Source organism: Prunus avium, chromosome 2 (assembly GCF_965620075.1).
Source record: "Prunus avium chromosome 2, drPruAviu1.hap1.1, whole genome shotgun sequence".
Lineage (NCBI taxonomy): Eukaryota > Viridiplantae > Streptophyta > Magnoliopsida > Rosales > Rosaceae > Prunus > Prunus avium.
Window position 1 is genome coordinate 37,844,498 of NC_142285.1, and position 135,647 is coordinate 37,980,144.

At 37.6% G+C, this 135,647-nt stretch overlaps 20 protein-coding genes, 1 long non-coding RNA gene and 1 other non-coding gene across 34 annotated transcripts in view; 10 read left to right on the forward strand and 12 right to left on the reverse strand.

Annotated features, from left to right (window-relative positions):
- Positions 1 to 3,916: 3,916 nt before the first annotated feature.
- On the reverse strand, positions 3,917 to 12,986 carry LOC110767682 (E3 SUMO-protein ligase SIZ1-like). 9 transcript variants are annotated; one of them, XM_021971339.2, is made up of 19 exons: positions 12,585 to 12,986; positions 12,404 to 12,503; positions 12,073 to 12,153; positions 11,338 to 11,380; positions 10,956 to 11,034; positions 10,586 to 10,748; positions 10,191 to 10,321; positions 9,731 to 9,799; positions 9,378 to 9,465; positions 9,181 to 9,256; positions 8,745 to 8,818; positions 8,291 to 8,398; positions 7,677 to 7,838; positions 7,085 to 7,189; positions 6,919 to 6,999; positions 5,694 to 6,825; positions 5,181 to 5,331; positions 5,011 to 5,078; positions 3,917 to 4,213 (listed from the first exon to the last, which is right to left on the reverse strand). In XM_021971339.2, the coding sequence occupies exons 2-17, from the start codon at positions 12,425 to 12,427 to the stop codon at positions 5,186 to 5,188; spliced, it is 2,562 nt and encodes an 853-aa protein (XP_021827031.2). In that variant the 5' UTR covers positions 12,428 to 12,503; positions 12,585 to 12,986; the 3' UTR covers positions 3,917 to 4,213; positions 5,011 to 5,078; positions 5,181 to 5,185. The 9 variants fall into 9 exon arrangements, with proteins under 9 accessions (XP_021827031.2, XP_021827006.2, XP_021827014.2 ...); XM_021971314.2 differs by having other exon boundaries at positions 3,917 to 4,688; XM_021971322.2 differs by having other exon boundaries at positions 4,946 to 5,078.
- A 901-nt stretch (positions 12,987 to 13,887) lies between these two features.
- On the forward strand, positions 13,888 to 15,584 carry LOC110767393 (F-box/FBD/LRR-repeat protein At2g04230-like). Its single transcript, XM_021970921.2, has 3 exons — positions 13,888 to 14,114; positions 14,616 to 15,054; positions 15,363 to 15,584. The coding sequence occupies exons 1-3, from the start codon at positions 13,888 to 13,890 to the stop codon at positions 15,582 to 15,584; spliced, it is 888 nt and encodes a 295-aa protein (XP_021826613.2).
- Positions 15,585 to 42,098: 26,514 nt separating this feature from the next.
- On the reverse strand, positions 42,099 to 45,827 carry LOC110760552 (transcription factor GTE6-like). Of its 2 annotated transcripts, XM_021962844.2 has the most exons (9): positions 45,615 to 45,826; positions 45,404 to 45,529; positions 44,869 to 45,066; positions 44,460 to 44,537; positions 43,475 to 43,699; positions 43,224 to 43,322; positions 43,044 to 43,102; positions 42,662 to 42,812; positions 42,099 to 42,544 (listed from the first exon to the last, which is right to left on the reverse strand). In XM_021962844.2, the coding sequence occupies exons 2-9, from the start codon at positions 45,527 to 45,529 to the stop codon at positions 42,317 to 42,319; spliced, it is 1,164 nt and encodes a 387-aa protein (XP_021818536.2). In that variant the 5' UTR covers positions 45,615 to 45,826; the 3' UTR covers positions 42,099 to 42,316. The 2 variants fall into 2 exon arrangements, with proteins under 2 accessions (XP_021818536.2, XP_021818538.2); XM_021962846.2 differs by lacking the exon at positions 44,460 to 44,537 and having other exon boundaries at positions 45,615 to 45,827.
- A 2,041-nt stretch (positions 45,828 to 47,868) lies between these two features.
- Positions 47,869 to 49,695, reverse strand: LOC110760558 (transcription factor GTE1-like). Its single transcript, XM_021962852.2, has 5 exons — positions 49,399 to 49,695; positions 48,924 to 49,136; positions 48,778 to 48,855; positions 48,074 to 48,292; positions 47,869 to 47,919 (listed from the first exon to the last, which is right to left on the reverse strand). The coding sequence occupies exons 1-5, from the start codon at positions 49,555 to 49,557 to the stop codon at positions 47,869 to 47,871; spliced, it is 720 nt and encodes a 239-aa protein (XP_021818544.2). The 5' UTR covers positions 49,558 to 49,695.
- Positions 49,696 to 51,411: 1,716 nt separating this feature from the next.
- Positions 51,412 to 52,455, reverse strand: LOC110760569 (uncharacterized). Its single transcript, XM_021962869.2, has one exon. The coding sequence runs from the start codon at positions 52,343 to 52,345 to the stop codon at positions 51,662 to 51,664; it is 684 nt and encodes a 227-aa protein (XP_021818561.1). The 5' UTR covers positions 52,346 to 52,455; the 3' UTR covers positions 51,412 to 51,661.
- A 3,339-nt stretch (positions 52,456 to 55,794) lies between these two features.
- Positions 55,795 to 55,866, reverse strand: TRNAP-AGG (transfer RNA proline (anticodon AGG)). The gene has a single exon. It is a non-coding gene; the product is annotated as a tRNA-Pro (tRNA).
- A 105-nt stretch (positions 55,867 to 55,971) lies between these two features.
- On the forward strand, positions 55,972 to 58,028 carry LOC110760574 (uncharacterized). The gene is made up of 2 exons (XM_021962875.2): positions 55,972 to 56,126; positions 57,183 to 58,028. The coding sequence occupies exons 1-2, from the start codon at positions 56,054 to 56,056 to the stop codon at positions 57,833 to 57,835; spliced, it is 726 nt and encodes a 241-aa protein (XP_021818567.2). The 5' UTR covers positions 55,972 to 56,053; the 3' UTR covers positions 57,836 to 58,028.
- A 3,754-nt stretch (positions 58,029 to 61,782) lies between these two features.
- LOC110760563 (elongation factor 1-alpha) lies at positions 61,783 to 64,669 on the reverse strand. The gene is made up of 3 exons (XM_021962862.2): positions 64,511 to 64,669; positions 63,067 to 63,536; positions 61,783 to 62,968 (listed from the first exon to the last, which is right to left on the reverse strand). Exons 2-3 carry the CDS (start codon positions 63,526 to 63,528, stop codon positions 62,087 to 62,089), a joined length of 1,344 nt encoding a protein of 447 aa, XP_021818554.1. The 5' UTR covers positions 63,529 to 63,536; positions 64,511 to 64,669; the 3' UTR covers positions 61,783 to 62,086.
- Positions 64,670 to 67,269: 2,600 nt separating this feature from the next.
- On the forward strand, positions 67,270 to 68,909 carry LOC110760557 (uncharacterized). Its single transcript, XM_088248686.1, has 3 exons — positions 67,270 to 67,747; positions 67,835 to 68,452; positions 68,707 to 68,909. Exons 1-3 carry the CDS (start codon positions 67,270 to 67,272, stop codon positions 68,907 to 68,909), a joined length of 1,299 nt encoding a protein of 432 aa, XP_088104812.1.
- A 5,943-nt stretch (positions 68,910 to 74,852) lies between these two features.
- LOC148296980 (uncharacterized) lies at positions 74,853 to 75,772 on the forward strand. Its single transcript, XR_015833443.1, has 2 exons — positions 74,853 to 75,380; positions 75,550 to 75,772. It is a non-coding gene; the product is annotated as an uncharacterized LOC148296980 (long non-coding RNA).
- Positions 75,773 to 77,276: 1,504 nt separating this feature from the next.
- On the forward strand, positions 77,277 to 78,447 carry LOC110760556 (uncharacterized). Its single transcript, XM_021962850.2, has one exon. The coding sequence runs from the start codon at positions 77,330 to 77,332 to the stop codon at positions 78,257 to 78,259; it is 930 nt and encodes a 309-aa protein (XP_021818542.2). The 5' UTR covers positions 77,277 to 77,329; the 3' UTR covers positions 78,260 to 78,447.
- Positions 78,448 to 79,432: 985 nt separating this feature from the next.
- Positions 79,433 to 84,640, reverse strand: LOC110760568 (Noc2p family). Of its 2 annotated transcripts, none has more exons than XM_021962867.2 (14): positions 84,488 to 84,640; positions 84,263 to 84,390; positions 83,897 to 83,960; positions 83,596 to 83,704; positions 83,440 to 83,491; positions 83,240 to 83,340; positions 83,013 to 83,078; positions 82,322 to 82,852; positions 81,655 to 81,957; positions 81,143 to 81,466; positions 80,839 to 81,045; positions 80,286 to 80,375; positions 80,110 to 80,202; positions 79,433 to 79,788 (listed from the first exon to the last, which is right to left on the reverse strand). In XM_021962867.2, the coding sequence occupies exons 2-14, from the start codon at positions 84,372 to 84,374 to the stop codon at positions 79,621 to 79,623; spliced, it is 2,220 nt and encodes a 739-aa protein (XP_021818559.1). In that variant the 5' UTR covers positions 84,375 to 84,390; positions 84,488 to 84,640; the 3' UTR covers positions 79,433 to 79,620. The 2 variants fall into 2 exon arrangements, with proteins under 2 accessions (XP_021818559.1, XP_021818560.1); XM_021962868.2 differs by having other exon boundaries at positions 84,263 to 84,386; positions 84,488 to 84,638.
- A 2,421-nt stretch (positions 84,641 to 87,061) lies between these two features.
- On the forward strand, positions 87,062 to 91,347 carry IQD3 (IQ-domain 3). Its single transcript, XM_021962864.2, has 6 exons — positions 87,062 to 87,524; positions 88,142 to 88,232; positions 88,320 to 88,664; positions 89,077 to 89,304; positions 89,977 to 90,096; positions 90,311 to 91,347. Exons 2-6 carry the CDS (start codon positions 88,158 to 88,160, stop codon positions 91,031 to 91,033), a joined length of 1,491 nt encoding a protein of 496 aa, XP_021818556.1. The 5' UTR covers positions 87,062 to 87,524; positions 88,142 to 88,157; the 3' UTR covers positions 91,034 to 91,347.
- Positions 91,348 to 93,401: 2,054 nt separating this feature from the next.
- LOC110760555 (mitochondrial import inner membrane translocase subunit TIM14-1) lies at positions 93,402 to 95,355 on the forward strand. The gene is made up of 3 exons (XM_021962849.2): positions 93,402 to 93,555; positions 94,579 to 94,757; positions 94,977 to 95,355. The coding sequence occupies exons 1-3, from the start codon at positions 93,409 to 93,411 to the stop codon at positions 95,131 to 95,133; spliced, it is 483 nt and encodes a 160-aa protein (XP_021818541.2). The 5' UTR covers positions 93,402 to 93,408; the 3' UTR covers positions 95,134 to 95,355.
- A 1,095-nt stretch (positions 95,356 to 96,450) lies between these two features.
- SAMTL (mitochondrial substrate carrier family protein) lies at positions 96,451 to 102,452 on the forward strand. The gene is made up of 7 exons (XM_021962872.2): positions 96,451 to 98,182; positions 98,425 to 98,842; positions 99,352 to 99,496; positions 99,635 to 99,750; positions 99,861 to 99,939; positions 100,641 to 100,874; positions 101,767 to 102,452. Exons 1-7 carry the CDS (start codon positions 97,039 to 97,041, stop codon positions 102,115 to 102,117), a joined length of 2,487 nt encoding a protein of 828 aa, XP_021818564.2. The 5' UTR covers positions 96,451 to 97,038; the 3' UTR covers positions 102,118 to 102,452.
- A 667-nt stretch (positions 102,453 to 103,119) lies between these two features.
- On the reverse strand, positions 103,120 to 105,423 carry ATPQ (ATP synthase D chain). Its single transcript, XM_021962873.2, has 5 exons — positions 105,175 to 105,423; positions 104,524 to 104,605; positions 103,647 to 103,711; positions 103,478 to 103,564; positions 103,120 to 103,395 (listed from the first exon to the last, which is right to left on the reverse strand). Exons 1-5 carry the CDS (start codon positions 105,343 to 105,345, stop codon positions 103,294 to 103,296), a joined length of 507 nt encoding a protein of 168 aa, XP_021818565.1. The 5' UTR covers positions 105,346 to 105,423; the 3' UTR covers positions 103,120 to 103,293.
- A 7,963-nt stretch (positions 105,424 to 113,386) lies between these two features.
- Positions 113,387 to 114,584, reverse strand: LOC110760570 (LOB domain-containing protein 1-like). The gene is made up of 2 exons (XM_021962871.2): positions 114,112 to 114,584; positions 113,387 to 113,877 (listed from the first exon to the last, which is right to left on the reverse strand). Exons 1-2 carry the CDS (start codon positions 114,487 to 114,489, stop codon positions 113,545 to 113,547), a joined length of 711 nt encoding a protein of 236 aa, XP_021818563.2. The 5' UTR covers positions 114,490 to 114,584; the 3' UTR covers positions 113,387 to 113,544.
- A 6,603-nt stretch (positions 114,585 to 121,187) lies between these two features.
- On the reverse strand, positions 121,188 to 125,030 carry LOC110760560 (Pentatricopeptide repeat (PPR) superfamily protein). 3 transcript variants are annotated; one of them, XM_021962855.2, is made up of 3 exons: positions 122,494 to 125,030; positions 122,214 to 122,222; positions 121,188 to 122,097 (listed from the first exon to the last, which is right to left on the reverse strand). In XM_021962855.2, the coding sequence occupies exon 1, from the start codon at positions 124,890 to 124,892 to the stop codon at positions 122,586 to 122,588; it is 2,307 nt and encodes a 768-aa protein (XP_021818547.2). In that variant the 5' UTR covers positions 124,893 to 125,030; the 3' UTR covers positions 121,188 to 122,097; positions 122,214 to 122,222; positions 122,494 to 122,585. The 3 variants fall into 3 exon arrangements, with proteins under 3 accessions (XP_021818547.2, XP_021818546.2, XP_021818545.2); XM_021962854.2 differs by lacking the exon at positions 122,214 to 122,222; XM_021962853.2 differs by having other exon boundaries at positions 121,188 to 122,222.
- An 84-nt stretch (positions 125,031 to 125,114) lies between these two features.
- On the forward strand, positions 125,115 to 126,302 carry LOC110760562 (uncharacterized). Its single transcript, XM_021962861.2, has 3 exons — positions 125,115 to 125,333; positions 125,684 to 126,038; positions 126,144 to 126,302. Exons 1-3 carry the CDS (start codon positions 125,176 to 125,178, stop codon positions 126,213 to 126,215), a joined length of 585 nt encoding a protein of 194 aa, XP_021818553.1. The 5' UTR covers positions 125,115 to 125,175; the 3' UTR covers positions 126,216 to 126,302.
- A 74-nt stretch (positions 126,303 to 126,376) lies between these two features.
- On the reverse strand, positions 126,377 to 131,643 carry LOC110760561 (golgi-to-ER traffic-like protein). The gene is made up of 12 exons (XM_021962860.2): positions 131,491 to 131,643; positions 130,773 to 130,852; positions 130,584 to 130,662; positions 130,263 to 130,344; positions 129,822 to 129,972; positions 128,980 to 129,070; positions 128,521 to 128,604; positions 127,926 to 127,972; positions 127,556 to 127,684; positions 127,054 to 127,138; positions 126,818 to 126,904; positions 126,377 to 126,623 (listed from the first exon to the last, which is right to left on the reverse strand). Exons 1-12 carry the CDS (start codon positions 131,536 to 131,538, stop codon positions 126,606 to 126,608), a joined length of 981 nt encoding a protein of 326 aa, XP_021818552.1. The 5' UTR covers positions 131,539 to 131,643; the 3' UTR covers positions 126,377 to 126,605.
- A 997-nt stretch (positions 131,644 to 132,640) lies between these two features.
- LOC148296981 (uncharacterized) lies at positions 132,641 to 134,846 on the forward strand. Its single transcript, XM_088248687.1, has 3 exons — positions 132,641 to 132,661; positions 133,873 to 134,016; positions 134,302 to 134,846. The coding sequence occupies exons 1-3, from the start codon at positions 132,641 to 132,643 to the stop codon at positions 134,428 to 134,430; spliced, it is 294 nt and encodes a 97-aa protein (XP_088104813.1). The 3' UTR covers positions 134,431 to 134,846.
- Positions 134,698 to 135,647, reverse strand: part of LOC110760551 (uncharacterized) — a 1,723-nt gene continuing 773 nt past the window's right edge. Inside the window, exons 2-5 of the mRNA XM_021962843.2 lie at positions 135,502 to 135,647; positions 135,301 to 135,354; positions 135,108 to 135,203; positions 134,698 to 135,044 (exon numbers count right to left, since the gene is read on the reverse strand). The exon at positions 135,502 to 135,647 is cut by the window's right edge and continues 22 nt beyond it. Of these exons, the coding sequence (XP_021818535.1) occupies positions 135,123 to 135,203; positions 135,301 to 135,354; positions 135,502 to 135,647 (281 nt within the window). The 3' untranslated portion in view covers positions 134,698 to 135,044; positions 135,108 to 135,122. The remainder of the gene's footprint in view (positions 135,045 to 135,107; positions 135,204 to 135,300; positions 135,355 to 135,501) is intronic.

The window sequence follows — 135,647 nt, forward strand, 5'->3', positions numbered from 1 at the left end:
TATGACACTAAGTCATAAGAAAATTATTATAGTTCTTTATTTTTTGGTTGGAAGAAAATTATTATAGTTCAAAAGTAGATACATAGTATGAAGTGACAAGTTTGGTCTTAAATATCAAGGTTTACTGCTATTAAGAGTTTTATTTTATTTGACATGTTTATTAAATGTGCTCGTCCATCTATAATCAGAATACGTTACTTTCCATAAAATATAAACCCAAAAAAACAAAGTTCCCGTCACGCAAAATCAAACAAGATGATGGTTTGTACCATATTCAACAGCTATAAAATAAGGGTTTTGAAGGAGAGCGAGGCATGCACAAAACATTCCTATACATATATGATATGGCCGATATTAAGAAGCTAGGTATGGTGGGGGTGGCTATGGTGCTAATTCTGTCCACCTTCGCCACAAAAACTGTCTTTATTGCTGCCGATATAATTAACGGCAACGAGCCTACTAATGGTAACGGCAACGGTAACAGTAAGACTCGGTATCCCACTATGATCAACAGGATAGATATGGAAGAAGGTGGTGGCGCGGGCAAGGGTAAGGGCGGTGGTGGGTGTAAAGGTTCTATATGCAATATGCTGGTGCTCCCTTGCAAGAGTGGGTGTTATTGCATCCCCTTTGGACTTTTGCCAATTGGGGTGTGCGCTGGTATATGTTGTAGCAGCTAAATCAAATTTAATATACTTTTTGAGTTCATATATAATATGTGCATTCAATGAAATAATATTGGTGGAGAGAATGTCTTTCTGAATTTTCTGGAAAGATGAGAGCCTACACCATCCACAACAACAAACACAAAAAGGAAAAGGGGTTACACAATTAACCAACTTACAATATACACAAGTCACCAATTTAGTTGAGGGATATTAAAATCATGAGCAAGGAGATATAAATGTTCGATGCATGCAACCAAATTCTTTAAGAAAATCTCTTAGGGCAGGAAAATGTTTCCACGGACAGTCGATGGTGGATAACCCTTCGTCCCAAATTCCAATCTTTGCCACCTTTAATTTTGAAACATTCACATGAACATTGGAGTAGATCATGTAACCATTGAAATGAAACTCAAATATATTTGGAGTATCGATTGTGGCCTGCACACTTTCATGGCATTTATATAAAGAAATTGATTTGGAGTATCGATTGTCGATGCATTTCAAGTTCAAGACCATACGAAGGAGCGGAAATTGTGATGGAACGAATGTAAAAACTCATCACACTTCGTTCCAAATGCTCCAATGCAACTTACTCATTCTAAGGCTGATATCTAACTCTTTGACGCTTCTCTCAAATGAGAAATTCAACAACTTATCTACAATTAGTGGCTGCGTCTTTGCAAAAGTAGACCATGCAAATTCTGAATTTGGCTAAGAGATCATTTGTATGCTTGTCTTTCTCATGATACCTTGTCAAGATATTGTTGATGAACTTTTTATGGCGGAGTAAGTTGTCGGCAAATACGACGTCGTTGGGGTAATAATCATCAGGGTTGCTGCCCTCGCCGAAATCCTCTTGTATATTATGTCATCCTAAAATGGGATTATTAGTGAAATCCTCTTTTTTTTTCTTTCATTCTTTTTTGGTTCTCTCTCTTTATATTTATCCTGAAAGGCCTTTTTTATTTTCTTGTCATATCAATTGTCAAATTAGCTATCCACCTGAAGTTTCCTTCAAGTTTCATTTTTTTGCTACTTTTATTTTCCTGGTTTGTCCATGGGGTTTTTGATTCGTGGGTTTAATGAGGTGTATATATTTGGTTTAGAGTTTGAATGTTTTGGAGGACACAAAAAGATGGCGTGATTAGTTATCTATGAAACAAAACAAGGCACGAAAATAACATGAGTTATTTCTAAGTTAGGCTGCCGTATGGTACTATTTCACAAAAGACTAGGCAGATCCCAATGGGGAAAAAAATCATGCATATTGCATGCAATTGTTGGTTATAATAACTTATATATAAATTACTCAGAAGAAGTAATTAAGCAAGAGCTCAAGAGAGAGACAGAGACAAAGGGGTACGTAGAATCAAGATATTGGAAAGCTATGGAGATGATGAGCAACAAGCTATGTTTTGCTGTGGTAATGACCATGGTGCTTACGGTGTCCACCTTTGCTCCAGCTGCCTATGGAAACCCTAGCAAGAACAATATTGCTGAAGCACCCGCCTCTGAGCCTGACGACAAATGTGATGCAAAAATCATCTATGCCAATAATCTCTACGATGGAGATTTTGGGGTAGCTGCTCCCATGGCTAGTCGTCTCAACGAGGAGAGCTTGGCGTTGATGTCAGGGACGATGAAACAGCTAGAAACGAGTGGAGATGTCGGCACCATCAATGGGTGCAGAGGCAACCTCTGCAATTTTTTGGTGGCTCCTTGCCAGATCGGCTGTGTTTGCGTTCCCATTAACATTGGACCTTATGGGTTCTGCAGTGGCGTCTGTTGCTAGCTTTAGCTACTCTACTCCTATATTATAACATCATATTTTTTATATACATATATACATATTAATGTATCTGCATCCATGATCCATCCATTCATGCATGGATGCATTTCATCATGAACATCTACGTACTGATCGATTCTTAGCCCGAAATAACGTCGATCGTATATATACACGTAAGTGTGCACTTTTGTACGGTTGTTATGTTGTTGTCTAGTATTATATATACTATTGGAAGGTATGGGGGTTCATCGCATGCTTCTTTTCTCTTGGTTTGGTCTTCTTCTTCTTTTCCTTTCAGCTTAATTTCATCTTTTTTGTGTTACACTGTGTTGGATTAGGTACATCTCACCCCTTGCAACTCTTCACTTGGTAAATTAGGCTCAAATTTAAAATGTTATGCCATACCTAACATTAAAAAGAACACCTATAAAAACCATATATTAAATAAAGTGTCCAAAGATCAACTTTGGGTTTCCATAGAATTACTCCATCAAAAATTGTCCTAGGCCTACATACATAAGCTTACCCTCACCTAAATACCGAAATACAACCTATGTTACAAGAAAAATCCAAGGCTGGCAAATCGAATCTAGGACCTTAGGTGTAGAGGTAAATGCTCTTAATCACTTGAGATACAAGCCGCTTGCAATAAAATAACAACTTTAGTAAAACTAGCTTTTTTACACCGATGAGAGGGAGAGGAAAGAGATTCATTAATTATGCTTATATATAAGTTTTGAAGAGTAACGCTAGGAAAACCACAAGTGCATACATACGCATTTATATAAGCATAATCGTGTTTTAATCAAAATACTAATTTAATACGTCAACTTGTTCAAGTATAGTTGTAGGCTTGTAGCTAGCTACATTCAAACGCAATTATCTAGGAAAATCTAAAGTGCATTAACATGTAATCAATCAATTCCAACATTACTCACCACTATAAATAAAGTTTCATGATCTCCCTATAACAAAAAAATAATATTCTGATATTTTCATGTCATGGAGGGTAGCAAAGCGGGGTTTGTTGTATTAGCCATTTCTTTTGCAAAGTGGGGAAAGCAACATTTCTTTCTTTGATTCTATATACTCGATCACGCCGATAGAAATGACCCGAAGTATTATTATGATGAGCTTGGGTTGGCTTAACTCATCTCATGAGAACAGTTGTTTACATTCCAGCACTCCAATGCAAGCTGCTGCTTTTAAAAGATGTTTCAATATATAAATGCTAAAGCTGATTGAATAGTTGAATTTTCTTTGGGTTCACCGTTTGACTGGCGGCCGAGGCTAAGTTTAGCCGGAAATAATGTCATCTGTATTACACTGCTCTTCAGCTTCACCCTTGTTTCTTTCCTCTTTCTTTCGGTTAAATTTTTTTTCTCTTACATTTTTTTGCCTTATACATGCAAGAGAAAAAAAGGATAAACAAGTAGGGAGGAACAGAACATGGAAAGTGGACAATAATACAAAATTAAATTCAGGGCCAAATTCCTGCAGTCCAATTCAATCAGGGTGATGCTTTTCATAGATGTCCCTGTATTCACTCTGGTCATAATACAAATTTACAAATTCAAACTCATAATAAAGCTACACGGTAAAATTAGAATTTCCATACTGCACAAACATGGAGAGTAGAGAGAATACAGTCTCTTTTTTAAACAGTTAACACTCGCATTAACCATGGGCATTCTAGCATACTTCCCCCTCTTGGTGGCATCCATCTCTTCCCGTTTCTTTCTAAACTCTAAAGTCGCTGCAGAGGAAAAAGGTTAGGTGTGTATCTACTGCGAAATCAAATACGCATAGGCGGAATTTCACAATCATAACTATAACTACAAGACCTACGACTTCACCAGCACAATGCTTCCCCATTGAAGTCACCCCTCACTACTGCTACTCTCATAAAGCATAAAATATTATGAGCTAGTAAGAATGCATTCCACAACTGACAACCCTACAGATCAAAACCTTTTCTCTTTACATATACATCGTTTGCATGCTAAAACATGTAAAGGTTTTACACTTTGTTGGTCATGGTGGCACATAAAGAGCACCGTTGAATAAGTTACAGGGGTGAAGCTTGCACTATGCCCAATTGTTAATTATTGGTGGATAGAGATTGATTCTGTTTTATAAAATGGGGTTTTCACTGCAAAATCATTGCAGGAGGAGCAAGTCGAACCTGCACCTTCAACAATATCACCAAGTAGAAAAGAAAATAAAGTTACCTGAGAAGAGAAAAAAAAATTGTCAGAAAATGCATCTGGTTTGAGGCTTGTCCAAACAAGCACGTCGCATGCAGGGACATGCAAATCAGCTGACTTCTACTTTTAGATGCACCCCTTAGTAATTCTCATATGAACATGTTAAAATCAACACTATCGATGCCAAAATTCATCGTACACAATGATATGCATGATCCCTAATCTTGAAATATTAGGATATAATGGAAAATGAACAGCAAGGTTCGGAAGTTATAGCTCACCACAAAATAAAGTGGTTCAAGAGCTGCCAATAAGATTAGTGAGATGAGAGGTTATAACAACTAACATTGCAGTCAATCGGCTTTGCACATGGCTGAAACCTTGAATTTACAAAAATGAAGATGTTTGCTTCTCCTGTATAAACCAAAAAAGAAATATGAGACAAAACCCACATCCAGCATCAACAATCCAAGCAGAATTTGAAAATTGAATTATGCACCTCCTGTAAGGAACAACCTTTTCTATTCAGAGTTGGACTCTATCGATAGACACACTCGTTGTCTTACAGACCTTGGCTGACGAGGAAAGGAGAAAGGTCCATCGGAAAATTTCCTTGAATTTTCTCTTTTTGACCGAGCTCCATTATTTAGACCCTTAACTAAAGCAACTGCAAAGGATTTATAATATGAAAGATCAGCCTCAATAAATGTTAAAAATATCGAAATCTTCATATTTTTATAACCTCAGTCAACATTAGTCTTCCATCACAATTCCTTAATTAGTGGACATTGAAGTAAAGCAATTACAAGAATCTAACAAGGGCTTAATCACCATATCTTTGCCATTAAATTTCTAGGTGCGTCCAGGCCCCTTAAAGATCAAGATGAACTACCACACAATTTGCGTCAAAAGTAGGTGAATATAGTTGAAAATATGGGCATTTATTATGATAAGACAAAAGTCACAAAACAACAAGATTATGCATTTCATCCTTAAGTAAAATCTTGTTTAAATAGATGAAGATTTTACCTTTATCTGATCCAAATTGGTTTCTCAAACGTAGTTCATTTGTCTTTGCAGATTCAGTGCAGGCCTGAATATCATTGGGGACAATTTCACCGATACTACCAAGTCTAAGAGACATCCAATCCTCGGTATTAATTCCATTTGAATCTGGAGGATGTTGTCCAGAATCAGATTGCTCCAACAAACCAGAGGGCTGAGTTGGAAGAAAATTTTGTAGTGAGCTGTCCTCACTAACAAAGGCCAAAGGATCATCAACCAAGCTGTTATCCAAGTCAGCATTGGCATGGGAACCAGATGAGTTTAAAACCTGTCTGCTTGGATTTAGAATTTCCTCCAAGACCAATGTGTTACCATTTGTTGGAGCTGAACGGGCAACTGCTGTCTGCTCCAAATCAATGAAAGCATCTGAAATGTCTGAATCTGTACCAAATAACTGGAACCCAGGATCTGCTTCAGTGCCTGAAGGATATGGATACTGAGACATCCCAATATCATTTCCAGTTTCACTAAAGAGACCCAAAGAAGAGCTTGCACACGCTTTCAGAGCTGGATCTTGTGCATATGAGCCTGAAAAGCCAGGAGGTACAGACAGAGAACACCCACTGCCACCTACTGGCAAAGTATTGTAGACAGTTCCAGGAGAAACCAAGTGGACATCTTCTTCTTCAGAGTCACTAAGAATAATGATATCAGCATTCCCAGCTTGAGCAGAACCACCGTTCATAACTGCAAATGTTGGGTCAAAACTACGAGAAGCTGAGTTGATTTCGTAGTCATCGTTGGCGGAGACATTGCAGTTCTGGTTCATACCTTCATCATCTCTACCACTTCCTGTGGCACTGCTGCTCATTGTTATCACATTTTGACTGCAAACCTCAAACTCTTCCTCTAATGGGCCACGCTGATGTCCACTAACTTCCATAACCCCACAAGGATTATGCATAAATCCACTATGTTCGTTTGTACAAGATTCCAGCTTGAACTGCCTTGACGTTTCCAAATTCATACCAGCACATAAAGATCCATCAGGCAAATGCCATTGCGCAAGATCACTAAACTCGCCTTTGGTCTTTGCACTCCAAGAACCATCTGGCTTCACATTGATCTCTGTTATGTCTTCCCCACACTTTAGCATCTGTCCACCAGATAAACAGTAAGAAATGTCTCTGGTTCCATAAGATTTCACAGAAACTACATAAACTCAGATAATGTTCGCTACAGGAACTACCATCATTGTAATGCGATTGAAGTAGCGGTCGATGATGATGTCCTCCAAGGAGTAGTTCTTGAGGCATACAGGACATTGCCACTGCAACCATAATAAACACTTGCTCATATGTGTAAATTTGTAAAGAATAAAAAAGAACAATTTACAGGTATATTGTATAACTTGCCTTCCTAGAGCGTTGGTTTAGCTCCACAAAAGTTTCAAGATCAAAGCAACCCATGTGGACACAAGGTTTGAATCTGCCAGCTACCTTCATTCGACAGCCACTCATCTGATGGTTACATGTAAACATTACCCCATATGCAGCATTATCTATGAGCTCTACACCACAAACATGGCTCTATGTACACTAAGTTCACTGATACTTTTCAGAAATTAACTTAAATGAGATAGATAAGCCATAACAAAATGACCAAAGAACATAAACCGTGACTTTGCAACCATGGGCTGTGAATTGCAGCTCGTGGCTTTGGGTGGTTGTTTATATTTTTTCATTGTGGTGACCCACCTGTTGACTGGTCGATGGACCAATGCTGGTTTTGGGCTCATATAATGGATTGGGCCGACTGGTTGAAAATGCTTGTCAGTGTGTGGATGTAATGGCAGATAATCTTAGAAAATGCGTGTGTGGTAGGGTCGGATGACCAGATAGGACATCCCTAAGACCCAAAGCAGGAATAGCAACAAGTAGAACAGCATTAACAAGCACATGCAACTACAGACTACAACAATGTCAAAAGAAAACAACCATCACTTACAGGGCATCGGAGATTTACTGATACTGAGTCTGAAATCACTTCCAAATCACTGTCACTATCTTCGGGTGCCTTAGCAGGCCCACCACCAATGCAACGACAAACTCGCGCAAGTGCATCTTCAAAGAGCTCCCCATCTTCTTCTTTAGGAATCAAGTTGAGAACCTTGAGTATAAGTTGGGTAAAGGAGAAATGCAGTTGGTGAGATGAGAAGCAATCCAGATTTATAGCTTTCTTTCAACATCTTGAGTCATTTCTCAGAATTTTAATACTTTGTACTTGAATGGCAAAGAATTCTCACAATTCTCACAATTTTCAGATTTGAGGTCATGGATCAACAATGTTTCCTTGATTCCAGGTTGGTCCATTAAAGATATTTATATGTTCATGTTTATGGGACCTTTCATGTACGTACTTTTTAAATTTTATGTTCCGTATCGCTAGAATCAATTGCCAAGGACAGCAGATTAGAGATAGATGTTCATTGCATGCATGCACAAGTACCATCAACAAAACCTATTGTGTAAGTAGTGCATTAACCAGCTGCACTTGCCATAATAAATTCCATGACTTAATTATTCTGTCAAAGAAATTTAAATGAAGAATCAGTGATGTACCTGCTGAACTGTACGTCGCTTTACAAGTCTGACACCGAAACAGAAAGCACGCTTATCACACCCTGATAATGAAATCTTATTGATTCCATACCCAACGCATAATGTGATCTGAGATAAAATAATTTTTTTAATTGAAATTAAACTGAAACATATTTTCTTACAATGAATGGATCTAATTATACTTTAAAAAAATTAGATACTAAAGCAAAAAACTTTATAATATGTAAAAATTCTTGAACCACCACCAAAGTTCACAACAATGAAAGAAGTATAAACAAAATATTCTAGAACTTAACAACAAAATGAAGGACGGAATGCATGGTCATGCAGAAAACATATGCATACTTGAGCCTTAATCTCTATCAACAATGAAGCAAGAATTACAAGTGAAATGCCTCGGATTATGATATTAACAAACATATCAACGAATAAAAAGCAGAAGTAATAGACTCACTAATGCTCCATCATCGCGACCATTAGCACCTAACAATTGATGGTCCGGTCTATTAACTGTCCTAACACTCATACCTGTAAATAGGGTACAAATCAAAATGTTAGTTGATAATTGGGGATTCATTGACTTTTAAATGAAAATAAACAAGGCAAGAAAAATAGTAGGACAAGCCAGCCTGTAGTGCAAAAGTTTAAATCCCAGGTCATCCAAGCTGCCCTAAATGTCAGCTGAACTCAGTAAACATCATCAGTTTATTTCTTGGGCACATGAGTAGAGGATAGCTAGCATAGCTACATATATGTGTTCTCGTGTAACTACAACTATTTGACTGTACAGGTACAACTCAATTAATTTTTTTATAAGAAAGTAAGAAACAACTGTCCAGGTACAAATCATTTATCGCCAATTAATGGGAAGGGATCACCAAATTGCATACCGTTGACCTGTAAATCTGCAAACTGTGGCCATTGCATCCTAAATGAAACACTATCATTGAGAAGCATACACCAAGCCTGTACAACATATAGGTACCACTTATCAGTATCTAATTTTCAAAGTAAATCTTCAACAAGTGACCACAACTTATCAATAAATATAGCTATCATTTACCACTCTGACCAAAATGAAACAAACCTGAACATCATATTCATTATCCTGAAGTAGATCTTTATTGGCTCTGGAAAGTTGAAATGTCTTCTCCACATTCTGAGTAGGATTTGCACTGAAAACATTGATAAATCATATTTTTTAAAATATACCAGACTCCTTACTTAACAAGCATAAAGAATATTGCAACTGCTGAATATAATTAAACAGTTAAGAACAAAAGGCTCTGTTACCAACACTGGAATTTAACATATATGAGCAGGAAAAGAACATGTGTGTTGCACTGATATGCAAAGAAAACTATAATTCTAGACAAATTCAGCTTTAATGTGTGCGTGTGTGAGAGAGACAGAGAGACAGATAGACAGACAGAAAGTTACCCATCAATTGGAATATTTGAAGCCACTAATTTCACCGGAGATAGTAGATCTACCTCAGTCACCCAAAAACTGCATGTTGGGACATATGCAAAAATATCAACCACCCCTCATTTGGGGGAATGGAAAATGAAAAAAGAAATAGGATGAGCTCACCCTCAAAAATAAACAAATAAAAGAAACTCTTACCACATTGAACCTAAAATTCCAATATAAGTGTATAAAATTGAATGAATGGTAGTGTTCATATTCAATAACCTTCCTAATCTAAGAATTAGGAATTTAACACATCTTGAACACAAGTAATGCCTGTTTCAAACCATTCAATTACATCTTTGCAAACCAATCCTAAAGTATACCCCAGTTAACAAAACTACAAAATACGCTGTGCGACTGCAACTTTATATATCATTTCAGAATAAAGACTCAATTAATTTGAAATTGATAAAAGTATGATGCATACGGATCTGCACGTTTGAGACGACACATTTCACAGTAGAAGAGAGGCCGGACTGGTAGATTGCAATCCGTTGTTTTCTCTGGAATAATAACACAGCGAATATGTTGCTGCACTTGACACCTTGGGTCCACACACTGCAGATAACATATACCTGAATTAGGCATGGCCCAATACTTTGTAAGTCAATCTAGTGAGGATTCAAATGACCTATGTGTATTTACAATTCACAAGTAGATAATACAATGGCCCATAACTATGCGCTATGCAGAATTTCAAAGAGAAAACACAGATGGGAGAAATACACAAACATCCACAAGTAATTCCTATTAAAAGTCAAACAACATTCACATTCAGAAACATCGAGGGCAGAACATAAGATAGTTTTCATGCTACAAAACCTGTATCATTGCCTCTGTAGACAAAGAACTTCCACAGGGACAGCAAATCTTCGCATTTGTATCACTAAAATTCTTAACTTCCTTTTTAGGCTTCACACTGCAGGTATCTGAACCACTCTGTTCCTTTGAAGCAGAATCAGTTGACGGTGTAATCTGCATTTTTCTGGACAAGACAATAGATATAACAATTCAAAAGACCATGAAATAGATAACTAAATTTCCAAACACAAAGAAAAGGATACAAGGTTTAGAAGAAGGCACATGAAGGATTCAGACACCCCCCACCCAAAAAAAAGGCACAACTTAGAAAAACGAAAAAACAAAATCTTAACAGGGAAAACATATACAAGAACACAAACATAAAGTGCACCTGTAAGCTTCATTAATTATTTCTGCTACTTCTTTCTTCTCAATGAATTTTTCCTTTGACAAATGGCGTGTATTGGATGCTGCACAGAACCATATACATGACAATCAATCTGATTTCTTACGAAGCATTCAGTGCGTAAATGAACAATGGACTTGAGTCTGAACTTGTTCAATTATCAAGAACTAAGTCTGCAATTTTAAACAGCCTGGAGACTATTTTGCTAAACGCCTAACCTAAACAGCTATATGTGCCACTAGGATGTACTACTTCTTGGGTTGTATTCATAGTCAAATATTGCAGTTTGGCAAGAGGGCCAGTGACCACAGAAGGAAACTGAATTTGAAATTAATGGTGTATACGATGACGTGTTTGAAGAACTTACTTTCTTCACCTGAAACTAATGCTAAGATTCTCTCGACCAGATCCTGCACAGGAAAGAGAAGTACAATAGACGGTTTACCTCATGTAACTATACTAACAAAAATAGATGAAACAGAAACATTACATCACTCAATGGATATATGTGAGCCAGGAGGTTTTGGATCAACGATGCTCAACATGCTGTTAAGCATAACTGAAAACATAAAAAAATTAAAGTACACTACCTTAACTTTTTCCATCAATCAGCTAAATAAGCAGCTACAAGATGTCTGATTGAGAGCTACAAGCAAAAGTTGACTAAACAAAATCTAAAACGTATGTCGATGCAAGAATGTAGAAATACATGACCAACAAAAATTAATGATTTGCACGACATGTTTTTCAATAACCCAAAGAAACTATTCCAAGTCAGTTGGAATTGGTTATTGGAAGATGACATAGCACAAAGGCAGTGCCAGTATCCTATAGATGCAAAGCAACACTGGCCGACACATTTCAAAACTGAGCATTGTACAACTAGCCAGAAAATCTGTCCTAAAAGAAAGAGAACCCACGCCTCAATGGTTAAAGCCCATCATAGACAGCTATTCCTTTCAAAGTACATTCACAGAGGTGACTAAATTCATGAGCAACTCAGAAGATAAAGAAAGAAGAAGCTAATAAATCACCAATCTACTGAGACAGACAACAATTGGAAACTACCCTAGGGGAATTCAAACTATATCTTACAACACACCTGTTTCCTCCCTTGCTTTGGAAGACCCAGCTGGGTGAGAACATCCTTGAGCTCTTTGATTCGAAAAGATGCCAACTTTCCCTACAAGTTAATCACATATTAAATAGGGGGAAAAATGACATACAGTACACATAATGGCATGTGCATTTGTACAGAACAAACAACAATACACAAAAAGTAAAGACTGTAGCTAGCAATTTGACCATACAGAATGGGAAGCATTAAACTTTGACCATATTGAAAATCCCTCCAATTCAGAATCCAAATACAATGCCCACATTATCAAATCACATAATTTGAAGTAAACTACAACAATCAAGCTAATTTTTACCTTACAGTGAGCTACCAAATCCATTTCTTTTTGCCCCAGAGCACCAAATAACAATTACTGAGCCAATTAAATTTGCAAATTTCAACCAACTGCGCCCAACCTGAACCCAAAAACCAACAATAATATCAGTAAAATCAAATTCAAGTGAACCCAAAACCCAACGAACAAGTCGGGTACTCACACTGTGCCAAGCGGAGTTGCTTTCAGCTGAAGACCCAGCCTTGGTGGACCGTTTCGTGACGGACGTGAAGGGGATTTATGAAATCGGCTTTGGCCCCGGCGTACAAATCCGGGTTGTGATTGCGTGATTCGGTGCGGGTCTTACTGGTTTCGTTGGCGGTGTCTGATTGGACACGCGAGAGTTGTAGGTACGATGAGAAAACAATCGGTTGATATTGAAGTCTAGGTTGGGTGTTGAAAATGTTTAGAGAAACGATGATCGCTGAGGTTGCACTATGTCTACTTGTTTGTTTGCTCAGCAGCTATGGAGTCTGGGCCGTACAACGTGCTCGTGGCGGCTGTCATTGACCTGCTTCATTCATTCTAATTAAGTGGATCATATATTTCGTTAAATTTGTTTTTTCTTTGATAGACAAAGAAAAGATGTTGTTAGGTTTTAAACTTTTATTAGAAAAACAAAATAATAAGTAGATGATTCATTAATTTTTCTGTACACATAATATTTTTTATATTGAGATTTTAAATTAGTATAATTTATATAAGGAGGTTCGAACTCAACACATTATCTTGATAAATTGATTTAACTCATATTTGTAGATAATTCGTAATCATTGATTAATCCGTACTATGTACAAGTATAAGTTCAAGAATTTTCATTATTACTAATTTGTAATCAAGTTGATGAGAGTTAGATTCCGAATCCCTATTAAAGTTGTTTACTGAACCATATAGAATTGAAGTTGTTTATATTCATATGAATTGGTTATCTTAATAGAAGTGATGATAATTGAGATAGGGTTATTTTAATTTAGTTTTTTTTCAATGAAATTATTAATTTTTAAACGAACAATCAACGAAAAAAAAGGTTTTGTGAAAACAAATTGAAACCTCAAGGAGTATTTGTGTAAATTTTGAGATATGAGTAGGTTTTATGAAAACACCAAAAACCTTAGGGGTGTTGGTGTAAATAACTCATAAGAGATTGTGTGTTTCTGCTTATTTTCTATGTGTTTTTCCTCTCTATTTGTTTTCTTGTTTTAACTCAACTTTCTTTTGACAAAAAATAATAATTATAAAATTGTGTTTCCTGTTTCATCGAGGGGTTCAGAAGCCCAATAGTGTAAATTCCAATCGGCATATATATATATATCTATACACCCCTAAGTTTTTGTGATTTAAACTTCTATTTTTTTAACTTGGTACGTACTAAGGTTTCTGTTGCTTCAAGGTTAGTACTTTCGTTGGAAGGAGAAAACGAGTGCGCAGGGCAACCCAAACACAAGAAGATCATAACCAAAAACGCCATGGCCGTCAACACAAAACACAGGCCTTGCTTGCCTGACCTTGTTATCGACCAAATTCTCCGAAGTCTCCCCACCAAAGCTGCAGTCCGCATGAGCTTTCTTTCCAAGCAATGGGAAGGTGTCTGGTCTCTCCTTCCCTCACTAGATTTCGACGAGGGCGGCAACCCTGACCATTATTATCGCCACAACCACGTCGTTGACACCGAAAACTTGCTTCGACATAAAAGGTTCGTCGACAACATCTTGGCAAAGTATTTGGAATATCGTTAAAAAGACGAGAAGAAAGATGTCTTAGATAAATTGAAGATCCGCATGGTAAGGTACTTACGTAGAGACGCAACTCTTATAAATAAGTGGTTGGATTTTTCATTTGAGAAAAGTGTGAAAGAGTTAGATATCAGCCTCAGAATTAGTAAGTCGCATTGGAATATTTGGGATGGTGGGTTGTGTTTTTACTACTGCATATCTCGGAGGACCTTTCTTAATGCAAAATCTTTGACTGCTCTACATTTGGAGTGCGTGAGAATCAAAACTTTTTACCACAGAGCTGCGCCTGGACCCACCATATATACAAGCCTTCTTCCCTCTTTGAAAACCATGTGCCTCAAAAGTGTGTACCTGGAAAATTATGCTATCATGTTCTTAATTCGGGAGTGCCCTTCCATCGAGTCCTTGTCACTAGCTTCATGTTCTTTTCAGAGTTCCCTATTTTTCGTTTCAAGTACCAGTCTCAAATCCCTGGAGGTTAAGCATTGCACGGCTAAGAATGTTATGGTTCATGAAGCTGTGAATCTTGAGTCTTTTACCTTCGTTTCTGCACATTTCCCGCTCGATTCAATTGTCCTGAATCAATCGGATAACTTGAAATACATCAACATTCATGCTCAGCACTTGCAAACGATTTCTTTAATTGGATGCCATGAAAGTGTGAAGGCCACAATCGATACTCCAAATCTTTTGTCTTTACAATTCAATGGTTATGTGAGCTACTCCAAAGTTTGTGTGAAAGCTCCAAATTTAAGAGCGGCCAGCATTGCACTGTGGGACGTTTGGGACGAAGAGCTATGCACCATCGACGGTCCGTGGAAACATTTTCCTGCGCTGAGAGATTTTCTTAAAGAATTTGGTTTCCTCGAAAGTTTGCTTCTCTCTGTTCCTAATTTTAAGGTATTTATATCTATGCCTATATGCTTGATAAGTTTGGTTCTAAATAGTTTTCAATTTTTGTACATATATAGATAGGGTAACCTGCAGTTTTAGCGTCAATTTATCCCCTACTTTTTTTTCAACCAATTTAGAATTTAAATTAGATGAAAATAGAGAGGACCAATCGACTGGTTAGTCAACAGACATGAACAATCAACCGGCCTCTCTATCCGTCAACTAAAACTAAAGGTGGCTTGTGTTTACATTGTAATTACTCCTCATGTATTGATGGTTTCCTTCTTTCTATTTGTTTGTTATGGATGGTGCAGGCTCTCATCTTTCCAGAGAACTTCAGAAAGACTTTCTCTTCACCTCTGCCTAATCTAAGAAATTTTTCCATCCTTATGTCGAATCCTCCAACAGAAGCCACAGATATGTATGGCTTAAGAGAATCCTTCGGTTGGATTGCACCTTCTGCAAACGTTATCATGTTCAAGGCCGGCCCTGGCATAGTGCTAGTGGCGCAACTGCACATGGTTCTTGATTTTTGAGGGCCCCTGAAATTTTTTTACTTTATATTATATATATTAATATTACAAAAACTATATATACTCCCGTGTACGCAATACATTGACACAAAAGTGTATTTGGTGGAGCTGGTTTCTAGCGCATATCCCTTGGTACAAGGGCCATGTTTGAGACTCAGTGATTTCATTGGATTTTTATTTTTATTTTTATTACATTGTGTGAGGGCTCCAATTTATTCTTATGTAAATGTGTAGATACTAAATACAGAGGCTCGAGATACATTGAATTTTTCATTTGAGAGAAGTATCAAGGAGTTAGATATAGCCTTAGAGTTAGAAATCTGCATTAGAATAATTGGGACGATGGGTTGAAATTTTACTACCGCCTCTCTCCGATGACCTTTATAAATGCAAAATCTTTTACTGCTCTAAGTTTGGAGCACGTGATAATCAAAGACTTTTACAAGACGGAGCTTAAGCTTGAGAGCCCACCATATGTATGTGTGACATATTTTTTTATTTGTGTTCATAGGAGTCAAACTGGCAGATAACAAACAAGAGCTGCTGCATGAAACAAAACTAGCTCAAGGGGTAATCACCCGGAATACAAAAGAGATCAGAGAAAAACATAAAACATGGGCTTGGGAATTGAGGTCTGAAATTGAATTTGTTTGTGGAGTTTTTGGTCTAGGAATAGGGCTACTGCTTGTCCATTAAGAGAAAAATATGGTCCAAAGTTTCCCTTCAACAAATTTATAAATAAAATTAAAAAATAGAAGCTGATATTTTTAATGGGCTTTCAAAATCTTTTAGCGTGTTTAAAAATGTCTTTCATCTGACCCTAATCTTTCGGTGGTGAAAAAGGATTTGCCAATATGATATAGACCTGTAAAAAAGGATTTGCCAATATCGTATAGATTAGTAAAAAAGGACTTTAACTTGCAAACAAGAGCTTTCAAATTCGAACCTCCATGATACTATAGTTATGTGTGCATGTGTGATATCCCCCTTCCTTTTAGTTTAGACTATCACCATTTGCCCAAACACAATACCAATTCTATAGATCTACAGAAACCAAAAGATATATAGACATGAAAAACAAAATTAGTTAAATTAGAAAACCCAATATGAAATATATATATATATATTGAAAAGCAGACCTTTACCTTGTGGGTGTGTGTGAGAGCTTGACAAATGAGAGAGGGCTAAGAGGGCGAGCTGAGAAACCATCCAAAACAAGACCTATACCTTGGACCCAAAAACAAGATGAGAAATTTGAGAAACCCTTGTTGGCAAAGAGATTCAAGAGATTACCTATGAAAATGCAGAAACACAATGTAAGTAAGATAATTAAGAGACTCAAATACTTTAGAAAAAAAAAAAGAAAAAAAAAAAGAAGAGAAAATATAGCAGGGACACGCGGCAAACAAAGCCAGCCATGCGCATGCCTTAGAAGAAGAAGCTGCTGCCATGGCTCATAAGAAGAAAGCAGCTGCAGCCAACTGCGAAAGATAGATGTTGGTATTTATAGCCATTTTTACTTTTATTTTTTATTTTAACTTAAACTTGAGCATATCCAAAAATTATAGAATTCCTGAAGTAGCCGTAAAACAGGGATTCCATTGTTAAACCATCCATGCCCATGTCCTCTTGGAGATGCACTACAAATTGCCCAATGGCCTCCTACTTCACCCATGTGCTTGTAGATAGAGTTATTAACATCTCATGTCGTCATAGTAACCAAACAGACTCCTACTTCACCTCCCCGCAGATTTATTATATAAGTAGTTTCTTACAATACAAGAAACAAAGCACCAATACCCACATTCCATTTTCCGTTATTTCTCTTGCCCCATAGAATACCCACATTCTTCATCTTCTTGCAACCAAAAATATGTCTGGTTCTAATTGTCCTTCTTCTTCCCAATAGAGACCATGACAAATGCCACTATCTTTTCGAGATCCAGCCATGGTGAACCAAGTGTTGTTTAACAACGCAACAAAAGAACCTATCATCCCTCCATTGCCTCTGTTCTTTCAAGGTTTACACATTCCACCAAACCCAGAAGAAATGCCTCTGCGCTTTCAATGTTTACCCATTTCACCTGTTGGTGCTAAAAACTAGACGGGTAGTAATGAGACCCACTTAAAGATGAGGTGGATGTTCAAGGTGAGGATCCTTAGTATGTGAAAGCATTCGGCAGACAAATAGACATGCATGCAAAAGACGGATGTACATGGTTCACCCGAATAATGGGCTATATCCACGAAGAAGTATGTTCTCATTATGATAATGTGTGTATACATTGTACATGGGGTTAGACCCAAAGAGAAGAGGAAGAATGTTGAAGGCTGAAGGATCTGGGTGAAGACCAAAGATCTGTGGGCCAGTAAATGAAGGTTGAAGGCCGAAGGATCAGGCTGAAGACAGAAGGATCTGGCTGAAGACGAAGGATCTGTGGGCCAACAAATGGGCTCATGGGTCAAGGTTTAGCAAATGAGCTCATGGGTCAGCCTATAGGGCCCCAGTGAGCCATATGGAGCCCCAGTAGCCCGCCAAACTCTCCCTTTTCTTGAAGGAGAGAGGTCTCCTTTTATAATTGAGGGGGAGTCCCTTCTTCTTGCGTCTTATCGATATGGGACTCCCTTCCCCTTGCTTGGAAGTGCTTGGCCAGATATTGTATAAACATCACCAAACCTAGAAGAAATGCCTCTGCTCACCCCAAACCCAATGCCTCTGTTTTTTCAAGGTTCTGCCATTGCCCCAAACCCAAACAGTGCTTTAGTTATGCCATCAAACAACTCAACAGAAGAACCTATCGTGTCTCCATTTCCTATGTTCTTTCAAGGTTTACAAATTTCACCAAACCTAGAAGAAATGCCTCAAGGTTTACCCATTTCACCAAGTCCAGAAGAAATACCTCTACAATTTCAAGGTTTACCCATTTCACCAAACCCGGAAGAAATGCCTATGTTCGCCAATGCCTCTGTTTTTTCAAGGTTCTGCCATCGCCCCGAACATAAACAGTGCCTTAGTTATGCGATCAAACAACCTAATAGAAGAACCTATCGTCTCTCTATTTCCTCTGTTCTTTCAAGGTTTACCAATTTCACCAAACCTAGAAGAAATGCCTCTGCTTGCCCCAAACCCAATGCCTCTGTTTTTTCAAGGTTCTGCCATTCCCAGTGGTATCCGTGGTGACCCAAACCCAAATCGAGTCTTCTTCATGCCATACAGTTATGCAAACACAAACCAAGATGCTTTTGTCCCTGTTATGGCTCTAGACATATCCACACCATAAATGAATATATGGGTTCCTTTGAACTTTTTTTACATATGTCGAAATGTAACTGTGGAAGTTTTACTGCCATTAGTGTTCAATCAGATTGTTCGAGTCGGACACAACTTAGGCCTGAACACTATCCTTGCTTCGTTAGAGACCATATAAGGTTTCTTGCCCAATCAGAATTCCACCATATTCATAACCTTCTCAAAAGGTTACTCAATTCCAGAACAGCTTATTCATGACTTTCTTTCAAGGTATTTGATTTTTCTTGAGTTTTCTGTTTCTCGCCAAGAGTCTTTATAAGGTGAGCTCAACAAATGATAAGATTTGTGTTGGTGCTAAAAACTAGACATGTAGTAATGAGACCAACTTAAAGATGAGGTGGCTGTTGAAGGGAATAACCTTTAGTATGTGAGAGCATTTGGTAGGCAAATAAACATGCATGAAGAAGATAGATGTACGTGATTCATCGGAATAATGGGCTACATCCACGAAGAAGTAAGTTCTCATTATAATAATGTGTGTATACATTGTACATGGGGTTAGACCCACAGAGAAGAGGAAGATTGCCGAAGACCAAAGACCGAAGGTTGAGGCTGAGCGATGAGGGCTGAAGGTTGAAAGCCAAAGGATCTAGTTGAAGACCAAGGATTCGTGGGCCAGCAAATAGGCTCATGGGTCAGCTTATGGGGGCCCAATGAGCCATATAGAGCCCTAGTAGCCCGCCAAGCTCTCCCCCTTCTTGAAAGAAAGAGGTCTTCTTTTATAATTGAGGGGGAGTCCTCTTTTCTTGTGTTTTGTCGATATGAGACTCCCTTTCCCTTGCTTGGAATGGCTTGGGAGTGCTTGGCCAAATATTGTATAAACATCACCAAACCCTGAAGAAATGCCTTTGCTCGCCCGAAACCCAATGCTTCTGCTTTTTCAAGGTTCTGCCATCGCCCTAATCCCAAACAATACCTTATTTATGCCATCAAACAACTCAATAGAAGAACCTATCATGCATTTATTTCCTTTGTTCTTTCAAGGTTTATAAATTCCAACAAACCCAGAAGAAATGCCTATACAATTTCAAGATTTACCAATTTCACCAAACCCAAAAGAAATGCATTTGCTCGCCCCAAACCCAATGCCTCTGTTTTTTCAAGGTTCTGCCATCGCCCTGACCCAAATAGTGCCTTAGTTATGTCATCAAACAACTCAAAAGAAAAACCTATCGTGCCTCTATTTCCTCTGTTCTTTCAAGGTTTACAAATTTCATCAAACCCAGAAGAAATGCCTCTGCAATTTCAAGGCTTACCCATTTCACCAAACTTGGAAGAAATGCATATGCTCGCCCCAAACCCAATGCCTATGTTTTTTCAAGATTTTGCCATCGCCCCAAACTCGAACAGTGCCTTATGCGATCAGACAACCCAACATAAGAACTTATCATGCCTGCATTTACTCTGTTATTTCAAGGTTTACCCACTTCACCAAACCCATAAGAAATGTCTCTGCTCTCCCTAAACCCAATGCCTCTGTTTTTTCAAGGTTCTCCCATTCCAAGAAGTATCTATGGTGACCCAAACCCAAATCAAGTCTTCTTCGTGCCATACAATTATGCAAACACAAACCAAAATGCTTTTGTCCCTGTTATGGCTCTAAACACATGCACATGACATATGGGTATATGGGTTCATTTGAACTTTTTTTACATACGTCGAAATGTAGCTATGAGAGTTTTACTACCATTAGCATTCAATCATATTGTTCGGGCCGGACACAACTTAGGCTTGAACACTGTCATTGCGTCGTTAGAGACCATATCAAGTTTCTTGTCCAATCAAAATTCCACAATATTCATAACCTTCTCAAGAGGTTACTCAATTCCAGAACATCTTCTTCGTGACTTTCTTTCAAGGTATTTTATTTTTCTTGAGTTTTCTATTTCTCGTAAATAGTCTTAATGTTGGTGCTAAAAACTAGACGAGTAGTAATGAGACCAACTTAAAGATGAAGACTCTCAATATGTGAGAGCATTCGGCCGGCAAATAGACATACATGCAGAAGACAGATGTACGTGGTTCACCCGAATAATAGGCTACATCCATGGAGAAGAATGTTCTCATTATAATAATGTGTGTATACATTTTACATGGGGTTAGACCCAAAGAGAAGAGGAAGAATGTTGAAGGCCGAAGGATCTGGCTGAAGACTAAAGATCTGTAGGCAGCAAATGGGCTCTTGGGTCAGCCTATAGCGGCCCAGTGAGCCATATAAAGTCCTAACATCCAGCCAAGCTCTCCCCCCTTCTTGAAGGAGAGATGTCTCTTTTTATAACTAAGGAGGAGTCTCATCTTCTTGTCTTTTGTTGTTGTGGGACTCTCTTCCCTTTGCTTGGAGTGGCTTGGAAATGCTTAGCCAAATATTGTACAAACATCACCAAACCTAGAAGAAATGCCTATGCTCGCCCCAAACTCAATGCCTCTGTTTTTTCAAGGTTCTGTGATCGCCCCAAACCCAAACAGTGCCTTAGTTATGCCATCAAACAACTCAACAGAAGAACATATTGTGCCTCTATTTCCTCAGTTCTTTCAAGGTTTACAAATTTCTCCAAACCCAGAAGAAATGCCTCTGCTAGCCCCAAACCCAATGCCTCTTTTTTCAAGGTTCTATCATCGCCCCAAACTCAAACGGTACCTTAGTGATGCAATCAAACAACCAAACAGAAGAACCTATCATGCCTCTATTTCCTCTGTTCTTTCAAGGTTTACCCATTTCACCAAACCTAAAAGAAATGTCTATGCTCACCTCAAACCCAATCCTCTATTTTTTCAAGGTTCTCCCATTTCGAGAAGTATATGTGGTGACCCAAACCCAAATCAAATCTTCTTCGTGCCATACAATTATGCAAACACAAACCAAAATGCTTTTGTTCCTGTTATGGCTCTAAACACATCCATTCCACATATGAGTATATAGGTTCCTTTGAATGTTTTTTACATACGTCAAAATGCAGCTGTGGGAGTCTTACCATCGTTAGCGTTCAATTAGATTGTTCGGGTTGGACACAACTTAGACTTGAACACTGTCCTTGCTCCATTACAGACCATATCAGGTTTCTTGCCCAATCAGAATTCCACCATATTCATAACCTTCTCAAGAGGTTACTCAATTCAAGAACAACTTTTTCATGACTTTCTTTCAAGGTATTTGATTTTTCTTGAGTTTTATGTTTCTCGCAAAGAGTCTTAATAAGGTAAGCTCAATAAATGAGAAGATTTGTGTTGGTGTTAAAAACTAGACGGGTAGTAATGAGACCAACTTAAAGATGAAGTGGATGTTGAAGGTGAAGACCCTCAATATGTGAGAGCATTCGACAGGCAAATAGACATACATGCAAAAGACAGATATACGTTGTTCACCCGAATAATGGGCTACATCTGCCGGAGAAGTATGTTCTCGTTATAATAATGTGTGTATACATTGTACATGGGGTTAGACCCAAAGAGAAGAGGAAGAATGTCGAAGGCTAAAAGCTAAAGGCCAAAGGATCTAGCTGAAAACTAAGCATTTGTGAGCCAGCAAATGGACTCTTAGGTCAGCCCATAGGGGCCCAGTAAGCCATAAAGAGCCCCAACAACCCGCCAAGCTCTCCCTCTCCTTGAAGGAGAGATGTCTCCTTTTATAAGTGAAGGGGAGTCCCCTTTTCTTATGTTTTGTCGATGTGGGACTCCCTTCCCCTTACTTGGAGTGGCTTGGGAGTGCTTGGCCAGATATTGTACAAACAATTTGTATTGCCGATTTTGGTATGCAAATTATCCTAATATTGAAAGTTGTGTGATTGCTCAAATTTTCTACATGTTTATCTTTCAAGGTATTTGATTTTTTTTTAGATGATTCCTAAGAATTTTTTAGTTTCAAGGTATTTGATTTTTCTTAATATTTTTTTTAGTTTTCTTTTGTATATTAATAACATGTGTAGATTATGTTTCTCACTAAGAGTCTTAATAGGGTGAGCTCAATAATTAATGAGATTTGTATTGTTGATTTTTAGAGTATATGCGAATTGTGTTTACTTTTAGTTATGTGATTACTCATCCTTTTTTCAATCACTACAGATTTAATGGTGGGACTCACCACATTACTGCTATAGAGATGCATAAGGTTCGAATTGGGTACGAACCTTTATATGCCAGGGTGACTTTTCAGTTCGCAAACTTTGTGGAAGTGTTTCTCAATGGACAAAGGGAAGTATGCATTAACATTGATGGAGTTCATATTCGAGGTAACAGGAACCAGAAACGGGCTAGGGACGATATCATAGCTCAACATGCTAGAACCATTTATCTGAACTTTCGTTTTCATATCTCAGAAATAGAGATAGTTGACTTCTTTACCCGGTAAGTATGTGGTATATATTGACAAAAAAATTATGTGTTTATTTTTAATTATATGTCTATGTTCAAAAATATTCAATTATAATTTTAGTTGTTTTATTTGTTCTCTAATTAAAGATCCCTTTCTCATTGCAGGACCTTTTCCATTCTTGTTGAGAGCATCGACATCCAAAAGGTATAGCCCCACCAAATTCCTCTACATGCAAATCTGATTTTGGGGTCTGCATCATCCGTAGCAGTGGTACTTGGCGTAAGCAACAGAGAAAAAATGCTTACCATCAATGGAAAAGTAGTCGTCGCAAAGCGCTTTCATTTGAACCATCATCTTGTAATATGTTTTCTCAAAAATTTTAGTGTTATCTATAATTCAGCCAATGTGCAAGAAAAGAAAATGTGTGTTGTACTGATATGCAAAGAAAACTATAATTCTAGACAAATTCAGCTTTAGTGTGTGTGTGTGTGTGTGTGTGTGTGTGAGAGAGAGAGAGAGAGAGAGAGAGAGAGAGAGAGAGAGAGAGAGAGAGAGAGAGAGAGAGAGAGAGAGAGAGAGAGACAGATAGACAGACAGACAGAAAGACAGACATTACCCACCAATTAGAAAATTTGAAGCAACTATTTCACCGAAGATAGTAGATCTATGGATCCGCACATTTGAGACGACACATTTCACAGTAGAAGAGAGGCCGAACTAGTAGATTGCCATCCGTTGTTTTCTTTGGAATAATAACACAGTCAATATGTCGCTGCACTTGACACCTTAGGTCACACACACACACACACTGTAGATAACATATACCTAAATTAGGCATGGTTCAATACTTTGTAAGTAGATCTAGAGAGTATTCAAATGACCTATCTAGAATCACTCCCAAACTAGCCCTTAGTGTTTATCTGATAGGTACCAGTACAGAGAATTGAAAACAGAGGAAAGGAAATAGACAAAATAAGTAATTGGCGAAGTTCTATTCTGCCTTTCTCATTGATGCAGTAGCATTTTATACAAGATTTTGTTAGGGCCAGCCTGAAGGCTGCCACGTAAGAAAAGGTAAACAGCTAATCCATACGGATAGAATGGCTAAAGTAGCCTTTGAGGAAAGCATGACCTCATGCGACAAAGGAGGGAAAGCAAGCCAGTATGTCATCAGCGACTTCCTAGGTGGCGTCGGCCTTAGGTAGACCAACCCATTTGATTAGCCATTGAACAATTGGAGAATTGTTTTGTTTTATGAGACGACGGTCAAGGACTGATTCAGGCAACCATTGGAATTCAATGCCGACAATGGTAGGTGGAAGATCAGGGGAGGGAAGAATGTGCTGGCCTAATTTGAGCTTTAAGAGTGATACAAGGAAGACATGGTGAATTTTGGCGGAAGGTGGTAAGCGGAGGCAATAATCAGTTTTGCCAATGCGTGCTTCTACCTGATATGGGCCATAATATTTGGGGGATAACTTGAAATTTTTTGTGGCAGCAACGGAGGTCTGGCGGTAAGGTTGAATGCACAAATAAACCCTATCACCAGTATTGAATTCGCCCTGGGTGCAGTGTCGATCAGCATAGAGCTTCATGCAGTTCTAAGCTTGGTGCATGTTGGTGCAAAGGGAAGCTAGGAGGTGGTCACGCTGCTGCGAGGTTTGGTCAACTGCTTGAACCAAGCTTGTGCCTTGAAGGTATTGGTGGATGGTTGGATGAGGAACACCGTAAAGAGCTTCATAAGGACTCATTTTGATGGCAGCTTGAAACGTGGTGTTGTACCACCACTCAGCCCAAGGGAGCCAATGGACCCAAGTGGAGGGTTTGTTGTCGACGAAACAACGTAAGTAATGTTCCACCGTATGATTAAGAACTTCAGTCTGACCATCACTGGATGATAGGAGGAGATATGGCACAGTTGCGTTCCTTGAGTTGTGAAGAAAGAGTCCCAAAAATTGGAAATGAACACGGTATCATGATCACTTACAATAGTTTTCGGCATGCCATGGAGCCGAAATATCTCCTTGATGAGGATGTCAGAAATTTTTGCAACTGTAAAGGGATGAGTGAGAGGAACAAAATGGCCATATTTTGTTAATCGATCAACAACGACTAATACGACATTCTTGCCAACAGATTTGGGGAGACCCTCAATGAAATCAAGGGCAATGTCCTGCCATACACCTTGAGGAATGGGAAGAGGTTGTAAGAGACCAGGAGGTCTCATAGCTTCATAGTTTTTTCGTTGGCAGACATCACAAGAGGCGACAAAGAGTTTGATGTCTCGTTTAATTCCAAGCCATAAAAACAAACGAGTAATATGTTTGTAGGTGTGTAGAAACCTGGAGTGGCATGTCATAGGAGGAGTAAAATTTTGTGAGAATCTTGAGATGCCAATCTTACATGTGTGGCACAAAGATGCGATTTCGATACAAAAAGAGCTTATTCTGAAAAGAGAAGCCAGCAGGCAACATGGTGTTGGTACTAATAGCATGAAGAATGGCAATCGTATTAGGATCAGAAGTATAGAGGGCTTGCAAGAAGAGAAACATCTTCGGACTGACGAGACAGAGCGTTAGCAGCTTATTCAGACTCCCAACTCTGTATTCAAAGGTGAAATTGTTGCCAAGCAACTTGGCGAGCCATTTGTGCTGTGCAGGTGTGGTAATATGTTGATCATGAAGGTGGCGAAATGTTTTGTGGTCGGTGATGATTTTGAAGTGGGATCCGACAAGGTACGGCCGTAATTTCTCCACCGCAAAAAGGATGGCCAACATTTCCTTTTCGTATGTGGATACAGATTTATTCCGCAAAGAAAGGGGCTTGTTGAGATAAGCGATGGGGTGATGGTTTTGGGACAGGATAGCACCATTGCCCATGTTAAAAGCATCGCATTCCAAAACAAATGGTTGGGGTTGTGGCCAGGGCTTGCTTGAGAGAGGTAAACGCCTGGACAAAGCTTGGAGACCAGGAAGAACCATCATGCTTCAACATATCTATGAGGGGTTTAGCGATAAGGCCATAATGACGGACAAATTTTCGATAATAACCTGTGATGCCAAGGAAGCCGCGCAAGGCTATGAGGGTCTTGGGTTGGGGCCAATCTTGAATGCAACGAATCTTTTGGGGGTTGACCGCGACACCTACATCGGAGACCATGTGGCCTAAATAGCTCATGGAAGGTTGAGCAAACTCACACTTGGAAAGCTTCAACTTTAGGCACGCAAGACAGAGAAGACTGCAGTTAAATGTGTCAAATACCAGGACGAGTTGGCGAAGGAAGGGCAAAAAAATATCGTTCATCAATGATTGAAAAGTCAACTGCGCATTGGAGAGGCTGAAAAGCATTAGGAGGAACTCGTAATGGCCCTCGTGTGTGCGAAAGGCAATCTTTGGAACATCATTTAAATGCATTTGGATTTGGTGACAACCCGATCGCAAATCCAATTTAGAGAAAACTATAGCGACATGAAGTTCATCCAAAAGTTCGTCGACGACGGGAATTGGGAACTAATCTTTAATAGTTGCATGCTTCAGACACAGAGATGCCATGAGCCATTTTTTTTTTTTTTTTTTTTTTTTACAAGAAGGACATGAGAGGAATAAGGGCTGCAACTAGGTTGTACAACGCCAGCCTGGAGCATTTCTCATACCAAAGCTTCAATTTCCATTTTTTGGAAATGGGGATAGCAATACGATCGAACATTCATTGGCAGAGTACCGTGCACCATGGGAATTCGATGGTCAATTCTACGAGGAGAAGGAAGGCCAGCCGGTGCAGTGAAGAGATCAGCATACTGTGATAAAAGGGGTTGAGCTGCCGCACTGTAATAAGAGGGGTTGAACTACCGCGAAGACCAATTAAGCGAGAACACCAAGTTTTTCCTGAGCTAGTAGCTGGGTCATCACATGGCAATCCACCAAGGAGGCCTCAATTTTGGTTTGGCCCACCAACCTATGGATCTCGCCACCCACTTTGAAAACCATGATCTTTTTCTTAAAATTCCACCCAATAAAGCCCAATGTATCGAGCCAAATGGCACCCAGAATAAGATCACATCCAGAGACGGCATGTAAATAGCAATCAGTAACAAGGGTATAATCCTGTAGAGATACCTGGACTTGAGAAACGAAGCCCTTGGTTTCAATGATATCATTATTGGCAACTTGGATCCGCTTGGGTGGGTGAGAAGAGTCAACAGTGAGGCCCAATCTCTTGGTGATATGTGGGTTTAACAAAGCGTGGGTGGAGCCCGTTGATCGGTTCATAATTGTATATCATTTTGTACCCTTCTAGCTTATGATTTGGTTATGTTTTTTAGTTAAACTTGTGCTTTTAATCCTTTTTGTGTTTATCTTTCAGTTCATTGAGCTTTAGGTAATAATGATGGCTTTGGATAGTAAATGATGCAATCCATGCATGTTAGGGCCTAATTTGGATGAATGGATGAAGAGCTTAAAGACAAACTCAATTTTGGCTACAGTCCCCTGCCAGCCCAGTTTCGTAGGTCATATTGCAAGCTTTGTTTCAGCAACCTACATAGCTCGGATGAGGCCACATTCTTCATGAAAGTTGTTCCAATGGGTGTATACTATAACATATCCGAAATTCAGCCCCATTGGATAATTTTGGAGTCTGTTACCTAGCAAACACAGAGCCATGCTCAGGATGGATTTTATCAGCGCGCAAAATGAGTTAGCAATTTGTTTTGGCCTTAACTTCCTCCTCAGACCTTGGATTGGCCCAAATGATATATGGCTGGAAAGAAGACATTCTGAACTTCAAGTTTGAGTGCTTAAAGTCTTAATTTGCTTAAGGGAAGCCCAATTCGTAAGCCCTTGAAGTTGCTGGTCATGCTGACCTCAGGATGAGCTATTATTTCTGGTTGGAAGCTTGGTCATGGTGACATGAAGATGAGCTAGGGCTGCTGGTGGGATTTATTAGTGAAGTGCATCAACCATTTCAGATTTTATAATGGAAGTGTTGTATGCATTAGTGAAGTGCATCAACCATTTCAGATTTTATAAAACAAGTGTTGTATGCATTAGCCATACTTAATTCAGATTTTCAGCTTCCTTAGGCCTATATATAGTGAGGTTTCCCAAGCTTGTAAACACACCCCAAGGGGGGGAGCTCTCAAACACTTCTCTAGAGCTCCCTTCCCTTCTCTCCCTCAAATTCTCTTAGTTTCATTTTCTAGTTTTCAATTGTTGTAATGAAATATTTGTGCTGAAATTCTTCTTAAGTTTTCTTAGTTCCACTTAACTTTTCATTATGTAAATTCTTTTCTTTAGTTTCAAGTTTGATTAGTTTCCAAGTTTCAATTATGGTTCATGTTCTTATTCATTATGCTTATAAGTTAATATGCTAGTTTGAATGATTGATCACCATTTAGGCTTGCATGTTAGCTATCTTGGTTTGAATTAAGAGTATACACCATGCTTTAATTCGAATTGAACTATGAATAGGAAGAGTATGTATGGACATTCGACAACAGGGATTAGATACATGCTTGGTTGTTTAAATTGTTCTTCTATGCTTAATGGGTTCCTAATGCTTAATTTTAGGTTAGACAACAAATGATCAAATTAGGGAATTAGGAACACAAGGTTATGACCAAACACCATGGCTTAATCATACTTTAGCTAGAATCAATCCGTTAATCTAATTGAACTTGGGAACTTATCTGCTTGAGTTAGTTATTTTCTTTCTTCCTTGTTTTATTTATTTCCCTTCTTTTTCATTTCTGTTTTGTGTAGGGAAAATGAATTGAATCATTCAATCACCAATCCTCGTGGGATCGACCTCGCACTTACATACGCTATACTACCGAACGGCTCGTGCACTTGCGAGTATCACAAGTTGAGGATGCAGCTTAATCCATTTTGGTGCAGCTGTATTTACGCAACAAGTTTTTGGCGCCGTTGCCGGGGATCGGTAACATTGTTTGATTCTATTTGGCTTTCCTACTTTATTTTTTTTTTTCTTAACTGGACAATTTCAAGTTTTAAAGTTAATGATGTTAATGGACAAGTTGTGTTTGTAGTCCAACAGAAAAGGACAATTGCCCAACAAGCAAGAGAACTGGGTTTAAGTCCCAGCTTACACAACCCATTGGTGCTTGTTACTTTGAAGCATGAAATTGGACGTGTGTTGATTTTCCTTTTCATTTTAGTTTTTATTTCCTAATCTTTTAACTATGTTTCAAGTTTTCTATATTTGTTTTAAGCAATTTATGACAGCTTAATAAAAATGGAGAGAGATGGCAACCTCAATCATAAGAATGGGAAGTGTGGAGTAGTGGGAGAAGTCGCGACCTCCAAATGCATCACGCTCGACCTAATCGCTTCAAGGGGGAGCATTTCAATCCTTTATTTTCTTTGAATTCTGTTTATTTTCGTAGTTGGTTTTGCCTTTTGGTCCGCGTTGAGTTCTTTGTTTTTCTATGCTGAATCCAACCATATAAAGAACGTAAAATTTGGACTTACGGTTAGAAAGTTATAGCCTAAAAACTGAACAGAGGTCGAAGCTGAAAAACATAGAAACGAATCTGTCCAAAAGGTGATAAATAGGTGATAGAAAGTGCTGTTTGTGTTTTTCTTTGGTTTCTTGGTTTGTTTCTTTTAGTACAACAATTTATGTTGTTTGTTTGAATTTGTTTACAGTACTTAGTTCATTTTTGTTTATGGTTTGTTGTTTCATTTTATCTTAATTTGTTTTTTTTCTATCTTAAAAATTTTTAAAAAAAGATTTTTCATATGAGCTGACTTATGGTAACCCCAGTGAGCACTTCCGTTAATACAGTGTCTAGGAGTTCTTTAGGCGACACCTTCGGTGTCTAAGAAGTTTGGGTTTTAAGCGGGACCATTGTGACCCCTCCAACCTTCCCGGATCCCCTGGCTGTGTTTTCTGAGGCCCTTAACTGGTCATCCATGAGTTGCTTGTATATTCGTGTGTTTTTAAATTAAGTTTTTTTTTATTTTTATTTTTATTTTCTTTGTTTTCTTTTCTGTTAAGTCTTTGTTTTTGTTTTTGTTTTGTTAAGTTAGTTTATGTATTTATTTACGTGGTATGGTTAGTTAGTTTTTTTTTCTTTGAGTGTTAAAAACAAACTTTATTTCAATTCAAACATTGCATAAAAAAAAAAAAAAAACAAAAAAAACAAAACAAAACAAAACAAAAAAAAAAAAAACAATAAAAATAAAAAACAACATCATCATCATCTTCTTCATCATCTTCTTCATCTTCTTCATCTCCATCATCATCATGGCTTGCCTCTATTTTCTCGCACTTGTAGAATCTGCAGCAGCTCCACATGGTCCTCATTTTTTCTCTGCAGTGCTTCCACGTGCTGATTGGCACAGTAGAGCCGCTTCTGCAAGTCCGCCACCATAGCCTTCAAGGAAGCTATTTCCTCGCTCATCGCGGCACACTCCCTTGTCCTCGCCAGTAATCGCATGCCCAAATTGGTAGCGGAGACCGCGTGGAGCACAGTCAAATTGTGGGACTCCTCTACCGCTGCCTTATCAGACCTCTGTGCCACATGCAGATGATCTGTCGGAGTGAGCTTGCTGCTAATCATGCCTCCTAGCCGCACTGCTCTGTTCGACAGTGCCTCAGAAAAGTTCGGTATTGCCTCAGCAAAGTTTGAGGCCGTGCCGTGATGATATGTGGAGTTTGGGAAGACAGGAGTTGGAGGAGCCCTTGTCTGGGCATTCGGTGGTGCAAGTGAGAGTTCAAGGTTGAGATCATCAAGGTGAGTGCATGAGGATGCCATTTTTTTTGTTTCTGGATTTTTTGATGTTTTTCCTTGAGTTTGCAGGAAGAAATGCTGGGTATCATCCGCTTGCAGAGGTGTGGTTTAAATAGACATATGCTGATGAGAGAGAGCCAACACCATTTCGGATTTCCCGGGCATGCTCGACCTAATCGCTTCAAGGGGGAGCACCTTTACTTTTACTTTACTTTTCTTTTTTCCGTGTTTTCTGGTGTTTAATGTTTTTGCCCGTTACTTTCATTTTCTAGAGCTTTGTGTTTTTGCTTTTCCCTTTCGGCTATCATCTTTATCTTATTTTAGTTAGGGAAATGTGTTTTCTTTTCCGTTTGTCGTCTTTGTTTTCTTTTTCTTTTTCTTTTTCTTTCTGCAACCTTACTCTTTTATTTCCGAAACAAAATAACAAAAATACAAAAACAACAAAATAAAATAAAAACAACAATAATGCAGTAGGAAATCATTTCTTCTCGGTGCTTGGTGTCTCGACCATTGGAGCTTTGAGTTTGGCCCTCTGGCTGTCCTCTTCCGGGGCTTCACGCACAGCTTCTTGGGGCTCATCACTTGGGCTCCCAAAGATCGCAATCTTAGCTTGAGCGTAACTACTCTCGCGATCTGCTTGTTTGCGTTTACCCGGTCGGTCTAGGTCTTCCAGCTGTTTTCGCATGTCGCGAGAGTACAACTCTACCATCTTTGATAGGTTTCTATTCTCGTCCCGCAATACTTCTAGCTGGTGTCGATTCACCTCCACTATCCTTGACCTCTCCCTTTTCAAGCTTTTTATAGCAGTCTGACACTCCTCAACCATACTTCGCTCCGCCGCCAACTGACCTTTCAGCACCTCTACCTCATGGGACTTCGCAAGTAGGCGATGACCCAAACTTGCGACTGTTGCTGTACTCTGCACGCTCAGTGCCAGGGCATCGCTCACGACCCGGTTGTCATCCCTTGTCCCCAGAACACGTATATCTTTAGGAGTCACTAAATTTCTAGCCACTCCAATGGCAACATCGTTGTCCAGGAGTATTGAGTCAGTTACTGTCACAGGCCCCCGTGCGGAAGCAAAGTAGGGCATCCATACTGGTGCCGCTGCTTGGCCTCGTGTCTGAGTCGGTGGAGCTAGGTTGAGATCCAACGAAAATGGGTAGTTAGAGGCCATTTGATTTCTCACTCTCTTTTCTTCTTTCTTTCTTTTCTCTTTTGTGTGTTTCTGAGTTTGTGTTTTTTTTACCCTTTCTTTTTACCTTTTATAGACTTAGTCTGCTAAACCCTAGCCGTTGCGGTTCTGAGTTCTGTGCGGCCCTTACGGCTTATCTCTATATGTCGCCGCACCCGTTTCCCAACCCCCCTTAATTGCATTTTCACCTTTCACCACCTTCTAGTGAAAAAGTCGTCCCGCTTCACCCAAGAAGCCAATAATTCTGGCTTGGGGGATGTGACAGCTGCTTCTGCGCGGCGACACGTCCCTCACCCCTTTCACCCGTGACTTCCCAGGAACCAAGGCATCAGGGACCACACACTTTCTTTTCAGAAATCCCGCCTTTGCGCTCCCAATTCAAGTTTCATTTTATTTAAAAAAAATAATAATAATAATAATAACAAACGTGTGGGCTTCAGATTTCATTGTGGGTTAGGTTTTCACCGTTGTTAGGTTTCAAGGTGGGTTAACTTTCTTTTGGGTTGGGCTTTCAATTGTTTGGGTTTTGGTTTGCGTAAGACTGTCTGTTTAGGGCTTACTGTTTTGTCTGTTTAGGGCTTTCTGTTTCGAGTGTTTTACTGTTTCTTTTTTTTTTTTTTTTGGTTATTTGTTTGTTTGTTTTGTAATTTTTATTTTTGTAATTTTTTTATTTTTTTTTTATTTTTTTTATTTTTTTTTTGTGGTTTATATTTACTTTAGTACCTTTCATTTCTTGTTATGACATTGCTTGTTCCTAATTTTTAAACATTGAGGACAATGTTCATTTCTAGGTTTGGGGGTATTGGAGTTTAGCATGTAAAATTGGTTTTTCCTTAATTTAATTTAAATTTTTTTTTATTTGCTTGTTTTTATTTTTTTATTTTGTTAAGTCTTGCTTTTATTTTGATTTTGATTTTGATTTTGAGTCACTTTCCGAACACATTTGATGAGATTGTGATAAATGTTGCATGACTTAAATAAAAAATTGAATTTTATTTATTATTTATTTTTTTCCTTGTAAATTTTTATTGTAAAAAATAATAATTAATTAATTAATTAATTTGGCATCGTTCTAGCATGACATGTTCGAAACCTTCTTTGCACTTGCCATTTGTTTCATAATTTTCCAATTGAAGGATTTGCATGATCTAAAGAATTGTATGAATCATAAATTAGACTTATTTAACCAACTATATAAAGTGAGCTTTTGAGCCTTGTGCTTCATTTCATGAGTGTTATACACATACTCTTATTTTCTTGTCATCAAAGTTGTTGTTTGATCTCATTATTCATTGATTTGGTTGAACACTTAAAAGTCATTCATTCTTATGCAATTTGATTTTATGACATTTAAAGAAATGATATTAAGGCCTTCTTTGGATCGTTTGTGCCTTTCAAGCTAACCTTATGCATGCTTAAGCATGATTTTCCATTGTTAACCATTTTGAGCCTACATGTAAACCTTTTCTTTCATTTTACCAATTATATTTCCTCGCCTTAGCCCGAAAAACAAATATTTACCTTTCTAAGGAACTCATGAGCTCTAATTCGGATGTGTTTTTCATGCTAAGTTTGGGAAGGGATATTACATAGAAGAAAAAAAGAAAAAAAAGAAAATCACACAATTGGTGAAAGAAAAGAAAAGAAAAAAGTTATGATTAAATGGTGGTTGAATGAAATTTCATTTTTGGGTTTCATTTTTGGGCCTTCTAAATAAATTGGTGTTTGTTCAATTCAAGGAAAGGAGTATGAATAATTGTAAATGAAGGTATAAGGAGTTTTGATCGTGTAAAAGAAAAAATCTAATCGTGATGATTCGAAGTCTTGTAAACAATTGTTTTATGCTCTTATATTTTGAGTTTCTTGGACTTTGTTTTATCCATACCCTTCATTTCTTACTCACCTTACACCCTTGGCCCCATTACAACCTATGCTAAAGACCTAAATTGATCTTAAATGTCATGTGGTTGAATTGCATGCATTTTATTACTTTTAAGTGTTTGGCATCCTTCTTGAGATCATATTAATGCAAGTTCTTCATCTTCCTATTTTGAGTTAACTCCTTTATGGTTTAACTCTAATCCCATGTCTATAACTGAGTGTTGCATTGTAGCCCTCTTCTGAGTGATTCATTTGTGAGAGGACAACTTTGGTGAGATTTGAAGTTGCATTTGTGCTTGGTATGATTTTTGAAATTGTGTGGAAACTAAGATTGGGGAATTTGTTGCATTTGGCTATCACACTACTACACTTTGAGCATATTATGTTTTGAACTTTGCCGCTTTGTGAATAATGTCTAAAATTGAGCTTTTATTGTCAAAACGTTTAAGTCATGTGCATGAGTCATTTCTCTTCACAAAATGTTCGGAAAGATTGTTTTGAGTTTTTATTTTGATTTTGATTTTTTTTGTTTTTTGTGTTTTGTGTTTTGTTTTTATTTTTATGTTTGTTTTTTTGTTTTGGTTTTGCTTAAGAACTAACAAATCTAATAAGTTTTCTAACCATTTTGTTTTGTAGAGTTAGAAAAACGTTTGTGGGTATCGTAACTGTTAAACCCTCAGGAGACACAACTCCTCCTACTAGGGATGCCTAGAGGTTTAAAGGCTTGTTGCATTCGCTCAATGCAATCGAGTTACCTACGAAAGTGGTCTAGTTAACTTCTTGTTTTGTTTTTAACTTTGTTTTGTGTTGTTTTGCTCGAGGACTAGCAAAATCTAGGTTTGGGGGTATTTGATCGGTTCATAATTGTATATCATTTTGTACCCTTCTAGCTTATGATTTGGTTATGTTTTTTAGTTAAACTTGTGCTTTTAATCCTTTTTGTGTTTATCTTTCAGTTCATTGAGCTTTAGGTAATAATGATGGCTTTGGATAGTAAATGATGCAATCCATGCATGTTAGGGCCTAATTTGGATGAATGGATGAAGAGCTTAAAGACAAACTCAATTTTGGCTACAGTCCCCTGCCAGCCCAGTTTCGTAGGTCATATTGCAAGCTTTGTTTCAGCAACCTACATAGCTCGGATGAGGCCACATTCTTCATGAAAGTTGTTCCAATGGGTGTATACTATAACATATCCGAAATTCAGCCCCATTGGATAATTTTGGAGTCTGTTACCTAGCAAACACAGAGCCATGCTCAGGATGGATTTTATCAGCGCGCAAAATGAGTTAGCAATTTGTTTTGGCCTTAACTTCCTCCTCAGACCTTGGATTGGCCCAAATGATATATGGCTGGAAAGAAGACATTCTGAACTTCAAGTTTGAGTGCTTAAAGTCTTAATTTGCTTAAGGGAAGCCCAATTCGTAAGCCCTTGAAGTTGCTGGTCATGCTGACCTCAGGATGAGCTATTATTTCTGGTTGGAAGCTTGGTCATGGTGACATGAAGATGAGCTAGGGCTGCTGGTGGGATTTATTAGTGAAGTGCATCAACCATTTCAGATTTTATAATGGAAGTGTTGTATGCATTAGTGAAGTGCATCAACCATTTCAGATTTTATAAAACAAGTGTTGTATGCATTAGCCATACTTAATTCAGATTTTCAGCTTCCTTAGGCCTATATATAGTGAGGTTTCCCAAGCTTGTAAACACACCCCAAGGGGGGGAGCTCTCAAACACTTCTCTAGAGCTCCCTTCCCTTCTCTCCCTCAAATTCTCTTAGTTTCATTTTCTAGTTTTCAATTGTTGTAATGAAATATTTGTGCTGAAATTCTTCTTAAGTTTTCTTAGTTCCACTTAACTTTTCATTATGTAAATTCTTTTCTTTAGTTTCAAGTTTGATTAGTTTCCAAGTTTCAATTATGGTTCATGTTCTTATTCATTATGCTTATAAGTTAATATGCTAGTTTGAATGATTGATCACCATTTAGGCTTGCATGTTAGCTATCTTGGTTTGAATTAAGAGTATACACCATGCTTTAATTCGAATTGAACTATGAATAGGAAGAGTATGTATGGACATTCGACAACAGGGATTAGATACATGCTTGGTTGTTTAAATTGTTCTTCTATGCTTAATGGGTTCCTAATGCTTAATTTTAGGTTAGACAACAAATGATCAAATTAGGGAATTAGGAACACAAGGTTATGACCAAACACCATGGCTTAATCATACTTTAGCTAGAATCAATCCGTTAATCTAATTGAACTTGGGAACTTATCTGCTTGAGTTAGTTATTTTCTTTCTTCCTTGTTTTATTTATTTCCCTTCTTTTTCATTTCTGTTTTGTGTAGGGAAAATGAATTGAATCATTCAATCACCAATCCTCGTGGGATCGACCTCGCACTTACATACGCTATACTACCGAACGGCTCGTGCACTTGCGAGTATCACAAGTTGAGGATGCAGCTTAATCCATTTTGGTGCAGCTGTATTTACGCAACACCCGTATCGATGAAAACCGTGAGGCCCAATTTGCCAATAGATCCCTGAAGGCGCATTGTACTTGTACAAGGAGAGCCTGTGAGCACGTGGATGTTGAGAGAAGTTTCAGACTCCTCGTGGCAGGGGATAATCATGGGTATGCCATGTACGACTTCATGGGTAATGGCCTCTTCAAATGATTCGTAAAAAACGTCCCAATCTGCGTCAATCATTAGAAGTTAAGGTCGTTTGCAGCGATGACCGGCCCGGAAAAGTTCATCATAGTTGAAGTAGAGATTTTTTTCACGTCGGTCCTGAACCTCTGACTAAGTGAGTGTAATACCCCGAAAAATTTAAGGTGGATTTTCATATTTTAGTGAAAAATAATATAATTGTGGAGAATGATTATGGGTATCAAGTGATTTTGGATTGAGATTATTAAATTAAGTATGTTTAATTTGAAGTTGGACAAAAATGACCAAAACACCCCTATGTGTGATAGATTACCAAAGTACCCTTGGAGAAAAAAGGAAGGAGGCAACGTGTAAGCCAAGCATTTCTTCCCTCCTTCATTCTTCTCCCCCCCCCCCCCCCCCCCCCCTCCCCCCCACTTTGTCTTCAAAAAATCTGATTTTGGATGAGTTGTAAACCTATGGGGGTGAGTCACCTAGTCTAGCCTAAGATTCTTTCTCATCCTCTTCTTCCCATTCATTGTATCACCCTCTTCTAAATGGATGACTCACCTAGCCTAAGGCTTTTCAATCATAAATTTACTCTTATCTTCATCATTCATTGTATCATCCTTTCTTCCTCATTCACTTATCTTCATCCTCATTTTTCTTTTGTTCCTCTTCAAAATCCAAAATTCGTCACTTTCTTGAAGCTGCTGAGAACTCATATTTCGGAAGCTCAAATGAGAAAACTTCCTTCATAAAAGTTGTTCATTTCCATGATTCCTATAACATGCTCAAATTTCAGCTCAATCCAATTAGTATAGGCTCTGAAACGTTGGTATGATCACAATAAGTTTATCATTTCCTGATTTCACAGCAGTATGCTCGGTTTCAGTTTGTTTCTGTGACTTCATGTACTCAAATGACTTTGGTTCCTTCATCAAAGTTGTTTGAAATGCTGTCTATTATGACATATCAAAATTTCAGATTGATCGGGCTTCTATATCCACCTTGGGAACATTTAGAGTGGAACTTGTTTATAGTCTTCAACCTTGGTTCCTTCCCTCGTTCTCAGTCCAAAACACTCATATCAAAAGCTCAAAACACTATGGTTTCTTCATGATAGTTACTCCAAATTCTCCTCTTTATAACATATCCAAAGATCATCCAAACGTAACCATTATAACTCTCTAAAAATTGGTATGAACAAAACTTGTTCAATTGATTATGTTGAATCTCTTGTTATAGATATGTGTACTTTCTCTCCAATGGCTTGTTTCTTATCATTCAATTGCTCAAATTAGTCACTATCATCTCAAGTAAATGGTTCTTTGAAGGCTTGAAGCTCATCTTTTTATTGTCTCTTTGAGTACTAGTTTTAAACCAAGTGTTGGTTAGAATGACTCAAGTATATATATCTTTCAAAGTGTGTTTTTGTGAAGTTCTAGATTATTTCGTTGTGATTTTGTTCCAATTTAATTTTGGGATTTTGGTACATCAAAATGAATATCTCAAGGGTTATTTCAAAGTTGGTTTTGTGCTATTTGAATTTAAATTGATTTTTTGTGAAATTTCAAAGTAGAGACTATCCTGCTTAATTGTTTTGATTCTGCTGCATACCCTGTTTTGAAGTAAGTGTTTGAAAACTTCCTAAACTTGGATTTTCATGAAATTTTAGTATGTTTTACTTTCTCGTATTTTCTTCAGATCTGGAAAGTTTTATCCAGTTTGGTTGTAAATTGTAATTTTGGTGATTTTTCAAAATAAAGTGTACAAACCTGAAAAAAAAAAACGTTATGCAGCCTAGTCTGTTTTGGGTTTCTATGTTGACATGCTTCCTTAACCCTAATTTTTATCAAATTTTGACATATTTAACGTTTCTATGTCTAGTTGTGATATGGAAAGTTTTACATTATTTTGATTTAAACTCAATATTTAGTGAATTTTCAAAGTTAACGTGTTCCAACCCAAATGTTTAGCAAAACTGAAATTTTAGTTTTAAATTGATGTTTTAAATTTTCTTTATGAGTCTTAAGCCGAACCATCTGATTTTAAACATCCCAAAGAGTAGAACTATTATAAGAGGGGAATAGATTAGTTTTTCCTTAAACGCTTAGTTCTATGCTTGCTTGGATGTGAGGTTAAGAGAGTAACAATCGGGTCAAACAACTTGTCAAGTGTATTTTGGGGTTTTAGGTCTACGTGCGCTAGTAGGACACTCAAATTTGTTTCCTTATTTCCAATAAATTTTAATCAGTAAATTTATCTTAATCAGGTGTTCTACTCTGCGTATTTTCGAGGACGAAACCGCACAAGATTAAGCTAGCTGGACTTGAGGTAGGGTTTCCTGATTTCCCGATGATTGGGCTATGTCACTTTTGATCTTGGTGATTATATATAGTACTATAAATATTATTGTTGTGTTGCTCAGTGAATACTATTTGATGTTATGTGAATATTATTGTTGATGTTTCTCCGTGGATATTATTTGACGTTGAATGAATGTTATTATGCATGTGATTAAGCATGGAATATTATTGTTATTATCTATATTATTATTCTGCAGAGATAAATGATGTTTGTGCTGCATTACATATGCATCATAAAGACAGTGGTGTTTGGAGTGTGTGTGTGTGTGTGTCGTTTGAGATATATCTAAGGGGTGGGAGAAGGCTTTAGATATATCTGAATAAAATGTGGAGTATATTCAAGTGACGGGAGCAGAGCTTGAATATATTTGGGTGATGGGAGCAGGGCCTCTAATGATAAGTGAAAGTTGAGAAATTCGTAAACAAAAGAAAAATGGGTTAAGGGACGGATGAGCGCTAGTTCATATTTTAGGGTATTCGGAGCCATAGTGGTAAAACGCATAGTATGGGACATGCAGGCTTGTTGCCCTAGGATATGAATTAGTGGGATTAGAATGGAGTGAGTTCATGGCATCACCGCATATGCAAATTTATCTATCTAGTATGATTGCATAATTTGTATATCTTGTGTTGTTTGATGCATGACACTTTGATTAACTGTGATAACTGACTTTAAGGGGTTTGAAGGTACTCTACTGGGCATTAGAATGCTCATACCCTAATAGATTGTGCAGGATTAAAGAAGAAGTTTGAGGAAGCGGATTCAACTAAGCTGCTGGGCTTTTATTGTTGATTTGTGTAATTAATATTTGTAAGTAGTCAACCGTTTGTTAAAAATCCTAGTATAACTACAAGCTACTGCGACTTAGATTTTGTGATGTTAAGTAAATTTGTATTATTTTGTGGCTCTATTTCTCATCATACCATGGTTGTAGGATTTTATTCTTATGACTATGGTATGACTCACACCATGATTCGGGAATATTCCTTATTTTCGAATCGGGTCGTGACAGTGAGCCTGCGAATGGGTGGTTGGCTAGAGGTAACAGATGGCAGCGCTGAGGTCGGTGGCAACCGTGGAGGGTCAGAGCCTGAGCCAGAAGAGAAACGCATAGGAAATGGTCAAGGCTGGGTGCATGTCGACTTCTGATGGTTATCAAAAGTGCGGGCCAACCATTTGGCTGCATTGAGATTCGCCGGATGGTGAATCAGAACGTTATCACCTAGATTAGTGGTTAAGCTGTTCACATAAACTCCTTTAAGTTGTTCATCAAACCAGTTAAGGGCGCGGCATGAAAGCTTCGTAATTTCAAAATTATAATCATTGAGAGTGCATGTATGTTGTATGTGGGAAAGAGCGGAGTTAAAGTCCAAGGAGTCACCATAACCGAAGTGAGCAAGTAAGGCCTCTGAGAACGAAGTCCAAGAAGGATTCGGAAATTGAGTCTCGAACCAGCGCATCCAAAGTGCGGCGTCGTCAATCAAGTGTTCGGCCGCAACTTTAACCTGTAAACGAAGGGGAATCTCATGGAGGTCCAAGTAGTGCTCCGTAGTAGTCAGCCAAGCGTAGGGATTCTTTCCAGTAAAACGGTAAAGTTCGATTTTTGGGGTTTTTGGTGAAGGAGGAGCAGTGGTCTGGTATAGGCGTTGAGAAGTGTATGAGGGGTTGTAGGTGAACATAGGTGGGGGAACAAGCTGAGTAACGGGGATGTGGGAATAAGAGCATCCACAGTGGGGGGGTGTAAATCCGGGGGTGTAAAGCCACTTTTACATCCCCTTTACACCTCCGGGGGGTGTAAATATGTTTTTTGCTCCAATGGGGGGGTGTAAATTCGGGGGTTTAGCCGTGGGTCCCAGCCTTTTATGTTGACTTTTCTTCATTTTTCTTCTCTTTTCTCGGGTGGGTCCCGCCTGCAAGAGATGTAAAAATGGATGTAAATATACATTTTATTTTACATCCTCATGGTGGTGATGTATATTTACATCCATTTACATCTCACCATTGGAGACCATTCCGGTGACTCGGGGTGTATATTTAACATACACCCCCATATACACCCCACACTGTGGATGCTCTAAGGGGGTTGGGTAGTATATGCGCTAGTGTACGAGGGTGGTGTGGTAAAAATGGCGGAGGGAAGGGTGGTATGAGGGGGGAAGATGCAAGGACGGAAGGGTTGGGAAGAAGATGAAGCATGAGAAGAGACTTGGGGTGTGTGTTGATAAGGTGGGGAAGATGAGAAGGATGGAGGGGGTGGTAGTCAAATGGAGCCGAAGGAGACGAGGGGAGCGATGTTGATGGGTGGGAGGGGTTGGGAGGAGGGTGGAAGACGATGAATAGCGTCTAAAAGTGTTTGTTGGAAGGAGGATTGTTATCGAGTAAGAGTCTCGAGAGCCTTGCCAAAGGAAGCCTAGAGAGCAACGTTTTGAGCAATGAGAGAGGAGAGGGTCTGCTGAACCTCAAGAATCTGCTCGCGGTGTAAATCCACCTCTAATTCGATGGCAGGGATGGAAGGGGAGGAGCTGGCCACAAGACTTCCCATTGTCATGGCTGCTCTGATACCAATGATAGGTATCAATACAAAGTATTGAAAACAGAGAAAAGGAAACAGACAAAACAAGTAATTGACAAAGTTCTATTATGCCCTTCTCATTGATGCAGTAGCATTTTATACAATAGTTTGTCAAGTATACAATAGTTTGTCAAGGCCAACCTGTAGGCTGCCACATAAGAAAAGGTAAACAGCTAATCCATAAGGATAGAATGGGTAAAATAGCCTTTGAGGAAAGCATAATGGTAACGGGTAGTGACTAGGCTGGTAGTGATCCGTCCATGAGGATCAAGGGTTCCATCATTATCATGCTCATCTTAACTTCATTTGCGTGTTAAAAATTATATCGAAATCAACATGCTACACATTCTACTACTATTGAAGTTAGCTGGCCTCACATTTTGAAATAATTGTAATTTCGACATTGGAATTAGATTAGACAACTTAAAAGCCAAAAGGAAAATTATAAAGACTCAAAAAAGATAAATTACTTAGATAGACACTAATTTTGACTATTTAAGCTTAGTGTGCTAAAGACGATCTCCTAGTCTACAATTTGCTGTAAATCTGGCAAACATGGCAGAGCACCGCCATCAGAGGCAGACTTTGGTTATTGTATTGAGAAACAGCACCTATAACATGATTGCCTTCACAATTTTCCCAAACATACAACCTAATGCTCTCCCATGGCATGAGTCCCATGACATGATCAAGGAGATGGCTTTTTATTCTTTTTCTTGGCAGTTTTGACGATAGCATCAGAAATCTCTCTTTTTCGCTTATTCGTAGCATTGGTGAGATTGTTATTAGTTTTGTTGCCGCTGTTGTGGTTATTAGTGTTGGTATTGGTGTTGCCGCCCATGCTGGCTGAACTCTTGCCTTGAACTTCTATAGCATCCTTCACAAAAAACTTCAACCTCCACAAGGTAGACTCAGTCTGCAAAAGATTATTTGTCGCAGTCAACAACAATTCGTTACCCAGCAATGTAGGTATAAGAACAGGAAATCTGAACAAAGGAGAAGTTAGAGAATGATCAATAATGAAAATGATTACCTGAGCATCAATGTCAAGGTCCACCTCATCAGCGGTAGCCTGGAAACCTGGATTATTTTGTGCAACAATATCTAATGCCTTGGTGAGATCCTCAGGCGACAATCTGGTAAGGGCTACCCCAAGTTTTCTCTTCTCTTCAGTCGACATTTTTCTGAAACAATGTTCTCAAGATAAGATATGGTTGCTGGAGAAGCATTCATATGCAACTCTGTTCATGCACAAAAACACACAGAGTCGCTCTTTCTATCCACATGCACTCACACATGGCCATAGCATGCATACACACATCAATAATACAGATTTTACAAATAAATTTTTATTTCATTGCATCAACGTGTAGATGTAAAACATATTAAACTAAGATACAATGTTACTGAACAACCTGCACTTCTGAACAACCATTTCTCGGAGTTCTTCCAAATGCATATCAACCTCATAAAGCTGAAAACAAGAGATCATAACGGAGTCCATTATAAGTTTAGTTGTTGAAATAAACTATATCTACAAAGGCTTCCATTCAATGTTAATCATATGCATATAAGAAGGTTGATTTCTAAAACACCTCGTTACTTAAATCTCTAGCCATTTTGGCACGAGCAGCCTCTTCAGCAAGCTGCATTTTTAACTGTGCTTCAGCCTCCTCCTCTTCTAGCCTTTTTTCCTGCAAGTATATTGCTTTGAAGTCATAAATCAGCAAAAAAATAGTTAAACAAGATGCTTTAGTTTATCTCTATATACCAAACAAACAACATTACTGAACCCCAAATCATATTACACTCTGTTCAAGAAAGAGCACATCATGTTGGGATATACCTCTTCAGTAACTTTAGGAAGAAGCTGCAGCCACTTCTCCTCAAATTTCGCCAGCAAAGTTTTGGCCATAACATGAACATCACTTCTCTCATCATTATATTTCATCGCATTTTTGAAGACTAACCTCACATCAGCACATATCTCCCGAACGTTTTTATATCCAGTACCATCCTTGGCCTCCATTTGGTTTTTAATTGTACTGAAGTCCATTGGCTTGTCAATAACCTAGAACATAACGTGAAACATATTATTTGTACACATATGCAGAAGGAAAGTGTGTTTGGATTGAGAAAAGGAGGGAAACATTAGATAGGCTGAATTTTGAAATGCTTCTCATTTGGATTATGAAATGTGAAGGAAAATGGAAAGAAGAAAAGAAAACTTTGAGCCCTCACTCTCTCCAAAACTGTTCCAAATAAAAATAAAAATAAAGCAAAACTAAGCCTCATCTTTTCTCTCATGTCTTTTCTCTTCTCTCCTATCGTGCTAAAATTACCAAACACACTGGAAATATTATAAAAGGAGCAACAAAGCATTAAACAACAAGCAGGCGGAAAGTCAGTAGATAGGATCTTTAATAACAAAGTCACAGCATGCAGGGGAACTAGCATAGTTAATAATTATTGTGTAAGGGTTTGAAACCCAAAAAATTAATGCATCGGATGAATCTAGCCTTTTCCTACTGACCGCATAGCCCAACAACTGGGCCAAGAGACCATTGGCAAGATATGAACCAATATAAGGTCACTATTGATGCCTCAAAACATACTGAGTCCCGAAAACATCCAAGACACTGATCACAAATCTTGGGGGGACTAGATAACATTATTATTTACTGGATTATTATTAAATTCAAACCCATAAGTTCTTTGTTAGACATGATACATGAAAATGCATGAACTCTTCCTGGGAGTATCCATGCCAAACCTATGAAAACTGTATTAAGACCTCATACTTGACATCTACAGGTTGCAATAAACTTTACCTTGTAATAGTCATGTAAACCAAGACCTTCTACATCTACAGGTTGCAAAAAGGGCCATGCCCACTTGTGTTGTGTAATCTGATAGCCAAAGTATACATCAGAAAATTAACTTGAAACCCACTGATCAGAAACTCCACACAAACACACATACACTACTTTTAGCTAAAAGCGTTTATTTAAGGGTCCCAAGACAGTACATATTATCATGTTACAGTGCAAATGAATGAGACTAAGATGATAATCCTGCTTCCAACATAGAAGAGATGTTTTCAACAGCAGATCAATTTGTACTAACACAAATATTTTAAAGAAACAAAACTAAAAAGGAAAAATCAGTTCTTGAGATCTCAAACGGGAATCAAACACACACGTGCGGAAAACATAACAAGATGGGTAATGAAATTATTGCCTGACGCAATATTGTGCCAAAGTGGCGCATAAGTTCTTGCATTCTCTTTGCAGCAGCTGCTTCCCTACATGCTACATCCTGCTGCTGCTTCTTCATACTTGGGATATGTTTGTCTTTATCCTTCGCAGTTGAGCTACTTTTACATGCATTCGGCTGTTTTTTAGTCGACTGCTCTATCTCATTCACTCTTTGCTCAAGCTGCAAAACCCAGAAGAAATATGGTACCAAGAACATTATAAAATATTAATGGTCTGGACCTTCACAAACAACTACCAATTTAAGTTCAACCCAACAAATGCAATCATAGAAGCATCTTTAAACTTCAAAATCAACATGATTTCTACGAAGTATCATAACACATCAGTATCTAATTAACATATGGAGCGGCCCCAAAAAGGTTGGATGTATAGCTTCAACAATCACTCATCAGAAATTGGTAAAATTGCCATTTTGAAGACAATCTTACATAGTTAGTGTGAAACATGTTAATGTGTTATCTGCCAGAATGAAACAAAAGGAGAGAACTTTCGATTACCTTATCAACTTTTACGAAAATTTCATCAACCCGATGCTTGAAAGACTCTGCTTCTGCACCATTGTCAGTAAAATTTACAGCTCCACCATATATGGCATCTAAAATTGGCGCCTCCATTTGCTCCATCTGTTGGAAAAGACTGATATAAAGGTCATGTTGTGTCACTAAATTAGTATAATTGCTTAAACCATGAAAAGTTGAAAACACGAACCAGTACGTAGGAAAATAAAACTTTGCTACAGAGATGAAGACGGAGCTGAAATTGGGTTTGGAGAGAGAGAGAGAGAGAGAGAGAGAGAGAGAGAGAGAGAGCCTGGGTGTATAAGAAGAAGGTTTCTGCTGCGAAGCGAAGCTACGGCGGCGTCCGCTTTGCTTCACCCTCGTTCGTTTGGATGGTTAAAAAGTTGTTTCCTTGTCTACTTTGCTTTTAAAATTTTCTCATAAAACCGGATTTTTTGTTTTTGGGTTAAAAAACATACATCAATAAATAATGGGTAAAATTAGATCAAACGGGCATAATGAAAATTTATATTATTATCCTAATGTAGAATGATGAAAAAAATTCCAATTATTTTATTGGAAAAAATGACTCTTTTTTTTATGGCCAAGTGACTACCAACTTGGAGTGATTAGAGTTTAAAATGTGGTTTTGCAACGTTACATTAGTGGTGCAAACATGCTCTGTCCATGGCATATGCCACGATTATCGTGAAGGCTAATATTTTAAAAATAAAAAAAAAGATTAGGATTACGTGGTCATTCATTTAATTATATTTTTTATGTTATGTTTATTTATTTGTAATGAGTATTAAAATTATTATGATTCCTAATTTCTTGTATGTTTAGTACTAAAAAAAATTTCTTTTCTAAATGTTAGTAGAAGTTCAAAATTCAAATGTCCCTCATTTATTAAAGGGATATTTGTAGAATTGATTTTCTATTTAAACCCTATACTTCTCTTAGTTCACCCAATGTTCTAAGTTTACCCCAACTTTTAATTTAAATTTTCACAATTTCTAAGAAAACCCCACTATCTTCCCAAACTACCCTTAAATACACCCAAAGCTGAAAAAAAATAAGAAATAAAAGAAATTTTCTATTTAAACCCCACAATTTTCTTTGTTCACCCCAATACTTAAATCAAGAGACACCTCATTGCCTTGCTCGGCAACAAAATTAGTTGTGATTGAACATTTACACACAAATAGCCTTACACAATGCCATATCCTGCTACCCTTTAAACTTGCCTTAGACAAAGGAACTCTTCTAACAAGTAAGCAGGACCTTTCAGATGAACCCAAAAGTGTGACACTTCCCAAACTAACAAGGGAAGCCTCAGAAGCCATTGTTCCCTACATGCTTCCTACTAAAATTAGCATGGAGACCCCACAACACAACCACTCATATATCTATTCTAAGTTCTCATCCTAAACTCTCCATAGTTCTAGACAAAACGTGAACTTGTATGTCAATTAGTATAACATGAAGAAAAATTCAAGCTACCCAATACTGGAATTCTAGAAGTGACAATAATATTATTGTTCCCAGCAAAGAAAAAAACACAAACAAATAGAACCCCAAATCCGAAATTTAATACTTTCTAGAGAAAGAGAACAACTTTACCAAAACATCATGTATAAATTCTAAATCAAAAATCAAAACAACCAAGCAATCAACAGCCAAGAGTGCCCAAAAAAAAAATTGCAATCAAGCCAAGCAATCAACAAAGGGAAGAGAATAAGATCATTACAGCCAAACAATCAACAAGCCTTTCCATCAGCTCCTAGGCAGATTTTAAAGAGGTAGGCTCATCAATGTTCTACGTCTTTAAAAGAAAAGAGTAATCTGGCAATAGGATGTAGAGGAGTTTGTATTTTTCTAAAACTTAATATGAAGAATGATGGGGTGTGGGTATAGATGTACTAGGGTTAAATATTAAGTTGGATGACCTTTTTGTCTTTTTACACAATAATAAAACTTACAGCTTAATGATTTAATATCATGAATTTTGAAAACTTAAGGTGACATTTCGCTTAAATTTTTCTTTAAGGTGACAAATTGAAACTGATGTATAAGTTCAAGTGACATTTCTTTTCTATTAAAATTATCATTTTCCTTTTTTTTTTATATCCATATAATAATGGAATATATTTAATAGATTAAACTTCAGGTAATGTGTTGTTGTTGTACCTATAACTTGCTATTTAGTGTGTTTATCATGCTCATCTTAACTTAAATTGTGTGTGAAAAATTATATAGAAATCGACATGCTACACATTTTGAAATCATTGTAATTTCAACATTTGAAAATTAGATTAGACAACTTAACCAAGTCCTTGTGTTGCATCACCTTGTTGTTAACTTCATTATAAATAAAAATTTACTTTACCAGGAAAAAATATAATTGTAGAAAAAGAACATAGAAGCCCAAGAAAAACAAATTATTTTAAAAACTCTTCAGCAAGCTACATTTTCACATTGCTGCTGCATGCGTCCCCCAGTCCTAGCCATCTTTCCTGCAAGTGAAGTTATAAATCAGAGAAGAAATAGTTAAACAAGATGCTTTAATTTATCTCTATAGACCAGACCAAACAAACAACATTACTGAACCCCAAATCCTATAGACTATATCAATTCAAGAAAGAGCACATCATGTTGGAAGATATATACCTCTTCAATAACAACTTCAGGAAGAAGGTTCAGCCACTTCTCCTCAAATTTCTCCCACAAATTTTTGGCTATAACATGAACATCATGTCTCTCATCATTATATTTCATCGCGTTTTCGAAAACTAGCCTCATATCTGCACACATCTCCCGAACGTTTTTATATTCGTTGGTTTTCATTCGATTATCAATTGTTCCGAAATCCATTGGCTTCTCAATAACCTAGAACATAATGTGTAACAGATTATTTTTGTACGCATATATGGAAGAAAAGTATGTTTGGATTGAGAAAAGATAGCTAGAGTGACTTTTGAAATTTTTCTCATTTGGATTATCTAAGGGAAGAAAACTTTGAAGCCTCACTTTCTCTCCAGAAGTGGAGATAGTACAATTGTGATATTCTGAGAATGTCCTTACTCAAAGATTTTCTATCTGTTTCTTTCCTCTCTATCCAAATAAAAAATAAGCAACACTAAACTTCATCTTTTCTTTCATGTCTTTTCTCTTCTCTCCTAGATGGTAACTAAAATTGCCAAACACATTGGAAACTTTCAATTGGGGGGAGAGAAAAAAAAAACTTTTCCATTGAATAAGAGTCATTGGATCATCAATGAAAACATCATAAACATCTTTACGCAGATGAACACGAATTAATACTTAGAATACCAGCCAGAATATAGAGTTGAAGAAGAAGCAATAAACTTTACCTTGTAATAGTCATGTAAACCAAGACGTTCTGCATCTACAGGGCAAGCAAAGACCCATCCGTACTGATGTTTTCTAATCTGATAGCCAAAGTATATATACATCAGAAAGTCCACATAAACACACACAAGGGGAGCCATGAACTTACCTGACGAAATATTGAGCCAAAGCGGCGCATAAGTGTTTGCATTCTCTTCTCAGCAGCTGCTTCCCAAGCATCCTGCTGCTGCTTCTTCTTAATAATTTGGATATCCAGCTGCTGCTTCTTCAAAATACTTTGCATATTTTTCTCTTTGTGCTTCACAGCTGAGCTACTTTCCGCTGTACTCGACAGCTCTATCGCATCCACTCTTTGCCGAAGCTACGAAATCCAGCAGAAAAATGTGATACCAAGAACAATCATATAAAATTATAATAATGTTATAAATGTATGGACCTTCAAACAACTACCAATTTAAGTTAAACCCAAAAAATACGATCACATAAGCATCTTTAAACTGACAATCAGCATGAAATAATAAAAAGTTGACAAATTTTACATGGGTAGTGTGAAATTGTGTAACATGTTAATGTGTGTATCTGACATGGTCGGAATCAAACAAAAGGAGAGAACTTTCGATTACCTTTTCAACTTTTATGGAAATGTCATCAACCCGATGCTTGAAAGACTCTGGTTTTGCATAATTGTTTGGAGAATTTACTGAACTTTCACTATGTATGTCATTGTCAACCTCCATTTGATCCAATTTTGCAAAGACTGAGTCAATGGCATCTATCTCCATTTGATCTATCTGTTGCAATTTGCAAAAGACTGATATGACGGTGATGTTTTGCCACCAAATTAGTATAATTGCTTAAACCGTGAAAAGTTGAAGACACGAACCAGTACGTAGGAAAAGAAGACTTTGCTGCAGAGACGAAGACAGAGCTGAAATTGGGTTTGAAGAGAGAGAGAGAGAGAGTCTGGGTGTATATATATCTAAGGAGGTGATAAAACCCTAACCTAATTAGGATTCCTTAATTACCACTTAATACTTGTAATTTAGTTGTACATATTTATTTAGATTTCTTCTTTACTAAGGAATCTTATTCCTTCCAACTTAAGGGGCTTGTGATGTCTATTCTCTCCCTCATGGCTACTTCGTCTACGTCCTCTTCCTCCTCCCTCTCAGCTGCAAAGCGAAGCTATCCACCAGCCCTGGCTCAGGGTCGAGAACTCAGGGGGCACAAAAAAAAATTCCAGCCCATGTACGGATATGAAAAAAAAAATTAATAATTAATAAACGGGAAAAGCCATCCACTTGTGGATTCTGAAAACGTGATCATCAAAAAGCCATCAAGCCACCAAGTCTTCTATCTTTCTTGTTCATTTTGAAGAGAAAATTGGTGAATGAATTGTGCAGTTTTGATTTTGTGAAGAGGTATAACAAATCAAATTGAATTTCATTAATAATAATTTGTGGAAGTTCATGTTGTACCCTCTCAAATAGAATGCAAGATCATTGATTGTCAAGTTTGCTCTGAAAGATATATATGTATGCAAAACAAGAAAGTAACGCCTATAGTAATGTTTTTAGTAGCACTACTCTTTTTTTCTAAATGTTGGAAGAAGTTCCGAATTAAAATCTGTACCTTATTGATTAAAATAAAATTGCTTCATTTTCATTGTTTTAATCCACTTAATAATGAAATATATTTAATATATTAAACTGCAGGTAACGTGTTACTGTTGTACTTATAACGTGCTATTTAGTATGCTGAGAAGAGAAAGAGAGAGAGAACGCTTTAGATCAGGGGGGTTTTCCGCTGGATCCGTCAGATCTTTGGTGTTTTCGGCTTTTGGTGGACTTATGTTGATCTATTCTTCATTTAGTAGATACATTATCTCATATATGGGTTGGCTTTGGTTGTGGCTCATCTTGCGAGTCTACTCTTTGAGGTGCTGTGGCTTGATTATGGTAGATTCATTGCTCATTGGTGCATTGAGACCCTGGAGTAATTAGGTGACGCTCTCTATGTCATGCGGTTAGTTTTCCTTTTGCCGACGTTGTTTTAGTTTGTTCAATAAGGTCCAAAAATTCTGAGTTTTTTCTCTTATGATTCCAAAAACTTAGTTGAGTTTGCTTGGTGTTCTTAGTATCTCTAGGAGAGTCATGCCAGTTAGCGTTTAATTTTTGTCCTTAATGTCATTGGACTATATTTCGGGAAATTATGGCGGTTGAGAGAGGTTATAGAAAAGTCATTTTCGGGAATGATTCTCTATACATCGTTTCAGCTTTTCAATTGACTCAAGTAACTAGATAAGTTTTAACCATGTCTGCCATATTGTTATTGGGATAGCTCCCTTTACATTTCTATGTCATTTGTACTATTATTCCTATTAATCTAATACAATTATATTGCATTTTTTATAATTAAAATAAAAAAACTTGTTATTTAGTGTTTGTCATGCTCATCTTAACTTCATTTGTGTGTAAAAAATACTATTGAAATCAACATGCTACACACTCATTCTACTACTATTGTAGAAGGTAGATGGCCTCACATTTTGAAAAAATTGTAATTTCAACGTTTGAACTAGATCAGACAACTCAACCTGCCAAAAAGAAAATTAGATAGACCCACAAAAAAGATTATATAATTAGATAGACACACCAATTCTGACTATTTAAGCTTAGACCATACATGACCAAGGAAATTATCATTACTATTTGTTTATTTTTTATATATATAAATAAATAAAAACTTAGTCTATACATCACCAAGCAAAAAATATCATTGTACAAAAATAAAAAATAGCACTAAAAAAATACACAAAATGAATAAACGGAAAAATCCTCCAAGTGTGAAATGAAGGCCCAAGTCCACGCGCGGGAATGGTGTTTTTTACAGGGGCTTTGGTGACGGAATGCAACCAAACGACGCCTTAACCAACGCACTCACGAGGTGGGCTCTGCACCTGAGCGGCCGAAGCAGGCCCTTGTGGTGGGCCCCACCGCCATCGGCGGGTGCGGCGGCAACCAGTTCGGTTCCATTAGCGACCGGGAACATCGGCTTCGGGGCCCGCCGGCTCTGCCTCCTCTTGATGTCGCGGAGCTCCATTTTGGGCTGGGGCTTGACCAGCGACCCGATCAGAACCATCTTATGCTTGCGGGACTTGCTGCTCTGGTACCGGCAGCAACTGGTGGCCGGTGAGCTGGGCTTGAACGGCGAGGATATGGACCGATCGAGGGTCGATCGGAAGCTGTGGGACCTCTTGAAGGAGTTGGTTTTGAAGAGGAAGAGGCCGTTTCGTGGGTCCCTCTGGACCAATTTGGGCTGCTTTGGGTTTTGGGGGGCATCGTAGGCGATCGTTTTGCCGCAGAAGACGATGGCGTCGAGCGTGGGGCCCACTGCTTCGAAATCCGGGTCGATGAGGAACTCGAAGAAGCTTTCCGGGGTGTCCGGGTATTGGCGGGGAGACGGCGAGTAGTTGTCGTAGTCGTCGTTGTAGAGGGAGAAGTCGCAGAAGGAGAGGGTGTCGTCCGCGTCGTCCATTTGTGGGACTGCGTTGTTTTTGATGTCGTCCATTTTTTTTTCTTAAGGGAAGGTGAAGAGAGCAGAAATGAATGAGATGGTGTGAGAAAGAGTATGAGGAAATGGGCTTTATATATGGTTGGTTGGTGTTTGGAGGAGGAGGGTGTTGAAAATTAGTGAGAGGAAGAAAGAGAGGAGGGTGGTTCCTTAAGCAAGGTAATTAGCATAATTAATTACTTAATTAGCATAATTAATTACTTAATTAGCTGAGGATTTCTAGAAGTGAGTGACTGTGAGAGAGAGAGGGAGGAAGAGTTTGCGTTGGTGGGGGGCTAAGGCTTCTGGAAGGAGGGAAAATCAAATACAAATATAGTTGACAAAGCGAGTAGGAGCTACTAGAAGAGTGCAACTGAGTCAGCTGGAATCCTTTTTCTTTTGTACCAATAAATAAATAAGATAACGTGGAATTGTAATTTCATTTGCGGAATGGATTGCAATTTTTTTTTGGTTTCTTGTGGGAAATTTATGCTCTTCAAAGTTAAACCTATAGGTTTTTATTTTTTGGTGGGATGAGGATGAAATGTCCTATGCATTATATATAGTCGAGTTAAAATGTGACATGAGTTAAAAAAAAAATTATTATAATTTAGAGGAGGAGGAGAACATCTATAGGATTCCAATTAAAACATCTATTAAAGCTCTCGAAGCATTTCGTCACATATCTTGCTCTCACAATAACTATACTCTAAGAAAACATTATAGAAATGTCGAGTAATTTTTTAATATATAGTATAAGCTATAGGAGGAGGGGGTTTCTCTCTCTCTCTCTCTCACACACTACTACCAAAGTGTCATGAGTGTTTGAACTTAAGAGTATCTCCTTTAGGAGAGTCTCCAAATTTTAGCCAAATTCTAGCTAAAATAGCTAGAAAGCTATTATAGCAAATCACTTAAAAGGTGTTTCCTCCAGCTATGTTCTCTATTTTAGCTAATCTGAAATATTTTATTATTATTTTCTCTTTCTCTTTCTCCCTCTGTCTCTTACAAATTAAATATAGAGATTTTCTATTTAAACCCCACACTTCTCTTAGTTTACCCCATGTTCTAAGTTCACCCCATCTTTTAATTTAAATTTTCGCAATTTCTAAGAAAACCCCACTATCTTTCCAAACTTCCCTTAAATATACCTCAAACTGAAAAAAATAAGAAATAAAAGAGATTTTCTATTTAAACCCCACAATTTTTTTTTGTTCCTAGCAAAAAAAAACACAAACAAATGGAACCCCAAACCCGAAATTTAATATTTTTGAGAGAAAGAGAACAACTTTACCTCTTTCCAAGTAGAGGAGTTTGTCCTGATATGATCCAATTTATACTTTACCTTTGTCCTGATTCAATTTAAATAGGATGTAGAGGAGTTTGTATTTTTCTAAAACTTAATATAAAGAGTGGTGGGGTGTGTGTATAGATGTACTAGGGTTAATTATTAAGTTGGATCACCTTTTTTGTCTTTTTACACAATAATAAAACTTACAGCTTAATGATTTAAGTATTGGGGTGAACAAAGAGAAGTGTGGGGTTTAAATAGAAAATCTCTTAAATATATTTATAAAAAAAAGTAGAAACCCAACCCCACCAACCTCCCAAATGTCTCTATCTCTTGGTTCTCCAAAATAGAGAGCCAAGTAGGGAGTCTGCTGGAGGAGGATTTTCCTTCTTTTTTGCCAAATTAGCTAGGGATGAGAGGATAGAGAGTCTGTTAGAGATGCTCTAAGACCTACGATATGCAAATCAAGGTTATTTTCTCTTGGGTTAGATTCCGTTGGCAAATGACAAGTAATTTTATGTCTAATAACAAGGGCAGTGGGAGTGATCGCCTTCACTCACCTTGTTGCAGATTCACCAAAGATCATATGTGGTATTGACTCGTACGTTTAAGATTCATTCATGAATTATAGTGAGAAAAATCAGTCCAGTTGAATATATGATTAGGAAATTTGATAAATCATTTGTGTATTTACTGAAAATTTTGTTTTTATTTATATATGTAACCACAATTTTAAGATTCAAGTTTGATTGATTTTTTTTTAACGAATGATCCTTAAGATAAAAACATAACTTTTGAGATAAACTCAGTGACTAAACGACATAATTAACTGAAGTGATCAATGTATTAGGCTTCTTCCACTTTCATTATGTTATTGTTTTTTGTTATCAACTTATAGATTGATTTCGAGGCAGTTTAACAAAAGGTTTAACCACTAACCATGGAACTAATTCACAAAAAATAATTACTAACAGAATAGAACCGAAAAATATGTGGACTAATAATAATATTTGTTATGTACATGACGAAGCTTCAAGCTAGGAACCAAAACCAATAAACAAATTTAATTATCAGCAGCCCAAATAAGACCTAAATCTCACACAGTGACACGTGGCACACGCCCAAGAGTCGCCTTGGCCAACGTGCTCAACAGGTGGAACCGACACCTAACCATCCTCATCAGACCCCAGTGCCCTTTCGCGGACCCACTCTTTCCATCGGCTAAAGCCGATTGCTCCCCACCCTTCATCACCGGGAACATCGGCGCCGGAGCGCGCCGACTCTGTCGTTTCCTTATCTCACTCAAGTCCATCTCCGGCTGGTACTTCACCAATCCTATCAACACCTTGTGCTTCCGTGAATTGCTCGACGGCGACCGGCATTTCCCGGTTGCCGGTACCGGATCCGAACGAGCTGGAGGGGCAGAGGCCTGTGAGAATCTGAGAGATTCGGATCTGGAGAAAAAAGGGTTCTTGATTTGAGGCTCTGGGGTTGGAAGGGTGATGGGTTTTGAGCAAAGTATGGACTTTCCGCAGAAAACAACGTCCATGGGGAGATACCCACAGATTGGGTCGACGCAGAATTCAAAGAAGTCTGCTGGGTCAGAAGAAGAAGAGGGAGAGGTTTTTGGGGTTTCTACTGATTCATCACCATCATCATTGAGTAATAGATCACAAAGAGAGAGTGCATCTTCTTCAACCTCTTGTTGTTGTTGTTGTTCAAAATCGGAGAAGTTTTCCATTTTGATGATTTGGGTAGGGATGAAGTTGATGGTTGTTGCTTGCTGCTGTTGGTGTTTGATAATTGGGACAGAGGTTATATGTGTATATATATGGATGGGTGGAGTGAGAAAGTGGGCCTTCCTTCTAGAAATGGAGGGTGGTGGTGGTGGCGACGTGGCGTTGTTGTTGAAGGTTTTAAAATTGTAAAGCTTCTGGATGAACTAGGAAGTGGTATTAGAAAATTGATTGAAAAGACAGGGAAATCAAGACTAACTGGAAGTCTGGATTTGGAAGAACAGTCAAAGTAGAAAAAAGGTTAAACGCGCGAAAGAGACGGTATTGATGGAGCTGAGGAGGGGTTTATCTAGATTCTAGAAAGACTAGAACAAAATGACGGGTGCGTGAAGAAAACGAAAGCTTGAAACAAAACAAAAAAAGAACAAAAAAAGGAACATGGGGCATTCCGAGAATTGAACTCGGGACCTCTCGCACCCTAAGCGAGAATCATACCACTAGACCAAATGCCCGTTGTTGTTCTATTGGCTAACTTTATTAAACTATATATGTATTTTTCTAGAGGAATTTTTAATTTTTAATTTTTAATTTTTTTTTGAGGAATCAATTTTCAGGGTCGAAATATGAGGAATCAATGTTAAACCCTGAAAATTGGTTTTTGCGTGCAGCTCAGAATTAGAGTGGAGAAGTGGAGCAAAAATGACGAGGGCGGCTCTCTTTCACTTACTGCGATCACATTCCAAGCAGCTCGCATCCTCAAACTTCCTTTCAGGTTCTTCTTCATTCCTTCCTTCCTTACATGTTGGCTTAATTTCTCTATCTATTAGGGTTTAGGGTTTAAGATCTCTCTATCTGTCTACCCCTGGTTTTCATTTTTCATTCCAAAATTGTCGAAATGATTGTAAAATATTAAGAACCGAATTGACCAATTCACAAGCGTTACAACAAGAAGCTCAATTTACCCAATTTCTTTATTTTCATTTCAATAACGGTTTGCACAGACACCATATTCTGGATCTTCTACTTTGGTGAATAATTTGGCACTTTTGCTTATCTTCTGGTTTAGGCAAACTCGGTTTGGCAAAAAGGATGTGCCTTTGGTCTCCTTCAGCCTTTCCTCAACCCTGTAGTTATTGTAAACTTGTTGATAGAAAAACATCTTTCTGTGCACCCAAATTGTTCTTCACTATTATTCTTGGAAACCCTTTTTCCAAAATCAATTAAGAATGTTTTTTTTTTCCTTTAAACAATATTGTTTTCTGGCAATTGGACAATTTTCTCGGGCTAGAGGCCAAGAATCAAGTTTTGCTCTTCCGAGCATAATTAACGGTTTTGTAGTGTATAACTGCTAAGTTCTAACACACTGTTTTGGATATGGTAAATGTAAATGATGCTCTAGAAACAATCTTCAGTCTCCTAACTTTTTCTCCTAGTGTAGCAACGACTTAGTTTAGTTTTTGGTTTCATGTTATGATCATAGTTATTAATCTACTCTCTTTTCTTTTGATTGAAGCTTATGTGCATTCATTGTCGCATTTTGAAATTGTATTTGATATGCCAAAATTGTAGCATCTGTGGTTTAGCTAGCCTACTGTTCAATCCATGAGATTCCAATGTATTTTTTCAGGAATTTGCATTGTCCTTAACTTTGTGTCTACCTGTAAATCCCATTCTCTCAGTCCTTTTCTATTTTTTTTATATAGCCCCCTCTTCTTCTTTTTTCAACTTTTTTGGTTCTGAATTCTTTTGCTATTCGAAATATCATTTTCCGTCTACTTCTTATACTTGCATTTGTTACTATTATTGGTTGTAAAATCCTTTGCTTCAGGTTATCAACCTTGTAGGTCTGGAGCCTGGGCACTTGGCCTGAACACCAAATTCGGGTTCAACTCTGGCTTTGATATCAATGCTTCCCAGAAAAGATGGGCTTCTCATGCCACAACAAAAGAGGATGATGGGAAAATCAGCATTGGACCACGTAGAGGTGGCGAAGTTGGGGAAGATGGAAAAGACTCTGGGGTTGTCTACTATGGTCCGATCTCATCTACTATAAAGAAAGTGAAACTTCTCTCGCTTTCAACCTGCTGCCTTTCTGTCTCTCTAGGCCCGGTGATAACCTTTATGACATCTCCGGGTATGAATGTGATCTTGAAAGGTGCTGTGGCATCTTCAGTGATATTCTTGAGTGCTTCTACCACAGCTGCCCTTCACTGGTTCGTGACCCCATACATCCACAAGCTGAGATGGAAGCCTGGTTCAGACAGTTTTGAGGTGGAAATGTTGTCATGGCTTGCAACATACATTCCAAGGACCATTAAGTTTTCTGATATCCGGCCAGCAGAAACCAATAGGCCTTTTGTGACTTTTAAGGCCAATGGGAACTTTTACTTCGTCGACCCTGATCATTGCCATAACAAGGCTTTGCTAGCAAGACTGACTCCACAGAAAGCAACTCAGGAATCAGCTTTTAAGAATTTATGATCATTAGATGCTGAGTTCTCAGAAGTTTTGCTCTAGGTGGCTGAATTATGTTATAGAAAAGAAATCATGTAGTGCAATGAGCCTTTGCGGCTTCTACTTGTTTTTTCATCTGTTTATGCATGAGACACCAGTTTCAGGTTTTTTGATAAAGAAATAATTAATATTTGGGAAATATGACCCTCCGTATTCCTAATTTGAAGTATTGCATGATGTTCTTTTGTGAGAATTAGTTCTGCATGTCTATGGTTTCAAACTGTTAATTTGAACCACATTAACAGTCAGAAACTTAATCAATGGTCTATATTCTTTGCTTAACAACACAAGCATCTCATATTTTTAGTCCATCTGACAGAAGAAAATTTCTTATATAGCTAGTATCTATGCATATATGCTTGATATGTTTTGTTTTATTCGTCATTTCAAGTTATCTGTGCATGGCAAACCAGATTTCTCTTACATTGCCAATGCGGGCCGTCAAGCATGAGATTGGGATCATATCAAGAAATTATACCAAGCATGAAGCTATCTCATGTTACTTTCATACTTCGAAAAGCAAATTCTGTAAACATATGAACAATGATAAGGTTTTTTCATGGCCTTGAAGAAAATTCCAACCAACTATACTTGAAAATTGTTGAAAACCACAATCAATATAATTTTTCGTGCTAATGTGGAGCTTCACCAGTATGTTTATTTTATTTTATGTTAAAACTGTGACAAGTCAGAAATTTCATTTTATCTCCAACAATTGTTCTTTTAAATTGTTGATTGTAGAAACTGTTTGAAATATAAACTCTAGTAAACTAAAATGGAATTTGATGATCAGCTATTTCCCAAAATTGAAATCAGTTATGAACCCGAAACCAGACAAATCAGTAATGAACATCAAACTCAAAATTTAAATAGCGCCCAAAAAAAAGGAAAGCTCAGTAAAACCCAAAATTGAAATTCATTCATGAACACAAAACCAGTTAGAGGCATCCAACATATTGTGTAATAAAATTATCTAAATTAAATAAAGGTTTGTGACCATTTCGTCTTTATGCATGGGTTCGGTCACCCTAACCGAGAATCAAACGACAAGTGGCAGTTTGGCAGAATCTGGTACCGATTCCTAATGTAGAGCAACAGGTTTATTGAAAATTTGACTAGACCTCAATCCCTGTCTATGCTATGCAAACTGTCAAACTCCCTGCAAGCACGTGTGATAGCTTGGACCGCCTAAATCGTAACTTTTTCTGGGGGGGAAGTGGGACAAAACAAAAGACTCACTTATGCCAATGGAACTTAGCTTGCCGCCCCAAGAACAAAGGGGGCCTGGGCTTCAAAAAAACTTCAGATATGAACCAAGCTCTATTGGCTAAAATGGGGTGGAGACTCCATCGAGGGGACCCGGGACTGTGGGCAAAAATTTTTGAAGAAAAATATATGAAGGGCCATTCTATCTTAGAGAACACTCTCCAAGGAAAAAAGGGCTGCTCCTCCACTTGGAGAGGTATTTTACATGGAGCTGAGTTACTCAGGCAAGGTATGATTTGGAGGATAGGTAAAGGGGACAGTGTCCATTTCTGGAATGATAGGTGGATCTCTAACATCCCTCTCATCCAGCATGAAGGTATCGTAAGGCCTGCCCAACTTGATTGTACAGTTTCTGAGTTCATGAAAGACGACTGGTGGGATGTTGATAAGTTGAGAACTATGCTCAGTGAGGATTTGGTCCAAAAGATTGTTAGTTACCCTATTGGTTTTGGTACTAACCTGAGGGACATTCATATATGGGACTCTACCGCTAATGGTGTGTTCACTGTCAAATCTGCTTATGATTTGTTGTTCAGAGACGTTGGTCGTTCTGATCCCTTCTGGGATGTGCTTTGGAAAATTAATGTTCCTCCTAAACTGAAAGTCTTCTTCTGGTTGGCGTACCAAGACAAAATCCTGACAAACGAACAGAGAACTAAAAGAAACTTAACCACAGACCCTTCTTGCAGCCTCTGTGGTTGGCACTCTGAATCTGTCCTCCATCTCTTCAGAGAGTGTCCTAATGCCATAAAGGTCTGGGACGCTGTCTGCACTCCTAGACAACTCTCTAACCTATCTACTACTAGTTTGCAAATCTGGCTTATGGGGAATTTGTGCTCTAAGGCTACTTGGGGGGCTGGTCTGCCTTGGTCCTCCGTGTTCTTGTTCACATGCTGGTTTATCTGGAAATGGAGGAACCATTATATATTTACTGATAAGAAGGAGTTGCCTCCTTATCCGCAAAGAATTATTCTCCACGCAATTAATGACTGGGTTGATTCTTCCTCTGTACCGAGTGGAAAAAAACCCAAAGTGTTGATTTCGCTTGTTTGGGAGCTGCCTGCAAATGGCCTCTTTAAATTGAACATTGATGGCTCTAGGAAATCTCTGTCTGGAGCTGCTGGTGCGGGAGGGGTCATCCGGGACTCTATGGGAGATTGGAAGGGTGGCTTCGCTGTGAACTTGGGCAAGGGCCAGATTTTGGAAGCTGAAATGTGGGGTTTGTTCTTTGGTTTGAAGCTGGCTGTTGATAAAAGGCTTTTCCCTTTGATTGTTGAGATGGACTCTGCCATTGCCGTCCACTTAGCCAATAAGGCTGCTGTTGATGAACTACATCCTCTTGCTGGATTAATTGCAAGCTGCAGAAACCTCATGAATATGTTGAATATCTGTGATGTCAATCATATTTACAGAGAGAAGAATCGCTTAGCGGACTGCCTGGCCACTTGGAGCTATAATATTGATCTGGGATTATGCGTATTTGATACTGTGCCTCCTTGGGCTGCTACAATCCTAGTGGAGGATATTGTAGGGGTTGCCCAACCCCGCTTAGTTTGTTTGTAGTCCTTTTTCTTAGGGGCGCTGCCCCTCATCCTTTTTCCAAAAAAAAAAAAAAAATTTGACTAGACCGACATTCTCGGTTGGTTAGAATCGATTTGGGCCTAACCGGGAAGGCATATTTAAGCTGTTTTGGGCCCAAATTTGAAAATTATTTAGGTAATTTTTAGGCCTTTTAAAGCGCATTACAATATTCTGAAAAAGAAAACAATAACAATAGTGTAGTTTTCAACTTTTGAAAAGAAAATGCTACAAATTATCTTTAACGAAACTGCCAAATTTGTAGCTATTTATTTTATGAGAGACATGCATCGTATGTTTCTTAAACCGTGGCTCACCCACCACTAGCTTGCTCTTTATCTAAATGACATTTTCCCTTTGGCTTTCCTCAAATAGCACTCCAATCATAGAAAGGTTTCTAAATGTAACTTTATATGTGAGTTTGCTATTTCGATTCAATAGAGTAGTAGATTTATTACTAGTAAATATAAATTTAGTTTCCTCCAACATCTTACTTAAGACACATAATTCCGCACATGTAAATTAGTATGTAGTTTTCAAATGCTAAAATCTTCTTCTGAATTTATGGTTTATTATCATGAGAAAGGAGTTCCTACCAAATTGAAGATAAAAGAAATGAGATTTGTGCACATAACAAAACATGTAAAATTAGTGGTGTATCTGTTTGTCATGTGTTCCTCCTCCTATGTCATTTCTTTAAAATGATCCCGGCCCTTCTTTTTTTAGTTACACAAACTCTCGTCTTAAAGAATGGCTCGAAAATTAAACTTTATTATAATTATAAAGTAAAATTAAAAAAAAATGGAAACCATCATATGAAGGTAAACACGGACCGGCCCCATAATGAGCACATGCTCAAACAACAGTTGTATGGTATACGAATTTGCACTTCTGCATCCTTTTCTACTAGAATTTTATCAGAATTTGCACTTATGCATCCGTTTCGAAACAAGTTTCAGCTAGACCTTAAATTTGGGATTGAAACAAGTAGAACAGTGGCCTTAACCCAAAAAAAAAAACTCTTGTAATCGGAAAAGAAATATAATGAAACCGATCAAAATTTGACGCAATTATGAGTCAATACTAATCATATTTTTTTTAAAGAAAGGCAACACGATCCGAACAAAGTATAGCAATAAATTCTAAACACACCACAACTGACACGAATTAAAACCACAAAACAAAACAGCCAAACGACACCAGATTATAACCCCGCCACCGCCGATCGAGCACCCAGTTCTGCGAACAGCAGCCAAGAGACGACGGAGGAGACTTGAAATTATAACCAACAAGACAGACGACCCCTAAGCACCTACCAGAAAAACTAATAGCAACAACCCATGCTTTATTGTAACCCTTCTCAAAGCGCACAATTCACTTCTTCTTTGCTGCAGATTTGGTCACCTTGGCTCCACTTGGATCCTTCTTCTCCACACTCTTGATCACTCCCACAGCAACAGTCTGTCGCATGTCCCTGACAGCGAAACGACCAAGTGGGGGATACTCGGAGAAGGTCTCCACCACCATTGGCTTGGTAGGAATCATCTTAACAAATCCAGCATCACCATTCTTCAAAAACTTGGGCTCCTTCTCGAGCTCCTTGCCGGATCGTCTGTCAATCTTGGTTAGAATCTCATTGAACTTGACGGCAATGTGGGAGGTGTGGCAATCCAGCACAGGGGCATAGCCGTTTCCAATCTGGCCGGGGTGGTTCATGATGATTACTTGGGAAGTGAAGTTGGCTGCCTCCCTGGCTGGATCCTCCTTAGAATTCGAGGCAACGAAACCACGCTTCAGATCCTTGACTGCGACGTTCTTCACGTTGAAGCCAACATTGTCTCCTGGAAGAGCCTCCGGAAGAGCTTCGTGGTGCATCTCCACAGACTTAACTTCAGTTGTCAGTCCAGAAGGGCCAAAGGTGACAACCATACCAGGCTTGATGATACCAGTTTCAACACGTCCGACAGGGACAGTACCAATGCCACCAATCTTGTAGACATCCTGAAGTGGGAGGCGGAGGGGCTTGTCTGTGGGCCTCTTGGGCTCATTGATCAAGTCAAGGGCCTCAAGAAGGGTAGGACCCTTGTACCAGTCAAGGTTGGTAGACCTCTCAATCATGTTGTCACCCTCAAACCCAGAGATGGGAACAAAGGGGATCTTGTCTGGGTTGTAGCCAACCTTCTTCAGATAGGATGAGACTTCCTTAATAATTTCATCGTACCTTGCCTTCGAGTACTTTGGAGTGGTAGCATCCATCTGTAAACGAAAGCAATTGATATTAAATTATTGATCACAACAAAGTAAAATCAAAATCAAATATAACAATGTACGAAAGCAAGATGTCCCAAAGGTACCTTGTTGCAGCAGCAAATCATTTGCTTAACACCAAGGGTGAAAGCTAGGAGAGCATGCTCACGAGTCTGACCGTCCTTGGAAATACCAGCTTCAAAACCTCCAGTGGTGGAGTCAATAATGAGGACAGCACAGTCAGCCTGGGAAGTTCCAGTAATCATGTTCTTAATGAAGTCACGATGTCCGGGAGCATCAATGACAGTGCAGTAGTACTTGTTAGTTTCAAACTTCCAGAGGGCAATATCAATGGTAATACCACGCTCACGCTCAGCCTTGAGCTTGTCAAGCACCCAGGCATACTTGAATGATCTCTTGTTCATCTCAGCTGCCTCCTTCTCGAACCTCTCAATCACACGCTTGTCAATACCTCCAAGCTTGTAGATCAAATGGCCAGTGGTGGTAGACTTCCCAGAGTCGACATGGCCAATGACCACAATGTTAATGTGAATCTTTTCTTTTCCCATTATAAAAGCTGTTTATGAATTAAGAGAAGAAAAAAAAAAGAGTAAGAAACCCAGTCACAAATTAAAGAAAAAAGCCACCACTGACAAAAAACTTCAATGACAAAGCAAGGTAGGCCTGAAAACCATATCAATATCAAAATACAAATTTATCACCACAAAGGAAATCACTACAGTAAATTAACCAAAGCCAGTCGCAGCGGTTAACAGAGCAAACATTTTAAAAACATAATTTAAATAATAAAAAAGATTTACGAAAAACTTAAGCACAGTCAGTCAGCGATCCTAGCCGATTAAAATTGAATTTGGGATAGCAAAAATTTAATTGTTAGTAGAAACAATCAACAAGATTCAGCAGATTAAAACTGAAACAGAGTAATTAGAAAAATCATATTTGGCAAACAATTGTATATCAACCAAAACGAATTGCACTGGTTTGCGAAGAAAAAACAAAATGATGAATGACAAAAACCTGAAGCAGAGTTAGTGAATCTCAGTAGATTAAAATCAAAATTCAGAACACAAAAATTCACCAATGTATAACAAATCAGATAAACTAAAAGAACATGTAGGACAGAAAAAACCAGCGGCAAAGGAAGGCCCATTGATAAAACATGTGCAGAGCTTCTCAAAAGAATCAGATCTAACAAAAAGGAAGAGCAATACTATTTAAAAAATATTACAGAACCACACATGCAAACAAAACACGATCAATGGCTCCCGCTCACAGACGATCAAAAGCAGAATTCAGAGTATGATTATTAAGATCAACCGTAACGAATCAGATCCACAACACAAAATCAAAAATCCAAATCACTAAACAGCAATAGCATTCAAACACTAACCAAAACACAAAGATTCAAAGCATAAACCGATTTCAAGATCAGAAACGAACATATAAAAACAACGAGAAAGATTGCTAACAACGATCAAATACCATTGATATTAGAAGCATAACAAAGAAGAAAAGGAGAGAGAATCGAACCTGGATAGAGATCGCTGTGCTAAAACCCTAGCGACGAGAGAGAGGGAGGCAGTGATAGTGAGGGTGAGAGAGGCACAGATGCAGAGGTGTGAGAAGCGAATAGGGTTTCATTGTGTTTATATAACAGAGCAATTTCTCCGTGTTTACAAACATGCCCTCGGCACCAGCAATATTATGACGGTGGCGTCCTCGAATTTTTTTCTGAATATTTTGTCTGGTCTGACGTGGCGCCTTCTGTTCGGACAAAAAAAAAAAAGACGATGCGCCTTCTGTTACTAGGTTTGGCGGATGCTCAAATCCCATACGCGCTTCAGCGCGCGTTTCTCTTTTTAGCTCTCCAAAAGGAGATTGCGTTGTTGTGGGGATTGGCACACGCGCTAAAGAGGAGCGTGAGCGGGTGCTTTTGTGATTGGAGTCCGTGAGGATTCGGCGGATGATCCTAGGAGGACGCGGGAAACGGGAAACGTCTCATGCACAGCAGGTGATGGGTCCATCTTGTGCACAGAAATCGACGTCGTTTTGTTTCTCTTTGGTCTTGGATTTTTCCTTCTTTGGGTTTTTCAATGGGATGGATTTGGGTTTTTCCCGAGGCCCAAGTTATAAAACTTTAATAAACAATTTAGACCCTTATTAAAAAAAAGGATTAACTACACTTTAGTCCCCGGAGGTTTAGTGTCAGTATCGAAATGGGCCCTAAGGTTTCATTTAAGTCAATATCTTACCCAATATTTTGAAGTATTACCAAATTACACCCGCCGTTACATTGACCGTTAAAGTCAGACGTTAAATGCTGATGTGGCAAGCGTGGGACCCACCTCATACCCAAACAGCAGTTAGACAGAGACGACACGAAGGGCAATTTCGGCAACAAAAAAAAGACCAACGTTCGCCTTCTCTCTCCAAGGCACGCGTTCCAAGGCGATGCCTCGATTACCCAGACTTGGAAAAATCAAAGAAACTCAGAAACTGAGTTTTGTTCGTGTATTGAGAGAGACATAGAGGAGAGAAGAGGGTTTGTTCGTGTTTTGGAGAGCAAATATTTGAAATAGACTGCAAAAATAGAGGAAAAATGGAGTGAATACGAAAGATATGAAGAATATGAGTTGGGAAGTTCGCCCGAAAGGATATGAAGAACCTTTCTACGGTACATATGGCTTACTGTTGTGTAAGGTTCTTGGCAGCTGATGTTTCAGAGTGAAACTTTCAAATAGAGAGTCTCAGTTTCGAGTTTGGTGTGGAGTGAAAGTTTGGCTTTTATAATGGATTGTGAGTTTCGTGTTAGGTGTCGGTATCACTGTGTCTATTTAATTGGTAAATGGAATGGTGTGAATGGTAGGTGGTTAACGGAAGTAAACTTTGGCTTTTGTATGTTGTCCTTCAACCACCGGGAATCTTACCTTTTGTCTATGTGTGTACTGACATAGAAAGTTTGTATTTTTATATGTGTGTGCGTATGTGTCTGTTTGTATTTGTATTTGTATGTGTGTATTTGTAAATAGGCTTACATATATTTTTGTTTGCTAAAATTCATGTGTGGCTTTCGAATTGCAGGGGATGAGGCATGATTTTCTATTCAGATGTACCACAATGGTGAAATAAGAGGTAACTATTATGTGAATGGGTCTGTTGATTGGTTCGATTATTGTGATAAGGATAGAATGTCAATGACTGAGATAGATGTGATGGCAAAGGAGTTAGGGCACGATGGTAGGATTAACTACTGGTACAGTATTCCAGGTGATAATTTTGATGGTGGCCTAGTTAAGCTGAGTGAGAATGCAGATGTCTTAGACATGCTAGTATTTGTGCCAGACACTAGGTTGATAAATATATTTCTAGAACATGTCTTGGCATGCAGTCAAGAGCAGTTTTACAGTCAAGTGGCTTCAAACATATTTATAAATTTGGATGATGATGTTGGGACCAACACTGGGGCAGTGATTGAAGAGCTTGATGACAATTATGGTGCCATTGTTCCAGTGGGTGGGGGAGTATCCCTGGTGCAAAATGTGAAAAAACAAGTGTTTGTAATAGAAGAGTTGAATGAAGAAGGGTTGAATCAAGAAGCAGGCGGAGAAGGCAAAGAGTTGAATGAAGAGGGGTTGACTGAACAAGCAGGTGGACAAGGCAAAGAATTGAATGAAGTAAGGTTGACTAAAGATGGGTTGACTGATGAAGCTTCTAAACAAGGCAAAGAAACTGCCACTGTGAATAATGAGGAGAATTCTAACCAGGTCCAAGAAAAGCCAACTCAGGGTTGTTTTGATAAAGGCAAATGCAAGGATCAAGACATGTCACATAGGGTGAAGCGTGCTTTTGGTAAAAAAAAAGATGTGGCGGTTTGAGGAGGACAAAGACCATTCACCATAAAGACAAAGCTGTGGAAGGAAGGGATGATGGCGTTAGGACCCAGTCCAAAAGGCATTCCATGGTGTTGAGAAGTGGAAGAAGATTGGCAAATGCTGCAGATTTTGAAGATGAAGATGATGATGCTTCTGATAGTGAGGACTCAGAATATATGATTCCCAAGAATTTTAGTGAAGATGAAGATGCAGATGAAGATGATGTTTTTTTTTAATGAATGGGTGGATGACCAAACTGAATGGACAAGGGTTAAAGAAACTGGGAAGGAGGCCACTCCTGATTGGCCTACAGATGTTGAATTGGATTCTGAAGATTCTGAGTGCAAGGATTATGCCAAGTATAATTCTGACGAGGAAGTTGATAAGAATTGGCCATAGTTCAATGCTGCAACTGACATGGCGGATCCAAAGTTTGAGATTGGCATGTTGTTTACTAATTGTAAGGTGTTTAGGGCAGCTGTCAGAGAATACTCGATATTGCAGAATAAGGATGTAGTGTTTATTAGGAATGAGGCTTTGAAGCTGAAGGCGGTTTGTGGAGACCCAGATTGTGGGTGGATGATATATGCTTCCAAAATGCAACACGAGAACACATTGCAAGTGAAGACATATGTAGGTGAGCACACATGTACACAGCTATGGGAGAACCCTACTGTGAAGTCAACATGGATAAGCAAGAAATATGCTGAGACATTGAAGTCCAATCCCCAGTGGCCAATCAGGTCATTCAAGCAGACTGTTGAGCAGGATTATAATACAGCGGTGTCAAGACAACAAGTGTATAGGGCAAAGGATAAGGCACTAAAGCTGATTGAGGGCAGTTTCAATGAACAATATTCAAGAATTTGGGATTATTGTGAGGAATTAAGGAAGAGTAACCCAGGAACCACAGCAATGGTTAAGTGTGATTTCCAACAATAGTTGGGACAACCTTTGTTTCAAAGGTTGTATGTTTGTTTAGGAGCTGCTAAGGAAGGATTTAAAGCTGGGTGCATGCCTATTATAGGTTTAGATGGGTGCTTTTTGAAGAGTGTTTATGCAAGGCAACTGTTAACTGCTGTGGGTATAGACGCCAACAATGAAACCTGGGTGATTGCTTATGCAGTTGTGGAATCAGAGTGCAAGGATTCTTGGATTTGGTTTCTGGAGCTATTGGTGAAGGATTGTCAAATTGTAAATCAATTTGGCTTCACCTTTATATCCGATAAACAAAAAGGTTTACTGCCTGCTTTTGAGCAAGTGGTCCCTAATTGTGACCACAGGTACTGTGCAAGACACTTGTTTTCCAACTATAGGATATTATTCAAAGCAAAAAGCCTGAGAGACAAGTTTTGGGAAGCATCATATGAAACCACTATCCCCCACTTTACAAAGGCCATGGAAGACCTGAAAAACCTGTCCAAGGATGCATATGAATGGCTAACCACTCCAGATAAACCTCCAAGGCATTGGTCCAAGTCACACTTCAACACTCATTTGAAGTGTGACATGTTGTTGAATAATCTGTGCAAGTATTTCAATGCTACCATATTGGAATATAGGGATAGACCAATTCTGTCAATGTTTGAGTATATTAGATGTAAGCTGATGAGGAGAATACAAGGAAGAAGGAAAAAATGCTGAAATGGAACAGGCTTATCTGCCCAAGAATATTTAAGAAGGTGGAGGGAAATAAAGCCAAGGCAGGTGCTTGTGTGGCAATGTGGTCAGGTGGAGGTAAATTCCAAGTGTCAGCTGGTGGCCATGCACAATATATTGTGGACTTGGATTTGAGGACATGTTCATGCAGAGCTTGGGATTTGTAGGGATGGCCTTGTGTTCATGCTATTGCAGCCATAAATTATAAAGGGGGTGTTAATGTCATGGATTTTGTAGAGGACTGCTATTTGACAACAGCTTACTTGAAGACATATGATAATCTCATACTGCCTATGAATGGGATGGATATGTGGGATAAGAGTGACTTTCCGCCATGTCTTCCTCCGTCTTACTCTAAACAGCCTGGAAGGCCAAGAAAATGTAGACACAAAGAATAGGGAGAGCACAAGAGGAAAATGATGATGAGAGCGTCAAGCAAACAAGCTGAAACTTCATTGTCTCGCATTCCCAACACACAGGACTCTGTCAAATGTGGCCAATGTGGTAAAAAGGGGCACAATAAGAGGACTTGTCATAGGAATCTTCCTCCCAAACCCAAACCTGCAACTAAGAGGAAGAGGGGTACTGAAAATACCCAGGTATAGTAAATTTATCTTGTTCAATTTTATCCCTTAATAACCCTAAGCTTTTGTTGCTAACTAACAAGCATTTTTTTGTTGTAGACCACTATTGATCCATCTCCCGCATCCACTCCAGCTGCTGGTCCAAGCACCCTAAAGCAAAGATCCAAGCCTCTTAGGCGTGTGCAAAAAGGGAAGCCTCTGGTAAGTTACTTGTCTTTATGATGGTTATTATCAATTTTCGTAAATATCCAAATAAAAGCTTAACATCATAAACATTTTGCAGCCAAAATCAAGTAAGAAAGGACGTGCCACTTCTGAAGCACAACCGGCCTAAACTTCATGTCCTCGTCCATCAACTTCTGTTTCAACTGCAGGATCAAATGTTTGTTTGTGCCTGATAAATCACGGTCGTACATTAGCCGAAGGGGTCTCCTCCCTCGGCCTCAGCACCTATTCGCGATCCAAAACGCAGCGCTTTTACCTTCGTCAAAACAAAGGAAAAGCTGCAAAGGGATAGTCATCTCGGCCTTACAACCACGATATCATCAGGCCGAGGCCGAAGGACGAAGGGGACACGACCGAAGATATTAAGAGTCAAATCGTCACATGGCAGCAGGGTCCCACACTTCATTTAATGAAGTAACGCCTCTTACTAGCAAATCCAGTAGCCGCAAAAGGGCATTTAATGCACGAGGGAAGAAGGGAAGTGACTGAAGTCAGGATTTGGTGACAGAAATCCGAGTGGTTAGGCGCAAGCATACTTACAAATATTCTTACGAATTGAGGTCAGATCACCAACCACCAAACAAGGGCATTAAATGCGTCCCCACGGCCAGAAGCGCAGAACCCACGATCAGGGCGGGGCCGAGATTTACCCGGATTCCTGGGGTCGCACCACCATACTTCACGATCCCAAATGTCGATTGGACTACCCACTTGCTCTGATCAGGCTCCACCATGCAGATTTTCAGCCTCGATTACTCCTCCAAGAGCTCTTCATATAAATACCGAGTTCAAGCTACATTCAAAGGGTTCAAACACCAAAACCAAAAGCCTCCCACGGAGCAAATTATATTTTCCTGTAATAAACTTTCATTATCTTTACTTGCTTTCCTATGAGTAGTGTTAGATTGTAAAGAGAATCCGTTCATCAATATATCATACGACCCTTGATTTTCAAGGCGCCGGAGCACCACCTCTGTTACTCATTCATTCATCCCATATATCATACGATCGTCGCTCCCTGAGCAACGCACCGGAGCAACGCCCAAAATCCACCATCAACACCACCATTAAACGGCCTTGTAACTCAGGCCGTGAACCTGACGGCCGAGATCAGTTCCTCTCTCGGCCACAATCGTTTGATTAGAAGTTGAACCCAAACAGGCGCACCACTTAACCATTTCATCTACATCACCATCTCGACGCACGGTAGACCGTGCTGGCACGCCCGCGCACAACCGCACCACATCCAAAAGAAGGATGCCACGTGTTAACGCATATCCCCTCGGTCCGGAACCCCAGGCCGTGAGATTTGCGCAGCCAACAATGTTGTAGATTGAAGCTCACTGTTAAAGGAATTTGATGACTCGCCTTTTTTTGTTAGACTGGTAGTTTGTGATTAGGAGCTTTTTGTTTTTGATAAATTGGTCCTGTGTAACTTAAGTACTGACTTTTTTTTTATGGATGTAATGGCATTCACATAAGCCTCAACCACTGTGAATGCAAATACATCCATTGAAATTGCCATTTTGGAATCATATTGAATGGACATGAAATATGTACGATATGCAATGTTATTATCTGGCTATTTTGAGCCCATTTTGAATGCATAATTTTTTGAGTTTTTGGGTTGGCATTGTACTTCGTTATTTTGGCCATTCACTTTATTGTTCCAGGTCCATTCTTTTTCTAACTTCCCTGCTACATTGTTTTTGCCATTCTTTTGCATAAGGTGACTTCTCTGCTACATTATTTTTGCCATATCTGGCTATAAGGTCCATTCTAACTTCTCTTTACATTATTTTTGGCATTCCTTTGCATTATTTCACTACCACACAGATTTAGATGGCCATTCACTTCATTTGCATACTCTTTATGATGGCCATTCACTTCATTTAAATGTAATTATGTACAAATTTTGCCATTCCATTCACTTCATCAAGTTACATGGCAGTTTGTGATTAAGCCCTTAAGCTAAACCCCATAACCCTTAACCCTAAAACCCTAAACACGTACATAACAATTAAACCATTACAAAATGCTACTAACAACCCAAGACTTACAAACTTACAGAATCACGGAATCACAAACATAACCCACAAACAATTCATTCAATGGCAGAAGCTAATTCCAAGCTCCTCTTTTTGTTCACTCCACATCCACACATCCCTCCCAAAATGATGCTTGCAAATAGAATCCACGAAGCCACCAATAACACCCAAACAACCTTTCATCTTTGTCTTGCCTTTGCCACTGATTTCTCCAGCCTATTCCGCGATTTTAGAAGCCCATGAATCACTGCCTTTGACCGTTCACACATGGCCGGATCAAACCATGCCCAGAATTGACAACCCTTAAAACCCTTGTTAGTCTCACGTACCTTTGCTGCACACATGGAAAATCGTCTCCCAAGATTCGAATATGTCCACGACGTTCGAATTGTAGCGGCCTTTCCGCACCAACACATCGGCACCTCTTCATCCATTCCGGCCAGCCAATCGGATCTTCTTCGTCAGTTTCCTCTCAACTTTTTTCCTCTTTTTTTGCAGTCTATTTCAAATATTTGCTCTCCAAAACACGAACAAACCCTCTTCTCTCCTCTATGTCTCTCTCAATACACGAACAAAACTCAGTTTCTGATTTCTTTAATTTTGCCAAGTCTGGATAATCGAGGCATCGCCTTGGAACGCGTGCCTTGGAGAGAGAAGGCGAACATTGGTCTTTTTTTTTTGTTGCCGAAATTGCCCTTCATGTCGTCTCTGTCTAACTACTGTTTGGGTATGAGGTGGGTCCCACACCTGCCACGTCAGCATTTAACGTCTGACTTTGACGGTCAATGTAACGGCGGGTGTAAATTGGTAATACTTCGAAATGTTGGGTAAGATATTGACTTAAAGGAAACCTTAGGGCCCATTTCGATACTGACACTAAACCTCCAGGGACTAAAGTGTAGTTAATCCTTAAAAAAACCATTAAGAAAAACAATAACTTTAGGTGGTGATTTTCCCACTCTCCTTTTATACATTTACATTATATTTTGTTTGTTTTTATAAATATTTTACTATAACAAAAAGAGGAATGGGAAAATTAGCTCCCTAACTTTAAAACATTTCAATAATTTGTTCCCCAAAACAACTCATTAAGTATTAACGGTTTTGTAACAGAAAAAAAAGTATTGATTTTTTCTTTAAAAATTCGTAAGTTTGATGAGTGAATATATTTTTCCATATTGTAATTTTTATATCCATATCTATATAAAGCACAAAAGGCAATTTGGTTAAATTTTCAATTAACTTAAAATTGTCCTCGTCTAAGAAAGATATCTAAAATATTTTGTTTTAAATAGATAAAGGATATTGCTTGCCTCATTCCGAGTAAGGAGATACTCCTCCTTCCTGAATCACAGTTTGATATATATGCAAAAATAATTCATCAAAAACATAAATAAATAACTTTTGCCCACATGTCACACATCTATTGGTAGAAATGTATGAGTTCCTAATTACATAATAAGGAGAGAAGTATTTCCATAGATAAATACATAAAACCATAGTCTAATTAAAATATGAAACTTATTGACACGTGCATGAGCATGGATCGAGAAACTAGTATTCTACGTAGAATAGAATTACTACTTAAAAATGGCATATAATTAGAATAAGATAAATTCTAGATATATTTAGTCATATACCCATTCTTAACACTAATAATATAGATAAACCCTACACCATTGAATTTCCATAAACAAACCCAAAAAATGACAGCTGACCCAATTGAATTTAAGTTTGATTATTAAATTACTTTGATATCCTATTGAGTATTTTGGGTTTTTTTATGATGTTTTGGGGTTGGGGTTGGGCTTGTTTTAAGAATTTGATGGCAGTTTTGTAATTTATAAAAAGTTAAAAGTCACTTTGTTATGTTGTAAATGGGCTTTGGTTTGGGTGAGTTTCTAAAGTCCATTTCATATAGGGTATTTATATATGTGAGCTAATTGTTTTGCTTCTAAAGTGGTATATATATTTTATTTTTTTTCATCCATGGAAAAATATTAAAGACACCAACTTATTACATTAATTTTCGGACTCCAACTTGATTGGACCAAATATTGGTCTTTGATAGAGATCAAAGAAAATAGACAAGAAATTAAATAGTAGAAAAATGTAGTTGTGATTTATTTGTTTTCATTATACGTCCACTCTAAACCTTATTTATTTACAAGAAATAAAAAAATCATCACGTTAATTAGTGTAATAAGTCGACGTGTTTAGAATTATTGTTTAACACATATCGTTTCGTTCACGTATTATTTTTATTATTATTAAAAACGATAATAATTTTATTGATAACACACAAAAAAAGTACAGAGTAGCCACAATGCCAAATATGAGTACAACATCTCAAGTAACCAAACACAAAAATAAATTGATTTGATCGGGAGAGAATTACACATGCCAAAAAGACCTAAAACCTCCAATTCAGCAGACAAAAGCATTTGTACTCATACCTACAATACAGATCCACTGTGCAACGGCAGTAACGACAAATCCGCATCGAAAAGTCGAACACTAAATACAAACATCAATAAACTCCTATTGAGTTTTTGAGAATTATTGTACTAAAATAAACACAGAAACAAAGACACCTCTTCACATCTTCTCTAGCAAACCAAAGAGACTCGTAGCACCAACATAGCTAAACTTCTTATTTTGCACAAGCAAAATCCAATCCCACACAAATCGGCAACAATCATTTTTCCAACTCCAAACACTGAAGCAGATAAAACCTAAAACTTGTGGTAATTAACAATCTATATTGCAGTTATTAACCAACAACGACGTTTTCAACTATGTCAACCTCTGGGTCATTAATTGGCAGTGCCACGTATCATTTGTGCACAATGTTGTGAGATTAATTAATATTAATATTAATGTTAATGTTAATGTTGATGGACCCCACATCATCTATATAAAAATATATGGTTGGCAGGTTGTCTGTTTGTCTGTGTATTGTCACTGCTCAGCAGCTCTCCTCTCCTTTCAAATCCCAACGTTTGACTTGGAAACTACGATATTCTTGATTGCTTCTAGAAGTGTTAATATAATAAACAAAATAAAATATTAACATGAATACAAGAGGAATGCTGGGCATGCAGATGGAGCTGAGGTGGACTGGCCCTTCTGAAAGTTCCCAGCACAAGGGTTTAGGCTTAATACATTCATGGGTTCACACCTTGTAAACTAAAACTAATATATCTTCAGATTTTTGTATTAGTTACACAATTATCAGCCGTTGATGCATGTGAAAATTATAATCGTAATTATAAATTTATAACCGTTGATGCATACGAACAATTGTCGCTATTATATGTGCCGATGTTACATAATAAAACTGTATGACATATTGACTATTGATAATGTTAATTTTGACTCAAATATGTGATGTTGTGACAATTGCGTTAGCGTTGGAGCAACTGAAAGCAGTGGCAAAAGTAATGATTACTTGAAGACCACGCAACATGAAGTCATGAGTTAAAACCTGGGAAGCACGGATACGCAGCATGACCAGCGTATCCCGTGTCTGATACGGTCCAGGATACGATACGCATAAGATACGCGGGGATACGCTCGGGATACGTATCCGAGTCAAAGGATACGGTTTTGGACGAAAGGATACGCGTATCTGATAAGACAGATACGAGTATCCCAATTTTTGGACACGTTTTAGGAAAAAATTGCGGGATAAATTAGAATTCGACAAGAATTCGAAGTCTTGAACAACACGGGATCGCCTTACCTCTTTTGAAACTTGGAAGATCTTTTCCTGTAGATCTTCTTCTTCTTCATATAAATAAACAAGCAAAGCCGACAGCCAGCCACCCATCAATTCTTCTTCTTCTTCTTCATCAATTCTTCTTCTTCTTCTTCACGCATATATAAATAACAAAGCCCAGGTTCGAATTCAAGTCTGGTGTGGTCGTGGTGGTGGGATTTGTAGCGAATTTTGGTTCTGTTTCTCAAGTCAAGCTTCTCTCTCTTATCTGTGTTTCTGGTTTGTCCATCGGTATGTTCACGGTTCTCTCTCTATGTGTTTTGGTACAGCTTTTTTTTTTGTCCTTATCACATACAGACATATATTATTATATTATATGTAAGTTAACCAACACATATATCAAGGAAGAGCTGAAGACTTGGTATTTGTGCATAATAATCTTCGTCTTTTATCAAGGAAGAGCCCAAGCTACAAAGAAGGTGTTACTCAAATGTGGGATATTGGAGGAGATGGATTTGATAGCTTGGGTGAAGATGGTGTTGGGATGCTTGAAATTGCTAACCTTTCTCTAGATGAACCATCATTGGAGGTTGCTTTATTTACCGGAGAAGACATTACAGATATTGTAGTTGATTGAAACTTTTGTTTTTTTATTTTTCTAGAGTTTAAATTTGAATTTGGTATATGAATTTGAATTTTTATATTAATTAAAATATGTTTTAAATTATATATATTGTTATTATTATATTTTAATATAAATTTTTAATTGCCGTATCCATGACGTATCGTATCCTAGTTTTTGGAAATTTACCGTATCCCCGTATCGTGTCGTATCGTATCGCCGTATCCGTATCCGTGTCCGTGCTTCTTAGGTTAAAACCCAGTAAACAAGTTAATCAACCACCAATTAAGCTATAGTAAAAGGGTTGAACTAAGACCTGTTTAGCGGTTTCACTGGGGTATTTTGCTGGCCTTTGATTTGATTAATTAATTTCTAAACTTGACTGGTCTCGTTCTCTGAAAATGATGAAGTTTTCTGAATTTCCCGTTGGATAAAGAAAACAAAGACAAATCCGACCCAATTTTGAAAATCAAACCAATCAAAAGATATATTACGACTTGTTTGGACTTTAATAGTTGAATGTAATAGTTTTTGCTTATTCGATGAAGACGTCTTTGAACCTTCCCTTCTTCATTCACATGCACTGTCAATATCTTCTGGAACTTAATTGCAAAATGAGAAAAATTTCGGATTTTTTTTCGTTTTCCAAGTTTTGAAAATGCTTATCATTTTGCATTTTTTTATTTTTTTCGGGTTTAAAAAAAAAATTCTCTGTCGTGAATTTATGTCATCCCTACAACTACTTCTTCACACGCTAACGTACCTTATTGATAATTTTGAGTGGTTTGAATTATGCCAAATTCCTCCAACAATCGACAGGATGTTTCTATTTGCGCTCAAATTCTTGCTTGTTATAGTCAATTCTTAAAAGAGAAATTCTAGAAATCCAACGTTATACTCACTGACTAAATCTTTTTATTTTCTCTGGAAATTTTAATTCTTGTTTATTGCATAAAATTTAAAGGAAACTGAAAAACTACTTTATTTGTTTATTTATTTATATTAGACAGGCCAAAAGAATGAGTGCTATACTACCATCAAAGTGGGACCCGTACACACAAGTCGCACAGAAAAATCTAATATTTTAGCAAAATCTAAAACAAAAATTCAAATAAAATCAATAAACACCACATCAGCTTGGTGGTACGTAGGCTACCTAGCCTCCTTCCTCTATGTTGACCCAAAAAGAATCAACCACGTGGTGACAAAGAAAAGCAGCCCCCACAAAGTAGCAAACACAAAGCTCCAAAAAAAGTTCAAGCCCATTGAACCCATCTAGAAGACTCAAGCAATTCAAGTCCACGAGAATACCCCGAGAGAAACTCCCGTAACGGGAATATTACATTTTGTTGCTAACACCGTTATAAGAAAGTTTTTTTTCCCAAAACCTTCCCTGTGCAGAAGCAGGAGCAGCCTGCTCTTCTAGAACACCAAGTAAATTAGACATCACTGTCACACCGTCCTGGGCCGCCCTTTTATTCATTTTCTATTTTAAATCTCTGCTGAAAATTAATTTCCTGCTTTCTTTTGTGCCTCTTCATCTAGAAGCCATCCCTACCAAGCCTCGCCCCACCAAGAGGGTTAAATATTCTCTCTTTTATTACTTGAATATGAGCTTATGACCCTCTTATATATACTTGGGTGCTCTTGCTCTCTCTCTCATCACAAACTACCCAACAACAATTTCATCATAAAGTACAGAGCTTTTTGGTTATCTTTCTGTACATCGAAAATGGTTGCCCAAGAAACCCACCAGAACCCAACTGTTCTTGAAGAAAAAACCGAGCAGTTTCAAGATCAAGATCCATATGAAGCAGAGGAAACACTCTCACTTTGTGATCTTCTCACACACAGTGACTCAGCTCATTGGGATGACTGCTCCAAGGAGTATCAGAGCTCATCCTTTGACAATGATGAAGACAACTTCTTTGAGTTTTTCAGCGAAGAGTTCACAGCCTCAACCTACCCATCATCAGGGAAGGACATCATCTTCTGTGGAAAACTCATCCCCTACAAGGAAGCACCAAAAAGCTTTGAAGCAGAGAAAACCCACCACCAGGACAAGGAAATTGCCAGCACAAAACTCATCAGAAAAGGGTTTTTCAGGTCATGGAGGTCCTGCTCTTTCCACAAGACAATCAAGTCCTCCAACTCCAAAATCTCAAAGCCAGCGCTGCAAGGCAAAGACCCTAGGAGCATAAATACCTGTTTGTCATTTCCCACATCGAAAAGTTACAGAAAGTGTCAGCTTTCTAAAGTCTCCATACTTTCAAGCACCCCATCGAAGTCAAAGTGGTATCTTTTTATGTTCGGCATGGCGAGGTTTCCAACGGAGATGGAGCTCAGGGACATTAGAACAAGGCAGAGCAGGAGGAGCCCATCAACCATGTTTAGGTCTTGTGATGAGGGCAGTGATCAAATGGAGGGGCAGAAGGGTAATATGGGAACGAAAAGTAGTAACAAGGCCAAGGGATTGTGGGGGCTGCTGAGAGCTGTGGGGTGTAGGCTTAGCCAGCCAAACGCTGTCGTAAAGGCAGGCTTCCTTTAGCTGAGTTCAAGTTCAAGACATGCCAAGATTGACTGTACTTAATTGCTCACATGTGTCTGGTGGATAGAATAGAAGAATATTACGATAAAGATAGTGACTCTCAAAGACATTTTTGCAATATTGGGTTCCATACTTTGTAATTTAATTTTTTTTATGGAGGCAATGAATATGATCAATTAGAACCTCAATGTGAAGAATATGACTATAATCAATTTTTTTTCTTTCTACAAAGGTCAATAAACATGGTAAAAATAACATTATTGATTCAGATTATGTGAATAAGAGTATTTTTTTTAGTAATCCAATGACTTATAACATGTGGTTGATTTTGCAAAGGCTTGTAGCTCTACCGGTAGTGTGTATTTGACCTTTGGAGGAGAGAGATTAGAACATAGGATCTCAAGTGCATGAAAAATTACTCTAGTCGCTTAAGCTACTAGTCTCTTATTGGGAGTATTTGTCCTTACACCGAAGATTAGATTTCGATGTATCGTCTCACTTGACATCTTTGTGACCAAAGAAAAAAAGGGGGAAATGTGGGGGGGTATATCGATGTCCTGTATTGCATTCTGCATTTTGTCCTCCACAGTCAGTGTTCGATACCTTGATTTAAGGTCTGGCACTAAGTTAATAATAATATTAAAGAAGGATTGAAAGATATTTACAGAGTTCACCAAAAATACGCGTTATGTGTGCCTAAATACGCGTAATACATGAATAATAATTTTAATATAATTACGGAAACACCAAGGTTAGTGGTTTTCATGTCGGCGAAGTATAATTACGTCAAGTAGCTTCCTTTACTAACTTTGCTCAAGCCAAAGCCAAATGCCAGCCTTCTTTTCCTTTTGCACTTTTGCTTTTCTAGAATGAACGGCTATTGGGTTGGCGCACACACAACTTTGCAGTCTAGAATGATGAACCATTAAACTTGCCAAAAAATGAAAATCAGTCAACCATGAAAATGAATTTTTATATTCAAACTAAGATTCTCCAACTTATTCTCAATTTAGATCTCTTTCTCTATTGGGTTTCACAAATTAAATCATTTTTATATCGATAAACAAAATAAAAATTATTACAAGAAATGCTTCCTCTGTAATGAATAGTTCACCTCTGCATTGCATGTGTATGTTAACAAAACTTTCCTTCTGATGTTTCAAGAAAAGCAAATTTGCCACGGTTCAACTGACTAGATTTCTTTGTTGATACGGAGAACATTTGACCTTACATTACATGTCTGTTCTGTAATAACATATCTAAATGAGACATCAAAACTGGAAATGATTATCAATAGGATCAAAATTTGCTCAGTGCATCTGATAAAGGTCCAGAAATTGTCGTTTCATGCGATTTAGCAATCAAGAATTTTCTTTTCTCCTCATCTTTCCTTCTCGGACGCCTTCAACAGACACTGTGCCTTTTCTTTTCCCTGATTGTCTACCATTAACACCTTCAGTCACCCTCTCTTTCTGAGACTGCTTTATTTTCTTTTGTGCTTTCTTGGTGATTTCCTCTGCTTCAGAGAACTGCAGCAAGTACCATAACAGGAGTAAAGATTTGATTTAAGTTGGCTAAACTTGTCTCCCTCCCTCTCTCGCTCCCTCTCCCTCTCCTTCTCCTTCTCCCTCTCCCTCTCCCCCCGTTGTTGTTAATATGCATCAGAGGGGGCTGGGATAGTTCAATCCCGCATATTAAAAGCCAAAAGTTTATTTATTGATTCTGACAGCCTTTACATAATGCCATTATGCAACCGCTAGACTACCCCCATAGTTAACAAACAAGATGACATGCCCAGTCAAATCATAAGTGATAAAAACAACACATAAATAAGGTTTGCTGTGTTGTACCTTCTCAAAAAAGGCCAAATTTCTAGAAGCAGCCTTGTCCACGATGCTTTTATAATATTGTGTAAACGAAGTATTGCCACTGTGCTTTTCAAGCTGCATGAAATAACCATTTAACAGATCAAAAACCAAGTCACATTCATCAAGTTCCGAAAATATTGACCATAAAGATTGCAGACCTGGAGAAATGATTCTACAGATTGTTGATCTTTTGGTGAAAAAGGCACCTCATCTCTCTTCTTCCGCACAAATTCAATGTTTTGCTCCACCTGCAGTTCAAGAATCAGAGCTTTTTGGTCACATCAGAAAGATAATTCCTATTGCATTAATTACATTACCAGCCAGCCATGGAGGCAGTACAAGCAGTCTATTAACAATGTTGGTGAGTTCAGAAAAACCTATAAAGGAGCCATTACTGTGCCAAACATTCTTTTCCATCTAATAGTTTTATTCGAATTTCCCTCACACAACTTTGGAAATATGATTTTTCAAGATGGTTGACCAGGCTGGACCCAGGCATGAAATAATATCAGTACAGCCTATTTCAATTTGACAGCCTGAATATTGAGACCACACATGCCTCCCTAAATTTTTTAATGAGCTATGGCCTACTAAAGAGGAAGTTAGTAGATAAGAGACCTATGTCTCAAGTGTCCCTAACTCCGGAAAATAAATTCCTTTGTCAAGGAGATAGATGCAAGTAAACACTAAATTCTTCTATGATAACTGTACCTGATCAATAAAACGCTTCACTATACGCTTGAAACTCTCTATAGTAGTTATCTCATGAAACTTCCTCAAACGGACAAGGGGAATAGTCGCCAGATCAGGAAAAGAAATATGACGACTCCACTGAGCAAAGTGCGCTGCAAGCAGTTCGATAACAGATAGAACACACTGTTCTTGGAAGTTCCTTGATTTTAACCAATGCTTCGGAAACTGTACCAAAAATATTTAATAACAAAAATAAGTAAAACCAGACCGAATTGCATAACCAAATTGCACACTTTATTTTTTAATGTTACTAATTCCTAACCTTTACAGAACATAAAATATTGGTGTCTTTTCCAGGTTTCCCGACATCCTTGCCAATTTTATATTCCAGAATATCCAACACCATGGAGGCAACAGGAATGAAAATGCCAGTGGAAGAGGAGAGATGATTCAGCCATTGAATGCATTTGATTCTTAAAGGCAAATATCTGGGTCCAGAAAACAAGACAGCCACTCCATTTATAATCTGAATGATCGTAAAGAGCAATGGATGAAGATCATAGTCATGTATGTTGGCTGATATAAACATAACCCATAGATCAATGCAACTAGTGTACTGCCAACTGCATATCTTCTTGACCGCTTCCTGGACATAGAAAATGAGGAAGAATTTCAGGGAAAATATCACTGGTAAATTCTAAATACCATAATTTCTTGTAAAGTACACACTCCCACACACACATAAACTAACTTGAAATGGCAAAAAAAATTATCTGCCTGAACTGAATTTAAGGAAACAAGCAGCCAAGAGGATTGTACTAATGGTGGCAATACCTTCTTCTTTGTCAATAAACCCTGCTTCAGTATCTTAGCAAGTTGCTGGATGGACATTGATGCTTTCCTCGATGCTTTTTGCAGATCCACAGAGCATAGCTCCACAAAGGAGTTTCTTAGAAATTGTATGTGTTGAAATAGAACAGGCTCCAAAAATTGGCAATGACCAATAAAGGATTTATATGTATTAACAAAGCAGGTGTCAAAGCAATCAGAGCGAAACACAGAAGCCACATCACGTATGATGAGAAAGGATAGAGATGATATAGTCCCTCTTCCAGTTGCCCACAGATGAACGGCAATCTGCATGTTTAATTTCAAATGTTAGGCATGAATCACACGACATGACCTGGCACAAGATTGACATAAAATATAAAACTTGTGTAGCTATATAATATGAATATGGTTATGACTAGCACTTTAAAAGATCACCCAAACTTGCAGGATGCCATAAGTTAAACTCACATCTGCTCTGTTTGTGTGTGTTCTTGCATGCATGCAGAGAGAGAGAGAGAGAGAGAGAGAGAATTCTCCAAATATACATAAACAAATGCATGATAATTGTATAAAACATCTGTATACGGGTGATACACAGAATGATTTGATGTTAACATCAATGCCATTCATTAATTTAATTTGTACTATCTTGTCATTCATTTAGAGATACCTTGATGAGTCTGCGGAGCAAAGAAGGAAAAGCAACAAAAAATGTCATAGAAGCTCTGATCTGTGCTAAGGAGAAGGCCAATATCTCAGAGTCATTAACCTCATTCAGAAGAAAAAGGGTACTCCTCAAATAAGATTTTATCAGTGGCTTAAGAGGATTCCATTTTGAATTCTTGGTCAAATCCAATTTTTTCTCTTTCTTGGGATTGGAGCTTGACATGCCCATTAGCCCCCTAAATATATTATCAGCCTCGTTAAGCATAAATATCAGTGTCTTGCAAAAGGTTTCACTGTTCTGAATTCCATGGCATGAATCAGCATCAATGACCCTGGTTGATTCAGCTCCATAGTGGCAAGCAGCCCGGTACCCATTTAATAGACTAGTAAGTGCAGGCACACTTTGATGCTCCCTGACTAGTTGACACCAAGAATCAACGGTGGAGCTGGTCAACAACTTGCCCCAATTAAAATTCACACCACCTACATTATCTGGCTGCATATCCTCATCGCTGATCTCATCCTCATCAGCATACTGTAAAGTGCATGAGCACAATCGAGAAAAAGAAGGGACATCAAACAGCCAAACCAGATGACAGACACAAATTAACTTTACAATATAAACAGTAGACATCTTTGCTGCTATAAATGATACTCAAAAATTGAAGTGCAATGTCACAATAGATATTACTTACAACTTTGTTTCTGAGCTGTTCAGACCCCTTATGATAGCTTTTCAGAAAGCTAGAAAATTCTGGATCCTGAATTTTTCCAAGCAAGCATGATCATCAAAAAAATTATAAAATAAAATAAAATTTAATGGGAGGTGGAGAAAGATAGTGGTAGGATGAGCAAAATAGGGTGGAAACAGAAGCAATCTTCTTAAAAACATGTACTTTAAAGTAATATCCATGACCATTACCTTTTCCTTCAATTTGTCTAATTTTTTTGTTTTCTTCACAAGTTCCAATTGAATTTCGCTGTTCTGCACAGACAAAGCACCACTACTACTACCAAAGTTGCCTGCATACAAATTTCATAAAATGTAAAATGGAGGGGAGAAGAAAATAAAAATTGATAACGGAATGATACAAAACCAACAGATGGTAGTACTGCCCTCACCTTCTTGAGAATTCTCATTTTCACTATGAGCTAGATGCAGATGGCTTGAGTCCTAATCATAGTTAGAAAAAAATAATAATAAACATTTAATCCAAAAAGTTCCAGTAGAGTGACTGAAGTTAAGAAGACTTCCCAGGAAAATGTATTTTTCAATACCTCCGAAAGATAGCCATCACTGTCTGAATCATCTCCAAACACATCACTGTCATCTTCACTGAATATTGCATCAAGAGGATTGTCTTCTATGTATTCGGCTTCAGTATTTCTGATAACAATTTTTTCAAATTAATGTTTCTGGAATCCTTTTAATAATACAGTTTCAGATGGTATAACACTTATAATGCCGATACAGAAAACTACCAAATGAAAGCATATAGTACTAAAAATACGAGGAGAATATGATACGAGTATATGAAATGAAAAAACCATTAAATGAGAAAAACGTCCCTCTTCTTACCTTGCATCAGACAACACTATCACGTCCTTTTTTTGTTCTTTAGCAGGATCTTCTTGCCCACCTCCTGCAACAATTGAATTAACATTTTGCCAATACAGAAATCAGAGAAGTAAGAAACATTACATATAGTTAAAGCTACAAAATTCAACAAACCCCAAATTACATGCATTCAAAAACCAAAGCTTTCACAACATACACCATATTCCACATAAGCAAATATAAATTCTAAATACAAATGCAACAAAAACCCAAGTTATGAACACACTAAAAGAATCAAATCAACTGCTAATTACTAATTACTGAAGTTTCAAACTTTCAATAACTATTCCCATATCGAATTATTAAAATATGTGAGAGAGAGCTTACTCTTAGAAGTTTTCTTTTTGTTGAACTTAGAATTCAACTTGCGGTTTCTTCTGAGCACAGACTGAAGATTCTTCTTCGAAAACTTCCTGGCCTTCTTCCCCAGCTTCCCCATGTCGCTGACAAACTTGCTTTCAAACACATCAACTTCATCAAATAACGAAAACCTCCAAGAAAAATGAAAGCACAGAAAAAATACTCATGAACACAAATATGTTGTATGCTTACTTATCGTCTTCAATGGAAGCTGCTTCTTCTTTTCTGCTCAGGCGCCTCAACTGTGACAAAAACCAACTCCCTTCGTTTAACCTGATTTGGCTCCCCGCTTCCCTTGAACCCAAAACCCAAAACTACATCGTTTTTGTCCTGTGAAAATGAAAGCCTTTACACCTTGGGCTTAGCCTAGCCTAAGACTCGCCCAAAATTATGGGCTTAGCTCAAGTTTTGATTTTGAATGGCACTTTTTTGCCAATTGGGCAAAAACCCTATGACCACCATAAACAAGGAGAAAACATTTATAAAAAAAAAAAAAGAGGACCCGCCTAGCGCCTAGCGCCTAGCGATTAGGAGACCACGTGTCAAAAGCAGTATAGCCGCGCGGCTATACTATTTTAAAATAATAAATAATAAAAAACCATAGTATGGCCGCCCGGCTATACTATTTTAAAAACTAAATAAATAAAAACCCGAGTATAGCCGCCCGGCTATACTATTTTTAAAACTAAATAAATAAAGAACTATTTTTTTTTAAAAGAGGACCACCTAAGTTTTTTGGTTTTATAAAAAAAATACCACAGTATAGCCGCCCGGCCATACTATTTATTAAAATAATTTTTTTTAAATGACCTTCCTAGTTGCATTAGTTTATAGATATTAATTTGCTAGTTTCAACATATATAAAGCATATATTGAATATAGAGAAATTTCACAGTAAATCAATCTTAGAGTTCAATTTTTTTTCTTCTTTTTTTGTGGGAAACATACTTTGGACTATAAATGTATGTGTTTTTCTGAAAGAAAAAAAAATTGTATTACTCTCACTTTTCTTGATTATTTTTTTGTAAGTTGGATTCCCACATAATGTGTGTGTGTCTTTTCTTGAAAATAATTGTATTACCCTTATGTATGTATATTTTTTTTTCTAAATTATATTTAAAAATTCATCTATTTTGTAAACGTAGATATCAAAATTCGAAAGAAAAAAAAACCCTAATTAAAAACTACTTTTGCTATCTTTTTTGTTTTTTGTTTTCCATCAATGCTTGTGTGTACTGCTTATTGGATAAGTCTATGAGCATGCATCAAATTGATGCGGTAGGTATTCAGTTAGGGCTTGCTACAAAGACATGAGTTCATTACTTGGTTAATTTGATTTCGATCTAAATGTGCATGCCTCATGTCCATCAATGCTGTCTATAAAGGGGTTCCACAAGAACACACTCCATAAATAATGATGAAATTTGAGTGTCATGGGTTTTCTAACACAACCATGATGCTAAGAAATTTGAAACTTAAGATCTCTGGTCTATAAGTCGAAGTCTTTTTAAATTAGGCTAAATCCCATAAAAAAAAAAAAAGCTCTTGATCTTGACTTATGGTATATATTTATGCCTATGAAAATGCGGCTTATCTCAACTTTTCTCCCCTTCTTGGCACATTGTTTGACACCACATCATTACAATGAAAAGACAATCATACGGTAGAATTCAAAGTGAAAATGCCACGTATGTTGACAATAAAAGAAAATTAGGAAAGTAGTTTGACTGATCATGGATATATTGCTTATAAGGTATGGCTATTGATTTGTCTAGCATATCGTTGACAAAATGTGATTGTTAGTTGAAAGCCACAAAGAAATCAATTAAAATCACACAAAGTCACAATTGACTACATGATTGCATGAGCACCTGTGACAGAGTGAAGATTACTCAACGTGCACTCCAAATTCAGACTTAATAATTGACAAAGATAAGGATAAAACTTCATCACTCATCATGTCAAAGTTGAGAACATGTCCATTAGGTGCATAAGTTCAAATCATCCGATTCAAATCGTAAACGGATGATTTGGTTTAGTTTTGATTATCAAAAGATCAAATGAGAATCAACTTGTATTTATTTGCTTCTTCTTTGATTTTGATTTTCTATAATTCTCTAGAATTGATAAAATTTAAGACGTTAGAATGGTAGAAATTAAAAAAGAATACGACTTTATAATGTTAGTATGCTCTAGAATGGGCTAACTAATGATTGAAAAAAATGGGATTTGAGTATTAAACCGATCCAAACCGGACCGTGTCACCTAACATAAGCATTACTCTAACTGAGATTACATGAACAATAAAGAGAAGAATATGTATACAAGTTTCCGCAGGCAAGTATTTCCTCTGATCATCTATGAGCCTACAATTTAATATCATTCACGTGCAAATGAGGCAATTGGCATGTGACACCATCAATGTTACGACCAAATACAAGCCCCTCTCTTTAAAATTCTGTGTGGTGGCCTCACAAGAATATATATTGATATCAGCTAAAATGGGGTAATGGGACCAAGCCTTTCTATACACTTTAGCTCAAGTGGGTAATGTAGGGTTTCTTCAGACACCTAATCACCTTCTTATATGCAACTAAAGACTGCAGAAGTTAGGTCTTGGCTACAGCCATCATTGCTAAATGAGATTTTATGTTTGCACCACTAAAGAAAGTTTTATACTTGATATGCAAGTTATATAATTCTTATACCAAATTGTTATTATCAGCGCCTTGAATTTGATTGCTTGAAAAAGAAGGAACCTTTTTGTTTCTTCCTGTTTTTAGATTTGTGAGGCATGCCGTGTTTGGAGGAAGCAGAGAATTGCTGTGGTTCCTGTTGCAGCAGATCAGATGATGGCTGTCCAAAAAAATAACTACTACCGGTACTGGTACTTTGAAAAAGTAAAACAGAAGGACAAAGACAGCGGGGTTGTTGTTGTCTAAATCGTTTTTTGTTTCTTGCTAAAATAGAAACCCCAGTCTGTAGGCCCCTCGAGCTTTCCCTTAACCCCCCATTCCCTCCCCTACTCTGGTAAGCTTGTTCTGTTTTCGAACGTTGAAGCTTTCTTCAACAAGATCTGGTCCCCTCTCCTCTTCTCTTTCTTTCCCTCTCCCCTTTTATTCACAAAAGCCCCCTGCTAGAAAACCCCTTTGGTTATTTTGTGTTGTTTTTTTCAAGGGGAGAGGGAGTTCCCAAAAACTGACAGAGATCTGGGAATTTTCAAGCAGAGGTAAGAGTGTGTGTGTCCTTTTGTTTTGGCCTGTGTTTTTCTGATACATTTGTCCATTACATGGTTCTAAACTTGTGAGTTCTGCTGTCATTTTATGACTCTCTCTCTGTCTCTCTCTGTCTCTCTCTGTGAGTGTGCCTAATGCCTGTAAGTTGCTGCAAGTAGGATATTTTGATCTGGGTTCTATGGTTTTTGTGAAGATCTTGCAATTTTTTCATCTGGGTCTGGCGCTATTTATTGTTTGCATTAATGAATCACTGAAAGTTTGTATCTTTATTTGTTGGGTTGGCAGTTTTTTATTTATTTAGTTTTTTCCGTTCTTTTACCCTTTCAAATTAGGGGGTTATTGATTGTGTTTATTGGGCGTTGAATTAGATCAATCTATATTTAAGATATAAATTTCCTTCCAAAAAGTCATAATTTGATGGTTGAGCTATACCGAATTCGTGGTTATTTCCATTCCTTGTTTATGTAGTTTGAACTTTGACTTTCAACTTTCCAGGTTCATTGTTCCTTTGAATTCCAGTACATTTGATAAATTTGATAACTTTGATAACTTTCCTTGTTTATTAATATTGCCTAGGTGCCAAATTTCGTAACTTTCTCTGTTTTGGCAGCATGCTTTGCTAGGAAATGGGGAGGAAAGGGAGTTGGTTTTCTGCAGTGAAGAAAGCCCTCATCCCTGATTCAAAGGAAAAGAAAGATCAGGTTTGCATGGTTAAATTGAACTTTCATCATCTTATATTGAAGATTATTATGAGTTTCTAATTCAAAATAATTTTACGTTAATTCCAGAAAACACACAAGTCAAAGAAAAAATGGTTTGGGAAGCAGAAGAATGAGGGTGTTGTTTCTTCATACGAAGAAAGTGCGTTGGTTATCCCTGCCCCTGACACGACCCCTGCCCCTCCTCCTCCTCCTCTGCCTCCAAAACAAGATGTCAAATTAGCTGAGGCTGAGAATGCACAGAGCAAGCATGTTTACTCTGTGGCACTTGCCACTGCCGTGGCTGCAGAGGCAGCTGTTGCTGCCGCTCAGGCTGCCGCAGAGGTGGTTCGTCTTACTGCTGTGCCTGCGCCCCATTACTCACTTCAGGAGGTAGCAGCTGTCAAGATTCAGACGGCATTCCGAGGGCACTTGGTAGGTCTTATTTTGCTATATTATTCTGTAATCCTAATTGATTCATGTCCTTAACTTTTTAGCCATAAGATGTTTGGTTTGTGATAAAATGTAGAAGTAAACCTTTTGTTCTTGTTATGGAGAAGAACTTAGATTTTTTGAAACAATTTACTTATTTTTTATACGAGGAACAATCTACTTATGGTTATTACTTAGTTGTTTGGGAAATGAGCCTTTCATATCTGGTTCTATTGAATTGATAATATTTCAAGGTCAACTTCCATATTATTACTGAATGTTGACAGCATGTACAAAAGTTATTCTGTTTTGGCAAAGCAATAAATAACAATCTACTCTCATAACTTCAACATATCCATTATTGAGCTATGAGCTGTATGTGTTAAATGAGCTTTTATGTAATTTGTGATTTCAGGCCAGAAGGGCATTGCGGGCTTTGAGGGGGTTGGTGAGGTTGAAATCATTGATAGAGGGCCAATCTGTTAAACGGCAAGCAACTACCACACTAAGATGCATGCAGACTCTTGCTCGTGTGCAGTCTCAGATTCGTGCTAGGAGAATTAGAATGTCCGAGGAGAATCAGGCACTTCAGCGACAGCTCCAACACAAACAAGAGAAAGAGCTTGAGAAACTCAAAGCTTCTGTAAGTTTATAAACTTTATATTATGTTTATTTAAGCTGTCTATGTGTGCTCCTGTACAATTGTGATGGTTGTGGTTTGTTCATCTATTTTCATCCTTTCTTTCGCTTTGTTTTTCTTGTTGGTCAATTCCACAATTTGCTTGCATTTGCTCTGCCATTTGTGTGCATCTGAGTTGCAATGTTCTGGTGAAATTGGCCAGAAAACTTTTTATTAAAAAAAAGAAGAGAAGATTATTAAAGTTTTCATCTGGATCCAATTTTATCTTAACTTTAAAAAAGATTCTAAAAGAAGCAAAAATTTAACTCTCTTTTCTCCAAAATGAAACAAAAAATTTGGTTTGAAGGGCCATAGTTTCACAAAGAACTTCAGTGGAATTTTTGCAAAGAGCGAAAAAGGTTTAATTAAGAACCCACTCTTGCCTTTTGTATCGGTCAGTTTTTTGTTTTTACATTTATCAGAAATTACATGGAGGAATATTTGGTTTTGCTTCCATGCACCGTTCTCTGAGCTTAATTTCCAATTTATTTCACCCTCTAGTTTTAGATTAGTAGAAATCTCTCTCTCATCACACACAAACATGAAGACTTGGATATCTCTACATTTTGTAATCACCATACAATCCTAGTCGGGCTTTAATCTTTGTTTTTTGTATATATAATCAACTTGTGACAGATGGGAGAAGAATGGAATGACAGCACCCAATCTAAGGAGCAGGTTGAGGCAAAGCTACAAAGCAAACAAGAAGCTGCTATAAGAAGAGAAAGGGCTTTGGCTTATTCATTCTCTCACCAGGTAGCCTAGTTCCCTTTTGCAATTTTTTAAAGGATTACAGGCAGTCTATTGTTGGCAATTTTTGAAATATGATTTAAGATTTTGTTGTGATGTCCCTAAGTGACTAGTAGGGAGTCGTAAGTTAAAAATCTATTTGATATCTCACTATTATTATTAATATATTGAATCAAACTTCAACCTTAAACTGACCCGGATAATAATATCTCTTTAACAGCAAATGTGGAAGAACTCTTCAAAATCTGAACATCCTACGTTCATGGATCCCAGCAATCCCCACTGGGGTTGGAGTTGGTTAGAGCGATGGATGGCTGCAAGGCCGTGGGAAAGCCGAAGTACAGTAGACTACAATGACAGGGCCTCCATGAGGAGTTCAGCTAGCCGTGCCTCCGTGTCCGTTGGGGAAATCACCAAAGCTTATACACTTCGTGATAATAAGCCTTCCCCTAGGACCCCTACTGCCGTAAAATCAAGCAGGCCTCCTAGTCGCCAATCCCCTTCAACCCCTTTCTCCAGGGCACAATCTTCATCATCAGTGACCGGGAAAACACCAAGAGGAAATGGCTGGGGAGGAGATGAGGACTCCAGGAGTACATTCAGCGTCCAGTCAGAGCGCTTCAACAGGAGGCATAGCATTGCAGGGTCCTCTGTGAGAGATGACGAGAGCCTTGCAAGCTCGCCTTCAGTTCCAAGTTACATGACACCCACAAAATCAACAAAGGCCAGGTCTCGGTTGGCAAGCCCAAGCTCAAACCAGTTTGACAAGAATGGGACACCATCAGAGAAGGGATCAGTGAGTTCTGTAAAGAAGCGGTTGTCATACCCTGCTTCCCCAGCTGGACCAAGAAGGCACTCAGGTCCTCCTAGGGTTGATACTAGCTCTGTTAAAGGCACTGCCGTGCTTGAGAAGAACGTTAGCAATGGAGGGGGCAGCAGGTAGTGATAAGCCTAGTGAGGTGTGCATGTAAAATAAAGCAAGAATGTACTTAGGTAGATGTTGAGGTGAAGAAGATTGAATAAAAGATGTGTCAGGGCTTTGTTAGAGGGTGGAGGAAAGAGAAAACAAAAATTAGTTTTGTCATTTCATGTCTGTTTCAGTTGTCTTCATCATTAATGCCAACATTTTTTTTCCTTCTTTTCAGTAACCTTTGGCTGTTAGGGCTTGTTATTTATAATGGAGTAGCCTAGCAGGATTGGACTGGAGGTTGATGTTAATTCATGGTAACAGATATATGATTTCTTTAGCTGTGTGCAGATTGATGTGGTTCTGTTTTCCTCATTTGGTTCCTCTATTTCTGTTTGTTCCTGGATTCTTGAGATTGCAAGGGAAACTCAGTGCACCTTGTTTATGAATCATTTGTATTTTGACTCATCGTTGCTTCATTTTTCAGTGGATAAAGTTCATTTGTTTCTAACTTTTCTTCTTGCTACTTCTCTAACATTCATCAACACAACCATGAATTTCTGATTCTCATTCAATCTGTGCTCTTACCTCCTCCCTGTCTTCCCCACCTTTCTCCTCCTAGACTCCTAGTTTGCTCAATGCTGGAATCTCCTTTGTGAGAAAAACTTGGCCGGGAAGCGCCTTGTCACGTTGGCAGGTCTCGAGTACTCACTGAAATTGGCCGGGAATGGCTCTTGACACACTCACTGAATTGTGACCATATTCACAATTTGAAAGCATTACTTGTCTCTGATCTTGACACTCATCGAGACTTTAGCCTTCTGACTGACTTGTAGTAAAGGTACAGAGGAACACAAAATTGTAATTTGCCAAAATTTTGCCGAATAAAACACGTACTTATTTTATTGGTATAGCCGCGCGGCTATACCAAATTAATATCTATAAATGGTAAACTAATGCAACTAGGAGGGTCTTTTTTCTTAATTTTTTATTAAATACTATAGCCGAGCGGCTATACTCGTTTTTAAATTTTCTTTGAACAAATAGTATGGCCGTGTGGTTATACTTTGTTTTTCAATTTTTTTTAAGAAGAAATAGTATAGCAGCGCGGCTATACTCTGTTTTCTTGAATATTATTCAAAGAAATAGTATAGCCGGCGGCTATACACGGTTTTTAAATTTTTTTAAAAGAAATAGTATAGCCGCACGGCCATGCGGGTTTTTAAATTTTTTTTTAACAGAAATAGGATAGCCGCCCCGGCTATACACTGTTTTTTTTTTTTCAAGAAATAGTATAGCCGATAGGCTATACTCTGTTTTTTAAAAGAAATATCGGTTTTTTTATTTATAAGAAATTGTATAGCCGCACGGCTATACCTGGTTTTTTTATTTTTATTTTATTTTTTACAGAGATAGTATAGGCGGTCAGCTATACTCTGTTTTTTTTAAAGAAATAGTATCGCCGCTCGTCTGTACTCTGTTTTTCTAATTTTTTTTTTATAAAAATAGGATAGTGGCGCTGCTATACTCTGTTTCTTTTAAAGAAATAGAGGTTTTTCTAATTGTTTTTAAAAGAAATAGTATAGCCTACCGGCTATACTCTGTTTTTCTAATTTTTTCAAAGAAATAGTATGGCCTTTCTTTGTATACGTCTTAAAAACTCGATAAAATGCATGTTTTTTAAAGGATAATAATTTCCCCACTCCAATTTTATCCACTTACACTCTTTTTTTAGTTATAAAATGGAGTGTAAGTGGATAAAATTGGAGTGGGGAAATCACCACTCTTTTTAAAAAGCAAATATTCAAATCTTGTATACGTATTTTTTACAATATTTTCAATAATACACAATAAATTCACGTATTATATACATAATTCTCACATATTATTAAATACAAATAATGTATATGAAATATTTTAAATAAAATATATTAAAATATTATAAAATGGCCGAACATAAAGTTATTTCAACTGCTGTGTATAGAGTAAATTATTGCGTGCATCATTAAAGACTAGCCTCTCTGCATGCACTTTTGTGCCTGCGAGAGGCTTTTTTTTTAAAAAAATTAAATTTTATTTTAGAATTAAAAAAGATAATGGGTAGTTGTTTTCCATAAAAATAGGATTCATTATCCGATTTTTCTTTTAATTTTAATTTTTTAAAATATGAAAAAGTCTGAATTTATCATATTATCCTCATTTAATTAATAATTTCAATTCCTAATGTTTGTATTAAACCAAGGCATTTTCTGGTATTTTAAATGTTTCACCATTCTCTGCCTTTTGCTTTATATATATAGATTTGATGACACTGGGCCTAGTCTGAGGCCCAAATGTTTCCAGTGGGCAGTCACTTAAGTGCTTGGCCTGTTAAGCTTAGTCGTCGCAATATGATAGGCTCCTAGAGATTAATGGACGAATTAGACTTAAGATTAGGAAACATGTTGGGCAAAGCACAAGGCCTCTTCCCCAACTCAGAAGCTAAAGGCAAAAGCTCCGAGAAAGCTCTGAATGAAACCCCGAATTCTGAGCTCAGGCACGATACTTTCGACGCAATGGTGAGAAATATCTCTCTTTCCCCACCTCCTTTTTTGCTTTATTTCGCTTCATGTCTGCCTCAAAAGCAAATTTAATGTGATTTTGGTACTAGGGTTCACAAAGATTTAATTTTTGCTCTTGCTTGTTTCCATGCGAACTTAATTTTATTGAAATTTATGAGATTCAGTTAAATTAAAAATAAAAATAAAAACAAAAACTTTTGCTTGGTAGATTGGTACAGCAGGGTTTCTGCTAAATCCTAAATGTGGCTCGGTTTATTGACTTGCTGCTGTTATGCCCCTTATTTGACACTGAAGACCTGTTTTTGCCAGTGTAATTTTTGTTCTTTGTCTTTGTGCACCCATGCATGCTGGAAAATGTATTTGAGATGCAACCAAAACAATCCCCACATGGAAGATAGGGGCGTTGATCATAGAAACAATGGTTTTGAAGTGCTGCTTTGGGCTTTCTAATCAAGATTGTATGACCATGATTAGGACAGATTGCATCTTGATAAAAGGCCCACAGTTTCATATGTATTCCTTCAAATGGTCTGGTCATGATTGGATGTTATTGTCTCTAGGACTTTCCATCTCTAATTAGAGGGATCATGATTTTTTAGAAGCCTATGTGTGCTCTACGTATGTTTGGAGTTGGCTTTAAGAGGGCAGAGGCTGTTTTGTCAATTGATGTCATGCCCTTTTTCCATTTGATTCGATATATCTGTCGTGCATGTATATATCGTTTGAAACCCTCTTTGGTTAGTGCCTTCTTTTGATTGTCCAAGTGATATTTTGTGTTCTATGCTTTGGCACCTTGTGTGGCTATTAGTTGATGGTGTCTTTCTGGATTGAACCATGTGCATGTTATAATGTTCAGTAGAACTGGTGGAAATTCCCCTTTTTTATGACATGGGGCAATGGTCTTGGGAAAGGAGTTTAGTGTACTTAAAATGACAATTGAGATTGAACTTACAAATACCTTAGAATTAAAATGAAAAATTACAGTTCTGTTGAATTAATGAACTTGTAGATGTGCATCAGGCTACACCTTTTCTGGCTGGTCTTGCAGTAGCTGCTACTGCACTTGCTGGTAGATATGGTATCCAGGCTTGGCATGCGTTCAAGACACGACCGCCAAAACCTAGAATGCGGAAATTTTATGAAGGTGGTTTCCAGCAGGCAATGACAAAGAGGGAAGCAGCTCTTATTCTGGGTATCAGGTAAGAAGGATTTTTTTAATAAATAAATGTAGATTGTAGGATATTATCCTAGCCTTATTGTCGCTGTTTATTTATTCATAGTCAAGGAAAATGAAAGGATTATTGAATTGGTTTCAACCAAAATGATGGAAAACTTGAAATCATAAGGAGTGAAGCTCTGACCATCTTATCTTCTCTGTTTGTAAGCAAAATAGATAATCTTTTTGTATGGTTTCACAGGGAAAATGCACCTGCAGACAAGGTCAAGGAAGCACATAGAAAGGTGATGGTTGCAAACCATCCTGATGCAGGCGGTAGCCATTACCTAGCATCCAAAATCAATGAAGCTAAAGATGTGATGCTTGGAAAGACAAAGGGCAGTGGATCAGCATTTTGATGCATTTAAAATGCCTTGACTTCACGCCGTGTGCTAAACAGTAAAATAATTCCCCCTTCTTTATGTTCATAGGAAGCAGTGGTTGCTCATGAGTTATTTTTGTCCGAATATGTATGATCTTGAGTAAGAGGAATCCCATTACACCTCTGTGCGTGTTCAATTTTGTTCAAAAACTGATAAGGGCATCCTTATATTGAAGTGTATTTAAGTTTTTTTAACACATTTTTTGCAGTTTCAATACAATTTGAAATCTTTTGGATATAGATATAAAGCTCTTCTGATTTCATCTTGACCATCAAATTTCCTCAATGCATACAACAATCCTACTACATGGCTGGTAGCCAGTAGCCACTTTAGTCGTTATCTTGCCTTGTGATCAAAGGAGCCAATACCAATGATTACAACATAAAAATCATTATTTTCAGAGGATTATATATTCAATAAATATGGATTGGCAGACAGCTGGGAATCTCCAATTATGATGTTTCAATAAATGTACTGATAATTTATATGTGAAAACTCCGGATGGGACCTTAGAAGTGGTTATTTATGTACAAACAAATCATGTGGTCATATGTCATGTAATGGGATGGCACACACATTCTCTTCTTTGTTCATATACCTTTTGTCTTGGCACAAATTTTCATAACAGAATTCTCTTTTGGGATTTATGACAAATTATGTCAAGTCAATCTTGACTCAAGCCTCATCTCCATAAAAAAATCATGCGAATTGAAATATTTTTTAATACAAGCAATTGAAAAAGGGGTTTATACAAATAATCATTACGTGTAAAGTTTCGAATCTCTAACCATATTAGTTATATCTTACTAGCAGGATTGAACTTAATTGAGCTTGCTATTAACAATATAGGACCATAAAAAGAAAAATTGAAAGAATTTTTTTTTCTGTTTTTATGTGTTTATAAACACATATTGCAAGTTGGACAGATTTAATACACCACAACAACATTCCCAAGTAAAGCAAATCCATATTCTGAATTTGGTTAATAAAATTACAACAACTAATTTGGATATTGGAATGGGAAAAATGTTTAGTCTTAATTTAAAAAAAAAAGAAGCTAAATTTGATATAGAAATGGATAAAAATTTGATTGGTTTTGGGAGGATTTTAAATTGTGAATTACTAAGAATCCACGAGCCCAATGTGTGTCCTCCTCTCTCCTACAGAGTCCCTGCGTCAGCTTTTATCCATTCAGGTTCAGCATTCATTATCCGAAGAATAAGATTAGTACAAAAATTTTAAAACAAAAAGGAAAATTGCAAAATAAAATAATTAAAATTTAAAGAAATTAAAAAATTAAAAAAATAGAGGCCTGGTCTTTAGCTGCCTCTTTGTTCTTCACTTCTGGTTGTTTTGCTCTTCTTCTTCCTCTAATCCCACCCAAATCTCTCGGTCCCAAATGAAACACAGAGGCTGTCCAAACCCAATAAAATCTCCAATCTTTCTCTGAATTTGGCCAAGCCTCTTTCACAAACACAATCTGCCAAACAAATCCTCTCTCTCTCATGGCTCTGAATCCATATTTGAAATGCAAAGGCTGACACTTTGTACTCTGAAGAAATAACGAGACGCTAAAAGCGAAGAAATTTAAATCTGATTGAACAGAAGTTGAGCTGCCCATAATGCACGCATAGGGTTTTCGTCGTTTCGGATTCAACAGTCGGTGCACCGCTTCATATTCGGATCTCACCCGCCCGGTCCACGCAGTTCTGTGGTGTATTTCTATTACTCTACGCTGTTTCTATGATGAATTTAATCCATATGTGCTAATTTTGTGGAAGAAAATTTGTTTTGTATGTTTCTATGCGTAACGGTTCCTGTGGATTTTGTTGGAAGCTTGATAGTCATCTAGGACTGAAAGAATCTTGAGTTTTGTTAGTAATGTTGTCTGCAAATGACCCGGTTGAATCGTTTTTCAATTCGATTCAACTTGTTAAGGAAGCGCTTTCGCCGCTGGAATTGAGTTTTCGAAAAGCGGCCAAGGACTTTGAGTGTTGCTGGGCAGGGCCTAATAATAAATTAAATGCTGTTGATTTGGTTTATCAATTTGATGGTGTTGATAAGAATGGTAAAGCTCAGATCTTTGGGGGGAAGAAGAAACCTGGTCATTGTGTCACAGTTGGCGGCGATGAGAGGAAGAAAGGGTTGTCTGCTAAGGTTCCTATAAAGGCGTTGTTTGGGAAGTTTTCCCAGAATTCTGGTAATGAAAATCGACCTGAGGTGTCAAAGAGTGGGTTGACAGAGAAGGAGTGTGCTAAAGAGGATGGGTCTTGTGTGAATTGTTTGCAGTTTGCTGTAAATTGGTCTGTGTTAGCTAACAGTTTTGTTCAGGCATTTCCGGGTCCGTTCAAATTGGGTAAGAAGCGACTCCAGAAAACGAGTGATGAGGACAAAGCGTGTTCTTGCAAAAAGCCAAAGGTTTCTGGTGACTTGAAGCAGAGGGAGTCTAAGGGCCAGCATGCTAGAACAATTCAGAATGAAGTTGTGCCACATAACGAAGGAAAACATGCATCACTAGAATGCCTCATAGGTTTTGTTTTTGATCAACTAACTCAGAATCTTCAGAAGTTAGATCATGGTGTTCAAGAAAGTGGTCGAGAAACTTGTGAAACTTCCCCAGAGCCGACTTTTTCTTCCCAAACTGATCATTTCAGGATGATTACAGGTTTGCTGGAAGGTCGAAAAGCAGATGTAAATGGATTTCTGGGAAACTTGAAGTTTGCGAGAGTGGGAGGAGTGCCATCGGGTGTTGTTGGGGTATCCTCTTCAGTTAACGAAGAGGGTGATGAGGATGTTACTGCAAGAAACAGGGCAGAATCAGCAGGCAGTTCACCACAGAAGCTTGCTAGCGATATTCTTAGTATTCCTCTATCAAATGTAGAGCGTTTGAGATCCACATTATCCACTGTTTCGTTGACTGAATTAATTGAGCTTGTACCTCATTTGGGGAGACCTTCTAAAGAGTATCCTGACAAGAAGAAACTATTCTCTGTCCAAGATTTCTTTAGGTACACAGAGTCTGAAGGTATGTTGTCTCAGGTAGCTTGGTACCTAATACGTATTGTGGAAATGGATGTTGCTTTGTTTCTTTCTGTAAAAAAGGAAAAAAAAAAGGAAGATTCCAAAACAGAAGTTTATTCATGCTAATTCATGAGCTTTATATTCATTGAATTTGTAATAAAAAAGCTATATAATGACTTCAACTTGTTCAATTTTGTGTCTATACAATTATATAATTAACACATTTTACATCATGAATGCATCTAGGAAGGAGGTTCTTTGAAGAACTAGATAGAGACAGAGATGGTCAAGTAACTCTGGAAGATCTCGAAATTGCAATAAGAAAGCGAAAGTTGCCACGGAGATATGCTCACGAGTTTATGCGCCGTACTAGACGTCACATATTTTCAAAATCATTTGGCTGGAAACAGTTTTTATCTTTGATGGAACAGAAGGAACCAACCATTCTACGTGCATATACGTCTCTATGCCTCAGCAAGTCTGGAACACTGCAAAAAAGTGAAGTATTGGCATCACTTAAAAATGCTGGACTTCCAGCTAATGAAGACAATGCTGTTGCTATGATGCGATTTCTCAATGCCGACACAGAAGGATCTATTTCTTATGGCCATTTTAGGAATTTTATGCTGTTGCTCCCTTCTGATCGACTTCAAGATGATCCTCGGTAAGATGAATTGCTCATTGTAGTCAGTCTCTTTATAAGCATGCATAGATAGGTCTACTTAAAGTTGTGCACAAGCAACTGTAGTAAGCCATGAACCCAAATGGTGAATGAACTAAATATACAACTTACTGCATTCACAGCACAGGAGCGTATTTCATTTTCCTATTGGTACAGTGAACGCAAATGTACCAAGAACATGGTAACTTTGGTTAAATCTGTGGTCGGCTCTTGGATATAGAATAGGTGTAGTCTGGAGTTCGATTCAGTTATTTCGTTATTTTATTGTCTTTCGTTTCTTGGTCTGAAATGGTAACAGTTCCATTATTCTTTGGTAATTGATGCACATTTATGGAGAATGAACTATTCAATGAATTAGGAGTAATGCAGAATCAATTGCACTTTAGAAATCACATCTGTGTATATATATTTTTAAAATTCTCAGTAGGGCTAGTGTCCACAACCTAGTAGGATACTCCTAGCTGACAGTAACTTCTTCATAATACATACAGGAGTATCTGGTTTGAAGCTGCCACTGTTGTTGCTGTTGCACCACCTGTGGAAATACCTGCTGGAAGTGTACTAAGATCTGCATTAGCAGGGGGCCTTGCTTGTGCACTTTCTACTTCTTTATTGCACCCAGTTGATACAATTAAGGCAAATTCTCTGGCTTAGGAATTTGTACACTCGTAGTCAATGTTAATAGTTTTCTGTAATTGTTGATGTTTCTCTTTGGTCTTCTGTCTTAAAATGCATCCTTTTTAGACATTCTCAAGTTTTCTCTATGTTTGACAGACTCGTGTACAAGCGTCAACATTAACATTCCCTGAAATTATTTCAAAGCTTCCACAGATTGGAGTGCAGGGGTTATACAGGGGCTCAATTCCTGCCATTCTTGGACAGTTTTCAAGGTTTTTCTTTTGCCCCCTTCCAGTAATAGAAAAATGAAGTAGTTAATTTTAGCTTTTACTTTGAGTAATTCTCTTTTCTTTCTAGCTTATTTGTTCTCTTCACATTACAGTCATGGACTGCGAACTGGGATATTTGAGGCAAGTAAACTTGTGTTAATAAACTTTGCTCCAACGCTCCCCGATATACAGGTAATGATTGTTATTTTACTATATGCTTGTTTCTATTTTCTTTGTTCTCTCACACATGCATTTCTGTTTTGCATCTTCATGTGCTGCCTGAGTAACTACTCTCTTCCTCTCCTCTTTTCTACTCTCGCTAGGGACTAGCATCATGAATCCATCAGGCCATAGAAATGACATTAATATCTATTTAAGCGAATACAGGTTCATGTTGTCTTTTCATTCTTTCTCTGGACTCTTTCTCCGTAGAATTATAACAAATTTGTACCTTTCTACACACCTAATTAACTATCCTGTTGTCTAAAAAAAGAGTATTGTACTTTTTTATTTTTTTTCCTTCAAATGGGAAATTGTACAACTAAGGTACATTGTATGGTGTTCTCTACCTAAAGTAAAAAAAAGTAAGAAAAGTATGGTGCTGTTAGAGCAACTTCAACCAGTAGCTCCCTATCCTTTTGAAACCCTTGGTCTGCTTTGAAAATGGTTCTCATGTCTTTGCTGGCTTGCTCCCTTCCTTCCCTCTTCATTCTCTCTTGTAAACATGTGGTAGGCACATTCAAAACAACTGTGAATTTGAAGCCTGTTGTAGTTTTAAGAAGGAAGTATGAATTTGAGATGGGTGGCAACGGTTCTGTTTGACGTATCTGTGATTCTTTTTTGTTAATGCTGTTTTGGAACAGTATAAAATCTATATTTTGTCATGTTAATAGGTTCAATCTCTAGCATCATTCTGTAGCACATTTTTGGGAACAGCAGTGCGAATTCCTTGTGAGGTGTTAAAGCAGCGGTTGCAGGCTGGCCTTTTTGACAATGTCGGGGAGGCTATTGTGGGGACTTGGAACCAAGATGGTCTTAAGGGTTTCTTTCGTGGGACTGGTGCCACTCTTTGCCGGGAGGTTCCATTTTATGTCGCTGGCATGGGGCTATATGCTGAATCCAAAAAAGTACGAAATTTTTATATGCAATTTTTCTTTCTAGGCATAAAATGTATACCCCTCTCCCCAACGACACTCCCTCTTATCAACTGACTCCACTTTCTGCATTTTAGTGTTGCGAAGAGAATTTTATGGATTGCAGAAAGATAGCCAAAGTTTTATAAAATGAGAAATAAAAACTTCAGGTTTTGGAATTTAAGAGCTTATATAATGCAAGTATGCGTCACTGAGGGAAATTAAAGATATAATGTGCCCAATATATTGCCTAAATTGCATGCCTAAGATATGAAAAAAGTATAAATTTTTCTTTTCTAAAGAAGGCAATATTTAGCTACAATATATTCGTCTTTATAAAAAAAAAAATTATATATATATATAATAATTACCTAGCAGAATTGTAAATGCATCACAGGAAAGAAGAATTTGAAACTGAATAGGACTTGGCACAACTCATGCCCCCTTACCATGGTACTTTGTGGCAACGTTGATTGCTAATTGCTATGCATTGATTCCCTTAGTTTCAAGATTTGACTTTTGTCTTATACAGTGTTGTTTCACTATTAGATCCTTTTTTTAATTTATGGAGAGGCAAACTTGACTGAGAATGTTGGGCCACGTTTCTTATCAAGTTTTGAACCATTGTTCGAGCAAAGAACAAAATGCACATTGGTTTTTAAAAAGAAAATAGATCATTGTATGTGGGTTTAAAGTGAAAAATCTGTAATTACTAATTTCTGCCCAAGACGATCTATTTGACAGAACACTTTTCGTAGTCTGACTCCTAGATAGTGGCCTTCATGTCAATAATATAGTTATTTTTAATAAACTTATTTTATTTAGACCATAATTAATGTGATAATAATTCATATGTTTTCGTTAAATGTCTGTTTTGCTGTTTTAGGCTGCCCAGAAATTTTTAGGGCGGGATCTAGACGCTTGGGAAACAATTGCGGTTGGGGCTTTATCGGGCGGGCTAGCAGCTGTTGTCACCACGCCCTTTGATGTGATGAAAACAAGAATGATGACTGCTCCACAGGGTAGACCTATATCAATGTCAATGGTAGCCTTCTCTATACTCCGGCACGAGGGACCCCTTGGCTTATTTAAAGGAGCGGTACCCAGGTTTTTTTGGATCGCTCCCTTGGGTGCCATGAACTTTGCAGGCTACGAGCTTGCGAGGAAGGCCATGGACAAAAATGACGAGCTAAACGGTGACCAGGTCCATCAAAAGAAGGTGGCCAGTACTCGATAGGGTTTCTATTTCTTTGAAGTAATGACATTACTATCAACTTCATCATCTCCCAGCTATTTGAGATTAAAGCAATTATATGCTGCCGGGAAATTTTGACTTTTTTTCCTTCCGAATTTACTAGCAGCATCTGCTTGAAATTTCCATCCGTCGACATATCTGCCCTTTTTTTGGTCAGAAATTGTAATTCTTCTTAGGTTTTCTTTTTGTTCGGAACTTTTCTAATCCTGCAGTGATGGCAGTAAAATTACGTTCTTGATGTTATTTTTGTAGTCATGGATTATTCACAGTTTTGTAAACTTTGTGCAGCTCTCGATTAATGATGGTTTTATTCTCTTTCTCGGTTTCTTCTTGGATGGACTAGGTATAAATATTCATGACGTGCATGCCTATGCCACAATGTAGGGAGTTGAGAATTCAAGTGTAACGAGAAGGATTAACTTTGTCTTAATTTCCTTTAATTTAGTAATTTAGTGACATTTCTTTTCTCAATGTTGGAAGAAGTTTCGACATCCCAAGTTATAACGGAGAGAAGAGAAGTGCGACTGTGGTAGCATGCCAGACTTCTACAAGTGTGCGTGTGCAGAGTGCTCAGCTCGAGTGTGAAGAGTTTGGAGGTTTTAGCCATACTATCAAACCGGAAATCAGGCTCGGCGACAGACTCCGCTAACAAATCAAATGAAATCAAAGAAATCAATAGTTACTGGACAACTACATCTTAAATCGAATGAACTCGAGTGTGAAGAGTTTGGAGGTTTTAGCCATACTATCAAACCGGAAATCAGGCTTGGCGAGAGCCTCCGCTAACAAATCAAATGAAATCAAAGAAATCGATAGTTACTGGACAACTACATCTTAAATCGAATGAAATCAAAGAAATCGACTGTTATGGACAACTACATCTTACTTGTTGAGAAACATTGAATACGTAAAATTAAAACTCTGGATATAACAGAAGCATTCACAAATTCGGATACTGCCTTTATGTAAATGTAATGAGACGTATTGGCCTACTGGAAAACAAGCCCCTTTAAGGGTTTCTATTTAAGCTCAAATTCTTCAAACCAAAAGTAACCAGATTACAAACAAAATCAATTTGGTTATCCTTATTATTAAACAAAAGGGCGAAACATGACACGTCCCAGCAATATTGCCAAACACTGAAACCTTTGAATGTCATCAATAGCCCCAGTTGTCATTTCGGATTTCATCATCGAATTTCTTCTTCAGCTCTGGATGCTTCTCAAAGTACTCATCTGCAGTCATGGTGCTTATCTTCTTCTGTAGAGATTTAAACAAAAAAGGTGTGAGAAACTATACATTCTACAAGTATATGGGGTTAGCCTGGGACAATCTCCATTACCTTCAATTCTTGAACTTCAGCAATCTCCTTCTCCAAACGCTCAGATTCCTTCAAAGATTTCTCCTCTGCTTCCTTTAGATCCACCAACTGTACTCCGCAGTAACATATAAAACACCTCAGGAAGTTAGAAAGTAGTACATATACTTGGAGAGAGAGAGAGAGAGCTAACCAATTGATCAAATTTAGGCTTGTACTCAGGAGTGACCGTGTCTACATACTTGGGGACTTGAACGCCTGCAACAATTTTGTTGTTTTGATTTCAGGGAAAGATACATGAGACATGACAATATAGATGAGAAGGCCAATACTCAGGCACTGTTCTCTCTCTTGTATACACCCAAGTAATTCTCTCAACATTTACCAAGAACAACATTTGGAATATTTAGAACAAGGATGTCTCAGATGAACATCTGTTTCTAAAATTACTAGGAGAAAACAAAAGCCAAGAGCCCAAAATACAATTATATATACTATTCTACAATGGTACACGAGCAGCTGAAAATACTTTCCCATGAGACTTCCTATAAATCTAGAGGAGAGCTGGTTCTGTACAGGTTATTAAAATATAATTTCATGCTTATACTAGTCATAATATAGTTTTTAAGTAAGCCCCTTTTAGGGGGTGAGCGGATACAGGACATATCATTCTTATCAAGTCAGTTAACAACAGAAGTTTGTTAAAACACAACTCATCAAGGAAGGGTTGTGTACCTTATATTTGTTAACCAAAGCATAAACATGCACATTGTTGATAAGTCTAAGCAAATAAAGCGCTAGAGGACAAGAAATTTAAATTCAAACAATAGCCCCTAAAGCCTTCATCTATTTGGCACATGGTATCTCATGAAAGAGTGCAAGGCAACCACGTTGTTATGAAATACCGTGTGCCACATTTTCAGCTCAAAGCAGGATGCAAATAGAAAATTCCACAACACCAGACCTCAGTAATCAGTATGTAAGTGTAACTGCAACTAATGTAATACAAGATTGATTCATGGAAGTATTATACTTCTGAAATGGGTTCATTAAGTAGTCAGAAAACATACTGTCATAAGCCTCTTTGTACATATCCACCAAGCGAGACCCAATTCCTTTCCTATAATACTCCCAGTCAATGGGTTCAGGTTCCTGCAACAAAATGAGAATTGGAAACAGAAAATAGATTAAAACATCAGTGCAGTAACGTCCAAAAGTGAACTAAATGCAACCAATAACATATCTTCAGAAGAATACAATTGTGTATAAATCCGTACATGAAGGTTTCCCCGTGATTTCCCATTATAAAGAAAGATTATATAACAAACTCTTCTAATCCCATCTAAGATTTGTCCAAGTTAGTCCATTTAGATCAGCTTTAACAGGTTAAAAGGCTCAACATTAAAATCTACATCAGTATTTAGTAACGAGCTAGCCCCTAAGAAAATCAGTATAAAAAAGGAGAAAACTTTGAGAAAACCAAACAGACCCATTTTACCAATCAACCAAATAACAACCAATAAACAAAACAAAACAAAACCAAAAAAACCCAAATTCAACAAAACGCTATTCAATTCAGAAAACCCAGATCAATAAACTTAGAAATGAAGCAAAACACAGCTAGATATTACAGAGATCTTAACAAAAATTATAAAGAAATACCGCCAAAAAAAATAGAGAGTGTTTTTGTATGTGAGAGAGAGATGGGGGAGTGCGCAGACCTGGCTGAACTTGGTCTGGAGGGTAGTGTTAACCTCATCGAAGGCACGGCGAAGAGAGGCGAACTCTTTGCGAGCCTCATCGGAGACCAGAAGCTTAGCCATGCCCTCCCAGTCGATTTTCCTGGAGGCTTTGAAAGCCACATCGGCAACTTTCTTCCCGGCGCCGCTCATTTTCTCTAGCTTTCTCGCTGGCCAAACAATGTGGAATCAGCCGATCAGATGCTCCTTTTGTTGCTGCTGCTTCGGCTGTGGTAACTAAATGGTGGCTTTGGGTTTGGAATTGGAATTATAGGTTATGGGCTTTGCTTCTTATTTTTGGGGCCTGAACTAGTTGTGGTTTGTTGTTTGGTAATAAATTGGGCTAAAATGTTTCAAGAGAGGCCCATCTATCATGATAGAATTGGTAAATGCAAAGTCATGATATTGATTTTGGTCATTCAAGGGCCAAGTCAAGAATCAGTTTTCGATTATACGGTGCTAATCCTTGACTGAGTACTTCAATACGATACGGTTATGTGGTATAATATGAGTGCTTGACATGATTGATATTCTCACTTTTAAAGTATACTATTAATCAAAACATATCTTACATATATTACTATACATAAACTAATTATACCTTGTCGGATCTCCACTACCAATGGCGGAACCACACTAAGGGCTACAGTGGGCTGTAGCCCAGTGTGGTTTTTTAAGAAAAAATATATATAACTTATGTATTTAACTTATTTTCAATATTTTACTTTCATTTATTTTTATATTACTCAATTTACTTAAGTTTACAATGTAAATAAGGAAGTACCCCCCATTTGGATTCAAATAAAAATACTAGAAAATCAAATTCCCACCAAATCAAAATATGAAAAATCGGTTTTAGTGTAAAATACGATTTAGGCTAAAAATGATGGCTCATTAAGCCAATATATACTTCATACTAAAATCCCATAAAATCAAGTTTTCTTATTTGATGTGTGAGGAATAAAAACCGCCAAAAATTATCTTGAGAAAATGATTATTCCTAAAAACCATTTTTCATACTTAGTCAATATTTTTACATAAAACAATTTTTCATGTATGATATGAATGCATGAAGGGACCTAATGTCAATTTAGATAAAAAGCCTTAGATGTTCAATCCACTATGGTGTTAAACCCTATTTGGTTTATATTAAAACTTATTGAAAATTAGTCTATGGAACTATGAACTAGCGTGGTTTATATGATTTAATGTTTACTTTTATTTTTAGAAAGACTACAGTAATTGTAAGTACAAAAAAAATATATATATCATTAAATTTTAAGCTAATAATTTTAGCTAGCCCACCCGTTGAAAACTTCCTGGTTCCGCCCTTGTCCACTACCACAAGCGGCAACGTCTCGGCGTTGGTGTTGAAATAAAAAAATCGGCAAATGAATTTTATCACTTATTTCAAATAAAAAATTAAGTGATAAATGCAAGCCAAGATAGGTTCCCAAAATTTTGGGATATCTGTTATGTTTCAAATTGATGAGGCTAAATCTGATCAGCACTTATCTGTAATTCAAAAGTGTTGTTTGCTCAAGGGAGTCTTATCTAGTTGGCCTATAAAAGGGTTACAATAGAAAAAGAAAAAAAACAAGAAAGGAGAAGCGGTAGACAGATTAAAAAAGACTACTGGAGAAACTAGAGCGGTGCAAAGAAGAGAGAAAAAATTTCTACAGGTATTCTGTCATCTTTATTTCTCTTTTCTATGTTAGGCATAGCATGCCACAAATCCATAGGTGAGTAACCCCGAAAAAATTTGGATGCAAATCCATGGGTGAGTAACCCCGAAATTATTTGGATGTAAAAATCCATATGGGTGAGAAACCCAAAACCTCTACAGATGAGAAAAATCTGGAAAATGCGTTCACATATGCAAATAAAAAAAAGGGGGTTATACCTCTGTCTTTGGTGAATATGTTCAACTTTCTCACTCTCTGTTAAAAGGCACACTAATTTCTTTTGTGTCTGAGCTGCTCTAAAACAAAAACAGAAAAGAAAAGAATCAGTTGTCTGTGTACAGTCGTAATAGACTAAAAAAAAAAAAAGATGAAGACAGCCACGTTGTTTTGGGCTTGGATTGCTGCTGGTGGTACATATAACAGCAACAACAAAAAAATGTTAGAGATATATTACGTGTAGCCAAGTTGTCTTAAGCTGGTGCGCCAGCTGTCAATTAGTTATGTGAGTTTGTTATTAGTTTAGAGCCTAAGTCATTTGATAACTCATGTATTAAGTTAAAAAGCTAAACTCTATAAATATTGAGCCAGCTAATATTGTAAGGTTTAACAGAGAAAATCAATAAAGAAATTCCATAACCTTTCAGTTTCTTCTTCGTTTCCTCTGTTCTTACTTGCTTGGTTATCATGGTATCTAGAGCCTCGGTCGATTGATGTGCCTCTTGACGTGATTTCTTGCTCTTTTCGCTCCCTGTTCTTAGGTCTCTAATTCTTTCTCTCAGTTTTTGGTTCATTGTTTACCTTTAAGAATGGTGAATTACTGTCTCCTTGAAGTGATTTTTTCAACATTTGGTGACATTGGTATGAAATTTGTTGCTTATTCTTCGATTTCTCTTGATTCTTGGTGATTGATCTCTGGCACAAAGCCGTATTTCGATGAATTTTGTTGATTTCATGGCACGAAGCCTTCTTTCTTTGGATTTTCTGTGAGTTGTTGGCATGAATCCTTGTGTAACGCATTCTTGTTCAGGCACGAAGCCTTGTAGTGATTTCTTGAATCGATTGTGTTTGATTTTGGCTCGGTGTGTTTTTCTGTGAATTCTTCTTTGAATCTGGTCATGACGGTGAATTCGCCCAAAATTGAGGGTTTGCTGGGGATGCTTACCATTCGCTTGAATGATGATAATTTTGTCAAGTGGTTCTTTCAATTTAAATCAGTTTTTCAAGGTTATGATCTTTTTGACCACTTTGATGGCTCCGAAGTTTGTCCACCGAAGTTTGTCATTGATACTGAGCTCGGTGTCACTACTGAGGTCACTGATGCTTATAAGAGTTGGATTCAGACTGATAAGGCTCTTTTGAGTCTCTTACTTGCTACCTTATCTGATGATGCGATTGACTATGCACAAAGTGCTGATTCTATTGAAAAGTATTTGCTTTGGATTAAGACAACTCGTGACCAGTTAATTGCGGCTGGAGAACGTATTACTGATGATGATGTGGTGATCACTGCTCTTAATGGTCTTCCTCAAGACTATGATATGATTCGCATTGTGTTGTTTGCTCGTGATTCCACCATTGGTCTCACAGATCTTCGAGCTCAGTTACTTAATGCAGAGAGACAAGTTGAAATTCGTATGCATGCTCTTTCTCATTCTATGAGTGCCATGATGGCTACGCTTGCTTCTTCTCAGCCTAATTCTGGTGGTTATAATTTGGGTGGTGCAAAACTCTTTTCGCAAGGTTCCAGCTCAACTCAGGGTTCCAGCTCTAGACCTTATAATGGTTATAATGGTCCCCAGTTTCGATCTTCTCCTCAGTCTGGCCGGTTCAAGTCACCTAGATATCATGGTTCTCGATTTTATTACGACAAGCCCAGTTCTAACTCTTCTCGTTTCAAGCAACCATGGAGTACATCTTCTGGTTCTAAGCCTCATGTTATCCCAGAATGTCAAATATGTAGTAAGCGGGGTCACACTGCTGCCAATTGTTTCTATCGCAACACTGATGATTCAGACTCTTCTCCTGTTATTCAGTGTCAAATTTGTGGTAAAAAAGGCCATGGTGCTCTTGATTGCTACCATCGAGCTAATTTTGCATTTCAATGACAACCAGCACCAGCTTCTCTCCAAGATATGACTGCTCACGCACAAGGGTTTGAGTCTCAAGACAATTGGATTGCAGACACAGGAGCAACTCATCACATGACACGAAATTTATCTGTGCTTGAGATTGCTACTCCATATGATCAAGGTGACAAGATAATTGTTGGTAACGGAGAAGGTTTGCCTGTTCAACATATTGGCCATGCCAATCTTCCTATCACTTCTTCTCAGTCTTTATTATTACCTAATGTTCTGCATGTTCCACAACTATCAGCTGATTTGCTTTATGTCTACAAGCTCTGTCAAGATAATAATTGCATGGTTACTTTTGATGATGTTAGTTATTGTGTGCAGGACAAGGCAACAAGGGCAGTTCTTCTCAAGGGAAGGAGTAGCAAAGGCCTTTATCATTTTCCTAAATCTCTACCATTCACTTCTGCTTCTTCACCCACAGCCTTTCTTAGTCAGAAAATAAACCGCATCACGTGGCATCAACGCCTAGGCCATCCTACTAATGAAGTACTTGTGAAGATGTTGCACTCTTCTCAAATAGTATTTTCTCCCGATTCTTCATCCATTTGCTCAGCTTGCTTAGGTGGTAAAATGTTTAGGCTTCCTTTTCCTGTAAATTCTGACAGAGTAGTACATCCCTTTCATAAAGTTCATAGTTATATTTGGGGTCCATCTCCAGTTGTATCCATTGAGGGTTATAGATATTTTGTCCTGTTTGTTGATGAGTGTACCAGATTTATTTGGATGTTCCTCTTATCAATAAATCAGATGTTTACTCTACTTTTGTCAAGTTTCATGCCTTTATTTCTACCCAATTTTCTGCTTCTATTATGATTTTGCAAACTGATGGGGAAGGAGAATATCAAAGTCATTTGTTTAAACAGTTTTTGACATCTAAAGGGATATTGCATTAGGTGTCTTGTCCTTACACTCCCCAACAAAATGGGTTAGTGGAAAGAAAAAAAACTAGCATGCAAACAGGCATGTGACCAAAACTTGGTCCCTGGTTTGTGCATTAAACACAAATTCTCAGTTAATGGGCCACACTTACCCATTAATTTCCAATTTTTCCCATATGTCATCTACCTATGAAAATTTCCAAATTATCTCAAAGACGCAAATTCTAAATTATTGGGCCACACTTACCCATTAATTTCCAAATTTTGGAATTACGTTGGTTTGATCCCATTAGGGATATGTAGGCAGTCTAGCATCCCAATAGATGCAACTGCAACCAAATTTGAATCACTGATTTTATCAACCAAATTCCCACCAATCAAATATCTATCTTCACACAAATCAATTTGGAATTATGCTGATTTGATCCCATCAAGGGTATGTAGGCAGTCTAGCATCCCAATAGACGCAACCATTACCAAATTTGAATCACTGGTGACATCAACCAAATTCTCACAAATCAAATACAAATCATTTTAGAACTACGTTGGTTTGATCCCTTTGAAAGGGTACGTAGGCAATCTAGAGATTCAATCTAGATGCAACCGTCCAAATCTCAAATCCAAACAGAATCTCTGGTTTATTCTTAACCAAATTCACCCCAAACACACATCAAAATCAAATCCCTGGTTTATTATCTAAATTCACTCAAACACTTTTTTCAATCAAATTCATTCAAATTCTCTCTTTTGCAATAAGTCATTCATTCATTGCAAATCTTTGAACTACGAGTGGCTTGATTCCCGCGAGGGATACGTAGGCACCTTGAGGTTGGACTTGGGAGCAACTACAAAACCAAACACACACGTTCTGTTTCTTTATGATGGAATCAAAGGATTTTCCCTTGAAACAAGGGATTGTAATTAAGAGACTTGCGTCTCGAATGGGTCGAACCTAAAATAATAAAACCCTATTATGTAACTAGTGGTGGTGAAATTATGTTGGGAGGTTCACATTTTTCTTCAACAATTGGATTTTCACTTACATTTCGATGTCAGATCTCCACCACCACCATCCTTTTTGTTGTTTCTTTATGTTCGGAATAAGTCACAGAAACTCTTTAGGTTCTCTGTGTAGTTTTTACCTCTCATATTGTGAGAGCTTTTCACCTCTCTTTTGTGAGAGCTTTTCATCTCTCCTTTGTGAGAGTTATATTTGTATTGTTATAGCTTGGTTTTTTCAGGCTTTATCTCTTTTTGATTATTCTAAGTTTGCAATCTTAGTTGGGATGCCAATGCCAAAGTTTCTTCAATCTTGCATGATCGTTAGTGGAGGCGCACCAAATTGTTTTAATTTTGATGTTAGCCTGCTCGGTTCTTGTAAGGGCAGTTCCATCAGCCCCCTAGGGCAAGGGCTGGGGGGGGGGGGGGTAAAACGCCAAAACCCATTTCCAGCAACAAAGTCCAGCCCGGGCAACTACTGGGGTCCACCTGCCTGGGCTGGCCCGAAGGCAGAAACAGCCCAAGTGCTGGCCCGAAGGCTGCTGACGTCATCTGCTACAGTAATGCTACAGTGCTCCGCTACAGTGCCGCCAACAGCTCTCTGCCAAGTGTCGCGTTCTGGGCTCTCCGATCAGAATTTTTCCTCCAATCCAACGGCAGCCAATTTTTGTGCAATAAAAAAAAGAAAAAAAATCGATTTTTTTTTAAAAAAATACCCAAAAATTCTGTAACTTTTTTCTATACCCAAAAAATCGAATTTTTTTAAAAAAAATACCCAAAACTCTTCACTTTCAACACCAAATCCTCATACATTTTCTTCTACTTCTACTATTATTCACTTTTTGCTCAAGTATTGACAAGTACGAACCCAAAAATTTTATCCGAAAATATTGTCCAAATTTATTGTTTAGGTAAACAAATTTGTGAAAAAAACAAAAAATTGAATAGTACTTGCCCTTTGCCCGGGCAACTGCTGGAAGTGCAACTTACTTTTTGCAAGGGCAGACACTATTCATGTGAATAGTGTCAACCTTAGCCCCCCCCTTGCCATGGCAAGGGTTTGACTGCTGGAAGTGCTCTAATGGCCCTTTGTGGCTAGTTTGTATTGGCCCTTTGTGACTAATTTTTCTTTTTACTGAATTATGAATTTCTCAACAACAAAAAAGACTAATTATACCATGTAACCACATTTCAGTACCAAAATAATTACTAGCCCACCTTCAACAACTTGTTTTGCACTTCCTTGTAAGCAAACCAGATTTAGTGAGAAAAAAGAAGGTGGATGGAAGTTGCCATGAGCAGCCCTTGGCATAAGGTTGGACTGAGAGGCAAAACTGGCACACACCAAAATATACACGCTTCCAAAATTGTGGTCATGCACTCGAAAGGATAAGATTAGTACTTTTATAAGTCTTTTTGTGAATCTCATTTTCATCAATCTTCATATGAACCATTGAACAGATTAACCCCAAGATTAGAGGGATGCATTTAATATGATCTGCAAGTGAGACACGTGTGTTTGAACTGAGGATCAAGAAATTGTCGAGCAATACTATTTTGGCATCTATTGGCCAGAAATTCAAAATCTGTGGTTTTGTTCACATTCGTAACCAGTTACCAGACCGCAGACAACTTGGAGTACGATGTGGTACGTGGACACTGGAACATGTTAGCAAACTAAGCTAAATTCCACAGGACCAACTTCATGAAAATGATATATTTTCTAGAGGAAGAAAAAGAAATTTGGGATAGAAGTTGTGAGTCTGTTAGTCAACGTTGGTTGACTATAAAAGCTTTACTGTGTCGTCATCTGAAGAATGAGTCACAGATCATTGCGTGTGTCACATGTATATGTAATTTGTAAAGCCCTAAAATGGAATTCTGACTATTAATTCATTCCTTCATTAATTTTAGAGAAAATTTTAGAGAAAATTTTGCACATGCCTTGCTGTTCATTGCTTGGTTATCATCAAAACTTACCATCAAGGCCTTATTCTTAGTCTCCCCAGGTGCACATGGGAAGAGGAGGCCCTGTCTTCATTTTCTTTGTTGGGCCTCTGGTCATCCCAGAGCCAAACAAAAAAATTATGACTTTCTTTTCTCGTTTAGAACCTGCTAGCTCTACTGTACTCAAGTTCGAATCCCACTCCATACAGAATAGTTTAGAGTACAGAATAGTTTAGAGTTGTTTAGATTATCGCTCGGAAGGAAAAAACTTCAAGATCCTATCCCACCTAGTGCAGCTTGAGCAAACATCACAAATTTTGTGTGTAAGGTGCTCTGTTTTCTGCCTCCTAAATTTCTTGTTTTGATAATACTAAAGAAGAATGAAACTTAAAAGAAGTTGCAGGTGAAGATATAGTAATAACATGTTAACAACAAACACTATTTCATTACATATATATATATATATATATATATATATGTATGTATATAATTAGGTTACAAAATCATTGCTTTGAATAAGCAGCCTTTATATTACAAGAATATTTATTTATATATATATATATATATATATATATATATATATATATATATAAACCTTAACAAATGATAACTTTATTGAAGAAATTTTCAAAGTATATTTTTCAATGTCTCGTCCGCAATTGGAGGTTAAGCTTAAATGTAACATCAACCCATGACCCAAATGACTGTTCATGTCCACAGAGGCTCCCAAGCTGTGCCCAAATTGGTCTCATCCAGAAAGCAGCTTGTGTCAAGGTAAGACTGTTGTTGCTGCTGCTGCTGCAAAATGGGGTCTTTGGATTGTGCCATGTCCATACAAATTAGAGCAATCAAATTGCCCTGCTGGCATTGCATGTTGAGAAGCTCAGCTTGTGTCTTGGCCAGTTGGGCTTGGAGCTCACTGACATTTTTCTGGAGCTGGCAAATTGCTCCTGCACAGCCATACACTGGGTCTCTGATTCTGGCATTGGCTTCATAAACCATGCTGCTCACTGCATCTGCTCTGTGAGACTCTGGAAGCTCCTGAAAAAATTTCACACATGTAACTTTTAATATATGCGTGCGATTTAGATTCACAGTTTGACGATATAAATAAAATCTCGCACTAGGGAGTCAGAGACAACCCACTTTCAAAATGACTGTACTTTCACAAAGTGAAAGTTGAAAAAAGGTTCCTGATCATGACCAACCTTACCTTTTGATGTGAACTTAATAATACAATAAAAATAATGAATAATTTACAGAATTTGTTATTACCTGCAAGAGCTTGATGATGTTGCTAGCTCCAAAGACTCTGTGGGCAATAGTGAACTTGAGGGGCTCGGTAGGAGGGAAATATGGAGCTAAAACACACTTCTCGGCGCACCTCCGGCGAAGAATCTTGCAGGCAGCACATGGGCTAAGAACAACAGGTGGTGGTGGTGGTGGTGGTGGTGGTGGTGGTGAAGGAGAGGTTGGATTATTACTGTTAGTGTTAATAATACTATTATTATTCTTAACAGCATAATTAGGAGAAGATAAATTAGATAATTGGAGAGAATTATTAGGAGAGGGAAATGAGGCAGTGGGAGAAGAAAGCTGGGATATTGAAAGTGGAGGGGAAGAAGCAGAGGGAGTTGAAGTGTTGAATTCCATTGCTTGTTGCTTTGTTTGTTTCTTTGTCTAATTGAGTGAGATATGAGGTGGAAGTTTTCAAGGAGGGGCCAATGTGCCTTCTCTTGCTTTGCTTGAATTAGAGAGCTGCTTTGAGTTCTATGTGTACACTTACATATATATAGAGAGATAGCATCTAAATTGTCGATGGCATTTGTGTCATCAATCTAGTGAGATGACGTCATCCCTATGAAATTACTTGCATTTATTTTATTTTTATTTTTTCAAATTTTATCTTCTTGTTGCCTAAGTTTTTCTTTTGAGTTTTGTTCAAGAAATCACTCCACATGTTTCTGCAGCCACTTTTAATTTCCAAGTCTTCCCTTTTTTGTTCTTTTCTTGGTCCTCTGGTTTTTGGGTAAAATTAGGTTTTTTTCGAAGATTTTGTTATACAAGTAATGCTTTAAATAGGATGTCAATTCTAATTACTTATTATTTCTCATTAATTCTTTTCCGCTAATCAAACGGAGTCTAATAATCTTATTATTTATTGATATTAGATACTTTTAAAATAAAATACAAAAACCACCCTTGACTCTTTTTCAACTCTTTGTTTTAGTGATGTTACTTTTAGTTTGAAGAGGTGTCCAAGTCCATGGTTGCATCCAAAAATTCGTAACTAGTCATAGCGACGTGTATATTAATTCAAAGCTCCGTATGTTTTAATTTCTGATGCATATTGGGTCCAATTTATGAAATTATTTTAATAGTCAACAGTCCTAGATAATTTTGATACAACGTAAATAAAATATCAATACTATGTCGACAGTCTTATGTTACTGCAGTAATAGTGATGTTCAAGAACATGTTCCGGCGATCATAAGAACATCATATACAATGTATGCTTAAATCACTCTAACTAGCCTCCTTATAGGAGTAGTTCTGATCTAACACGCATGCATTATCTTTGACGAATCGAAGATCATGTTCACTGGGGACATTACTTACCTAATTAGGAAAACCCGCCTGTAAAATGACATCAGATGGAACACCAGATGGTGGCCAGACAACCTGTATATAGCTACATGTCCATACCAGAGGAACTTGTGTTCATTATGCATGTGGAATGAACAGGACACGTCAGCAACATGCATGCATACATTCATGCACATGTGTCAAATATATATTTGCTTTAGCTGTAAGTATCGTATACAAAAATGAACACTCATTCCTCACCTTTTATATCTTATCCAGTACTATTTAAATAGTTTTTTGCACACATAAAAGAAGAACAAATTGGGAAAGGAACTGATGTGAGACTACTCATAACTTCTTTTTGGGATATAATTCAATGACCCAAAATACCCTTTTATGGCGAAACCTCTTCACGTAAGGTAAATTTAATCGACTTCATTTTGAACTCCTGAATCCGTCCTGAAAGAAACAACCATTATTACAATTTATCCTAATAATAATAAACAGTAAAAGATAAGTAGGTATTGGTCATCGCTTAACCTACACGTCATCTTAGCTAGGTCTTGTTTTCTTACCTGGCTGATGCAATCACAGTTCTATATACGGTTCCTCTACAATGAATCGGCGGGGGAATCCTATTAGCAAATACATGGTACCTGTCCATATGATATTGAAATGTGCAAGGTTTCTTTGAGGATATTGTTGCCATTTTTGACTTATTAGCTAAAAATGTAGTTGCTAGTTTAGCACTATGTGTAAAAAAAACGTGGGGTATGAACCTCATGGGGCTTCCCATTTTCGGAAATTCAATTTCTTTCTATCTATTAATATTACATCTTATGTTCATGAAAATTAACCATTTGACCACATTGATGATAAAAAAAAAAAAAGTTTCTCAATGAGTGAAATTAAATCTACCGAGGTACCTAGTGAGTCTCATCTTTACAAGAAATATAGATATTAGTAAATGCGTTATATATTTTTCTCATCAACTATATATATCTACAAGTATTTCTCTTTTCAATATTGAAAAAGATCTTGAGACTCGAATTTCCTCCCTTCTTGCTTGATTAAAATGACAAAATGAGTTGCCTCTCTCTAGTTACCAATATAACATGATCGACTAGCAAATCGAATGCTGCCACAAGGGATTAGATTAAACGTGGTGCGCCCAAGGGATTAGATTATAATTTGGTTCTATTTAGTTCGAGAGTTTGGTGTGAAACAACAAAATGAGATATGGAGAGAAGATCAAAGTCCGAAAGATTAAGACACTTTAAAAGTGACATTATCATTTGAACTTGCTATAATTTCTACCCACTTGGAAAAAAACAGAGTCAGTCTTGTAACGTGGCCGTGGTGGAAGCAGTTGGCCACCATTATATATTCTTTACACATTTTTTATGTTGTAAAATTCAAAACTTAATTATGTTTTTATTGTTTAATTCTCAACCTTTAGCCTTGGTCTTATATTTTGGCTTTGCCCCAACCAAAGTCTTTTCCCTCCCCCGTTTAAAGGTTCAAATCACTCTCTTTCTTAAAATATGGTCAATGCCACTAGCAAATACACCAATTCTTCAACTTCCTTTTAAATATTATATATGTATACTTTTTTCCAGTGCAATATATCAGTCAGTCCCCTTCAATATATAAATTCATAGAAGTCTCGAGCTAAAGTACCATAGTCTTTAGAAATTAACTGAGGAAAGACTTAAGAAGCAAATTTTGGTCGTTTAGAAGCATCAAGTGAATTATTTGAACTAGACAAATTTCTGCGACTTATTCCAAAAATAAAGAAATTAAACTAACCGAATTGCAATCCCGTTGTCACAAAGTCAATCCAATATTCGCAAGTTCTAGAAGATAATAGATCCGCACCAATAAACTTTCCTCCTCGTCAAATAAATCAGATATATATACCGAAAAAATAAAGAATAAATCTGCATAGATCTATTATAGAATTACACCATAAACTATAGTCAATGAAACAGAGAGGAAGACAATGCGGGAGGGGAAATCAAAGAGGATAAGTGGAGACGGAAGGAAAATAGAGGAAGAAAAGGGAAAAAAAACACAATGATAGTCGCCACCCCAAAAGAAGCGGCGGCTATGAATTTTCTCTCCTAGGTTAATCTCAGATAAACACGCACTGTCTATTATTCCTTAGATGAAGACCTAGTCAAATTCTTTTTTACTACAAATAAAAAAAGTACATATGTTTTGTTGGTTCGCTCAGTTGTTTTTTCATTAGGCCAAATTTGAACAGTTGTGCTGATGCTTAATTATGTCGTGATTCTTACTTAATTGAAGAGACAAAAACAAAAGGAAAACCGAAGAAAGTTGTTGGTGGAGGAAATGGTCTGGAATCTTCTTCTTTTTTTGTAATTTTGGAACGTGAAAATTAATGAAATGATCTGGATGAAAGTAGACGTACCACAACTACCAGTAATAATTTAACACAATAGATTGTATAGATTCATTTTCTGAAAGTCTTTTGCAAAAAAAAAAAAACAAAAAAAAAAACAAAAAATTCAAGTCGCTTGATCTTTCCAAATTAGAAGTAAACACAACAAAAAAGGACAAGAGAAACAACCGACAAACCAAAGCAAAATAATATGGTCAATTGATGCGGCTAGATTATCAAACCATGACATGTACAGTGTACTTTCAAGCCTAACACAAGATGTGCCACGAGGGTGGCCTTTTTTTTTTTTTTTTTCTTTTTATAGTTTGGTACCATAAAATTAAGTTACGAGGATTCAAAGATAGACGCTCAAATGTATAGGTAATTGCTTAATCATTTAAGCTACAGGTCATTTTCTGTGATAAGAATAACTTTAATAAAAACTTATTGTTCTTTAAAGGTGGACAATTTTGTAGGCACGTTTTACATGCCATATTGCTTTTGTTTTTGTTGAGAAATATTGGATATATTTTCTATCATGTATTATTAGGTTAAAAGTCACATACATGGGATTAGGATTTGAATAATTGAATTATTAGTAAAACTACAAATGTGTACCTCAACTTAATCCCTAAAATTGAGGATATAATTATTCGACATTAAAGTCAAAAAAAGTGAATTATGAATATGCTATAAATTAGAGCATCTACAATGGAGTCCCTAAAACACATCCTTAAACAAAATTTAGGGATGAATTGAAAAAAATACAAATCCAATCATGCTTCTCATCCACCTCCTAAAATAGGGAGACCTCTAGGAGAGCTCTTAAATCTGAGGTGAGATAAAGGACTCATAGTGGCTCCCTATAATTTTAATAATATTTTAACCATTTATTTTAGAGAATGACTTGGCTCTTAAAATTAATTAATTTTTGTTACTTTATTCAAAAATTGAATTGAAAAAAATATTAAAAGTATTTATGAGTCTTTAAATTAGGGAGTATGGTTGGAGTTCAAATTTGATAGAGATATGCTAAAATAGTTTTCTAGTGTTTTTAGCTAAATTTTAACTGAAAAATAGGGAATATAATTGTAGATGCTCTTAAGAACTGTTATTACTACGAAGAAGAAAAAAATGTAACATTCATTCACAAAACCGTGTATAGTTGGATTTATGTGTAGAATATATTTAGTTGCATGGCCTTCCTCTTAAGAAACCAAAAAAAAATTTACGCACATATGCTTTATTAATTTATTATTCTTTGTCTTTTTTTTTTTCGGTGTTAGATATGCTTTGCTTCAATAATCTTCATTAATCATTATGTTCCCGAAAAATTAGCACAAGTTAATCAAAGCCAGCTGAGTGATTTGGACCCCCATCCCAGAGACAAGAATATTCTGTGCTCCTATTAATTTTATTTTTTTTTCATGCAAAGCAGCTAGATTGGATTAGATATATGGGGGACTTTGCAAACTGTCGTCCATATTTATTGGCAAGCAATCGAACCACAAAGGTCCACGCGTGGTTGCTTGCTTTGCTATGCTTAGTTGGACTTTGTTGTGTCCTTTGTTAATGCATGTGTGGGTTCCCCAATATTCTCACACGCTTTCTTAATTCCTAATTTATTAATTCTGATCATGCAATTACAAATTAAGATCATCGTCAACCTTTCTTTTGGACAGGAGATGGATGTAACACGTGAGCAACCACTGATGGGATACATATGATATGATCTGATATAATCCTTCATTAATTTCTAACTACTTTCGCTGTAGTCTATAGCCTATTGAATCTCTTATTCGTTGGATTCACATGCATTAACAGTTGATCGCATTCTTCGCACGAATGTGTAATTTGTCTCTAATATCCATTGCATGCATTAATGATTAGATTCTACATGATGCGTGAGCTACTACCCTTAGCACCCATGTAGCACCACAGTCACGAACGATTGATTATCGCCTATGACATTAGAGATGTGCGACTGTCTCTATCATTCTACTTTGTTAGAACACAAAGCCTACTCTCATACTCAAATTAATAATGCTTAATTTAGAGTAATGTGCATGAATGTAGTCGAATCTAGTTAGTCAAATTTTGTGCTAATTAAGATCACTTCTGCACGTATATTAATTTCCCAGTCATATGCAATGTCATGCATCATGCATGCACAGAATCCTTTCATGGTGCCTGCTAGCACATTGCTCAGAAAATGTGGTTGAATTGTGGAACATCAGCAGCTTTATTTGTTTCTATATAGTCACCAGAAGAAAAAATCCATGTGAATGCTTTGGTACTGGATCAGAATCACACGGCAATCCCAAGAGGAAAACGTTGGATGCCACTTCTCCTACCGCAACTGAGCAAACTTGTGAATAACTTAAATCTTTTTCTCTTATGGTGGTTTCATACTAGAGAGTTATTCTGGCTGCGTTCTAGCTTTTCAGATGGGGCTTCTGAAACTTCGAGAGCCAAGTAATAATTCATGCAGGTCCCCTTAATTTCTCAATGGGACAATATAGTACCTGCAACTGCAAACAGGATATATACAGATAATTAAAAAAAAGCCTTAAAAAAATGAAAAAGAATAAAGATTGGTCTGCCATTACAGTACTAATTATTGGCATTGTAAATACCCAAATGATCCCCTAGTTTTTCTCCTAAGTATAAAAAAACAGAAGACCATTTATTTTTCGATGCAAGCGGTATTAGGGAATGGGGAATTGAACCTAAGATCTCGGGTGTAGGGGTAAATGCTCTTGACCATTCGAGCTACAAGCCCCTTACAACAGAAGACCTTTTATAGATAGAGAGAGGAGATAATGGGTTGTATGAATTGACAATGATTGACCTTTTTCACCTAAAAAATCATTACCTATATATTTTACAATAACTTAGGTGACAAGGTGATGTCAAGATCCATTCTGACCAAAAATTACCAGTCACCAAAAGTGGCTTTATATTTCGAATATATGGTTGGAGATTGGTGCATATATAGTGGCATGAAAACCTAACCGAAGTTATTTGTAGCAATTTAATTGTTTCATATCGACTGAAATGTACGCCAAAGGAAGATGATGGATCGACTCAAAAGCTAATAATAAACTGAGGTTTTGCTTTGTCGTTCTAAAAGGTAAATGAGCTTTTGCTTTTCCGTGCAAGAGTCAACTATAAAGCCTAAAGATTAGAATCCGATTGACATCCCATTTCTTACTTTTGTATTGTAAAAGAAAATTTCATATTGACACCCCCATCTCTTTTAAAAGCAACCCTACTTTTTTACCTGTTGATGTGAGAATACAAAATTAAAGCTTTCAACAAGTGAGTTAGCAAGGAATACAAATTAGAGTTGAACAAAGTTGCTATAGTTTTCTTTCCAACATTTATTTTTTCTGTGTGTTGTACATCAAGGTTAGGAAAAGACGAAGTTTCTATCGATTTACAAAATGCTATATAGAAAGTGAACATACAACCATTTCTGCTTAATCGGTAATCTCTCTTCCTTTGCTAATTGACAAGTAACTTTACAATAAAAGTACAATCGAACCAGGAAATGCAGGGATCGTCATAAAAACAAGGAGGTGACACTTTTCTGGAGCTCAGCACTAATGCAGAGCATCTGAACCAATGAAACCAGTACTGTCTAAGCCATTTCTGACTTGCATATAAGATGAATAATGTATCTTTCAGCCCCTCAATGGTTTGTCCTTTCTGAAGGGGAATGGGGTTGGAAGTCCGGCAGTTGGGAGAATCACTCTTTGACGCTGGGAGTCTACTTGACACATGCTTTAAACCCAGCACTGCATGTCCCTTGTTCCACCAACCTTAAGACTATCCCAATTGTCAAGAACAATGCATAAAACTAAATCTCATTCGAAAGGCTAAGAAGTATACAAGATGACATACAGCACTTCTTATTCATTATGATCTGTTCTCCGGGAAAACTTTCTTTTGTACTAAACTGTAGGCTGATACCTCACCACCTTTACTCGTCTGAGTCGTCCCTCTAGCATTTTCAAACATGGAACTTATCTGAAAGAAAACTCAAGTTGATTCTTACATTGTGCGGATTATTGCTAACCTCATGAATCAATTTCTCCTCACATCAAAGCCATACGAGAAGCCTGTCTGGAAAACAAGCCCCACTTTCGCCTGCCATTTGTCATCAGTTTCCATTCTTGCTTGAATCCCACCCAACCTCAAATTTAATGGCATGGATAGAGAACCATCTCATTCATTTCACTTGAACTATATTCTTTTGGTAAAGGCACCTGCGACTTTCAAAAACTATTAAACTTGATTCTATCTTTGATCAGCAGCACTATTGCATTTATTCCAGTTGCTTATACAAGCAGCATAGAAAATATTAGCGAAATGAGTCCCTTACCGATCATTACTGCAACATTGAACAGCACGAAGTTATGTGACAGAAAAGATTTTGTTTTGTTTTTCACAATAGACAGAACGAGAATTAAAGAACTTTTTGTAAATAATTCTAAGAACTTTCATTTTTGTAACATCTGCAAACTACATACTGTTAATATTTTTATTTTCTTCATGCCAACTCTTCTGAACCAAGGAAGATTGTTTGTGCATTAAACATAAATTGGCATTACATGAAGAGATTGGAGTGTAAGATGAAAATATAACAAAACAAAAGGTTGTACCTGGTCCAGCTGTTGTCAAATTCAGTTAGAACATGCAGGGAAGGCTGGGGCACTCTGCCATTATCGAAAATAGCCCAAGGTGACACTACAGCTTAACAGCCTTTATGTACTCCTTTGCCTCTAATCAACCCGTTCATCAAATTAATATAAACATCTTTATTTAAAGTGATGCCTTTCAGCATGGATTCTTCCAAAATGCGCATTGCATCCTTGTACTTACCTTGAAAGCACAACTCATTGATCTGTTCTGAATAAGCTACTGTGCTCGAATCAAATTCAACTTTAGATTCACTGGTCACTCCCCTTTGCACCAAATTTGAGGACTGATCAGGTAATTTTCTGGATTCAATCAATTTCAAAAGAAACTCTTCCGCTTCCTCAATCCTACCAATATCAGTAAGTGCACCCAGAATGGCACCATATGTATAGTGGTCAGGTGCTAATTTTTTTGCTTCCATATCTGAAAGAAGATCAAAAGCCTCTTCAAACCTCCCTTCTTTGCAAAGGCTTGATATCAATGTGTTGTAAGTAACTGCATCAATGTCTTTCCCTTTCGAAATCCATGTGTTAAAAAGCTTAAGGGCTTTTTCTAACATACCCTCTCTACATAGCCCAGAAAGAAGAATATTACATGTAAATACATCTGGCTTGAATGATTTCTCAACAGTTTTGTTGTGGAACTGAAATGCTTTCTCAACATTCCCCTCGCAGCAGTAGCCATGAAGTATTGAGTTGTATGTAAACTCATCAGGGACTAAACCCCTCTCTATAAGCTCATTCAACTTCTCTAATGCTTGATCAGTTTTCCCAGACTGGCATAGCCCTCCAATTATAGAGTTATAGGTGACGATGCTGGGAATGACCTGCTTCTCCTTCATCTCATCCCAAAGCTTCAAAGCCTTGTCCGCCTTTTCGTTCTTAAAGCATCCCATGATCAGAGTTCCATAGCTAATTTCATCAAGAATATAACCCCGCTTCATTGTGGTATGAAGCAACTCAAATGCCTCGTCAAGCTTCTTCTCATTACAAAGAGTGTGAAGAACAGTATTGAGGGTAACAATGTTCGTCTTCAAACCTTTCCTACCCATCTCATCCATCATTTTAAATGCTTCTTCCATTTTCCCTGCCTTGCAATACCCATTAATCAAAGTATTATAGGTGACACAATTAGGAGCAAACCCATCTTCCTCCATCTTCCTTCTAGTATCACTTGCTTCATCCATCTTCCCTTCCTTACAAAACCACTTCATCATTATATTGTGAGTAACCGCATTTGGTTTCACTCCTTTTTCACGCATCTCCTCAATCAACGTAAGTGCCTCTGAACTGCTCCTCCACTCAAAATATCCATCAATCAATGTGTTATAGGTGACAACATCTGGCATCAACTTCAAATGTCCCATCTCATCCTGAAGCCTAACAGCGTCCTCAATCCTACCCTCCTTACACAACGCTCTAATCAACATATTGTAGGTCCATATATCCGGCAACGAATTGTTCTGTGTCATCAGTTCAATTATCTGCATTGCCTCCTTCAACCAACCCATTTTACAATACCCACAAACCAAAATGTTATACGTGTTCCTATTCGGAAACAACCCCCGATTCTTCATGTCCAACAACAAGTCCCTCGCCTCAACCAACTGCCCCTTTTTACACAACCAGTCCAATATGGTATTATAGCTCACATTATCAGGCCAACATCCAAACTCGCTCATTCTACTCAACAACTCTACAGCATCCCTAAACTTATGCTCCAAACAGTAGCCATATATCAAAATATTAAACGTATTTGTTTTCACACTAACCCCTAACTTGATGGCATCCTTAAACACACTTTTAGCCAATGAAATCGAATCACACGAAGCGTGCCTTACCAGAGCATAAAGCAGAGTATTGCAGGTGAGCAAGTTGGGTTGTAAACGACGCCGCTTCATTCTCTTGAACAGCTGGGCTGCAAGGAGGGGCTTTCCACAATGGAGATAAGCCCCTATGGAAATATCCAGAAGGGCTTTTGAGGGCTTTGCTACGGTGTCGTCCGGGTGCAGAAGAACCCAGAGGAGCTCATTTTGGCGATCGGCAGCGATGAATTGGACGAGCAGGGTTTTGGCGTCGGGGTACTTGTGGTGGCAGAGGAGAGGGTGGAGGAGGGCGAGGAGGGGGTGAGGGGTTTGGGTTAAGGACGGATTGTGGGCCTGGGCCCATTGGAAGAAGGAGAGGAGCGCGCTGGGCTTGTTTGCTAGGGCTTTGGAGCGGAGGATGGAGAGGAGGAGGGGCTGCGTGAGGTAGGGAATGTAGGGTTTAAGGGGTTGGAGTTGTGGGGTTTTAGCGGCGGTTAAGAGGCTGGTTATGGTTTGGAGCAGTTGGGGTTGGGTTAAAGCTTGAGTTGGGTTGGTCATGGAGGCGCGTCAGAGAGTGACTTACAGACACAGTCTCACGAGGTTGAAGAAGAAGAAGAAAGGGTTGCGGTTTTGGACAGAGTCAGGGGAGATCAAAACGCTGCGTTTAGCTTAAGTTCATTGAAACGACAGCATTTTGTAAGAACCGTTCTTATTTCCTCCTTTTATTTTTTTGGTCAAACCGTTTCCTTTTTCTTATCCTTCATATAATAATGGAATTTCTATTCTATTTGTGGATTGAAAAGAAAAAAGGAAAAAAAAAGAAGAAAAAAGAGAGGAGAGAATGGCAATCTCTGAGGAGTCAAAGTGGGTGAAGCTGAAGCCCATCGAAGCAACAGCGGAGAGCTTTGAAGAGTACGGTCAGGTGGTGGAGGCCTCTCCAGATGGTGAGGAGTTTGGGCCTCGTGATGCTCAGTTGGACCTCAGCCACGGTATTCCAAGGTAAAAAATAAACAAAGCAAGTTCGAATCTCGCTCCTCGTAAATTAGATTAATTTAGACTATCGAGATTATATATATAAAACAACTGGGCACCTGAGTTTTCATGCTTGAAGGTCATATATTGTGTTCATGTCAATTGGGTTTTGATCAAACAGATAGATATTGACTTGGGTTGTGGTTGGAGAATCTTTCTGATGGTAGGTTTGGTTATTTGAGCAGTTGCAAGATATCTGGCATCTAATTTATGATATAGATCACAGCCTGACAATATAACATGGTGTGTCGAACTGTCTAGCAAAACAAATTAGCATTTGGTTAGTGACATGTTTCAACTTTGAATCATGTGAACAGGTTCTACATTATGCATCTTCAAGATAGGCCGCTCAAGTTTTCCAAAATCACACACCATGCGAGCGTGACTCAATGCCTCGGGTCGGTTGGTGGCCATGTTTGGTATCTGGGAGTGGCTAAGCCTACCATTGTAGACAAACAGACACTTGAGAGCAAGGATCATGAAGGCAAGAATGTGGTGCAGTCTCGCTGTGCCACCGGCCATTTCTATATGCCTCCGGCAGTGGCGAATGTTCGTGTTTTCAAGATTACAGGTCCTAAGTTTCTGAAGCTTAACCATGGGACATGGCATGCGGGGCCTTTGTTCAGGGCAGACACTATGGATTTTTTCAATCTGGAGCTCAGCAACACCAATGTGAGCTTCAGCCTTTCTCTGTTTCAATTAAGTGTTACTGAATTTATAACATGTTTTTAGCGTTTTAATAGAATTGGACATGGCACGGACATTTTTTTTTTGTAGGTGGTTGATCACACATCACATGACTTTGTGAAGGCAAATGGAGTGAAGTTCTTGATCGATCAACAACTGTAATTCTCTGTTTCTGATTTCAACATTCTGAACTTGTTTGACTGATATTGTGTATCTTTAAATAAATATACTCTCTCCAAATTCTTGACCCATTCTAGCACAAATTTCAGAATTCATGAGGGACATGACCTCGAAAGACAAGAAGTCATACAATTTGGAACCTATTAGATGAACAATAATGATAATTTATCTGTATTAATGGTACAAACACAAGAATCTGAATCTGTATCTCCCTGGGTCAACACAAAATAAATCTTACATCATTAACAAACACTTCATTAAAAAATGCTTCTACGGAATCAAAGTATATAAATACTCCCTTTCAACGGGCACAATAACGATAGTACTGAAGGATCCGGCAAGGAAGCGAAAACTTGAAGTTCCAACACATCACTATTCACCTCCCATCATCTGCACAACAAGGATTGACACTCCAAATAAGACTGCAGCTCAATTATTTCAAGGATTATTTATTTTCTTCATGCATCAAAGTCTTTTGCAGAGTAATTTCTTTATTATTTTTCGGATTTTAGTCTCCATCCTTTATAATTTTCTAAGCTGTCATAACAAATTAGACTTGACCATTCACAAGAGTTCAACTCTACCTTGAAGATCTCCCCAAACATCCCCATCCCTTGCAGAGGATTTCGGCGCCGTACTCCATAAAACTTCTCTGCAATTTCATCTAGCAACTAAACCATAATTTTTATGTTAGGGTAAAGACGGAGACAGAAAATAGCTGAAAGCGTGTGGGAACATACACTAGCAGACATGACACAGGGCAGATACATAAATTGAGAAAAAGTTGTCAAATGGTCTGCCACGCAGAAAAGTTGCACACCTCATGAAATGTAGGTTCTCTGTCTAAGCTTGATTTGTACTTAGCTCTCAACATATTGAAAAGAGGAAGAGCATCTCTTAACAACCTGCAATGAGAAAAATTCAGCAATCTGTATACCTCATACCATACAGATCAATAATCTGAGTTCTTTCTTATTTCATAATCTCATTAAATCTTAATGGCCTCTCAGGATTTCGCCCAGTGTTTTGTTGATGCATGAAGAGCGTAGGCATACATAAATTGCATTTCCAGTATCAATAATTAATTTAACCTTTAGCATTTAAAATTCCCAAGTCGCTGAAAATCCCACTTAAGGATCTTACATTTTAGGTTTTCATAGAGGGAAATATAAGCCAAGGAACAATACGTTTCATTTTCTTTTACGATAATCCAATATCCATTAGGAGTGGCATGAAGGGCAACTTCCTCTAGCTAGCATCATTTTCTCTAAAGATGAGATATAAGATTGTTACTGATAAAAGGGAAATTGAACACAACATACGTTTGCAAAAGAAAACTGATGAACTGGATCAATTCCGATTGGGGAAAGTCAAGCTGCTTAGATTCCACTTGTTTCTTTATCTCATCCATGAGATTATTGGCATCTCTCAGGTTACCTAAAGACAAATACCTACAATAAACACGTCACAAAATTAGGAATATAGGGAAACATCATTAGCTGGAAAACTAATGGATATTGTTCAATCTCAGGAAAATAAAAGTATATAAACATAAAGAAATGGCAGTTGAATGCTTATATTTATCAAGGATCTCCCAATTTTGAAGTGCACGTTAGGAAGTTAGGTTCAAATGGACTTATATTACCATCAAACAGTAATGGGTGTTCAATGATAGTGGAGTAGCGTCCTTACATTAAAATCGCTCGTGCGATGGCCAAATCATCTTCCCCTGGATAACACTGCATGATCAAGAAGTATGAACTCCATAAAAACTTTCCATAAAAAAGGTATGAATATGGCAAGACTGCCGCAGACAGGATTAAGTGCAACAATCCAATAACTAACTTGTGCTATAGTGAAGAAAATATATTGTGTTTGAACATTGATTACACTTGTGAATTTCAAGCAACATCAAATTTGGATGAAAGAAGACATTCCCAAAAATATTCACATTACAAAATGAAATAATATAAAAAATGTAAATGTCATATTCATTATCCAACATAATAGCAACAAAAACCTACCAAATTGAAACCTGCTACTCAGTGAACCTTTGAACAAGTAATATTCATAGAAAACAGAACCTAGTAACAGGAAGGCAAAAAAAACATACCAAATACAAACCTACTACAAGTAATCTTTTGAACAAATAATATTCATAGAACATAGACACAGAACCTAGTAACCACATATATACATCAGCTTATAATTCTGTAGCCCTCATAACATATCTATTTACTGAATTCTTAAAAATGAATATTGAGAATTAAGGGGTAAGAAAGCTAACCTTTCCCATAAAATTTACTAAGGTTGAAGCAAACTCTTTTGGGTTGTTTCCTCTGATGAAATGATGTGACACTCTAACCATGTCCTGCAAAGCAGTCAAACAAGATAATGGCGTTCACTCTGCACTCATGCTAAGAGCCAAAGTACTCAAGGGAAAATATGGACCTCTCGGTTACAGGTTTCAAATTAAAGTAAATTAGCACAAATGAAGACAACAATAGTTTGAACAGCATGAAGGACCTATGGAAATCAAAATGATACCAACATGTCCAAAACATTTTAAATAATGATCTGCTGGACCAAAATCCAGCTGGTCCTATCTTCAATCTGAGTTTACTAGCAATTAATAAAATGTTATTTGTGAAAAGTGGATTTTCATGTTTTAACTCCCAAAATCTGGACATGAAGACAATGCTTAGATGTATGACAAAGGTCACATATGTATCAAGATACTACCTACCACCTCAGGAGATTCAAAATATATGTAGTTCGCTAACATAACATGTATTTCTGGAGCCCCAACCCTGGGTGCGCCAAACTCCGCAGACCACCTGAAGAGAGAGAAGCAGGAATGCATTTGCATTGGTTAATGACACTGTGGGATCTGATATAAGTAAATCAGATATGTAATACATTGTGTGCATGTGTGTGCTCAACAAAAGACACCATGTCATATGCCAAAAAAAACAAGTCTTTTTTCATCTTCGTTCAAGGCAGGACACATTTGACGATGAAAACACTGCTTCAAATAGAGGGGGGGGGGGGGGGGGGGGGGGGGGGAATTTTGGACATTAAAAGATGCAAAGATGTATGCATCATCCTTGAATATAAGTAAAAGCCTCATTCTGAACCTCATTCTGGACAGTAGCCAGCCTCCAAGCCACCTCATCATTACCAAAAATCACCTATTGTATAGGACACCACTGATTTTAAATCAAATCCTGGACCAATCTCACAAAATCACAGGTGCCACCGCAGGTTCCCCACTAGACCAACCTTTATTAACTAGATGCTATTTCTTTCATACCCCGCCAAAATAAATGGAAGTTTCAAGGAGATCCCCTCACCACTCCTAATGCAAACCATAGCTCTCCTACAACAGGCTCACCCCAAACTACAGAATTACCCAGCTCAAAGGAATACCGTTAGAGCACATTGATCAGACAAAAAAAAAAACAAGCATGGATATCTTACGAGAGAATGAATGACTTAACAACCATATAAACAGACCAAATAAAACATAACCATGCCATGAAATATCTCCAAAATCAGGAAAAGGTAAAAAAGCAAACAAAAACTCACTTAAGAGCAGCTTTTAGGAACGATGAGCAGCCCTCAACACATGTTTTTGCTGCCCCAAGTGTTTCAGAAAGTTGTTGCATGTCATCTAAATCCCCCAACTGTTGTGGCACAGGTATCCGAGGAAATTCTTTATAAATTTTCCTGACACGGGCTAACAAAATAATTTTGTCATAATCACGACAAAATAGAAGCATCATAATATTTATAAATAATAGAAAATACCAAATACCGAAAATGGCCATGGAAACATGTAAATAATATAAAAATTTCTATTTATCATAACACTGATAGTCCGATACGAATAACAACTACTAGAAGAACCAATTCACCCGAACCAACCAAGAGAAAGTTAAAAAGCATTTAAAAATCACTTCAGAGGGTAAGAACAAACAGACAGAATCTATCGAGAATTCAAATCTACATCATAAGGTAACAACTGACCAAGGATTTCATCGTCATAAGGGAATCTTCCTTTGACAAGCGTATCCACAAACAAAGCAGCTAACTCTGCCCCACAAGTAACCTGAATTTTGTTTTCATATATACAGCATCAGTATTACAGATTTGATTATGAAATGTCATGATATATGCATGTGCATGTGTCACCCTTGGTGCATTTTACTAAAGATTTAATTAATTATAAGAAAATGTAAGATTAACATATCCTAGGCCCTAGCCTATGCCCAAATCATGCAAAGTTGTATCTCAACTAAAAGGTAAAATAAGTATTGATGTCTATAAGTAGAACCATGAAAGTATGACCTGCCCATGTTTCAGTTGGTTGCATGCACCAGACTGAAGGAGATCCAAGGCCTCAGAATACCTCTGAGCAGATACATATCTGCAATAAAGAAAGAATATTTCATCGACGTGCATACTCAATACAATGGCCTTTACGAAATACAAAGAAAGAAAGTTTGTTTCTCAACAGCCAAGCTGACAATTAAGTACCTTGCACTAATAGATTTGTACATTTGCTGAGCTCCATAGTAATTACCTTCCTCTACAACTTTCTCTAATTTCTCAATATTCTGCATTTAGAAAAAAAGAGGCAATTGGAAATCATCCTTCATTATCCACTGGAACTATCTGAACCAAAACAAAATCCACTAAACCAACTGTGACTGACAGAATGAAACCCATGACAGGTGAAAACTCTACCGCCGCTGTGCAATTAACTCTTTCAGGTGACTTGTTATATTCAAACTAACATCGAATTTACCCACATATGTATATGAGATTGATCGTATCATCTTAGTCTCAAATATAGGAAATCTAAAACAGGGATCTTTATGAAAAATAAAAATCAAATCTTTTAGAACAGAAACACAAGATAACAAGCATCTCCTTTTTCCCAGAAGCCAAACGCAGCTCTATAGACTATATAACATGCAGATATGCATAACACTGAACATATTCCGAATCAAACAAAATAAAACAGTGGTGATCATATCAGTCACAGTTTTCTAAAGAGTAGGGAAAAGGGTGAATCAGAATCTCGAATCCGAGAAATTCGGCTAAATTTAAGTACAAGAATAGAAAAACCCATCAAAATTTGTTGAATCAAAAGGTTTTCGAATTTCGAGTAAACGTGAAAAAAAGATTCAATCTTTTTCTGTATTTCCAGAACAAAACTGAGTGTTGAAAACATGATTTCCAGCTTGCGTACCTCTTGAGCCGGAGGTAGTGTGCCTCTTTTGGGTCTCTCCCGCGACATGGTTTCAGTTTCTGTTCAAAGTAAACAAAGATAGTTTGGTGAACTCAAACTGAAAAACACAAAACAAATCCGGGTGGCATATAGCAGTCTCTGCCCGTACCCGTTTGCCCGGCACAGTCGGGTGGGTTGAATAAAACCGGTAATATAATATGGGTTATCTGTTGTTTATTCATTTGGAAAAAGGAAAAAAAAATTCAGAGGTGTATTCAATTAAGATTTTAAAGAAGTTTAAAAGTGTATTCAATCAGGATTCTATAGTAGTGCATTTGGACGAGGAAATTTAAAAGTACAAAGAATTTCATAAATGACGGAATTTAAAATGACGGAAATTAATGTTCTAGAATTTGTAAAGTTTCTTTTTTGGGTGACGAATTTAAAACACGGAATTTAACATTTATTTGTAAAGTCATTTTTTTTAAAACTCAATCTCTCTTGGGATTTTAGAAATGATGACTTTTAGATAGAATTTAAAGTTGGGATTTATGATCTCCGAATTCCATATTTTTTCCCACGCGAAATTTCTAAATTTCTATGTTTTTTTTATCCAAACACAGGAACTGGTTCATGTCAATTTAGAAATTCTGACTTTTGTCAAAATTCCAAGTTTATTTCCCTCGTTCAAACGCACCAAAGTCTATAAAATTCTAGGGGATCCCAAGCATTTAGCATGTGTGCATTTACAAGCATTTAAAAGAATATTAACCATTAGATTAATCTAATGAATTTTAATAAGTCCACATCATCATAATTGTATTAAACCAAAAATAACCATTTGCGCCTTATTATATCTATTCAAATAACTCTAAAATAAAAATAAAATAAAATACCCCAGCAAACAGCAACGACCTAGCCCCACACAGCCATGGCTGCGACTCTCTCTCTCTCTTGATTTGGGATGACTGACTCTCAATAAAGTCTAGGAAGATATTTTATAAAACATGGATCTTTTTAACGAAGTACTGCAATTAAATATGCAAATTCATAAATGAAAATTAGTTGGCCACAAATACTGCATATGAAAATCTTATATGTGACTGCCAACCATGGAACCTAGTAAAAAAAAGGTGTGTGTGTGAGGAAAAGAGAGTGAGGGGCGACTGCCATGGCTGGTAGTGGGGTGGGGGTAGGAGGCTGGGTCGGGGAAGTTGTTTTTTTTTATTCGCGGGGAAGTTAAGGGAAGATGGTTGCTACTTGCTGGGATACGTTTCTGTTTTTTATATTTTTTTTATTTCAGAGCTTTTGGATAAATATAATAAGGTGTAAAAGGTTATTTTTGGTTTAATACAATTATGTTGATGTGGATTTGTTAAAATTCATTAGATTAATCTAAAGGTTAACATTCTCTTAAATGCGTGTAAATGCACTTATGCTAAATACAGAAATTCAGGATCCAATTCTAGGTATATTCAATCCAGACTTTGGTGTACTCAATTATGACCTTAAAATACTCCATAAAAATATGAGTGTATTAAAAAACTCATTGATTTTAAAGAAAATACAAATAATGGTCGATTTTGATAGGGAAGATTGTTAAGTGGTGTTTTAGTTTTCTTGCGTGCGGTGGTACTCTTTTTCCTTGATTGGATTTTCCTCCTTTGGGGATTTTTTAAGTCAAGGTTTTAATGAGGCCACATAGTTGCACTGCAAATTTCCAGTAATTCTAGCTGATTGTAAAATGTTTATCTATTTTGAATTAAGTTCATTTGCTTTCTAATAAAATAAAAGATAGATTTTAGAATCTTTCTTTTTTCATGAAGAATCTTTGCTTCTTTCTAGAGATTTTGATAAATATATTATTTTTATTCTCAAGAACAGAGTTCACCACCTCTACTACTATCATCTTGTCATGGCTATTACCACCACAGCCTCGCCCCTGCCACCACTTGACATGATCATTACCACCACTCTCCCCACCACCTACATTAATGCAATTATGATCCTCACAACCATCGTCTCTACTACCATCACTGACATCATTATTTCGAATTTATAGAATTTTATAAAAATCTAACAAACTTTATTTTGCCTTGCCTGTTGCTTCTATAGCTTGTGTGTTATATTGTCAACAGCTTAAAGGTTCTGCTACTTTTGTTATTTTTTTTTTATAACCTTAAGTAGATCTTTAAGCAATATTCTTGTTGAATTTATACTTCGTTTACTAGCTTTGTTCAATTTTTACCTCCTTCCCTTGTGAATAAGTTTCTAATATATGTTTTTGTCATGGAGAGTTTGCAAGATTTGCTTCTGATCATACATTAACATTCAATTCCTGAGGCAGAATGGAGAAATAGTGGGAAAAAAGCTTGAGATAAAGGTTGAAAATGAGAGCTGAAGCTTTGCAAGTTTGTTGTGGTGTACCGCCACCTTCTCACGGCTGTCAAGAAACACGTTGCCAAAGAAGACAGGGCGGCGAAGCATTTCAAACTTTCAGATACATCTTTCATTCGGCAGAAGATTAAGCTTGCCCATAACTACACCTAATTTTGTTTTCTTCTGATGTAATTCAGATCAAAGTTTTTTTCTTTTTGCAAATTGTAAGGTCCCTGTGATGTGCTATTATGTTGGTTTTCTTGCTTGCTTACTCTATCCAATATTTGAATGATTTCTTTTCAATTGCATCAAGTCTAAATTGTGTCATTTCCAGTTCAATGTCTTGCTTGCTCTATTTACCATGTAACTTTGTTATCAAAGAAACTATAAATCTCTGCATCAGAAAGTTTATTTAATTTTTTTTTTTAATCTCCATCAAGCTTCTAACTTTGTATAATGGCTATGCAGGACCTATTGTTCTCTTACAACATTGCTGTGGATGGATCATATGAGATGAAAAAAGTACTTGGAAAATCGGCTGCAAGCGTGGGTCTTCAACCTCCTGAGGTTTGTCAGCCTTGATATTTAGTTGGGTATAATCTACTACATCCTATTCAGGCAGAGAAAATATGCCGGCATACAATTTCTGTCTTCAACGCCCTTAAATTTGCAGGAATTAGTCAATTCAACAATCTTCGATGGTTATACGGGTATCGAAAATAGGAACGAGATGAAATAAATCAGACTGTCAGAGCCATCAAGTTTCCTCAAGAAGCAAAGGATATAAAGATGAAGAGAAATGTATTAATAAGGACATAAAGAAGATTAGGCACTGTGAATCATATCACACGATGATGGGAGTAATATATCATTTAGACAATTTGAATCCCAAATTCCTGATTAAGAACAATGTATTGTTGATGAAATTATTTAGTAATTTTGATGTTCATGAGGCTAAAAAGAACCTCTGCTACAGATCTAGAACATAACATATAGTAGCTGGCTGGACTCTCTCTCTCTCTCTCTCTCTCTCTCTCTCTCTCTCTATATATATATATATATCTCTAAAAATAAAAGAAGTAGACTTTTGAACCGAGCAATCACGAGCCACCTTAGAAATCTGCCTTTGAATTCATCTTTGTACTGCTGAACGACCAAAACAACTGTGACAATCTGCGTCCCCTTTCTCTCTTCATCTGCAAAATCATCATAATTATATATATAGATATATATACAAATACACAGACAGGAATCTATACCTTCACGGAAAGCTGCTAAATCTCTCTTTCCAAATCCAAAGATTTCATGGCATCCCCCACTTCTTCCATCTTCCTCTTATGTTTTTTTTGCCGCAGCTGAAATGGAAATACAAGTATAAATATATGAATTGAGTACAAGGCAATCTAAAACCTGATATATATAACAAGTTCAAATTTAAGGTAAGGCATCTACCATGAAAATCCGTTGGGCTAAGATCTCGTCTCTGTTCTCATCCCAGTTTGACTCCTGAGTCATTAGTTAAGCAATGTGATAACAGTAAAAGGCAATCTAAAAACAGAAAAACATGATGCATGCATGCATGCATGGATATATGTACATATATAGTTGTATATATGTAAATATATATGTATGTATTTAGTTCCTTTTTTTTACCTCCTCAAGCCCATACGGAAGACGCCCGGGAAGTTGATCACCACAAAATAGTGTAGCATCGGACTCACAAAGAACGCGTGACAATTGTGGGTTTGTCCTTAAGACGATCCCAGCCGAGCACTTGGTACAATTGAAGTGAAATCTGG

What these genes read in the sequence shown, in the direction of transcription:
- LOC110760574 (XM_021962875.2), top strand. Translation starts at nt 56,054, where the DNA reads ATGACGAGGGCGGCTCTCTTTCACTTACTGCGATCACATTCCAAGCAG. An exon ending in ATCCTCAAACTTCCTTTCAG is followed by an intron (nt 56,127 to 57,182) that starts GTTCTTCTTCAT and finishes CCTTTGCTTCAG; the next exon opens with GTTATCAACCTTGTAGGTCT.
- LOC110760560 (XM_021962854.2), bottom strand. Translation starts at nt 124,892, where the DNA reads ATGACCAACCCAACTCAAGCTTTAACCCAACCCCAACTGCTCCAAACC.
- LOC110760563 (XM_021962862.2), bottom strand. Translation starts at nt 63,528, where the DNA reads ATGGGAAAAGAAAAGATTCACATTAACATTGTGGTCATTGGCCATGTC. An exon ending in TGATTTGCTGCTGCAACAAG is followed by an intron (nt 62,969 to 63,066) that starts GTACCTTTGGGA and finishes TTTCGTTTACAG; the next exon opens with ATGGATGCTACCACTCCAAA.
- LOC110760570 (XM_021962871.2), bottom strand. Translation starts at nt 114,489, where the DNA reads ATGGAATTCAACACTTCAACTCCCTCTGCTTCTTCCCCTCCACTTTCA. An exon ending in ACATCATCAAGCTCTTGCAG is followed by an intron (nt 113,878 to 114,111) that starts GTAATAACAAAT and finishes AAATTTTTTCAG; the next exon opens with GAGCTTCCAGAGTCTCACAG.
- LOC110767393 (XM_021970921.2), top strand. Translation starts at nt 13,888, where the DNA reads ATGGCCGTCAACACAAAACACAGGCCTTGCTTGCCTGACCTTGTTATC. An exon ending in AACTTGCTTCGACATAAAAG is followed by an intron (nt 14,115 to 14,615) that starts GTTCGTCGACAA and finishes TTCAAGTACCAG; the next exon opens with TCTCAAATCCCTGGAGGTTA. An exon ending in TCTCTGTTCCTAATTTTAAG is followed by an intron (nt 15,055 to 15,362) that starts GTATTTATATCT and finishes TGGATGGTGCAG; the next exon opens with GCTCTCATCTTTCCAGAGAA.
- LOC110760568 (XM_021962867.2), bottom strand. Translation starts at nt 84,374, where the DNA reads ATGGGGAAGCTGGGGAAGAAGGCCAGGAAGTTTTCGAAGAAGAATCTT. An exon ending in ATAGTGTTGTCTGATGCAAG is followed by an intron (nt 83,705 to 83,896) that starts GTAAGAAGAGGG and finishes AATTGTTATCAG; the next exon opens with AAATACTGAAGCCGAATACA. An exon ending in TGCTCCGCAGACTCATCAAG is followed by an intron (nt 81,958 to 82,321) that starts GTATCTCTAAAT and finishes TTAAACATGCAG; the next exon opens with ATTGCCGTTCATCTGTGGGC.
- LOC110767682 (XM_021971339.2), bottom strand. Translation starts at nt 12,427, where the DNA reads ATGGATTTGGTAGCTCACTGTAAG. An exon ending in TCAAATATTCCAATTGATGG is followed by an intron (nt 9,466 to 9,730) that starts GTAACTTTCTGT and finishes CAATGTTTTCAG; the next exon opens with TGCAAATCCTACTCAGAATG. An exon ending in TGCAGATTTACAGGTCAACG is followed by an intron (nt 8,819 to 9,180) that starts GTATGCAATTTG and finishes CCCTATTTACAG; the next exon opens with GTATGAGTGTTAGGACAGTT.
- LOC110760558 (XM_021962852.2), bottom strand. Translation starts at nt 49,557, where the DNA reads ATGGAGATAGATGCCATTGACTCAGTCTTTGCAAAATTGGATCAAATG. An exon ending in TTGGCTCAATATTTCGTCAG is followed by an intron (nt 48,856 to 48,923) that starts GTAAGTTCATGG and finishes TTTGGCTATCAG; the next exon opens with ATTAGAAAACATCAGTACGG. An exon ending in GTTTACATGACTATTACAAG is followed by an intron (nt 48,293 to 48,777) that starts GTAAAGTTTATT and finishes ATTATGTTCTAG; the next exon opens with GTTATTGAGAAGCCAATGGA.
- LOC110760555 (XM_021962849.2), top strand. Translation starts at nt 93,409, where the DNA reads ATGGACGAATTAGACTTAAGATTAGGAAACATGTTGGGCAAAGCACAA. An exon ending in ACGATACTTTCGACGCAATG is followed by an intron (nt 93,556 to 94,578) that starts GTGAGAAATATC and finishes GATGTGCATCAG; the next exon opens with GCTACACCTTTTCTGGCTGG. An exon ending in GCTCTTATTCTGGGTATCAG is followed by an intron (nt 94,758 to 94,976) that starts GTAAGAAGGATT and finishes ATGGTTTCACAG; the next exon opens with GGAAAATGCACCTGCAGACA.
- LOC148296981 (XM_088248687.1), top strand. Translation starts at nt 132,641, where the DNA reads ATGGCTGGTAGTGGGGTGGGG. An exon ending in TGGCTGGTAGTGGGGTGGGG is followed by an intron (nt 132,662 to 133,872) that starts GTAGGAGGCTGG and finishes TGAGAGCTGAAG; the next exon opens with CTTTGCAAGTTTGTTGTGGT. An exon ending in AGCTTGCCCATAACTACACC is followed by an intron (nt 134,017 to 134,301) that starts TAATTTTGTTTT and finishes TTCTAACTTTGT; the next exon opens with ATAATGGCTATGCAGGACCT.
- IQD3 (XM_021962864.2), top strand. Translation starts at nt 88,158, where the DNA reads ATGGGGAGGAAAGGGAGTTGGTTTTCTGCAGTGAAGAAAGCCCTCATC. An exon ending in TTGAGAAACTCAAAGCTTCT is followed by an intron (nt 89,305 to 89,976) that starts GTAAGTTTATAA and finishes AACTTGTGACAG; the next exon opens with ATGGGAGAAGAATGGAATGA. An exon ending in CTTATTCATTCTCTCACCAG is followed by an intron (nt 90,097 to 90,310) that starts GTAGCCTAGTTC and finishes TCTCTTTAACAG; the next exon opens with CAAATGTGGAAGAACTCTTC.
- LOC110760556 (XM_021962850.2), top strand. Translation starts at nt 77,330, where the DNA reads ATGACCCTCTTATATATACTTGGGTGCTCTTGCTCTCTCTCTCATCAC.
- SAMTL (XM_021962872.2), top strand. Translation starts at nt 97,039, where the DNA reads ATGTTGTCTGCAAATGACCCGGTTGAATCGTTTTTCAATTCGATTCAA. An exon ending in ACCCAGTTGATACAATTAAG is followed by an intron (nt 99,497 to 99,634) that starts GCAAATTCTCTG and finishes TATGTTTGACAG; the next exon opens with ACTCGTGTACAAGCGTCAAC. An exon ending in ATTCTTGGACAGTTTTCAAG is followed by an intron (nt 99,751 to 99,860) that starts GTTTTTCTTTTG and finishes TTCACATTACAG; the next exon opens with TCATGGACTGCGAACTGGGA.
- ATPQ (XM_021962873.2), bottom strand. Translation starts at nt 105,345, where the DNA reads ATGAGCGGCGCCGGGAAGAAAGTTGCCGATGTGGCTTTCAAAGCCTCC. An exon ending in GTACAAAGAGGCTTATGACA is followed by an intron (nt 103,712 to 104,523) that starts GTATGTTTTCTG and finishes AAATTGTTGCAG; the next exon opens with GCGTTCAAGTCCCCAAGTAT. An exon ending in CTGAAGTTCAAGAATTGAAG is followed by an intron (nt 103,396 to 103,477) that starts GTAATGGAGATT and finishes AAATCTCTACAG; the next exon opens with AAGAAGATAAGCACCATGAC.
- LOC110760569 (XM_021962869.2), bottom strand. Translation starts at nt 52,345, where the DNA reads ATGGACGACATCAAAAACAACGCAGTCCCACAAATGGACGACGCGGAC.
- LOC110760561 (XM_021962860.2), bottom strand. Translation starts at nt 131,538, where the DNA reads ATGTCGCGGGAGAGACCCAAAAGAGGCACACTACCTCCGGCTCAAGAG. An exon ending in TACAAATCTATTAGTGCAAG is followed by an intron (nt 130,663 to 130,772) that starts GTACTTAATTGT and finishes TCTTTATTGCAG; the next exon opens with ATATGTATCTGCTCAGAGGT. An exon ending in ACCAACTGAAACATGGGCAG is followed by an intron (nt 130,345 to 130,583) that starts GTCATACTTTCA and finishes AACAAAATTCAG; the next exon opens with GTTACTTGTGGGGCAGAGTT.
- LOC110760557 (XM_088248686.1), top strand. Translation starts at nt 67,270, where the DNA reads ATGGCGGATCCAAAGTTTGAGATTGGCATGTTGTTTACTAATTGTAAG. An exon ending in TTGTGAGGAATTAAGGAAGA is followed by an intron (nt 67,748 to 67,834) that starts GTAACCCAGGAA and finishes ATGTTTGTTTAG; the next exon opens with GAGCTGCTAAGGAAGGATTT. An exon ending in AATGTTTGAGTATATTAGAT is followed by an intron (nt 68,453 to 68,706) that starts GTAAGCTGATGA and finishes ATGCTATTGCAG; the next exon opens with CCATAAATTATAAAGGGGGT.
- LOC110760552 (XM_021962844.2), bottom strand. Translation starts at nt 45,529, where the DNA reads ATGGAGCAAATGGAGGCGCCAATTTTAGATGCCATATATGGTGGAGCT. An exon ending in TTTTCGTAAAAGTTGATAAG is followed by an intron (nt 45,067 to 45,403) that starts GTAATCGAAAGT and finishes TGGGTTTTGCAG; the next exon opens with CTTGAGCAAAGAGTGAATGA. An exon ending in TTCCTAAAGTTACTGAAGAG is followed by an intron (nt 43,323 to 43,474) that starts GTATATCCCAAC and finishes ATATACTTGCAG; the next exon opens with GAAAAAAGGCTAGAAGAGGA.
- LOC110760562 (XM_021962861.2), top strand. Translation starts at nt 125,176, where the DNA reads ATGGCAATCTCTGAGGAGTCAAAGTGGGTGAAGCTGAAGCCCATCGAA. An exon ending in CTCAGCCACGGTATTCCAAG is followed by an intron (nt 125,334 to 125,683) that starts GTAAAAAATAAA and finishes TCATGTGAACAG; the next exon opens with GTTCTACATTATGCATCTTC. An exon ending in TGGAGCTCAGCAACACCAAT is followed by an intron (nt 126,039 to 126,143) that starts GTGAGCTTCAGC and finishes TTTTTTTTGTAG; the next exon opens with GTGGTTGATCACACATCACA.